This window comes from Aquarana catesbeiana, linkage group LG12 (assembly GCF_042186555.1).
Source record: "Aquarana catesbeiana isolate 2022-GZ linkage group LG12, ASM4218655v1, whole genome shotgun sequence".
Classification (NCBI taxonomy): Eukaryota; Metazoa; Chordata; class Amphibia; order Anura; family Ranidae; genus Aquarana; species Aquarana catesbeiana.
Genome location: NC_133335.1, coordinates 25,864,461 through 26,008,639, shown reverse-complemented (window position 1 = coordinate 26,008,639; position 144,179 = coordinate 25,864,461). Strand labels below are relative to the sequence as shown.

The 144,179-nt window shown below is 44.1% G+C and overlaps 2 protein-coding genes across 3 annotated transcripts in view; one reads left to right on the top strand and one right to left on the bottom strand.

Moving 5' to 3' along the window:
- The window catches only part of COL20A1 (collagen type XX alpha 1 chain), a 146,963-nt gene extending 105,644 nt beyond the window's left edge, over positions 1-41,319 (top strand). For both annotated transcript variants that reach the window (XM_073607447.1, XM_073607448.1), the window contains exons 26-39: positions 8,523-8,600; positions 9,529-9,615; positions 9,925-9,978; positions 13,392-13,487; positions 15,802-15,855; positions 16,607-16,660; positions 22,129-22,182; positions 32,142-32,213; positions 34,259-34,294; positions 34,576-34,642; positions 34,759-34,947; positions 36,479-36,556; positions 36,639-36,785; positions 40,481-41,319. In XM_073607447.1, the coding sequence (XP_073463548.1) occupies positions 8,523-8,600; positions 9,529-9,615; positions 9,925-9,978; positions 13,392-13,487; positions 15,802-15,855; positions 16,607-16,660; positions 22,129-22,182; positions 32,142-32,213; positions 34,259-34,294; positions 34,576-34,642; positions 34,759-34,947; positions 36,479-36,556; positions 36,639-36,785; positions 40,481-40,509 (1,095 nt within the window). In that variant the 3' untranslated portion in view covers positions 40,510-41,319. The remainder of the gene's footprint in view (positions 1-8,522; positions 8,601-9,528; positions 9,616-9,924; positions 9,979-13,391; positions 13,488-15,801; positions 15,856-16,606; positions 16,661-22,128; positions 22,183-32,141; positions 32,214-34,258; positions 34,295-34,575; positions 34,643-34,758; positions 34,948-36,478; positions 36,557-36,638; positions 36,786-40,480) is intronic.
- Positions 41,320-57,909: 16,590 nt separating this feature from the next.
- On the bottom strand, positions 57,910-108,078 carry CHRNA4 (cholinergic receptor nicotinic alpha 4 subunit). Its single transcript, XM_073607446.1, has 5 exons — positions 107,947-108,078; positions 94,238-94,282; positions 89,916-90,025; positions 61,805-63,185; positions 57,910-58,468 (listed from the first exon to the last, which is right to left on the bottom strand). Exons 2-5 carry the CDS (start codon positions 94,265-94,267, stop codon positions 58,343-58,345), a joined length of 1,647 nt encoding a protein of 548 aa, XP_073463547.1. The 5' UTR covers positions 94,268-94,282; positions 107,947-108,078; the 3' UTR covers positions 57,910-58,342.
- Positions 108,079-144,179: the final 36,101 nt, after the last annotated feature.

Here is a 144,179-nt window from a genome sequence, read left to right as displayed (position 1 = left end):
TCCCCCTTCCAGCTCAAATCCTCTCTCTCCCCAAATCCCCCCAGCACACCCCCCCCCAAAAAAATCACTCCTAGCACAGATCCTCTACTCCTCAAATCCCCAAACCCCCCTCTCAAGTACACCCCCCCCACTCCAAATCCCACCTCCCAGCACAAATCCCAACTCCTAGCACAAATCTACCCCCCCCCCATTTCCCCTTCTAGCACAAATCCCCCAAGAATCCCTACTGGCACAAATATCCCCCCCCCCCCCAAAAAAAAATGTCCTCTCCTAGCACAAATCCTCTTCCTCATCCCCTTCTAGACACAAATCCCCCCCAAATCACCTTGCCTACCAACCCCCCCTCCCTAAATGTCCCCTCCCAGAACAATTATTACCCCCAGCTGCCCCCCAAATTCCCCCACCGATCATAAATCCCTCCCCCTCAACTCCTTGTGGCACCCCCCACCTCACATGATACCACAGTGCCCAGGGCAGCTGCCCCCCCTGCCCACCCCTTGCCCCCGGCCGTGAATAATGCTCTTGTGCTAACAAGGAACATGCTGATAGGAGGAGAGAGCAGAGTGACAGAGGGGAGCTCATCTGTCTGCTGCTTCTTATTTCACGGTTTAGTCACAGGATGGGGGAGGGGCAAGACTTGTGAGACCAAACTGCAGCAGAGAAAATTATGCCTCCTCCCTTACCAGACATGGCTGGTCCTGATGGTCCTTTAAGATAATGACTTCTGACTCTGGCTGTTGGGACTGGAAATTTCAATGGCGCCTTTCCCTTGCCAACCTTCCCATCCAGGTCCGCCATGTTGCCGGGAACTTTCAAGCCATCATTCTAGGTGACGCCCAAAGTCCAAAGCTTCAGCCATTTTTATGGTGTCCATAAGTGGCGATTGTGACCCGTTTGTTTTCAGTGCAACGAAAAGGATCTCCCTGTCCTCCTATCATGTCACAAAGAAATGACCGCTTTCCCTTTTAATAAAAGACATTTGGATCATTTTCTTTTACAGTTAGGAAATAGGAATTAATAAAATTAGGATTTCTCTAAGTGAACGCATGCTGCGACGTGAAGATTCCAGATAGCGATCAGCACTTTATTAGACTTGGCACAGACTATTCATCAAGAAGTGGTATTTTTAGAGCCGAGAAGGGAGCCTGAAGCATGATACTGTGAAATGGAAAATAAGGTTATTAGTGACATTTTAGGAGGACGTTCTGCGCCATGTGATCCTGTGTGGGATCACTTTCCTGGGCTTTAACATTGGGAGGTAATACGATGGTGAAATACAGCACCGTGAGAAAGTTTTAGGCAGGTGTGAAGAAATGCTGTGAAGTAAGAATGCTTTTTTTTTTTAGAATATATATACAGTATTTTCATTGTTTATTTTTTCTTGTCAAATTTGTTTATTGAATTTTAACAACTAGTATACATAAGTACATATGGTGGCAGCAAAAGAAAAGATCACATATATGTAATGATATTGAGTTGTAGTTCCAACATAAACTAAAAGTAGTTTAACTAAAACAATTTTAATATGGATCGAACTACTCAAAAAATTGCGTCATACAGTGTATAAGAGAGGATAAAACCAACTTGTACCAGGTTAAAATAAAATGATGACCTCAGATAAAAAAAAAAATGTCTTAATTATTATCAAGAGTATAGTTTTTAAATAAAAAAAAAAAAGGAATAATTTATTATAGAATCTATAAATCTTATACTACATATTGGAACTATGTACAATTGGTATAATGATAACCAAGGAAATAAATGTTCTACTACCAGATCTATATAAAGAGTAAAGAGTAAATTGAAAGAGGAGAGAGAGAAAAAAGAAAAAGTAATTTTAGGCAGGAGTAAAAATAGATGGGGAAGAAAGAAATGAGAGGTTCATTGTTTATTTTTTTATCAATTTACAAAATGTGTGAACAGAAGAAAAATCTAAATCAAATCAATATTTGGTGTGACCATCCATTGGCTTCCACACTTGTACGAAGTCAGGGATTTTATAGGATTAGAGTCAGGTTAATTGGTTAATTAACCAATTATACCAAGTGAGTGCTAATAATTTAACACCATACTTAGGTTGAAACACAGTCATTAACTGAAACAGAAACAGCTGTGTAGGAGGCTTAAAACGGGGCGAGGAACAGCCCAACTCTGCTACTAAGCTGAGGTTGTAGAAGACCGTTTAATGTCACAGATCATACACCATGGCCATTGAGGAAAGGGAAAGATAGCGCTGGACCCCGTAGGTTTATTTTACTGGTATTGTTATCTTAAGGTATTAATGTTGGTGTAAATCTGCTTCCTGGACAGGTGGCTTCTTCACCCCAAAGTATCTCCACCAGGCCGGGACAAGGGGTGGGCAGAAGGGGTAGCTGCCCTAGGCGCAATGGTTTATTGCAGGGATGAGGGTGTTCTGACCCTAACCTAAAGGAAGGGGGGGCGCAGTTTGGCATCTTTGCTCTGGGCTCCAAATTACCTTGTCCCAGCACTGATCTCCGCAGTCTCCTTGGATTGTAATGTAAGAAGGGTTGAAATTTAAGTGCCACACCACTGCTAAGAGGTCCAAATACAACGTTATTCCATTAAAGGTCAGTGATACAATTCAAGAAATACCCAATGCGTTTCGGGGAATTTCGGGGTATTTATCAGGGCTTATATGATAACCAAGTGAACAAACCAGTAGTGAACTGGACCTATAATGTAATTTATTCCAGTGTGAGTTGAAAGCACAGGCCTAATCAGCAGCTGAAAAAAACAAGGATGCCCAACAGATGCTCAATAGGGTTTAGGTCTGGAGACATGCTTGGCCAGTCCATCACCCTCAGCTTCTTTCTCAAAGGCAGTGGTCGTCTTGGAGGTGTGTTTGGGGTCATTATGTTGGAATACTGCCCTGCGGCCCAGTCTCCGAATGGAGGGGATCTGCTTCAGTATGTCACAGTACATGTTGGCATTCATGGTTCCCTCAATGAACTGTAGCTCCTCAGTGCTGGTGTCCTGTCGAGAAATGTCCCCCATCGGATAGTGTCCGCCCTATACTGCGCATCGCTTGCGCAGTACGGAGGACAAAGGAGACGCCGAAAGCCTCCGAACATGAACAGCTGTTCATGAGCTCTACACAGCGCCTGCGCAATTAATAGTACATTCTGTCACATGCTCCCGATGCTCGTACAACTCTGCAAGGGGTGGTGTGCCTACAGAATGGGCAGAGCTGATTACACAACTGAAGGAGTTTTACAATGATGGCCAGAGCTGATAAGGGTGGGTAGTTCAATGTTACATACATAACACAAGCAATTTCAATACTTTACTGTTTTAAACCCACCCATCAACATTGCTAAACCCACCCTTCAGTTGTGTAAACACGCCCCACAAAGATCCGCCCATTTGAGAAATCCACCCCTACAAGCATCGGGAGCGTGTGACAAAATGTACTATTAATTGTGCCGTGTACAGCTGATGAACAGCTGTTCATGTTTGGAGACTTTCGGCGTCTCTTTTGTCCTCTGTACTGCGCAAGCGCTGCGCCTGTGCAGTACAGGGCGGACACTATCCGATGGGGGGACCTTTCTTGTCAGAACACCGGCAACACTCATGCAGCCCCAGACCATGACACTCCCACTACCATGCTTGACTGTAGGCAAGACACACTTGTCTTTGTACTTCTCACCTGGTTGTCACCACACACGCTTAACACCATCTGAACCAAATAAGTTTATCTTGGTCTCATCAGACCACAGGACATGGTTCCAGTAATCCATGTCCTTAGTCTGCTTGTCTTCAGCAAACTGTTTGCGGGCTTTCTTGTGCATCATCTTTAGAAGTGGCTTCCTTCTGGGACGACAGCCATGCAGACCAATTTGATGCAGTGTGTGGCGTATGGTCTGAGCACTGACAGGCTGACCCCCCACCCCTTCAACCTATGCAGCAATGCTGGCAGCACTCATTCGTCTATTTCCCAAAGACAACCTCTGGATATGACGCTGAGCACGTGCACTCAACTTCTTTGGTCGACCATGGCGAGGCCTGTTCTGAGTGGAACCTGTCCTGTTAAACCGCTGTATGGTCTTGGCCACCGTGCTGCAGCTCAGTTTCAGGGTCTTGGCAATCTTCTTATAGCCTAGGCCATCTTTATGTAGAGCAACCATTCTTTTTTTCAGATCCACAGAGAGTTCTTTGCCTTTGCTTACATAGGTTGGACTTGATGGACTTGTGTCTTTTTTCAACCTCACCTACTATGTAACTATGAGGTGCCATGTTGAACTTCCAGTGGCCAGTATGAGAGAGTGAGAGCGATAACACCACATTTACCACACCTGCTCCCCATTCACACCTGAGACCTTGTAACACTAACGAGTCACATGACACCGGGGAGGGAAAATGACTAATTGGGCCCAATTTGGACACTTTCACTTAGGGGTGTACTCGCTTTTGTCGCCAGCGGTTTAGACATTAATGGCTGTGTGTTGAGTTATTTTGAGGGGACAGCAATTTACGCTGTTATACAAGCTGTACACTCACTATTGTACATTGTAGCAAAGTGTAATTTCTTCAATGTTGTCACATGAAAAGATAGAATAAAATATTTACAAAAATGTGTGGGGTGTACTCACTTTTGCGAGATACTGTGTGTGTGTATATATTATGACAGTACGATTCCCTGCCCTAGTGGTTGTCGCCCAGGATTCTCAAATAGGCAGGTTGAGAGGCTCCAGAAGGATTATTTAATTTGGAGGAAACCGTTTTATCAGTTTCTTCTGTGGTTGGTAAAATCCAGTTGGGGACCTGGAGCCTGGAGATTTCATAGCGATCTGGGTGGGATGGAATCTCCAATCCTGGGACCGGGGTTTTGGGAACAGCCAGGAGTCTGGCTTGTTGATTGTGCAGGTGGGTCCTGGGCTTATAGCAGAGCTAGGACCAGGGTTCTGGGCTCCACCCTCCCGAAGAGTCCAGGCGTGCAAGGGAGAAGTGTGCCTGTTGGCAAAGGACGATCTGATAGAGCAGACGGAGGGCCCAAGTCGGTGGGCTGTAGCAGCCAGAAAGCTGTAAGAGAGGGAGAGAGTGTCACCAGAGGTACAGAGTGGGTCCAAACAGGGAAAAGAGGACCGAGGTCAACGCCTGACCAGTAGTGCTGACCAGAGAGCCAGGAGGCTCGGTATTTTCCATTTGTTATTTCGTTATTGCTTTAAAGTTTTGGATGGCCATGGGCCAAAAAGCCCTTATACTGCATATCTATCTGGCGTGGGCTCAGCTCACAGGTAAACTCTACACTAAGCTAAACAACAACATATATATATATATTTGTTTTTTTTTTTGTTTTTCCAATTTTTTTTTTTTTTATTCTTAGTTATTAAGCCCATTTTAGTAAAGCTGAAACTCCCAGCACAGCTATCAGCCCAATGTTACATACACGTACATGTACAGTGCTAAGTTGAATATCACTTGGTGACACAACAGGAAGCCAAAGGAAATTTTTTCCACAGTGAAGGAAATTCCCAGTTTCAGACGTTTGTCCTTATTCAAAGCACCTCTCGTGACAATCAAACAAACGTAGGATTTTCCCTTAATTTAGGTCTCTGGAACAACATCTTTTTTACTGACAAAACATGTAAAATTTTACTGATGGAGCACATTTTTTTTTACTGACAACCTGAAAAAATGACAGAACTCCTATTAAAGACGAACTGATATTTAGCCACTTACGGACCGCCCGCCGTCATTATTCGTCGGTACTTTGAAGAGGGATATCATTGTTATGGCAGCAGCTAGCTACCATAACCCCAGTATCCTCTTCTTCAGCAGGCAGTCTGCTTTCAGATAAAAGTGGTCTCTGCGGCGGATTCTCCGCGAGATCACTTTTATCAGAGGCGGGAGAGTAAGCGGTGCCCTCCGCCGCTTACCGGAGCAGTCGGCAGCGGCGGAGGCGATGGGGTCCTTTCTCCTGTTGGGTATGGAGACGAGTGAGGGGAAGATGGCCCCCACCCATCTCCATACCATTGCAGGGCAGAAGCGACGTCAATAATAATAGGAACCTTTTTGTTCGTTACGTTCCATTTGTTTAGATGCGGCATTTGTTATTTCGGATAATTCGTAACTTTGGACGTCCTCCGAGAATCTTGCTCCCGGAATAGGCACATCACGGATCACGGTAAATGGCCGCTGACAGTGGCCGTTTACCACGTGATCTCTCAGTCAAATAACGGAGCGATCACTTGTAAACAAACCGGCGTCATGTCCGGTTTCTCTCTCCTCCTCGTACAAATCAGTAAAAGGAGAGGGGAGAGATCAGGTGCAGCAGCGCTGTGGGCTGGATGTGTACTGCCCATAGCGCTGATCTGTGCCCATTCTAGCACTCATCCATCCATCCCAGCAATACTCATCTAGCCATCCCAGCACTACTCATCTAGCCATCCCAGCAATACTCATCCATCCCAGCAATACTCATCTAGCCATCCCAGCAATACTCATCCATCCCAGCAATACTCATCTAGCCATCCCAGCAATACTCATCCATCCATCCATACTCAACAATACTCATCCATCCATCCATCCTCACCAATACTCATCCACCCATCCATACTCAGCAATACTCATCCATCCATACTCAACAATACCTATCCATCCATCCATACTCAACAATACTCATTCATCCATCCATGCTCAGCCATCTATACTCATCCATGCTCAGCAATACTCATCCATTCATCCATGCTCAGCAATACTCATCCATCCATCCATACTCCGCAATACTCATCCATCCATCCATACTCAGCAATACTCATCCATCCATCCATACTCAGCCATACCCAGCCAACCTATCCACACTCAGCCATACCCAGCCTCAGCCATACCCGACCCAGCCATCCCATCCATAACCAGCAATACCCAGCCTTCCCATCCACACTCAGTCATTCCTGACCCAGCCATCCCATCCATATCCAGCCATACTCAGCCATACCTAGCCATCCTATCCATACTCACCCAGCCATACTCAGCCATACTCAGCCATCCCATCCATACTCAGCCATACCCAGCCACCCACATTCATGGCTCAACCATGCTTAGCCATCCCCATCCACGGCTCATCCATGTCACTACAGTGCCTCAAAGTGTAATAGGTAGTCAAATTAGATTTGAAATTTATGTCCCTAGAATGCCTGATGGTGCTCCCTGCATGTTGGGCCTCTGTTTGTGGCCAGGCTGTGTAAAAGTCTCACACATGTGGTATCGCCATACTCAGGAGGAGTAGTAATGTTACACAATGTTTTGGGGTGTAATTTTTGCCATGAATATGATATGTGTTAGAAATATTGTATAAACGGACAACTTTGTGTAAAAAAAAAAAAGTTTTCATTTTCTATCCACATTTTCCAAAAACTTGTAAAAAAAAATGACATGTTCAAAAGACTCGATATGCCTAATAGATTATACGTTGGGGTGTTTTCCTTCCATAATGGGGTCATTTTTTTGGGAGGTTTTTATTGTCCTGGTGCTCCAGGGCCTTCAAAAGTAAAAGAGGTAGTCAAGAAATTAGATGCGTAATTTATGCTCCTAGAAAGCCTGAAGGTGCTCCCTGCATGTTGGGCCTTTGTATGTGGCCATGCTGTGTAAAAGTCTCACACATGTGGTATCACCATTCTCAGGAGGAGTAGTAGAATGTATTTTGGGGTGTAATTTGTGGTATGCATATGCTGTGTGTGAGAAATAACCTGATAATATGACACTTTTGTGAAAAAGAAAAAAAAATCTAGATTTTGCAAAGAATTGTAGGAAAAAAATTACAACTTCAAAAAACTCATGCCTCTTTCTAAATACCTTTGAATGTCTACTTTCCAAAAAGGGGTCATTTGGGGGGTATTTGTACTGTCCTGACTTATAGGGTCTCAAGAAATGAGCTAGGCCGTCAGTACTTCAGGTGTGATCAATTTTCAATAACCAAATAATATACACTGATTTGGATTATTTTTACCAAAGATATGTAGCAGTATACATTTGGCCAAAATGTATTATGAAAAATTACTAATTTGCTAAATTTTATAACAGAAACAAAGAAAAATGTATTTTTTTACAGAATTTTTGGTCTTTTTTCATTTATAGCAAAAAAAAACAAAACAAAAAAAACAGCGGTGATTAAATACTACCAAAAGAAAGCCCTATTTGTGTGAAAAAAAGGACAAAAATGTCATATGGGTACAGTGTTGCATGACTAATTGTCATTCAAAGTGTGAGAGCACTGAAAGCTGAAAATTGGTCTGGTTAGGAAGGGGGGTTTAAGTGCCCAGTGGTCAAGTGGTTAAATACATAAGAAAGGATTCCCTGAGACCACACAGAAGGCGGGGCGCTTGCTTTTCAGCTCCCTATGCCTGATTGAAACCTCTTACTGAGTCATCTGATAAGGTAAAAAATGTTGTTTTAGTCCCAATCATAATAACGAAAGAAAACATAATAAAACCAATCTTCATTTCCTCCAAGGTCATCCTCACTTTACCAGGCTCCATTAACCCTTTTCTGTACATTCCTTCCAGTTGCAGCTCCAGTCATTCCTGATGGTCTGTGGTTCAGAGATTCCCATTGGAGATGGATGTTGTGATGTCCTGGCCAAGGTGAGGAGGGCTGACCCATGGTTGCTGAACATTACTTCTCTTATCTGTTGCTCTGTAGGGGTGCCAATAGAACTTCTGACTTGCGCAGGTTCAAATTAAGGTAGGGTGACTTAATTGTTGGAGTTTAGTACAGAGATTAGGTCAGTGTTAGGGTCAGGGTTTAGAGGGTTTGGTTAGGCATTGGGGGGATTAGGCATTGAAACAATAAAATGTTTCAATTTCGCCCCCGGAGAGGGGTATGTGATAGAGACTTCTGTGACTCCTTAGAGGAGCTTCAGGATTGCGAGTTGTTTTATCAGGGCCTGGAAGCCTAGAATTAGCGTGCCACAATCCCAGTACCAAAAACACCATGCAGGGCCATCTTTAATATGAATTGGACCCGTTTTCTTGGGCCCTCCCGACTTAGTTTATCAACTATTTGTGGGCGGTACAGGCTCAAGGGGCAGCTGCTTTGGGCCCCCGCAACAATGACTAGGCCCAGGGAAGCTGCCCCTTTTTGCCCTGTGCTAAAGACGGCCCTGCCACATGCCATACTGCCTTCCTCGCCATGCTGCACAGTGATCGTATTCCTCGTCTCAGGACAGCTGTCAAATTGCTCAGACTGATAGAGAGACAATGGTCCCTCTGTGTGGCCTGCCCTGTAATCTCAGCAGAGGTTCTGCTGAAAGAAACCCACTAAAGGGAAGATACTCAAGGAATTATTTAATAATGTAAAGGTTTCGTAAGGGACTTTGAGCACCAATGATGTGTACACACTGAAGAGGCAGTTGTGGTTTATATTTTTTAGAACTTTTTGTATTGGTTGAAAACAACCTGGAATTGGCTTAAATCATTAAATTATTTTTTTATTGTGTTGCTTTATAAGTGTGCTGCATTTATTCTCGTCAAGCCTCCAATGAAGCTCTTAAATCTCTTTTTGTCCTCTTAGAGGGATGAGACCACATGCCCTGCCCTCGCCTCTGCCTGTACCTGCACCTCCGATGTCCCTGGGCCTCCCGGCCCTCCCGGACTTCCGGTAAGTTTTGAGTTGTAATAATTCATTACCAGCTAGCTATGTTAAGAATGACCATCCCAATGTGTCATGGTTGTTTACATTAAGGGTCAGCTCTTCCTTATATCTAGATTTTTAGCCCCGTCTATCAGCAGCAGCCTCCCATTGGATGTTCTCTTTAATTGATTTCACAGTTGGAAGGTTGAGGTTCCTCCTGCTGCAGCGAGCGGTCTCTGAGAGATAGAGGAGCCCAGTTATTGCTTAAGCTTTGGATGGACCAACCCATGTTGAGTAGTTACTTTGTGTGATCAAAATGATTATTTCTACTTGCAGGGGCCTCCAGGTCCTCGAGGGTCCAAAGGAGAGCAGGGCGAGCCAGGACCAGTGGTATGTACTAACATTTTGTGCCGAGCATATGATATCGTTATGGAATGAGTCATTTTTGAAGAAAAGGTGGTCTTTGTCTAACACATGCGCTACCTCTGGGCTGTGAGACATTTTTGTTGTGTGACCCTCGGGTAGCTCAAGGGTACAAAACCCGCGATTGGGGCCCATGCCTGCAATGTAACCATGATATGTGGTGGTTGAGTCTCTCGGCTACACATTATAACATGGGTCCCAATTGGCTGGAGGACATGAGTGGAAGGGATGGTGGTGGAGTGGTAGATTCCATTTTCTGGAGCTCCGTTTATAAACATATTTGCACTCATAGGCAGCCAGTGTACCCATGAATGACTGTGACCGAGCTGTCATTGGACAGCTGAGAATGCAGGCGCAATGTACAGAGCCAATCACAGTGGGCTCTGTACCTTGTAATTGCTGTGAACCAATCACTGCCATCACAAGCGTAAACGCTGCCTGTGTTTACAAACTTTGATTCCATTCACTATGGAGGAAGGGAGTTGCAGATTGTTTGTAAACACTACAGGAATGAGGATAACAGCAGATCAATGGGGAAGGTGGTGGTGGGTAGTTTAAGGTGCCACTAACCATCAATTAATGTGGGGGTGGGCATTGACAAGTGCCATTGACTGTGGGGTTGTTTTTCGTTTAAAGGTGGTGGTGATGGGGAAGGGGTGGGAGGATTAAAGAAAGAGCCTCTCACTGTTAAATGATGAGGTTGCTTTTTCGGGGGGGTTAAAGTGCCACTGACCACCGGTATTTGTGAGATAGTTTTTTCGGTGGTGGGGGTTAAAGTGCTACTGACCACCAATAATTAATTGTGAGGTTTTTTTTTTGGGGGGGGGGTTATAAGTTGTGGTGTTGGGGGGGGGGGGGTAGCGTGCCTCTGACCACCAGTATTTGTTTATTGGGGAGTTTAAAGTGCTACCCACCACCAATAATTGTAAGATTTTTTTTTTGGTGGAGGTGGGGTGGGGGAGAGAGGATTAAAGATCTACTGGTAATCAATAATTGTGAGATTTTTTTTCAGAGGGGGGGGGGGGGGTGGGGTTTAAAGTGCCAATGACCACCAATTATTGTGATCTTTTTTGTGAAGTAGTGGTTGTTTTTGACCTTCAGTAACTGTAAGATTTGTTTTTTGGGTTGTGTAAAGTGCCAATGACCACTAATGATTATAGGATTTTTTTTAAAGGGGGAGGGGGAGTTTAAAGTGATTCTAACCACCAGCATTTGTGAGATTGTTTTTTTTTTTGGGGGGGGGGGGGGGGAGGGGATAAAGTGCCACTGATCACCAATGTTTGTGGTATTTTGTTTAACCGCTTCCGCACCGCCCCACGTACATTTAATACAGCAGGACGGCCCTTCAGCGCGAAATCACGTACCTGTGCATGATTTTGGTTTCCAGGTCTGGGGTGAGCGCTTGCGCAGCCGGCGACCCATTCCCGCTGTGATTGGACACAGCGGGAGCCAATCTGCGGGTTCCGGCCGACCCAATGTTCACCCGCACCGGCGATTGTTACCAAGAAAGGCAGAACGGCCAATGTAAACAAGTCAGATTGCCATTCTGTCAGAGGGGAAGATAGAGATCTATCTTGTGTTCCTGCTAAGCAGGAACACGGATCTCCGTCTTCCCCCAGGCAAAGCACCCCCCCCTCCTCCCCACAGTTAGCAAGCACTCCCAGGGAACACAGTTAACCCTTTGATCGCCCCTGATGTTAACCCCTTCCCTGCCAGTGTCATTAGTACGGTGACAGTGCATTTTTTTTTTTTTTAGCACTGATCACTGTATCAGTGTCACTGGTCCCCAAAAAGTGTCACTTAGTGTCGGATTTGTCCGCCGCAATGTCGCAGTCCCGCAGAAAATCGCTGATCGACGCCATTACTAGTAAAAAAAAAAAAAATCCATAAATATATCCCATGGTTTGCAGCCGCGATTACTTTTGCGCAAACCAATCAATATATGCTTATTGGTATTTTTTTTTTTTTTTATACCAAAAACATAGCAGATTACATATTGGCGTAAATTGATAAAGAAATTCTATTTTTTACTTTTTTTTTTAATTGAATTTATTTTTATCTATCTGTCTAAAAAAAATGATATAACATGAATTTGGGTACAGAGTTGCATGGCAAAGTAATTGTTAGTAGACATGTGTACTGCTGAAAAATTTGTTAGTTTTCGTTTCATTCATTTTTTTTTTTTTTTCGCATCTAAACAAATTGAACAGAACAAATTAATAATAATAAATAGTTTTTATTATTTTTATTTATTATTATTATTATTATTATTATTATTAGTGGAATTTCCTTTCATGTTAGTGAACATAACGAATACAAATTTATCCGTAGTTGCAAATTTTCCAAAATAACGAATGCCGTATCTAAACGAATGGAACGTAACTAATTTAATAATAAAAAGTTTTTATTTTTATTGTCATTTATTACTATTAATTTGTTACATTCCATTAGTTTAGATACGGCATTCGTTATTTTGGAAAATTCGTAACTTCGGATAAATTCGTATTCGTTATGTTCACTGACAGCCAAATTTTAAAGGAAATTCCAATACCTATAATTTAATAGTTAGTAATAGTTAAGTTATTATTAGTTAGTTATTATTTCAGATTTCCGGATTTTCGTTGTTATTTTCGTTCTTTTGAATTCTTGTTTATTTGCGAATTTCCTAATTTTCCAATTTTCATATTTTCGAAATTCTAATGTTTGAATTTTCCAATTATTCGAATTTCTGAATTTAAAATTTTCGAATTTCCAAAGGTCCGAATTTCCAAATTTTCGGATTGTCGGATTTCAAATTTACGAATATTCTGAAAAATTATTCGTATTCGAAAATATTAGTTAAAAAACTAATTCGGAACAAAACAAATTGCACATGTCTAATTGTTAGTCTCACAGCACAAAAAAATGGCCTGTTAATGAAGGGGGGTTGCAAGCTAGTAGTTAAGTGATTAATAGGTTGGACACAGCTGGTGACAAGTCACTCGGTAGAGTAGCTCGCTGTGGGCGGTAGTCCTGCCAATTGGCACTACAAACATGCACAGGAATAGGACTGCCACAGCTCGCAGACGCGGCTGCGTTCTCAGGTATATGTGGCGCACCGCGAGCTACAAGTCGGAGGTATTTTTATCTCTCTTATCATGCCTCTTGCTGCGCGGGAGTCTACGCTCCGGGACTTAACCGAGACCATCTCTTCATCTCCCACCTGCTGCAAATCAATGCTTGCCACTTTGGGGAGAGAACTGCGAATTGATGCAATCAGCGGGATTGCAGAGCTGCCATGGGCTGCTGATGAAATGGTAAATAGGAATATTGGTATATTTCAGGTTATTTCTGACTCTTGTCTGGTTACAGAGCCATCTAGGATTTGTGTTCTTTCTCAGGGAGACCAAGGCGTGTCTGGACAGGTGGGACCAGAAGGTGGCGGTGGACACATGGGCTCCCCTGGCATTCGTGGGATGACCGTTACCGGTCCGATGGTACAGTGACCTTTTTTTTTTTTTTCCAGGGTCCTTGTCGGCTAGCTTTGAATTTCTAAAGTGAGATGTTGGGAGGGGACAATGGGTTAGCTCAATCTACAAAACACCTCCTTCTATGTTAGGGGTGAAGAGGGGTAGAGAAGTCAAAATGCCCTTCCTGTCCTCGGTTGACAACGCTGTTACTCGGTGAGTACGGTGAGTAAGCGTTGTCACCCTAGGACAGGAAGTGCGTTGGGCTTCCATCACACTTGTTTCCTTGTAGGAACGCTTGCTTTCCCGCAACGCACAAGCATGCACTTCTCTTTTACAGATGTGTGGCGGTGCCATTAATTCTTAATCGCACCCCTACACATCTTGGTAACATATGCGCCAAAATGAATGGCACCACATTACCATGCGTTTTTGGTGCAGTTACATTTTTAAAATGATGCACCATTTTGTAATGAGTGGCTGTTACCACATACACTCTTGGAAATTTGTTTGTTCAGGAAAAAATTTCCAACCGGCTTACCCAGATTTTTTCATTGCTGCAGTTGAAAACAAATGTGCATTTAATCCCACTTGGAATGTCCATTTAATCCCACTTCGAATGTCCATTTAATCCCACTTGGAATGTCCATTTGATCCCACTTCGAATGTCCATTTGATCCCACTTCGAATGTCCATTTGATCCCACTTCGAATGTCCATTTGATCCCACTTCGAATGTCCATTTGATCCCTCTTCCAATGTCCATTTGATCCCACTTCGAATGTCCATTTGATCCCACTTCCAATGTCCATTTGATCCCACTTCGAATGTCCATTTGATCCCACTTCGAATGTCCATTTGATCCCACTTCGAATGTCCATTTGATCCCACTTCGAATGTCCATTTGATCCCACTTCGAATGTCCATTTGATCCCCCTCTTCCAATGTCCATTTGATCCCACTTCAAATGTCCATTTGATCCCACTTCCAATGTCCATTTGATCCCACTTCGAATGTCCATTTGATCCCACTTCCAATGTCCATTTGATCCCACTTCCAATGTCCATTTGATCCCACTTCCAATGTCCATTTGATCCCACTTCCAATGTCCATTTGATCCCACTTCCAATGTCCATTTGATCCCACTTCCAATGTCCATTTGATCCCACTTTGAATGTCCATTTGATCCCACTTTGAATGTCCATTTGATCCCTCTTCCAATGTCCATTTGATCCCTCTTCGAATGTTCACTTGATCTCACTTTGAATGTTACTTGATCCCACTTTGAATGTTCACTTGATCCCACTTTGAATGTTACTTGATCCCATTTTGAATGTTCACTTAATCCCACTTTGAATGTTCACTTGATCCCAATTCGAATGTCCATTTGTTCCAACTTTGAATGTCCATTTGATCCCACTTTGAATGTCCATTTGATCTTTGAATGTCCATTTGATCCCACTTTGAATGTCCATTTGATCCCACTTTGAAAGTCCATTTGATCCCACATCAATTGTCCATTTGATCCCAACTTAAGCTGGCCATACTATCAGCCAAACTCCTACCTTTTTTCACTGAGGCTCCACCATGCATCAGTGGACCTCCCCTTCTCTAAAAGGCACTCAAGGACCCTTGGAGATTTCAAAACTATCCATACCCCAGTAGAATTTTGTGTGAAAGTTTTCTTTTTAAGAACATTCGTTCAATTTTCTAATAATGGAGTCAAATCATTGTTCGTTTTCAACCATAAATATAAAAAAAATTCCAAGGAGAACGATTAATTTTTTTTTTATTGAACTAGCAAATTTCTAACAATGAAAGTCCATTTGTTTCAAACTTGAATGTTAAAAAGCTAAGTCGAATGACATTTATCAAACTGTCGAATGTACTGGGAATGTTTGCACAACTGTTTGTTTAAAAATCTACTAGTGTATAGCCATCTTTGTGATTAGAAAAATCCAACAAATGATCTTAAAATCAAAAACTTTGGACCACTAGTGTATGACCAGCTTAAGGACATCTAAGGACTCCTAATGAGTGGCAAGCTAATATATTACATTTACCTCTTTGGTTTTAGATATACTTTAATGAAAGCTTTGAATTTATTAATGAACAACTAATGAAATGACATTAATATGTTAAAGCTTCTATGAGATTTTGGATTTAAATGCTTTAATATATTCATCAAAAACTTCCTTTTATTAGCGTATTAGATGATGGAGGAGAACAGGATTCGAATAGAGGATTATGGGGGAGATATCCTTCAGATCTGGTCTCTTTGTCAGGAACTGCTGAGACATGCTATCTGGGTGACATTTAGAAACTATTGTCTTTTCATGTTGTAGGGACCTCCAGGGATGAAGGGTGAAAAGGGTGACATTGGAAGTCCAGGACTACAGGTAAACCAACAGAATGTCTCTATGGTGAACCAGGAGAACCATTACATGTTGTGGGGGAGCAGGTATTCAACTCACCTGGCCGGTTGCATACCTGCTATGGCTGGAGAATAGTGAATCCGTGGCATTTCATGGGCCCTCAGAAAGGTAGTTATGATGCCTCCTCTTTTACCAGCCCAGTCTTTTTAGGCTGCATTATGAAGTATTTTGCTTAACAGGAACCTGATAAGATGAAAATACGGAAGCTGCCTCTGTTGATTTGTCATTGCCATTTTTCAAGTGACTCTGTCGCTGTGTAAAAAAAATGCAGCTAAGCTGCACCTGCAGTAGAGGAGGGTATGTAATCTCCTGTCCCACTGCCAGCTGCATGGATATTCTTTACATTCAGGACTGCCTGTGTCCCCTGCTACGTGCAGTAGTTTATTCCGCAGACTTCTATGTCACTACTGTTGTAGGGGCCAGCTGGAAGAGCCACAGAATGCAGCGGGGGGAACAGGCATCACATTTTGCAAGAGAGAGAAGTTTGGAGGGACAGGTGAGTGTAGACCCTCTTCTATCGCAGATCCTGCTTAGCAGATGGATTAGGAATCTTGACTTCCCTGGCTGCCTGCTTGTTCCAGGTCAGTGACCTCCTATTAAATATAGTCAAGATGAAAAAGATTCCAGCATTTGAGAAAAATGTGATCTGCTTTGATTCTGATTGAGCTTATTTGATCTTGTTGCAGCCTTATAATCGTACTCTCTGTTTATTTAGGGTCTTCTGGGCCCCGAGGGGAAGGCAGGAAAGGATGGGACCATGGGACCCAAGGTAGGAGTGTTGAAGTCCATCAGTAGATCCTTCAGTTTTCTCCACATACATATATAGTGTATGTGTGAGCACAGCTATAGGTGTGATAGGATATAAATATGTATGTGTGGAATGAAGTTCACACCTTGTTCTATTTATAGCTACAAATGTTCTATTTAGGTGTCTCTACACATAGCTTTATTCATCTTTTTTTTTGTTTTGGTTAGAGTGGGATCGGTTAGAACCTACGTCTGCTTTTTTATTGCTGTCTGTGTCTCCATTTGGGGGATCATCCTTCACTTCACTTACTTCACTATGTAACCTTCTGTATTGAAGACAAAACAGCAGAAGGAAAAACCTTGGAGGAGAGTTGTCACTGGACACAGGTGTCCCCTTTGAAGGATTTCTCTACACCTCCTGTGCCAGAAACACCCAGTTGAACCTTGATGGGCAGGGTGTCATCATAACAAGAAATAAAAAATATCCTCTTGGTGACGATGCAAAGAACAATAAAACCTATCATCTCTATAGTGGTGGAAAATTTTTGTTTTTGTTTTGCAGTTTGCATCTTTGCTGGGGAAATTTCTCCTTCCTGTCCCAGTGATAGTCGGACAGAAAGTTAGAGTCAGGTGTATGTACACAATGTAGTTTAGGAGTAAGTGCAAGGGTCAGGAGTATGTAATGTACACGGTGCAAGGGGTCAGGACTCAGGAGTATGTAATATACACTGTGCAGGGGTCAGGAGTATGTAATGTACACGGTGCAGGGGTCAGGAGTATGTAATGTACACGGTGCAGAGGTCAGGAGTATGTAATGTACACGGTGCAGGGGTCAGGAGTATGTAATGTACACGGTGCAGGGGTCAGGAGTATGTAATGTACACAGTGCAAGGGTCAGGAGTATGTAATGTGCAGAGTGTAGAGGTCAGGTGTATGTATTGTACACACTTCAGGGAGTCAGGTGTGTGTGATGTACTGAGTACAGGGGCACACAATGTAAGGGTAAGGAGTATGTAATGCACACACTCCAAGGATCAGGAGCATGTAGTGTACACAGTTCAGGGGAAAGTGTATGTAATATACTAAGTACAGGGATCAGGTGTATACAATGCAGAGGTTAGGATTATTTAATGTGCACAGTGCAGGAGTCATGTAGGGGTCAGGCGTATGTAATGTGCACAGTGCAAGGGTCAGGAGCATGTAGTGTAAACAGTGTAGTGGTCAGGTGTATATATATGCTGAATACAGGGGTCAGGTGTATGTCATGTACCCAGTGTAAGGATCATGACTATGTAATGTATTGTAATGTTCACAGTGCAGGTGTATGTATTGTACACACTTCAGGGAGTCAGGTGTGTGTAATGTACTGAGTGCAGGGGTCAGGTGCATGTAGTGTACACAGTGCAGGAGTCAGATGTAGGTAATATGCTGAATACAGGTATATGTAATGAACCCAGTGTAAAGGTCAGGACTCTGTAATGTACACAGTTCAGGTGTCGGGTGTGTGTAATGTACTGAGTACAGGTGTCAGGTGTGTGTAATGTACACAGTGCAGGGGTCAGGAGCATGTAGTGTACACAGTACAGGGGTCAGGTGTATGTAATGTACACAGTGCAGGGGTCAGGAGCATGTAGTGTACACAGTACAGGGGTCAGGTGTAAGTAATGTACTTAGTACAGGGATCAGGAGTATATAATGTTCACAGTGCAGAGGTCAGTGTATGTACTGTACACACTTCAGGGGTCAGGAGCATGTAGTGTACACACTGCAAGGTTCAGGTGTCTGTAATGTACTGAGTACAGGGGTCAGGTGTACATAAAGTACCCAGCGCAGGGGTCAGGAGCATGTAGTGTATGCACTGCAAGGGTCAGGTGTCTGTAATGTACTGAGTACAGGGGTCAGGCGTATGTATTGTACACACTTCAGGGTTCAGGCGTATGTAAATTGTGGTAGTGCCAAGAACTTTATGGAAAAAGACACTCTGCCCACATCCCTAATTTAGGTACAAAATGGAGAATTTTTCCTCTATGGGACTTTATAAGGCAGAACAGTAGAATTGTATCAAAAATTATAAATTTATTAGAATAAGTTAAAACATGGTGAAATTGAATAAAAAATCGGATGCATATATACAAAATTTGGGTGATAGTAACAGAGAAAATTGCAACGATACAATAAACGGCACTAAACTCTGTCCTGATAATTAGACTAGGACAAAAATTCCCGGCGCGTTTCAAGGTTGGAAATGATGAAAGCTCTTCTTCAGGGGCTAGTGGTGAAATGAATTGTTATCTGAATTTTTTTTTTTGACAAAGAAGACAGCAGTAAACAGTCAAAATACATTGTACCGTGTTTTAACAAATTCTAATAAATTTTCAATTTTTGATACAATTCTACTGTTCTAAGACTCTCTGCCTTATAAAGTCCCATAGAGGAAAAATTCTCCAGGAGTATGTAATGTACACAGTGCAGAGGTCAAGTGTGTGCAATGTACAGAGAAGATATATCAGGGGTGGCTAATGCACAGAGTGCAGAGCTTAGGTGTACATAGTGCAGGGGTCAGAAGTAGCACCCTCTATTTTGTGATGAGCCATACCTTGCACTAAAAAATGTGAGCTAGCAGCAGGATCCGTAGATCAAGGAAGGGGAGATAATCCAGACATAGGGGCCCCTGGTGTCAGCTGGGAGCCCGGCTCTCTAGGAGGAGAAAAGAAGTGCCAGCAGTGATTGGACAGGATGAGTGACACACACAGACTTACACATGCGATTCCTCCCTGTGATTTGGAAAGGCAGCCCCCCCACCACAGTCCTCTCCTCTTCTCTTCTAGCTGGAGACTGGTGAGCAGAGCTCATTCTCCTCTAAAGTTTTTAGCTGGATCCCCAGGCCACCATGATAGGTCTGGGGCCCCTTATGAAGCTGCACTGAGGACACCCACAAGCAGCCCTAGGTCCCATCAGGTCAGCAGAGGGGTCTGGACCTGCTTCACGAGAGCTGGCCTGGTTCTACCCCTGTCCTGCCCCCCCCCACACATTTTTCATAGGGAAAGGTTTAGAGCTTCTGACCATGTTTGATTGCCGTCTCTGCCTTCAAGTCCCAGTGACCACCGCACCCCCCATTTCTTGTATGGGTGTCACAGGGACAGGAAGTGAGTGAAAATGTCCCAGTGGGGTCACAGACAGAACTAATCATTTTACAGAATGGATTGCTTTTAAAAAAATCTATTTTATAACAATTGATGATTTTTTTTACTTCTTTCATGTAGCAGAAGATGTAACAGTTTTGCGGCCAAACGTGCCCAGAACACAGATTCTTTCCCTGCTAAAATGTTCCCAGAATATATTTCGGCACTGTTACCAAGCAGCGACCTATAAATAGCTGCCACTTATCGAAGTGTTTCTCCGGCGGAAGAGATCAATAAGCAGACAGAGTGACAAAGGTGTCCGATGCGTATCTTCTCTTCTGGTGGACCCCATAGGGGGCACGTAGCTGAGTCCACAAGGACTGCAAATGTCCCCCCCCCCCCCCCCGGATTCCCGTTCCCACATTCTAGTAATGACACATTCACTGGGCTTTTTTTTTTTTTTTTTTTGAAGATTTCCCCCCGTCCTGCGCTTTTTCCAAATTGTCATCGCTCGCAGCCTGACTCTCTGACATCTCATTATACATCTCCCAGTTAGCAGACAAATGTGACCTTTTAATATTCACTTGTATTGGGCTTCCTGCTGAGAACAGAAGTCGGCTGCTCAATAAATCATTCTTAGCGACGAACTTGCTACGGATAAAAAGTCACCGGGTTTGGGGGCTTATGCAATAACTTGGGGACTCGTTTTTTTTTTAACACTGCCTGGAAATCGTCTGCATTCCTAAAACAAAAGTCAGAGAAGACGCAAAAGGCAAAGAGAGCGGTATAGTTCTCGCCCTTGTTAATTTGTGCGCTGGCTTCTGCCTGGTGGGACACTCCACGGTACAAAGGAAGTGCAGGAGAAAAAGTATTCTTCTTCTTACCCTTGTATGTTACTTTCTTACAAACTCACATAAAAATAGAAGAAAAGAAGCTAAGGGAAGAAGGGGGAGAAGGAGTTAAAAAAAAAAAAAAAGAATTTGCATTACCTAAGGGTTGTTAAACTTTTATTACATCGGGATAGGCGTGCTCTCTTCATGTTCTCTGAAGGACTGAGATGTCCATTTAATATCATGAGAGTGGATCTTCAGAAAACAAGCACCAAACCAAAAGTTGAAACTGTCCAAGAGGCCTTCATTATACATAAAAGCTGGGAATCGTCCACGAACAATCTTCTTTATTAGAAAATGCGGTAAAAATCCACAGTACTGATGCGTTTCAGCCAAGATTGGCCTTACTCATAGCAAGCTTACTATGAGTTATGGGGCATACACACGGTCAGACTTTTCGTCTACAAAAGTCCAACGGACGCCGACGGACTAAAGCTGGCTGGTAATCCGAACGTGTGTGGGCTTCCCCGGACTTTCAGCTGACTTTTTCAGCCTCAAATCCGACGGACTTTAGATTTGAAACATGCTTCAAATCTTTACGTCGTAACTACGACGGACCCCGAAATCCGCTCGTCTGTGTGCTAGTCCGACGGACAAAAACCCACGCTAGGGCAGCTATTGGCTACTGGCTATGAACTTCCTTATTTTAGTCTGGTGTACGTCATCACGTACGAATCCGTCGGACTTTTGTGTGGTCGTGTGTAGGCAAGTCCGTTCGTTAGAAAGTCCGCCGCAAGTCCGCCGCAAGTCCGCCGAAAGTCCGCCGGAAGTCTGTCGGACAGGCTGTCGGACTTTTGTAGACGAAAAGTCCGACCGTGTGTATGCCCCATAAGACCATTCTTGGCTGAAATGCGTCAGACCTGTTTTATTTGTGGACTTTACCCTGTTTTCTAATAAAGAAGATTGTTCAGCCCATGGATACATTTTGGATTTTATCTACTGTATACTTGCAGGGTATACAGGAGCCTTAGCCGCAGTGCCGCGCTTCTACACTGGATATTGGATCCATCTAGGTTGAGCATAGTGAATTTCGTTTAAAAGATGCCTTTATTATTTGTAAATCAATCACATAAAATCAGCCAACACCTTCAGGGGAAATTGCACCTCCCACCCTTCATCAGGGTTTAAAAAATGGAAAAGGACTTGAATGGACTCAAGGGAAATTTTAACGAAAATGAATCCGTGAGAAACTCATCTGTTTAACTGCAATTAAATGTCTTTTTAGTACGAAGCTTTTCTTACACTGTTTGTTATAGGTGCTCCACTTTATGTACATTGTGCTGTGTTGTGCAGCAATTCCTAGCAGCCAATCAAATGTTATCTGGCAACAAAGAGCCCATGGTAAGCTCGAAGCTGATAGCTGGGGGGGCGTTCCGGTGTACTGCTAAGTGAACCTATAGGTGTGTGTCAGATATACTGTACTCCCTGGCTCATATGTATACTTTATCAGTGTTTTTGTTTTTTTTTCTTTTTTCTAGGGCGTACGGGGATTGGAGGGGAATACAGGCCCTTCTGGCCCCCCGGGACCTCGGGTAAGAAAAGCAATGACAAAAATGTCTAAACTCCACTTGTAGACATGTTTGCCTAAAATTAGACTCTTTTATTTACTAGTAGAGTCAGAGGTGACTACTGATACCAACTATATATGAAAACAGCACCAGCACCTCCAGCAAAGCTCCCCTTACTGGTGTCTGGGGTGCTACTCTGCCTGGGCCCGAATACAGGAAGTGGGGTTTGTTGGCATGGATGTGGGATTGGTTTGCATGAATGTAGGGTTGTTTGGCATGGACATTGGGTTGTTTGGCATGGACATTGGGTTGGTTGGCATGGATTCAGGGTTGCTTGGCATGGACCTCTTTTGCTTCTAAAGTCCAATTCCAAGAGGGCTTCCTCAATGCCCCTTTTCCTGGACCTGGATTTACTAGTAGAGTCAGAGGTGACTAGTGCTACCAAATATATATGAAAACAGCATCTCCAGCAGAATTTCCCTTACTGGTGTCTGGGGTACTGCTCTGCCTGGCCCTGAATAAAGGAAGTGGGGTTGGTTGACATGGACATGGGATTGGTTTGCATGAATGTAGGGTTGTTTGACATGGACATGGGGTTGGTTGGTATGGACAAGGGGTTGATTGGCATGGGCGCAAGGTTGGTTGGCATGTACCGCTATTGCTTCCAAAGACCAGCCCCAAGAGGGCTTCCTTAATGCCCCTTTTCCTGGACCTGGATTTACTAGTAGAGTCAGAGGTGACTAGTGCTACCAACTATATATGAAAACAGCTCCAGCGTATCCAGCAGAGTTCCCCTTACTGGTGTCTGGAGTGCTGCTCTGCCTGGGCCTAAATAAAGGAAGTGGGATTAGTTCGCTTGGGTGTGGGATTGGTTGGCATAGACGTAGGCTTGTTTGGCATGGACATAGGGTTATTTGGCATAGACATGGGGTTGTTTGGCATGGACCTAGGGTTGTTAGGCATGGACATAGGGTTGATTGGCATGGACCTATATTGCTTCCAAAGGCCAACCCCAAGAGAATTTTCTCATTGCCCCTTTTCCTTTACTTGGACTTACTAGTAGAGGCAGAGGTGACTAGTGCTACCAATTATGGAGTCAACATGGAGGTTGGATTGATTGGCATGGACATGGAGTTGATTGGCATGGACGTAGGGTTGATTGGCATTGATGTGGGGTTGGTTGGCATTCACCTCTATTGCTTTCCGATGACCAACCCCAAGAGGGCTTCCTCAATGCCCCTTTTCCTGGATCTGTTTTTTTAAACCTTTACTCACAGTGATAACAATATCGACTTCAAGCTCATACTAACAAGGTCAATATAAAATACATCAAGATGATCTCTCGTACATTGAATTGACCCTATACCTCCCTTAGCATCCTGTATCTGTTCAGCTCTACCTTGCTGTTGTGTACTCATACACCTGAGCCCAGGCTGTCCGGATGATCACTATGTCTTTGCGTTCTGATGGACCACCCGTGCGGATCATCCTTTGGTCAGGATGCAATTTTCTAGTTGCTCTCTACTGTTCCCAAAGATGTAGCCAATATGGGCCAAACACATTTAAACTCTAAGTGAATAACATTTAGCTTGCTAATGCCCCGCGTTTTAAAAAAATGCAGTTTTTCAATGAAAATACTTTTTTCCCCCTTCGGCACATCTCAGTGCTGCTGATCTCCTGCGGCCTCTTTCTTGTCTTCATGGACTTCTGTGATGGCTGCATGGTATTTTATAGGATGGCTTTCCTGATGGTGCATTAAAATCGCCACTTGTAGTCTCTAGTGAGACATGGAGACAAAGCAGGAGCACACTTGGTATATAGATGGAGTGTGGTCACCCTATAACAGGAAGTGCCTAAACAAGGATATTCTAGGCAGGATCACCCACTATTATTTTAATGAGGGCTGCAGAAATAAAAAGATTGTAAATTACTTTTTAAATTGAATTTGTAGTTTACCGATTGGCATGACAATTTCGCATCTACAGATCCTACGCAGGCACGCATTCGATTTGTGCTGCTTTGTTAGAACCCCAGTGATCCACAACAAGTCCATTTATTAAACATATTCTTTATTTATTACGAAGATCCAACAGAAAATCACCCAGTGAGGAGAAATCACGAAGCCACCATGTCACGGATCATCAGCAAGCCTTCCATGAATAGTAGAGAACAGAAATGATAAAGAGACTAAACAAAACGTGAAACTAAGACAAAAAGACTAATGAGTGGAAAGTTCTGGATCATCAGTTCCAGACAGCGATTTAGTAAAAAAAAAAACAAATTTAATCAACATTACCGCAGAGCCATTCAAATCGCCATTATGCAAATCGGCGTAAACGACCCCGGTTCACTTTCGCTAGCGACAAAAAAATTAAAAGTTTGTAGCGTTAAATTTATCATGCAAATGAAAATATGTACATGAGCGGCGCTGCCACGGAGTCCCGTTTTTAAATTCTGACCGAAATAAAAAAGAAAGTTTGCAGCGCTAAATTTATCTTGCAAATTAAAATATGTATATGAGCCGCCCTGGCACAGAGTTCCATGTTTAAATTCATGACTGCATTATTTTGGGTATCATTTATTATGTATAAGTGCGTTCACTTATTTATGATGTTACATTATAATACAATACAATAATACTGCTTATCTATTAAGCTAAAAGGCTCCAGCTGGGATCCGAATGGAACCTGACTTCTTTCATTTGTTAACAATAAAACAGTGATTTGCCCATATGTACAGCCAATGAAATGGTAATGTTGTTTTAGGGTTGGGCTGATGATCTGCAATCTTTCTTTATATTTCAGCATATCTCTGGGCAAACTGCTAAATACATGGCTGAAATTCATATAGGTGAATTGTTTTACTTGCCAAAGGACTTTAATTCAGTTCAGCCAGTCTTGGGATTCATATATGTACTGCCAGACAGCATTGGTGGTAGGGTGACTTCATCTGTGGTATCCCAGTCTGGTGGCTTTCTGTATCACCTGTCTGCTCCTTGGGAGGTCCTTCTTATGGTGGTCTTCTCTTATAGGCTACCTAAATTCCTCTCCCTGCAGAAATACCATTGGCTTATCAGCACCGGGCAACACAATAAGGCCTGGTTGGCCTTCTGCTGAAATAAACAAAAAAGCACTGCAACCTCTGCTCCAATATTCAAGAGGTTCTTAAAACCTGGTGTTCTGGCTAACAGGTCTCTGGAAACCTCACACGAAACACAGCCGGTGCAATGGTAGACATCAACAAAACCATTATCCTTTATTAAGCATAGTAAGATATAGCCATATGCCAACGTGTTTCGTTCATCCAGACCTTAAGCCTAAAACGTATCAACTTCCCTTCCGAATGATGAAGGATCTGCAGCTGGGTCTGTCTGGAGGATGGGCTAGTTTTAAGGAAGTTGTGTTGGGAGCTGGGAGCACTGCACCCAAATGAGGAATCGCATTTGATCTCTGGTTCAATGGATACAGCTCTTTGTTATACAGAGGGGTATCCCTCAGGGTCCCTGCAATAGTCTCAACAAAGTGTAAAAACCTAAGAATGAAAGTCCAATATAAGCTTATTAATTTTGATAAAAAATCTGAAGACATCGCCAACACATTTCCAGACTCAAAACTCCCTTCATCAAGGTCAAGCTCCAAGACAATATAAAATAATGTAAATTTGGAAGACCAGAAAATTTGCAAGCAAACCAAAGTATGGTGCACTATCAAATAATATGTGTAACCTTCTAAAATCTGTCTACACCTATCATAAAAAGTCTGTATTATCGGGAAACTGTCTATACACATCATTAAAATGTGCATATAAATTAGGGCTGCGGAAATGAAAGATTAATTCCTTGATTAATCGTTAATTTTTTTGATCGATCAAAATTCTTTTGATCGGTACTCACCTCTCCGCCAGCTTCCGGGTCTTCAGGGAGTTCCGTCGGAGATCTGGTGACCTCACGAACATCGACGTCACTGGACTCCTCCCCCCTTCCCCAGGTGCCTCCGTCTGCTAACGAAGGGAAGGGGGGAGGAGTCCGGTGACATCGATAAGCCCCGCTCTCCTGTAATTTGCCCAGTAAAACTCCATGTCTCCCCTCCTCAGGGGAGGATTTGTAGTACACAGCCCCTTCACATGTATTGCCTTCTAGAGATATTGGGTGCTGTAGTTCCATAGATGTCTACTAGAGAGGCAGTGTCTAGTGCACTGTATGGATCTGTATGTGCATTCAAATTAATTGAAATTCATTGATTAATCGATTAAAAAAAAAAAACGATTAATCGAACATGAAAATTTTAATCAGTAACAGCCCTAATATAAATACATAACATTATTATCTATTCTGCTTTCCACTATAAAAATTCAGTGATAAATGTAAGTGGGTCTAGAAGTATCCTCTATACTATCCTAAATATAGAGGACCGTGAACAATCAAAAAGTGAAAATTATATATAAAACAATACAGATTTATTACAAAGAGTAAATAACATCATACAACATGAATAAAACTGAAAAACACGATATAAAGAAACAGTCCACAAATGGATAAATGGGAGAGGAACAAACCAACTGTCAGGGAGACAGATGAATTCCAACGTGTTTCAACAAGTGAGGTAGGGGTCTTCTTCAGGGAAAAGGAATGGGCTGAAGACTTCCAGGTGAATACAAACAATCTACAATATTAATATAGAGATAATTACACATAGAATTCAAAGTATCACTTATTTGGTAGACTAATCAACTTAATCATTGTCAGTAGACATAGAACAGAAAAACATGAATATTGGTATCAGTACTGACCTCATGTGTTACGTGTTTCAAACAATGGAGATCGTACACTCAACATAGAAGAGGAGAACAGAGACACCTAAGAGGGCGTCAAGCAAGCCAGAGCAGGGTGGAAATAGATCATGTCCAGATGGAGCCCTCCCGTATCTGAGAACTACCTCCCAAAAGGGGGGCCAGAGCACTCACAGATGACAGACCAGCACGGATCTGGGGTAGCTTTTGCCTCTTTGTAACATTAATGCTGGGATAACTTTCCTTGCATTATACAAATGAACATTGTATTTGATTTTTTGGTCCTAGGTTCGCTGCTGGTTATCTATCTAGCCAGCTCTTCCATATCGGGGGTAGTAACCTTGAAGTATGGGAGGTCTTTATGGTTCCATCTGCGGCAGAGCTTCATTTCAACACTAGTGGCAATTTTTAGGTGATGTGGGTCTGCATAAGAACTTTTGCTCTGCAAAATTCAATCTACAAACTCTAAAGCGATAGGTATGTGTATTTAGATATTTATGGTTGACTCTTATGAGTGTCCTTTTACTTTATGCATTAGTTTCTTTTGTGCATTAGTTTATAATATTACTCCCCTATTCTCATCCTTCTGTTTTACATCCAGATCTGTGCTGGTCTGTCATCTGTGAGTGCTCTGGCATTTATCCATTTGTGGACTGTTTCTGTATATCATGTGTTTCAGTTTTATTCATGTTGTATGATGTTATTTACTCTTTTTGTAATAAATTTGTATTGTTGCATGTATAATTTTCACTTTTTGAGTGTTCACGGTCCTCCAAAGTCCCATTCTTGAGTAATTTTGTTTTTACACATTGTAATGGAGATGTGGACCTGAACCTCTTTTTCTTCCAATTAGTTAAATACCTTTTTGTCAGTTCTAAATATAGAGAGCTATGGGGTGATCAAATATAATAGTACCATGTGATGTAAACTTTGTTTGTCATTTGACATCATATGTATCACTGATCAAGTACTATGAATACCAGAATGATGGACAAGCTCAGAACAATACCGATCCTGCGGTCTTCCGTCCTGCCAGTTCAAGTTGTGGTGTATGGTCCTGGTGATCGGTCTTGCTGACTTCCCTCTCGCAGATGTCATCACATATAATGCACGACCAGCACATCCCCATCCTGATGACAATGTGGACACTGGCCCTGCATTGAATGTGGTGAGGTGCTTGCCCACATTTCAACTCTGGAGAGAAAAAGGCCAGACCACTGCTTGTCGTGGGATGGCAGGTATAGGTAAGAAATCCTTTTTGCTAGCCCACCTCTTCAACAAACCATTCTCAACTAGGGTTCTGTGGAGCGCTAGGGCTCTTTCAGAGGTTGCTAAGGATTCATTGACCTGTGGCTGCTTAACCTTCCATCTAATAGTGCCCGGATAGTTCTGGATTCAGCACCACTTGGCAAAGCCAGTGGCATGAAACCTATGGGTTTTTTTTTTTTTGTTTTTTGTAAGGAGTGCATTCTTACAAATGTAAGGAGCATTTTCCCACTGGCCTCCAATGTAAAGAGAATTTCTCCCACTAACCTCCAATGTAAGTGACATTATTCCCACTGACCACCAATGTAAGGGGACATTCTTCCCACTAACCTCGAATGTAAGGGACATTCTTCCACTGACCACCAATGTAAGGGGACATTCTTCCCACTAACCTCGAATGTAAGGGGACATTTTTCCAAATAACCTCCAATGTAAGGGGACATTCTTCCCACTAACCTTGAATGTAAGGGACATTCTTCTTACTGAAATGGTATGTGATAGTGAAAAGCGCCCCCTATCACATACCACTTCAACACTAAAGTTAGCACATTGCACTTTAAGGGGAGCAGCTTTATTTAGATTTGCACTTTTTTTTGTAGCGCGAGGTTCCTACCATTCTCACATTCTTCTTACTGACCACCAATGTAAGGACCATTCTTCCCACTGATCACCAATGTAAGGAGCATTCTTCCCAGTGACCTCCAATGTAAATAACATTCTACTCACTGACCTTCAATGTAAGGGACATTCTTCTCACTGACCATCACAGTAAAGGACATTCTTCCCCTTTACCTCCAATGTAAGGGGCATTCTTCCCACTGACCACCAATGTAAGGAGCATTCTTCCCAGTGACCTCCAATGTAAATAACATTCTACTCACTGACCTTCAATGTAAGGGACATTCTTCTCACTGACTATCACAGTAAAGGACATTCTTCCCTTTTACCTCCAATGTAAGGGGCATTTTTCCCACTGACCACCAATGTAAGGGACATTCTTGCCACTGACCTCCACTGTAAAGGGCATTGTTCCCCCTGACCGCCAATGTAAGGGGCCTTCTTCCCACTGACCTCCAATGTAAATGCCATTCTACTCACTGACCTTCAATGTAAGGGACATTCTTCTCACTGACCTCTAATGTAAGGAACAATCTTCTCAATGACCTCAAATGTAAGGAACATTCTTCCCACTGACCTCCAATGTATGAGACATTCTTCCCACTGACCACCAATGTATGAGACATTCTTCCCACTGACCTTCAATGTAAGGAACATTCTTCCCAACGAGCTCCAGTGTAAGGGACATTCTTTCCACTGACCTCCAATGTATGTCAAATTCCTCCCACTGGCCCCAATGCAAGAGACATTCTTCCCACTGACCTTCAATTGCAGGGACATTCTTCCTAATGACAGCCAATAAATTAAATTAAACTGGGGTTTCCTTAATTATTTTTAAGGGTTCTGGGGTTAAAATGTTGCGAAAGGCTGACCTGGACAAAACCAACATTAGATCCTTCATCAGTTACCAGAGTACTAAGTGGTAGGACCAGCCTTTTCTGTTGTAAATGGAAAAAAATATAAGTGTTACTATGTTAATTTTTATCTAACTGCTAAGTTGTTGGGTCGGCCTTCAGTTTCGTCACCAGAACAATCTCAGCCATTGTAATAGGTAACTAATAAGATTTACTATGAACTTTCCCAAATTGACTGCTAAGAAGGAGGGTCTGCCTTCGTTATCATCATCTGGGCAATCTCATGTGCTGTAATTCGGAGAATCATTTACACATGTGTGTAGCATTCTTAGAAGGTATCTCTGCTAGTGAAACTTCTTTTGCGGGAGATGCTTCTAATGCAACTACCAGCTCTGTGCAGAACTTCTGGAGCAAAGCAGCCAGTGACTCAGTCACTCCAGCCAGAGCCTGTACAAGAGCGGCATACAGAACGATCCTGTCTGCCATATTATAGAGAAGCGTCAGTGATGAAAAATCACTGTGTCTGCAGATTGAAAGGGAAAGGTCATCCTTAATGGTGTTAAATTACAAAATGGCTGGTGTAGCAGTGATGTATGATTTACTGGATGATTATTATTATTTTTAGCAAAAGTAGACTTTCCATTTACTTCCTGCACTTATTATTCGGGGTGCTGTGAATTCTGGGAACTTGGACTAATTTGCTGTATTTGTCAAAGTTACAAACAGTAGTCCTATATAGGGCAGCTTTTATTTATAGCTTTCCTATAACATCAGAGTCCAGGATCCAAGAATCCGGCAATTGTGCTCATTATATCGAATATATTACAGACATTTAGTGCTGGAACAGCAGCAGCTCAGTACAAGTCAGAAGTCAGTACCTGTAATGTATGGAGGTGTGCCAGGAAGAGAATGAGGATGGATAGAACTTTGGTGGCTACTGGCCATATTTGGGCAATGATGTCACATTACATGGTGGATAACCGCCGGGGAGCTGTCATTCAGTTAGTGTTACCATCAGGATCGGTTGCCTGCATCTGCATGTCGAATTTTTTTTTTCTTTCTTTGGCGGGTGTCATTGACAATAGATTTACATGGGACATGTTTTTGGGATTTTTTGTTTGTGTCAAATGTTTGGATGTCTTTTTTTTTTTTTAGGTTACTGCATCTGCCAATCTGATAACCAAATCTGGTAAAGCACCCATGTTGATGAAGACAAAGGCCTCTTCCCCACAATCCTGGACCGGTGGTTGTGGGGGTCTGAGAGTGGGGGACCTATCGGAATGTGGAAGCCAGTAGAATAATACCAGGGTGTGGTATCTGTTGGACCCATTGTTATTATCATTAAAGGAGGCTTCCAGATTCCAATAAGCTCCCCACTCTCAGACCCCCACAACCACCGAGCCAGGGTTGCGGGGAAGAGGCCCTTATCTTCACCAAAATGGGGGCAAGGTGCTTTGCTAGATTTGGATGTCAGATTGACATATGTGTCTTCCTTTGATTTCATGGAATCCCTACTCAAATCAAACCCATGGAAGTTCAGCTCACCACTACTCAGGTGTTTACAGCAGGAGGGCCTAGGATTTTAAAGGTGGAAATGACTTTTTAGAGGGGGGGACCCAAAACTCTCTGTGGATTATTCATCACGAATTTGCCTCAATAAATCATTCACAGTTTTTTTTTGTTTTTTTTCTTATAAACTCATTTATTCCTTTTTTGAACTTGCCCATTACTTTAGAAACCATAGCTGTAGAGCCAAGGTCACTTGTTTTTTAATTTTTGCTTTTTCTGCCACTGGACAATTGTGTATATCTCTAACAGCATAACCCAGGTTGGGTTGAAGAGGGTGCTTAGAGGAGTCTCAAAACTGTCTGTGGATCGTTACTCTTATTACTTTTTTTGCATTGCCCACCACTGGACATTTGTGGGTATCTCCAGCAGCAGAAGCAAAGGTGGAAGGGGCTGCTTAGAGGAGTCATGAGACTCTTTGTGGTAGAAAGCAAACAAATTTCCACTTCAAATAACATTCTGTTTTTACCAAGACCCTGAATATTACTTGGGGGCCCTGCTCAGGCGACCATGATCTTATGAGGTGGAAGCTGCTGTGAGGGTGCAGGCTGGGAGTGGATCCGTCCTGACCTAAAACTTTTCTCGCTCCATCCAAGCCATCACCCAAACGCTTTTCACCCCAACTAAGAGGCTTAATCATGGAGGTCATTCTATTTTTACTGTTGGTCTCCATATGATGTGGTCAGTGAGGAGTGATGCCTGATCAGCTGCATAAAACTTTGAAGCCTCATGAACACTCATATTATGTTTACTACTAAATTATGGGGGTGCTTTTATAGACCACATTACATGGGCGACTCATCTTCTACATGGTGGTACTATTTCAGTGAATATTATAGGTGTCTAAATTCCATTTTTGATTTTTTTATTAATACTTTTTTTCTTTTTTAGGGGGTTCAAGGGGTCCAAGGATTAACTGGAAGCCCTGGTGAAAGAGGACCTGTTGGAGACGTTGGGCCCACAGTACGTACATGGGATCCTGACGTGTCTAGATGCTGGGCGGCCCATTTGCGGTCCGGGGCAGGTTCTATACATTTGGTGCCTTCACAAAACAGGGAATCATGGGAAATCATGTGAAATGGCTTGTGTAAGAATAGGGTGGAGGTTAGAGGGGGCAAGGGGCTGCCTGAACTACCCAATAGAGGAAACGTTTTTACATGGCCAGCACTAGCTTGATGTACCATTGATAGGATCTTGTGAATTATGGCAGATTAAAGATGTTTTACAGCTTCACTGTCGTAAGCTGCTATGTGCGAGATGACGCAAATGACACTTTGAAAAATATTTTCAAGGATCCTGGTGACTGTGTGTAATGTTCTTCTTTCCATTAATTGAATGTCATTAGTTCATGAAGCAGATCCAGAAATCCAGAATACTAACACTTAGCAAACAGTTATATGAGGTGTGGAATTGTGTTTCCATTTAAAGCAGCATGGCAGTAGCTATTTTAGGATTAGCTTAACTAAAGCGATATTGCTCAAGCACAGTGAACGGCTGTGTTGTCATTGATATAATTAGTTTCTAGTGAATGGAAGCGCTGCATTCTCACTAATGTCACCAGTCTCTAAAGAAATGATAGGTCAAATTCCCAGTGATGTCACCAGACTCTAATGAAAGTGTAGCTCCCGTAGGGGCTGATGTAGTTGAACAGGCTCTTTCCCGAATTGTGCAGAGGCAGCCAGGCACACAGCAATAGTCCATTCAGTCCGGCTCATTGAACAGGGGTTTGTCTTTTTCTCTATTTTATTGCTTGTAGGAACTGGGAAGGGGACGCGGGTGATGTGGGATGCTCCACAATGCTTGAGCACAATTTTACAGAGGACCACTCCCTCTCAACAGTAGTGACACTGTCTTTTCACTCATAGCTGGGATAGGTTATAGAACAGGTATAGCTAGACTTGAACAGTTTATAGGTTCACGGCTGGGGACCCTTGAAGCAGCTTGCAGAACAGGTATAGCTAGACTGGAACAGTTTATAGGTTCACGGCTGGGAACCATCAAGCAGCTTGCAGAATAGGTATGGCAAGACTGAAACAGTCTATAGGTTCACAGTTGGGGACCATCATGTAGCTTGCAGAACAGGTATAGCTAGACTGGTACAATCGATAGGTTCATGGCTGGGGGCCATGAAGCAGTTTGCAGAACAGGTATTGCAAGGCAGGAACAGTCTATAGGTTTACTGCTGGGGACCATGAAGCAGTTTGCAGAATAGGTATAGCTAGATTGAAACAGTCTATAGGTTCATGGCCAGGGACCATGAAGTAGCATGCAGAACCGTTATAGCTAGACTGAACAGTCTGTAGGTTCACGGCTGGGGACCATGAAGCAGCTTGCAGAACAGGTATAGCTAAACTATGGAACAGTCTGTAGGTTAAAGGCTGAGGACCATGAAGTAGCTTTAAGGTGTAGCACAGAAAGGAGGCTCTACACACAGAATCCTGGAATAGGATTAGTCCATAGCTGCAGCCTCTCGTAAAGTAATCCAGCATCCATTTCCAGGAGCACCATGGGCAAGCAGCCCCCTCCTCCTGTCAGCTCACTGATCCATTCTCTCAGGAGGGAGAAAGAGAATCTCTTCAGGGCCCCAGACTATTTAACAGCATCCCAACCACCAACTGCCGATCCGAACCCCCCCCCCCCCCCAGGGATTAGCTAGGCCCTGCTCTATATTCTGGCTAGTCATTTGAGTTCTCCCTCCCTAAACTCTAGAATCTTATTTTAGAGGCAGGGGGAAGCAATTAACGCCCAGCCTGTGAAGCCCTGAATAGACCAGACTAAACAATTACTGCTCCCCTTTATACAGCAGGAGCCAAAAATGTTACTTACCTATCAGCCTAATTAGGAGGGTGCTACAAAAATATAGGTTGCATTCTTAGTGATGTCATCAATATTTAGTAAATGGATAGGCTGCATTCTCCAAGGTGTCAGTGATTTCTATATTTATTTATAGGGTTGTATATTCTGTGGGTTCATCAATTGCTCATTATTACTTCTCTGGTTTTTCACAGGGTCTTCCTGGCACCCGAGGCGAGAAAGGCGAGAAGGTGAGTTTCAATGAACACAGCTCCATACAAAGACTAATAGCCTGTCTCTTGACCTCAGCCTCCTGTTCTGTGATAGAGCAAGACAGGAAATCATTCCACTCCTCATCAGTTCCTTTATTGTAGACATTTCCTCAACAGGACAACTGTTATTTTCAATTATGACTTTTGGTAAACAACACATACTAAATGTTTCCAGTTTGACTGAAGCTTAGTTTAGCCGCTTGTGTTTAAGAATTCTTTACAACAATATTCTACTTTAAGCTCACATCTCTTAAAAACAGGGGGAACCTCAATCTGCCGCCACCATTTACCATTTGGTTAATCAGGTGTGTGAGAGACTCATACAGGGTAAGTGCTTGTCAACTGGGTGTCCACTGTTGAGAATTTTTAGTGGTCGGTGGCTATTTCTTGATGTAGTTATATATGGAATTATATTCCCTCTTGTGCATATTATCATTTCTCAGCTCACATGGTAAAACTGGAAGCAGTGCTGCAGGAGAAAGATGTACAACCTGTCCCCCTTTGGGACTTGGAAATAAAACCAGGAGAACCTGGACCCCCAGGACCTCCGGGGCCACCAGGAGAACAAGGAGCACCTGGATTTAATGGTGCATTCGGACAGCCAGCCAGGAATGGATACCCAGGAGAACGAGGTATCACATTTCTTATTCTTAAGCATTTATAAATGGGTGTCTAGGGAAAGGAGGACCGTAGATGAATCATGGTTTCCTCTTCATTTTTTTTGTCCTACATATCCAAGGACAATCTTGGATTTTGTCTTGCTGGGCCTTGAAGTTTACCCAATAGGTATACTTGACTTGAACTGTGGAAATTTTATACAGATCTAATTGTTTCTGGATCCTATCTTGTCTTGGATGTCTGAATGAGTACAAGTGGCTGTATTAGAGCAGATTATTGTCCAAAACTAGACGGAAGATGCTGAATAGGTGAGGGCAGGATCTGGTTGGAAGTGCTTTTTTTAGAAGTTGGACTGTGAAACCTGATTTTTCCCTTGGTTTTGATTGCCATTTCAGTGGTTAGTCTACATCAGGGATCTCTAAACTTTCTAAGCAAAGGGCCAGATTACTGCCCTTTAGACTTTAACAATGCCCCATCATTGGTTTGAATGGAAGGAATAGTGCCCTATTGTTGGTATCAATGGGAAGAATAGTTCCCCATCAATGGTGTCAGTGGGAGGAATAGTGCCCCATCAATTGTGTCAGCTGGTGGAATAGTGCTCCAAGGGCCAGATAAAGGTATGCCAAGGGCCACAAATCCGCCGCCTGGGCCACAGTTTGAAGACCACTGGTCTACGTTGTTGAGCTTAGTTTAAGAATTCAGTCCAAAGGTGGACTGATACTGCTCAGTTGAAAAGTGGTCTAATGGCTTGAGTCAGTAATTAGCTTCTTATATGTCTGGTTTGCTTCGGCTACAAAATCCCCCACTTTAGTTTTAATTTTTTTCTGATTGATCATGAAGTCTAACTGTGCCTGATAAAATGGGTTTTCCCAGAATATCCGTTCCCTTCCACTTCCTTCATTACACTGTGAAAATTAAAAATCTTAGAGCTGATGGTACACTATATGGCCTAAAGTATGTGGAAACCCATCCATGGCAACTATATATTACTAGTGTCCAGCACGTTCATACAGGTCTAATGGTCAGGTGTCCACCAAATATTTGCACACCAAACAATTACATGGAACATGGGTAAGTTGTGGGTACTGTAGTGATAAAATGGGTGCTGTAGTGATAAGATGGGTGACACCATTAATAATGCAGAAATAATATATTTTTTTTTTACCACCATGCCTTTTTCTTGCAAGGAAATTTATATTAGATGACCAGAGTCACTAACCAGAACATTTTTGCGACAGTGCAGCTTTTAAACTACCCTGCGTTGCCCATAAATATTGGGATTTTTTAGTTGGTGACTATAGCCATCAAATAAACAGGTTCCCTTGCAAGAGCAAGATATTGAATATTGTGTTCTCTTTATGATGGTGATGGCAGGTGTGCTAACCATGGTGCTAAAGTGCCAAGAACTCATGGAGACCCCGAGAGAAATAAAAAAAACCTCTTAATTTATTTAATTCCCATGGCATCTACTAATTTATGAAATATCAGTTTCTAGTTTTGTATTCCTTTTTATATTTTCATGCATGGCCTCTGTTAATATTTTAGGATCCAAAGGACATCAAGGAGAGAAGGGAGCTCCAGGACAAAGTAAAGAAGGCCCAGCAGGACCTTCTGGAGCTATAGGTAACCACTTTTCTAGTACCCTAAAAACAACACCCTGACTTTTTGTTTTAGAGCACAAATATTTCTTTATTTTCCCCTCTAGGTCTTCCAGGAAAGGATGTCTTTGGAAATCCAGGGCCCATGGGCTTTCCTGGACAGCCCGGTCCCCCTGGAAATCCAGGAATCCCTGGACATTATGGGCCTCCGGGGGTATTAGGTGGCTGTGACTCTTCTTCGTGCTATGTATCAGGTAAGTGGAGACTCCTGGTGCCTTCTGCATTCACTACACTACACTCTGGATTTTTGTTGTTCTCATATGTCTATGTGTAATCTAGAATTCTAAGTTTCAGTGTAACTTTTTCTGGAGGGTTGTGCACTTTAGCTGTCTCTTTTTTTTCCCAGCACCCCAAGAGGAAATGTACCCTTGTTCTGAGATTTTGTGTTCCTGAGATGTCTACATATACTCTGGAATCCCAATTGTCAGTGTACTCCTCTTCTGGGGTTTTGTGTTCTTCAGGTGTCTCTTCATTCTAGAACCCCATATGTCAGTGTACCCTTGTTTTAGGGTTTTGCAGTCCTCCGTTATCTCTTCATATTAGATCCCCCGAGCGTCAGTATACCCTTGTTGTTGGCTTTTGTATTTCTCCTTATTCTATATATATTCATTCTGGAACAGTAAGTGTCAGCGTACCTGTGTTCTGGGGTTTCGCGTTCCTCAGCTATCTCTTCATTCTAGAACCCCAAGTGTCAGTGTACCTTATTCTTGGGTTTTGAATTCCTCGCTTGTATATTTTATATTAATTATGGGACCCCTGAGTATCAGTTTAACCTTGTATTTCTCAGTTGTCTATATATATTTTGTTCTGAAACCTTAGGTGTCAGGGTATCCTTGTTCTGGGGTTTTTTGTTCCTTGACTATCCTTTTATTCTAGAACCTCAAGTGTCAATTAACCTTGTTTTTTAGGCTATTGTATTCCTCAGTTATCCTTTCATTCTAGAACCCCAAGTGTCAGTATACATTTGTTCTTGGGTTTGCGTACCTTACTTAATCTTAATTTTAGACCCCGAAGTGTCTGCTTACCCCCGTTGTGGGGTTTTGTTTTTCACAGTTGTGTGTGTGTGTGTGTATATATATGTGTGTGTGTATATATATATATATATATATATATATATATATATACACAGTGCTGTGAGAAAGCATTACCCCCCTTCCTGATTTTTAATTTTTTTGCATATTTCTCACACTTCAATGATTCAGATCATCTAACTAATTTTAATATTACACAAAGATAACCCAAGTAAATCCATGATGCAGTTTTTAAATTATTAATTAATTAAGGGTAAAAAAAGCTGTTCAAATCTGCCTGGCCCTATGTGAAAAAGCAATTACCCCCTCCCATGCTGAATCATGAATGAACTGTGATTAACCACAATTTTTTGGAAAGCTGCGTTAAATTTCACTTGCCACACCTAGGCCTGATTACTGCCAGACCTGTTGAATTAAGAAATCAGATAAATAGAAGCTGTCTGACAAAGTGAAGCATGCTAACAGATCACAAAAAGCCACACATCATGCCACAATCTAAAAAAAAAATCAAGAACAGATTAGAAACAAAGTAATGTACATGTATCAGTCTATGAAGGGTTTCAAAGCCATTTCTAACGCTTTGGAACTCCAGTGAACTACGGGGAGAGCCATTATCCACAAATGGAGATAACTTGGAATAGTGTTGAACCTTCCCAGGAGTGGCCGGCCTACAAAAATTACTCATGACGATGACTCACCCAGGAGGTCATAAAAGAACCCAGAACAACATCTAAAGAACTGCAGGCCTCACTTGCCTCGGGTAAGATCAGTGTTCATGATTCAACACAGTGATCTTTGGGTTCTTCTTTACCTCTCTCACCAAGGCTCTTCTCCCCTGATAGCTCAGTTTGGCCGGACGGCCAACAATAAGAAAGAGACTGGGCAAAAATGGCTTCCATAGGAGAGTTCCAAGGCCAAAGCCACTGCTGACCAAAAAGAACACAAAGGCTCATCTCACATTTACCAAAAAACATCTTGATTATGCCCAAGACTTTTAGGCAAATATTCTGTGGACTGATGAGACAAAAATTTTACTTTTTGGAAGGTGTGTGTTCCCCGTTACATCTGGCATAAAACAAATACAGCATTTCATACCAAGAAAATCATACCAACAGTCAGACATGGTGGTGGTAATGTGATGGTCTGGGGCTGCTTTGCAGCTTCAGGACCTGGACGACTTACCATAATTGATGGAACCATGAATTCTGAGCTCTACCAGAAAATCCTAAAGGAGAATGTCCAGCCATCAGTTTGTGACCTCAAGCTAAAGTGCACTTGGGTTATGCAGTAGGACAATGATCCGAAACACACCAGCAAGTCCACCTCCAAATGGTTTAAACAAAGCAAAATTTAGGTTTTGGAGTGGCCTATTCAAAGCCTGAACTTAAATCCAATTGAGATGCTCTATCATGACCTTACACAGGCCGTTCATGCTGGAAAACCCTCCAATGTGGCTGAATTAAAACAATTCTGCAAAGAAGAGAGGGCCAAAATTGCTCCACAGCAATGTGAAAGACTCATTGCCAGTTATCGCAAACACTTGATTGCAGTTGTTGCGCCAAGGGTGGCACAACCAGTTATTAGGTTTAGGGGGTAATTACTTTTTTACATAAAGCCAGGCAGGTTTGGATAGATTTTTTGCCTTAATAAATGAAACCATCATTCAAAAACTGCATTTTGTATTTACTCAGGTTATCTTTGTGTAATAATAAAATTAGTTTGATGATCTAAATCATTTAAGTGTGACAAATATGCAAAAAAAATTGAAAATCAGAAAGGGGCAAATACTTTTTCACAGCATTGTATATATGTATGTATGCGTGTGTATATTTATATTTATATATATATATATATATATATATATATATATATATATATATTCTGGAACATTAAGTGTCGGTGTACCCATACTTTAGGGTTTTGTGTTCCTCAGCTATCTCTCCATTCTAGAATCTCATATGTCAGTGTACCCTTGTTTTAGGACTGTGCTCCTCAGTTATCTCTTCATTCTAGAACCCCAGGTGTCATTATACCCTTGTTGTGGGGTTTACATTCCTTCGTTGTCTACTGTATGTATCTCTATTTTAGATCCACAAGTGCCAGTATACCTTTTGTTGTGGGGTTTTGTTATTTTCGGTCGTCCATATCTGTATTCATTCTAGAACCTTATGTGTCAGTGTATCCATGCTTTAGAGTTTTGCATTCCCTCTACCCTTAGTTTAGGGTTTTGAATTCTTTGGTTATCTCCTCATTCTAGAATCCTAAGTGTCAGTGTACCCTTATTCTTGGGTTTTGCGTTCCTCAATTGTCTATGTATAGTAATTATAAAGGTCCAAGTATCAGTTTACCCATGTATTTCTCAGTTGTCTATGTATGTTTGTTCTGGAACCTTAAGTGTCAGTGTATCCTTGTTCTGGGGTTCTACATTCCTCAGCTATCTTTTCATTCTAGAACCTAAAGTGTCAATGTACCCTTGTTTTAGGGTTTTGTATTCCTCAGTTACCCCTTCATTCTAGAACCCCAAGTGTCAATGTGCACTCGTTGTGCGATTTTGTTTTTTTCAGTTGTCCATATACTGTATATTTATTTCAGAACCTTAAGTGTCAGTGTACCTTTGTTTTAGGGTTTTGTATTCCTCAGTTATGTCTTCATTCTAGAATCCCAAGTATCAATGTACCATTGTTCTGGGGTTTGCGCTCCTCAGATGTCAATGCCTTCCTTCCGGAACCTGATGTGCAATTATCTAATTGTTATTTGATTTTCTTATATATATGCTGTATAGTAGATGATGTACACCTCTGTTTTATAAGTCTGTTGTACACTGGGTAAACCTTGGCACCTCTGTTTCTCATTTCCAGGAGATGAAGAACTGAATGTTATCCCTTGAACGTTTTCTGCTAAAGCACACAATGTAGAGATCCGGTGGAGCATGGCTCTGGCAGTGTCACAAGCTGCTTTCACTAACATCACAGCTGGGTACATCAAAGACACGGTACAGGTTTAAAATGTCATCCTGCAGGTTTGAGCTCTTCTGCAGTTGGCACGCAGGTACCTGGCGCTCAGTACAGAGGGCAGTGAGAAGTCTGCCGTAGTCTATCCTACGGAGTGATGTTTAATATCTGTGGCGTGTTTCCACTATTAGTGTTTTTTCAACAGAACTTCACAGGTCCTGTGCTGACAAAAGAGGAAATTTAGAGAGAAACATCAAACCAAAATTTGTTTGAAATCTTCTTTGCTTGTTTTTTTAAATTTTTTTTTAAGAATCAGTTTGTTAAGCTTTTCCATGGAATTTCTCAAGCAGAGATTGGCTGTCCAAACTGTCCAAAAAGCTTTGACCCGGTCTTTGGATTTACGACTATAATCTTCTTTACAATGGAAGGCATGGAGCAGTACTGTGCAGGAACCCATAGCAGCCACCATTCACTTTTGAGCAGCTAGCATAATGAAGATAATTACTGAATGGTTGCGTGGTACACACTGCTCTTTTTATCGTAATGTTGTTTAGGACCCTCGTCTGAGCTGTATTTGGTCCATTTCTACTAACAAATGTTCATGAATTACTTTTTAAATGCTGTCTTAGTTCTTTGTGAATACACCTGCAATAAATAAGGACCCTTAGAGGGTCAAATGCCTAAGAAATTGTCTTCTGCTTCTGTTATGTTGCCTTACAGTACTAATAAAGAACTATTTTTTAACACTTTTTTTTTCAGCTTGTTGACCTCTTCTATTTCTGTGGAAAGAGTTAGACTTATGTGTAGCAGATATCATACCTAATTTTGGTTTATCTACTTTATAAGCATCTATAAATATTAATTTTGTAACTGTTCACCACATTGCCCTTAGTAGTAAGACTCTCATATTATGGACCAGCCTTTCTCAACCAGGGCTACATGGTACCCAAGGAGTTTTCCAGGGGTTGTTAGTGGTTCCTTGAGCTGTGGCTGACTGATTTTCTATCTGAGGGTGTCTGCATAATCTCAGGTCCAATGCTACTTGATAGACCTTTTTAATTGTCTGTAAGCATGGTATTCTGACCACCAGTGCAAGGGGTCCGTTCTTCTCTTCTGACCACCAAAGTAAGAGTTATTCTTTCCATTGACCCCCCAAAGAATTCAATTTTGCAGAGGTTCCCTGAGACCTGAAAATGATTTCAAAGGTTCCTATGAGATTGAAAGGTTGATAAAGGCTGTTGTAGACTGGACATGGAGAAATGTAGGCTACAACTGCATTCTATCTATCTATCTATCTATCTATCTATCTATCTATCTATCTATCTATCTATCTATCTATCTATCTATCTATCTATCTATCTATCTATCTATCTATCTATCTATCTCTCTATCTATCTCTCTATCTATCTCTCTATCTCTCTATCTCTCTATCTACTGATCCTAGCGGCTGCCATTTTTGCTTTGGTGGATTTAGTACATACACATTCTGGGGGTGATCAGATTGCCATCGAGTGATGTTGTATACTTAAGGAGGCAGGGGCTACCTTTAAGGCCTATATATATATATATATGCAACAAATCAATAATGCATCATATGTGAAAACCAAACAAAAAATTAAAAATAGTGCAGTCCATCCATAGAAATGTCCATAGAGAGAACACCATGAAATAGTGTGCGGATTTCTGAAATGTCCACCAAATCAAAACGTGCCAGTGATTCCTCTCCCTCTAGATTCAACACTCACCGGATGAATATGCCTCACACTCTCGTGTTTTGGCAAATAAGCATGGTAAACTGGACAATCAGGTTAAGGTGAAAAATCCAAGATCCATCCGTCCCAGTGTCATCTCATTCCATATGCAGATAAAGATACGCAAATAGTGTGATACCGTAAAACACAAAATTTATTGAACTGTGTAAACTTCAATCATTACACTCACATAACAAACTCTTTAAATCAAGCCAAACCAACACAGCAATCCGAGTTCTCAATCCTCCTATGTGAAAACGCCCAGCACCAATGTAAAAGATGGTCGCGGCGGACCCACTCGTTAAAGCTCGTCTGAATGAGCAAGGATCTTCCGCTGACACACGGAGATGGGATGCAGCGTCTCCTCCGTCACACTCTGTTACTGATGGATGCTGTACAGTCACGCCCTGACATGTTTCGTCATACCTGACTTATTGATGGGAAACATGTGGGCTCCATCACACATTTTCCATCGGATTTTCCGAAACACAAAGTTCGAGAGCAGGCTATAAAATTTTCCGACAACAAAATCCGGAAATTCCGATCGTGTGTACACAAATCCGACGCACAAGTGCCACGCTTGCTCAGAATAAATAAAGAGATGAAAGCTATTAGCTACTGCCCCATTTATAGTCCCGACGTACGTGTTTTAGGTCACCGCGTTCAGAATGATCGGATTTTCCTACAACTTTGTGTGACCGTGTGTATGCAAGACAAGTTTGAGCCAACATCCGTCGGAAAAAATCCATGGATTTTGTTTTCGGAATGTCCGACCGTGTGTACAGGGCATAAGACTGGGATTCCATTAAAGTTCATGTGCTTTTAAAGGCAGGCGTCCCAATACTTTTAGTAATATAGTGTCTATCAACTGATCTTAGCCGCTGCCAGTTTTGCTTTGATTCATTTAGTAACTACACATGCCATTGAGCAATGCTGGGGGTCAGGTGTGCTGCTGTATGCTAAAGGAGGAAGGGGATACGTTCAAGACCTACCTGCTCTCAGTTTGCTCATTGCTATGCACAGTATCTCACAAAAATGAGTACACCCCTCACATTTTTGTTCAGATTTGTGAGATACTGTATGTTGCAAGTTAGGAGCTCAGATAGTTTTGAGTTAGGAACTACACAATGCAGAAGGTGCCCCTTGACATGGCATTACAGATTATGTATTTGCAAATGTGTAGGCACACCCTAAGGCCACCATTATGGTAGTGCATAGTTGCCAACATTGAAAAAAAAATATGTGGGACACTTTTTTGGCTGTAGGCGGAGCCGATCAATAATTAGGAGGCGGGGCATTCGTTTGTAGGTGTGGTCTAGTAAAAAACAATAGTTGCGGCGCGCAAAGCGTGCCGCGGCGAAAAATGGGCGGGGCTTAAGCGGAAAGTGGGCGTGGCTTGCATGAAAAGTGGGTGTGGCTTGCATGAAAGTGGACGTGGCTTAAATTGGCGTGGCTCAAGAGGGTGTGGTTAGAGTCTGAGATGAATGAGGGATGGAGAGGGAGAGGGAAAGGGGGAGAGGGAGAGGGGGAGAGAGGAATGACGGGACAGCAGCCCCAGGTCCTACACAACAATAGAAATATGTGTATTCTAGAAAGTTTAACAATCAGCAGATAAAGATACTCCAAACACCTGGTGTTAACGCTTCAATCATCCCGGCACCATGGTTGTTATGGTGTCAGGATGATTGAAGTGCATTATTTCTATTATTACATTGTAATATAAAATTAAATCATTCAACTCACCATAATGCCGAATCAGTGGGATCCCTGAGCGTGTCACTAGCCACGTCGCCTGCCACCAGCAGAGTCTGTCCTTGCATCAGGTGCCCCCGCCAGAGTCTGTCCTTGCATCAGGTGCCCCCGCCAGAGTCTGTCCTTGCATCAGGTGCCCCCGCCAGAGTCTGTCCTTGCATCAGGTGCCCCCGCCAGAGTCTGTCCTTGCATCAGGTGCCCCCGCCAGTGCAGCCCCCCCCTCAGTTAGTGCAGCCTCCACCCCCTCAGTGCAGCCCCCCTCAGTTAGTGCAGCCCCCCCTCAGTGCAGCCCCCCCTCAGTTAGTGCAGCCCCCCCTCAGTGCAGCCCCCCTCAGTTAGCGCAGCCCCCCCCTCAGTGCAGCCCCCCTTCAGTTAGTGCAGCCCCCCTCAGTTAGTGCAGCCTCCCCCCCTCAGTGCAGCCCCCCCCAGTTAGTGCAGCCTCCCCCCCTCAGTGCAGCCCCCCCTCAGTTAGTGCAGCCCCCCTCAGTGCAGCCTCCCCCTCAGTGCAGCCCCCCTCAGTTATTGCAGCCCCCCTCAGTTATTGCAGCCCCCCCCCAGTGCAGCCCCCCCCTCAGTGCAGCCCCCCCCTCAGTTAGTGCAGCCTCCCCCCCTCAATGCAGCCCGGCCCCCGCTCAGTGGAGGAGCGGCCGGTGTTCTGCCGAGAAAGTTCCCCTCGGCAATGGCGGACCCCCTGTACTGCGCAGGCGCAGCGCTTGCGCAGTACGGGGCTGGGGAACTTTCAGGAAGACACGGCGCGGGCGCCGTGTCTTCTGCTCGCTTTAGTGGAGAGGGGAGGGGCCGTGCAGCCAAAGAAGCCGCTTCATTGGCTGCACGGATTGAGCCCCCTTCCCCTCAACACTAGAGGCAGATAGAGCGGCGGCGCCGGCCGCCATTTTGCTGGAGCCCGCTGCTCCAAAAAAAAAAAAAAAAAAAAACAACATTCCCGATTTTCCTTATGGAAAATCCCGATTCGGGACACTCTCCAATCGGGACGAGGGTCCCAAAATCGGGATTGTCCCGGGAAAATCGGGACTGTTGGCAACTATGGTAGTGTTGTTGGGAACAAGGTTCGTTGAACCAGACAGAGTTTTCCCAGTTCTCCACCCTTCCACCGTCTGTGTTTTTTTTTTTTTTTTTTCTGCTTTGCACATTCTAGTATTGGCTGTTTTTTTATGATAATTATTGTACTGCAGACTAGCGATAAGCTCCCCTGGCCCCAGTCTACATCACTAATGTTCATCAACCAAAGACCCCCTCCCAGGCAGTGAATATTTTCATGATGTGTTTTGGGCTCGGAGACATACTTCATACACTTGAGATTCTGGCCTTCAAAAAAACCCTGGAACACGGCTTTTAGCCTGGCACCAGTGATCATGCCTATCTTAGAGTCTCGTGGGTCATGCTGTAACTCCATTGTCGGTAATCTGTTCAAGTGCAGAAATGGAGTTGCTGTTGCATGTCCATGTTTTATTGAGCTCCGCGTTATGTAAGTATAAAATATTTGCCAGATTTTGCTGAAGGGAAAGGTTTGTTGATTTGCTTGCCTCATATATATACTTGAAGCAGAACTCCAAGCAAAAGCTAAAACTTAAATTCATATATGGAAGATGTTTAAGGTTTTGTAATTTTGTCCCACCACATTTGTTATATTCAACCCCCTCCCACCCCCACCCCCCGTTGGACCACATCATGGTTCAGCTTCCTAGCTCTCTGGGTTGCCTGTTTGCCTTTTAGATAGAAGTGATGATGCTGAATTGTTGTCTAGTGAGCAGGATGCAGGTGAATAAGAAAATAAGGAAGCTGCAAAACTTGGCCAGGACATGGTGCATACTTAGCTATGCAATGCGGCAGCGGAGTGTGTGAATTACCAGAATGGCTGTAGAGAAATACAAATCCCAAAGGCTGTGCAAGTCCTTTAGAAAGCCAAAAGATTGTCCGTGGCCAGCGTGCTGTAGAGAAGGACCATTTATTTTTCTTGTGGAAGCAGCAGGCCCTCTGCAGAGGACCAAAACACCCCCTACTGAGTCAGAGCTAGAGATCTCCAATCAGCAGGGAGCATGAGATTTGCTGAATAGAAAACTCTTTCTCTTAATCAGCAGGGAGCAGGTTGGACCTGCACACTTCGTTTAAAAAACCCATAGGTGTTCTAATCTTTCTAATGCATCCAAAACTGATGAAAACTTTGGCTTGACATACACTTTATTCATAAAAATTTTAAATACGTATTTTTTTTTTTTTTATAACCCTTCCCATTCTGTAGGAGTTGAAATCGTCTGAACATCTTTCATTGCTTATGCTGCAGATACCATATGCCACACGTAGTCACAAACAATCCCTTCTAATTCATACCCTATGCCACACATATACACTATATTGTTAAAAGTATTGGGACGCCTGCCTTTACATGCACATGAACTTTACTGCCATCCCAGTTTTAATCCGTAGGGTTCAATATTGAGTTGGCCCACCCTTTGCAACTATAACAGCTTCAACTCTTCTGGGAAGGCTGTCCACAAGGTTTAGGAGTGTGTCTATGGGAATGTTTGACCATTCTTCCAGAAGCCCATCTGTGAGGTCAGGCACTAATGTTGGACAAGAAGGCCTGGCTCGCAGTCTACACTCTAATTTCCCCCAAAGATGTTCTATCAGGTTTAGGTCAGGGCTATGTGCAGGCCAGGCAACTTCCTCCACCCCAAACTCGCTCATCCATGTCTTTATGGACCTTGCTTTGTGCTCTGGTGTGCAGTCATGTTGGAACAGGAAGGGGCCATCACCAAACTGTTCCCACAAAGTTGGGAGCATGAAATTGTCCAAAATATCTTGGTATGCTGACGCCTTAAGACAGTGGTTCTCAACTCCTGTCCTCAGGGCCCACTAACAGGCTAGATTTTGAGTATTACCTTGGGGGAGATGCAGAATAGAATACTGCAATCACTGAGCAGCAAATTATATCACCTGTGATGTATTTCAGTTATCTTGCAAACCTGGCCTGTTAGTGGGCCCTGAGGACAGGGTTGATGACCACTGCCTTAAGAGTTCTCTTCACTGGGACTAAGGGGCAAACCCCAACCCCTGAAAAACAACCCCACATCATAATCCCCCCTCCACCAAATGATTTGGACCAGTGCAGAAAGCAAGGTCCATAAAGACAGAGATGAGTGAGTTTGGGGTGAAAGAAATTGACTGGCCTGCACAGAGTCCTGATCTCAACCCGATAGAACACCTATGTGGATTTCAACGAATTTTAATATGTGGAATTTTTATATAGTATATTGTCTATAACAATAATTTTTATGCGACTATAATAAGGTTTGTATTTTTTACTAAATTGTAGATTTTGGAGCCACTAAAGCCCCATCCAATGGGGAAATCTTCTTGTTATATATGGATTCATAATTAAAAGCAACTTTTTTTCTTCCCACGAAAGTAAGGCTTGAGTTCCTTACTCTTTAAAAGAAGAAATTGAGTTGGAAGAGAAGCGGTTTAACCTTAAACTGCGAAGGGGGTTTTTAACTGTCAGGGCAATAGGGATGTGGAACTCTCTTCCGTAATTGGTGGTGGCTGCGGGGAGTATTGGTCGTTTTAAGAAACTCTTATGCCGCGTACACACGGTCGGAATTTCCGACTGAAAAAGTCAGATGGGAGCTTTTGGTTGGATAATCCGACCGTGTGTATGCCCCATCGGACTTTTTCTGTTGGCATTTCCGACGGACGTAGATAGGGAAAATGCTCTAAATTTTTCTGGCCGAAATGCTGATGGAGCTTGTCTCGTTGCCAAGTCCGACCGTGTGTACGCAGCATTAGATGTGCATCTTAACCACTTCAGCCCCGGAAGATTTGGCTGCTGAATGACCAGGCCATTTTTTGCGATTCGGCACTGCGTCGCTTTAACTGACAATTGCGCGGTCGTGCGACACTGCACCCAAACAAAAGTGATGACCTTTTTTTCCCCACAAATAGAGCTTTCTTTTGGTGGTATTTGATCATCTCTGCGTTTTTTTTTTTTTTTGCGCTATAAACAAAAAAAGAGCGACAATTTTGAAAAAAACACAATATTTTGTACTTTTTGCTATAATAAATATCCCCATTTTTAAAAAAAAGAAAGCAAATGTTTTCCTCAGTTTAGGCTGATACGTATTCTTCTACATATTTTTGGTAAAAAAAAATCGCAATAAGCGTATATTGATTGGTTTGCGTAAAAGTTATAGCGTCTACAAAATAGGGGATATATTTATAGCATTTTTATTATTATTTTTTTTTTTTACTAGTAATTTCGGCGATCTGCGATTTTTATCAGGACTGTGACATCATTATGGCGGACACATTGGACACTTTTGACACATTTTTGGGACCATTGGCATTTATACAGCGATCAGTGCTATAAAAATGCACTGATTACTGTAAAAATGTCACTGGCAGAGAAGGGGTTAACACTAGGGGGCGATCAAGGGGTTAACTGTGTTCCCTGCTACGTGTTTCTAACTGTAGGGGGAGGGGACTGACCTAGAGGAAATGACAGATCGTGGTTCCTAGCTATTAGGAACTCACGATCTGTCTCTCCTCATAGAACAGAACAGGGATTTGTGTGTTTACACACACACACATGTCCCTGTTCTGCCTCTCGTGCCCGCTATCGCTCGTGGCCGGCGGTCATCGCAACCGTCGTCCACGAGCATCGGCACCCCCCGCAGTGCAGCGTGCCCACCCGTGCCTGCTATCACGCTTAAAGGAGCTGACGTATAGCTACGATGGCTCGCGGGATGGTGCCAACCTGCCGTGGTATAATGACAGCGGCTGGTCGGCAAGCCGTTAAGGAACACGACATACAGGGATATGGGAAATATAGACACACGTGCGCCTACATAGGTTGAACTGGATGGACTATTGTCTTTATTCGACCTTACCTACTATGATACCATGATGCTATGACTATGAGTTGTGTGTATACTTATATTTACAGAATTGACAAAAGCGTGTTCAGAAGAATGAAGCAGCTGATGACCTCCTATACAGCAACATTTCGGTCTCAGAGGAAATAAAATGTGACTTTAATTTTGAATCTAAGAGTTCCCAACCTCTGTATATTCTCTTTGCGCTAGAATAATCTTGGGGCATAGAGGAAAGTGAAGAGTCCAAGGTCTAAAAATATTAACTCAAGAACCACAGCTGTAGGCTCATATTGTTGGCTTAATTCCTAGGCATAATTTGGAATTGTTTTTGCTTCTGCAAAAAAAAAAAAAAAAAAATCACACAGGAGACCTAAGTTTCTGCAGATCCTATTACCTTTGGCTTTTTTTTTATGATTTTGTAGAACTGTGATTGTATAGTTAGTATACACTTGTGGTTCATTAAAGAGATGGTTGCATGTGTGGTAGACTCTACTCTCTTCATTTACTTTCTTTCCACATGCATTTGTAAAACAGAACGTGACTTTGTCTGGCTAGCTCAGAAGTTGTGTGCTCTAGCTGGTATGAGATGCAAATTCAAATATTTGGTTAGCTTTTTTTTTTTTTTTTTTTCATCTGGCGCATTCCTTGTATTTCTGAAATAGAAGAACGAGAACATCAATGTTTGAGCCTAGGAAACTGAATCAACTAACTTTATGGTAATGCTAAGCTTAAAAGTATTGATTGTTTGATTTTTTTTTTATTGTGTAAATTCAGCCTTCTTCTGAAATAGAAGAACGAGCACATCAATACCTGTGCGTAGGCGATAGCTTGGAGGCTAAGAGTTCTGACTGGTCTGCTGGAGACTTGAGTTCAAATCCCTCTGAGGGAAAACCTGTGTGTCCCAGGTGCTGTGCAGTGTCTGAACCCCCTGATGGTTGGATGGGGTGGGAAATGTTTCTGACCCACTACCTTGTCCCTACAATCAAGAGGTTCATGTACTGTGCAGTACCTGGGGTGAGGCCAATAAAAACCTAAGTCCCTACTTTTGGAATGAGCTGCCCCAGTAAGACAGCCCATTGTAATTATATATGTTGCAGTGATGTCACAGACCGTGGACGAGGGGTGTCCACAACCTAATGTGATGCCCACACATGTTACAGGCCTGTGGGGGCCTGGGACTGGAGCAGACTGGTGGGTTGTCCATGGCCTCCAGACTTTCACTCAGGTCTACATCACTTCCATGTTTCCAACTCAGGGTCTATAGCGCTTATGGATTTGCACTTGGAGGTCTACTGCGCTTGCATGGATTTGAACTTGGGTCTACGGCGCTCTGGGTCAACACTCTCATCCACTGAGCTACTTGCCTCTGCTCAGGAGCTTATGTGTTTGTTCTACTACTTCAGGAGTATAAGATCGTCAAGCTTTCAAGAAGCTAAGCCAAGAGTCGAACCTGCAACTTAAAAGGCTTGGCTGGGCCATGGGCTGCCTGCTAAACCCCTGAGCCAGGGAACAGCTCTGGCAGAGAAGTTTAGCATCCAGCCCTTTGACCAAAGGGTGCTTTGACTGAAAAAAGGATGCAAAACATTGGATTAGCCAAAGGTCTGTTCAGTAAATAAAGACTTTGTGAATAAGACAATGCCTTATATGATCAACCATTATTTCACATAATTGGCAGACTCATGATGATTAGCATCAGGTTATCCAATATCCCTGCTGGAGCCTCTCCTGCCGACAATATTCCAGGGGTGTAAAAAGTAAGACTTATTTTTTCTTCTTCTTTACATTTTGTAAGAATATTTTTTTCTTTTTATTCATTATTAATTCCTCCTCTTGCTGTGTCTCATATCTTACAGAGCAGTAGCCTGAGATGTTGCCCTATCACAATGCCAACAACAGAGGGTTCAGAATCTGGGACACTGAGAGTTTAAGTGACTTGCCCAGACCTGCAAGGCTTTCCCTCATTAGGAATTGAACTTGGGTCACAAGTAAAACAATTAAAGCTCTTATTCTCTGAGCTACTGTTACTTCCTCCTGGTGAAGCTCAAACAGGTCTCCTCCTTCAGTTACTAAATTACACAGCAAGGAGCCCTTTTATATAGGTTGTGATTTTTTTTTTTTTCATATCTTTTGGTTTGAAGTCGGAGACACATTTCTTCCATTACATAAAGGACATTCCACTTTTATTTCTTCATGGAGGACCTTTTTCTTGACATGAAGCCATGAGCTTAAATTCCTGCAAGTTCCCTTTTAATTTGTGAATATTTTGTACTGCTGTATCAGAAAAGCCATACAAAGTACCTCTTGGATAAGACGAGAGCACTGGGCCATAGTGAAGTCCTCACTTCGAATCCTTGAAGTGTGTTCTGTCTGTAGACAAGTCAGATCATCACCTCCTCAAGGAAAAATTGTTCAGCCTACTTCTACTTATGAAAATGCTAGCTGCATGGCCATCTGGCTTACCAAATGGTGGTTGCAAAATTTTGTCTTTATTGACTGCAGGCTTGCTCCAAGTCTTTCGGTCCAAATATTAAAAGACAGACGGGCAACTTGCATTTTTACAAGGGGGTCCAATGAGATTTTCTTTAAATGTATTTTCCTTCTTAGTTTTGGATAGAGTAGGGAATGGATACGAGCAACCTTCAAGTTTCTTTTCTGTTTACTTTAATCTTTATTTACCTGAATTTTTTTTCATTGCAGAGGCGCACACAACAGAAACCAGGACAAATACGCTCTTGGTTGGCACCAGAATAGGTGTCCAAATTTGAAGATTTCTCCTCACCTCCCCACCACAGCACCATTTTGGTTTTCCCATTACTTCCCATGGTCACCAGGCCAAATAGGAGTGAGGGGGTAAAACCACATGGTTGAGCCTCATTTTACCACCCCTCAACAGCTCCCCCTTTAGCTGGAAATGCAGTAGCCAGGAAAGTACACATGCCACAGCAGGAATTATACCCCCTGTTCGGTTCAGCGGACTCTACCACTCACCAAACACAACCCATTCAAATGAATAGAGGCCTGCAATCGTGTGCAACTTGCACCGCTACTGCCCCCTAGTCTGGCATTTAGGGGGTTGAGAGTCTGAAAGCAAATCACTCTTCAGAGAGGACCATGAGTGTAAATTAGACCATTGAGAGGTTTTCTTTTAACTTTTGGATAGAGTAAGATACGGTTAAGCTTGTCAGTTGTTTTTCTGCCCATTGGGTAAAATTTTCTTTCACATTTTGTGACTGATGCACAGCAAAAAGTGAGAAGTGAGAATACTTCACCTAGTTGTCACCAGATCGGGTTTCCGTCCCCACTAGTAGAGTCTGTTCCTGTTCTGGTGACAACTTAAAAAAAATTGGCATTTCCCTCACTTTCTCTCCCAGTAACAGTAGGGACAATTTTCCTAGTGGGCATACAGATGGCAAACCCAACATGGGGCTCTGATCCATCCTTACTCCATTCAAAACAAAACGGGCTTTAAATATAAGTCACGTTAATCTTCTGAACACTAGACTAAAGAGGATCAGATCCAGCCACCATTGGCGAAGCACTAAACAAGCTCGGAAAAAACTTTCTTGAAGCCTTTAAAGCATATCTATAGCCAAAACTTTGTTTTTTCATCCTAGAATAAAAGTTTTGTCTTATGATACACTTTAAAACTTTGGGAAAAATTCTAACTACTCCCGCAGAGTTGGGGGGGGAAGGGTTTTATTTTTGTTTAGTGTACTTTTTAAATGCAGTTTCACTTTCTGCATGTTTCCTCCTCTCCATGTGACTGGTACCCCCTGAAGCTTCTTCTCTGTCACTCATCTGTTGGGCACACTCTAAAGTCGTCATGTATAATGTAGGACCAGCGGTCCTGCATGGTAAATGAGGAGCATCGAAGGGAAGAGGAGAGCACCAGCTGCTGAGGGAGTAAGAGAGAAGGTGACTTTTTAATGGTATTCTACACAAAAATGAAAATGTTATCTGTACAGTGTGGGGGGAGCCCCACTCCAAGGGTAGTTTTTAAATTTCGGTTTTAAAGGATAAGTGTACTTTCAGAGCATTTTTGCCTCTTTTTTGTCCCCCTTAAAACCTACAAGCTTGTTCACATCATGTCAGAACTGTACTTTTTGGCATATCGCCACACATGTATGGCGTGCACAGAAAACAGTTGTACATGGGTGGTTGTGTGCCAAAAAATGCAGCTCACGGACTTGGTGTGAACAAGCTCTAACAAACCCACCCTCCACAGCTCCCGGCAATTTTTCTTTCCAGCAAGCATCTTTCAGTGTTTTGCACATGCACAGTAGAAGCCTATAACCTTTTTATGGGGCTTTCTACTGTTGCTGGAGACAACAGGACCATACATGTCCACAAAGACCATAGATGTCTACAACCCATAGATGGCCTCCATGGCCTTTGGAGACAGCTATGGGCTTCTACTGCACATGCAGGGACCACACAGATTCCAGAACGTTGCATTGGCTATAGCCTCATAACTTCATATGGAGGTATTAAAGGAGCGTGGGTTAAGCGGACCTTCACCCATTAAACTAACATTTTCCTGGTATCTCCCCCTTTACAGAATTGGAAAGCGTTTTCTAATTTTTGTAAAGTTTTTATACCTTTTTTTTGTGCTGCACCTGTTTCCTTGCCTAGTCAACAAGTATGTATGGAACCCCTCTGCCTCCTGGGAGGTCCACGTCACACATCTCAGGAGGCAGTGTATTGCTGATGGGCCCCATGAGAATCTGTGCATGATGAAGCGCAAACTTGATGCCACTCTGTCAGGTATTTGGGACCTGGCAAAGACCTCGTAGAACAATGTAGGGTTCAGACATGATGGATAGAAGGGTTCAACAAGGTCCCAGATACCAGAAGCCAGCGGCATATCTGCATATGCATGGGTATCCTCTGGGCTGCTCAGACATGCCACAGTGTGGGACATCTGTGATATTTGAAGATGGCAGAGTGGCTGGTGAAGACTTTCCCCATGGTGACGTTCCTCTTTTATTTAGGACTTCAGGAGATAAGCAGACTTTGAAGGTATGCTTACCCTACACATCAGCTGTCAGTAGACAGATCACAGGTCTAACAATTGTTTACACTGAAAATCACGCGTGGTGTCCCCCCAGCTGTATGCGTTTCTGACACAACAGAGTGTTGCTAGGCCACGTGTTGTCTGGCTGTGAGATTATTCTAACGAGGAACTTGTCTGTATTGCTTAATATGCAGGGGGCGGCAGCGAGTGAGATAACAGAAATTATACAAGCCACCCTTACTCTGCCCTTCACACATTAAACGGTCCTGTTCCGCAATCCTGTTCTCTGGTTCCCCCTCCCCTCCTGCCTGTCCCAAAAGGTTTGGACCTGCTGATGGCGCTTTACAGTCGCGCACACACACGGCCAGGGAATTGGTGCAGGAGTGACGCCTAGCTTTGAACCTGTCCTTCAGTCAAAGTGAGCCGTTCTGACACCTCCTGTTAGATCTGCCGGAGTATCAGAGGCGACGCGGCAGACTGAAGCGATCACAGGCAGGCGTTTGCGCTGCTCGCTCGTTGATGGAATTTTAAAGTGGAGGAAATAAGAAGGCGGCCATCGCCGGCCTCTGGCTGAAAATATTACATGGATACCAAGTTAGTCTGGTTGAAAAAAAAGACACAATTCCATATAGTTCAACCAATAAAAGGGGAAAAATAAAAAATCCTACCATCTTATACATACAATCCTATAGCCACATTTGATCCAGAAGAAAAGGGAAAAAAAACCCAGCAAAGCAGGATTCAATTTGCTCCAGTGGGGAAAAAAATTCCTTCCTGTTCCACCAAGAGGCAAACGGATATTCCCTAGATAAACTTTACCTATAAATGTTAGTATCCAGTTATATTATGTACATTTAGGAGAGAATCCAGGCCTTTTTTTTAAAGCAAGCTGCTGAGCTAACCAGAAGCAGCTCTTTTTTCCTCTAGGACGTAAAAAGAGTGCCGCCTTGTCCTCTGTGAGGACCTTAAAGTGAATAACTAACTCAACAACAAGTTCACTATGTGGACCACTTATGCATTTGTACATGTTGATCATATCCCCCTTAATCTCCTCTTCTCAAGAGAAAATAAATTCAGTTCCTCTATCTAATCTATCCTCATAGCTGAGCTCCTCCATGCCTCTTATCAGTTTTTTTTGAGAACTGGTGCCCAAAAATGAACTGCATATTCTAGATGAGGTCTTACTAATGATTTGTACAGATGATATCTCTCTCTCTCTGGAGTCCATACCTCTCTTAATACAAGATAGGACTTTGCTCGCTTTGGAAACCGCAGCTTGGCATTGCATGTTATTATTGAGCTTATGATCTACCAAAACCACCAGATCCTTCACCATTGATTCCCCCCAGTTGTACTCCCCCTAGTATGTATGATGCATGCATATACTTAGTCCCCAAGTGCATAACTTTACATTCATCAACATTAAATCTCATTTGCCACATAATTGCCCAATTAAACAGTGCATTGAGGTCGGCTTGTAAGTTGGAGACATCCTGTAAGGACGTTATTCCACTGCATAGCTTGGTGTCATCTGAAAACACTGAAATGGTACTTTTTGGTCCCAGACCCTATATCAGTGATGGCGAACCTTGGCACCCCAGATGTTTTAGAACTACATTTCCCATGATGCTCAACTACACTGCAGAGTGCATGAGCATCATGGGAAATGTAGTTTCAAAACATCTGGGGTGCCAAGGTTCGCCATCATTACCGCAATCTGTTACCGTCCGGAAGCTGCAGGCAGATGTCGGGTGGTAGGTTCGGCATCACTGGGAGGCTGGGCGTTGATGCCAACAAGAGCATTTTGGCCACGCCCACTGTTTGCCACTGCACGCTGCATTACTACTTCCTTTGGGGCACCCAAAGGTGTCCCAGGTCTTTTATAATCCTATAGTGCATACGATGGAAAAAAAAAAAAATTTGCCCTGCTTGAAGAAAAGGTGGCAATCCTAGCACCAACCAAAACATTAGGCTACACAGTGAGATTTCTTTAATGTAATATTTTTTTTTAGGTGTATTTAAAGCCAATACCTTTGAAAAGAGCGTGAAAGAGTTAGAATTCCCAAACTATGAATTCCCAAACTATGTTTTTTTGCCATCTTTGTCATATGGGGAGATTTCCCTTGACATACTATCTGTGTCATATGGGAATATGTACCGGTCTGTGTCCTTATAGGGAGATTTCACTTGACTCCCTGTCTGTTATATAGGGAGGTTTAGCTTGACTTTTCATCTGTGTTGTATAGGGAGATTTCACTTGACTCTCTGTCTGTGTCATATGGGGAGATTTACCTTGACGTCCCGTCTGACACAGACAGAAAGTCAAGATAAATATCTCTATATGACATAGATGGAAAATCAAGATAAGTTTCCTTATATGACAGACAGGAAGATAAGTGAAATCTCCCTATGATGACACAGACAGGAAGTCGAAGTAAATCTTTCCATATGACACAGACAGGAAGTCTGTGTCATATCCCAATAGGACATAGATGGGAAATCAAGGTAAGTCTCCTTATATGACATAGACAGGAAGTCAAGTGAAATCTCCCTATGACAACACAGACAGGAAGTCAAAGTAAATCTCCCTATATGACATAGATAGGACATCAAGGTAAATCTCCCCATATATGGTCATATATACAGAGATTTACTTTGACTTCCAGTTTATGTCATATAAAGAGATTTACCTTGACTTTCTGTCTGTGTCATATGGGGAGATTTCCCTTGACGTCCTATCTATGTCATATAGGGAGATTTACTTTGACTTTCTGTTTATGTTATATAAGGAGATTTACCATGACGGCCCGTCGGTCATATAGAGAGATTTACCTTGACTTTCTGTCTGTGTCATATGGGGAGATTTGCCTTGACTTCCTGTCCTGTAAATACATCAGAAAGTAAAAAAGAAAACCTGTTCATAGTGAAGAGTATCTTTTCTTAGACAGATGTCACCAGAACATGTGTCCCCACTGGAATCAATACAAACCTGACAGGTGTTCTAACCTCTCACCACTCTATATCCAAAAATAAAACCTCAATAGGGTACGTTCACCTTTTCATTAGAAAAAAAAAAGGTGAACCAACTCCAAGGTTCCCCAGGCCACCTTTTGCATGGTCCTCTCAGGCCATCTTCTCCATGGTCCTCTCAGGCCACCTTCTCCATGGTCCTCTCAGGCCACCTTCTCCATGGCCCTCCTAGGCCACCTCTCTGGATCCTGCTGCACCTAGCGCCTGGGATGCCCCGTGCTGGTGGCATAGCAGAATGCTCACATTGGCAAGAGTTCATAGGTCAGTGTGACCCCATGATCACCATCTGGGAGACCTTACTGGAAGAAGAAGCCTCAGATGCGCTTCTCCTTGGTCAGCACGGTCACATGGCTGCGGTGACCAGTGAGCGCTTGCCATTGTGAGCATTATTATGGATACATATTCTGGGGCGGTGTATGGTAGCTGGACCAATACACCGGCAGCACGGGGCATCATGGCTACTATGTGCAGTGTGCTCTAGTGCGGTGGCCAGGATATCTGAAGTTAGTGATGCCACCACCCCACCTCTACACCTCGTCAAATTGTAGAATACCTTGTATTCATTAGGAAAAATGCAAAGCGCTCTGTGAATGGTGGCTGTGATGAGCAAAGGACCCCTGCATTCACTGTGCAGCAGGGCAGCCGCTCAGCACGGACCCTGAAAACAGTGGCAATCACTGGAGTAGGGGCGTCTACCACAGCGATCCCACAAGTGTGATATAAGCATACTTATATAAGTCCAAGCTGGACCTATGTAAAAAGACATTCATGAAAAAAAGCCATCAGTGTTCATGCCCATATTTCTATCTTGATGAGCGCCCATTAACTCTTCCACAACCAAGCAAATTTCACAGCAGAAAGATAAGTGGGGACAAAGAAGAAATAAAAAAACAACAAAGAAAGCGTTTAGGGCCTCAGATTTATTCACAGACCCGCCAGGAACCCCCAGATGTCAGGAGGAATGCTCTTAGGTCGCAGTCAGCTGTACATGACAAATATTTAAAGAATTCCTGGCTGGGGGAGGCCTAGAGCCGTCTCTGAAACGTCTCTTTGCCCCGTGGGCCATCCCCTGGAGCCCGCTGGGCTCTCTCATGCGTTTCTGATGCGAGCTTAAATATTTATATACTGCAGACGCACGTTCCGGAATGCCTGCTCATCCCTTCTGTTCTGTGGGATCCCTAAACTCGTTCTTGTGTTTTTTTTGTTTTTTTAATTAAAGTTCTCTCTGCATTCTCCATGCACTCATGCGCCCGACTTCCCATCCCGCTCGGCTGTTCCCCACCCAATGTCCTCCTGGTGTGTTGGAGACTGTCCAGTTTGGAGGCCCTGATGGTTAGATCATGCCGGCCAACCAGGGTGGGAGGAACAGTCCAACGGTTCCCAAGAGGCAGACTATGATGAACATCCAGAGGAAGATCCGATCGATGACCATGGCCACATACTTCCAGTCCTGTTTGACCTGTTGGGATTAAGGAGAGAGAAAGTGAATCTCATGATCTAACTGGATCAATGTAAGTCTGTCCATCCTCAATTTCAATTTAGACTCAAATGGACCTGGAACTGCATGGACTGTCCAGTACTGAGGTTGGAAAGGCCACACTGAGGTTTGATGATAGCACAGGGTCACCCAGCATCAGCGGGCTCCTACCTAGGAAATACTTCCGCCTCCTGAATGCCTGTTTTTGTTGAGGAATTGCAATTTTGCATGGAACTAATGCACCGCAATTATAAGCCAAGCATTTGGTTTGTGAATGACTTCAACGGGAGAGGTTCACAGGCAAGCCTTGTGGCCTAACTCAACAAGCCGAGTTAAATTTGCGGCAGAGTAATTAGGCCATGGCATGTGTATGATCCTCTCCAGCTGCCTTGTTAGGCCTTTTTTGCACAGATGGTTAAAACATGGCCAAACCAACTGATCACCAATCGAAAGTCCAACAAGGTAGCTGGAAGAGATCCTACATATGGCATGATTGTGGTGAATTGAAATCAGCTTCCTCAGTCATCCATTAAATCCAATGGGATCACACTGTAAGCACAAGCCATATGCTAGGCTCGCAGTTGCAGCAAATTAGTTCCATGCATGATCACTATTCAGAAAATAAAAAAAAAACAAGCATTCAGGATGTGTCAGTATTGCCTCCTGAATGCCTGGAAGGCACTGTTATACTACCTTCTGAAAAGCAATCCTCCAGGATCATGTTTTAGAGGGGCAGTGAAGACCAAGCCTAATGTTTTTAGGAGGTGGTAAAATGCCGTCAGACTGCCTTTTAATACCACCTGTGTAAATTTAGTCCTTATCAAGCAAAATAATCATTACACACTATTGGGAAAGTTTGTTATTTTGCTGTTCGGTCTTTCAAAAATTTCCAAAAATGTGGAGTTATGCTTTTACAGTGCGTGCAGCCTATTGCATTAGGGTTTGCACCCCCAAAGCTCAAACACACATATATATGTGTGTGTGTAGGTTATATATATATATATATATATATATATATATATATATATATATATATAAATAAAATGCACACACACTCACAAATAAATGTAAACAACCATTTTAAAATGTATTAAGACATGGACGGTGTAAGCAGAGCAGTGGATGGTGTTGGTAGAGCAGTGCATGGTGTCAACAGACCAGTGGATGATGTCAGCAGGGCAGAGTTTGGTGTCAGTAGGGACAGTGGATGGTGTCAGTAGGGGAAAGTTTGGTGTCAGTAGGGACAGTGGATGGTGTCAGTAGGGCAAAGTTTGGTGTCAGTAGGGACAGTGGACGGTGTCAGTAGGGACAGTGGACGGTGTCAGTAGGGACAGTGGACGGTGTCAGTAGGGACATTGGACGGTGTCAGTAGGGACATTGGATGGTGTCAGTAGGGACAGTGGACGGTGTCAGTAGGGACAGTGGACGGTGTCAGTAGAGCAGTGGATGGTGCCAGTAGAGCAGTGGATGGTGTTAGTAGAGCAGTGGTTGGTGTCAGTAGGGCACTGGATGGTGTCAGTAGGGCACTAGATGGTGTTAGAAGAGCAGTGATTGGTGTCAGTAGGGCAGTGGATGGTGCCAGTAGAGCAGTGGATGGTGCCAGTAGAGCAGTGGATGGTGCCAGTAGAGCAGTGGATGGTGCCAGTAGAGCAGTGGATGGTGTTAGTAGAGCAGTGGTTGGTGTCAGTAGGGCACTGGATGGTGTCAGTAGGGCACTGGATGGTGTTAGTAGAGCAGTGATTGGTGTCAGTAGGGCAGTGGATGGTGCCAGTAGAGCAGTGGATGGTGCCAGTAGAGCAGTGGATGGTGCCAGTAAGGCAGTGAATGGTGCCAGTAAGGCAGTGGATGGTGCCAGTAGAGCAGTGGATGGTGCCGGTAGGGCAGTGGATGGTGTTAGTAGAGCAGTGATTGGTGTCAGTAGGGCACTGGATGGTGTTAGTAGAGCAGTGATTGGTGTCAGTAGGGCACTGGATGGTGTTAGTAGAGCAGTGATTGGTGTCAGTAGGGCAGTGGATAGTGTCAGTAGCAGGGGGAATCTGCGCCGCAAGGGATGATTAGGGTGTGCTCAGTCACACCCTATACACATGCCTATGCGTTAAAGAGATTCTGTCTTTTTGCTCATTCAGGGCTCATTCAGTCTCTGGAATGCCCACCTTTACCATACTCCTCCCCCTCTCTGTTGTTCTGGGGTCAGAGCCCTCACAGAAGACTTTTGGTTTAGGGGGCCATGTGACCTCCGCCCAGGATGCAGTGCCAGGGTCTGAGAGGCCAATCTCCAGACCCAAACACTTTTCTGAGCCAAGGATGTCTAAAACCCTCTTGCTTACAACAGAGTAGCGAGGTAGCCTGATGAAGGTGAGTGTCAAGGGTCCTTTAAGAGACCTGGTTACTTTGCATTTACTTTGTGTGACAGGGTCTCTTTAAGGAAGAAAATCAGGGGGTGCCATTGAGCTGTTGCTCTTTGTTTGCCAGCTGCCTTATATCAGCGGTGCAGAATGGCAAACTGGAAAAAAAAAACAGCGGACAATCAAAGCAGTTTGGAAGCTACAGAAGAAGGCAGATAACGGCCACTTGAGATGGAAATAGACTAAATGATTGCAGGCTGGGCGCTCGCTCTCTCACGCTGTGAGCACTCCGCCGACAACGGACCTCCGTTTAAAGTTATCAGACAGCACAGCTTGCACCTGCCGCATAATTAACAGATGTGAATCGTCAGAGCCAGTGAGCAGAGGCAAGGTCAGGAGTTTCCAGCAAGGAGACACAATGAGGTCCTGTATACACCCTCACATTGAGTGCATGAAAAGGGTGCACGTGTACGAGCTATAATCTGAAATAATAAAAACCGAAACTTTAATCCAGCTATTAAGAAAACAAGGAAACAAGTTCATGTAATTCTTTGCATCCGCAGTAGTCACTGACAAGGCACTATGCTGGCATCTTAACGTGTTTCCAGCAGTGGGGACTGCTGGACAGGGATGGCCATTGAGTAGGAAGGAGAGCCTGATAGAACATCATCAAAGAATCATTTATTTTAATGATTCCATGTGACAACTGACTAAAAGGGAAATTTTGTCGTAATTCCTGTTGCATCTACAGGTCACAAGAAGTGAAATCTCCCCAACTGGACAAAGATGGCAAACAATAAACTGGGGTTTTAACACTCTACTACTCAATCCAAGGCTAACAAAAGAAGGTTTGGGCTATACATACACATACATTTCATCTAGTTGGGAGTTAAGATCTACTTGTAGGTTTCTGGACCTGGAAGTCTATAGGGGTCCCTTTGCCCATTAAAAAACTTGTATATTAGGTACTTACAGAGAAGTCAGCATCCTCTGCTCTCAGGTGGTCTGCGATATAATGGACTCCCTCAATGGCCAACTTCAGGGATGGAGACATCAGCAGCACATGCTGCTCTTTGGTACTGACTGTTTTGGTAACTTGACTGGTGCCACTTGGCTTCTCCTGGCTTTTGGGTTTGCATTTACACTGAGAATTTGGAGTCTGCTGTGCTTCTTGCACGTGGCAACTCTGAGATTGAGGAGAAGTGCTGGACTGACCATTGGTCTGGGAGGAATCTTCATGAAGGTAGCAATACTGTATGCTCCTGGAGCGGCAACGAATTGTAGCCTCATTGGTTTCCTTGGGCGTGTACATCTGTTGTACGCTTACAGAGCGAACCTTGGGCATCAGATTGGTCTGGGGCTCTCCCAGAAAATGAGTTTGGTTTGGAGGACGAGGGCAACTGCTCAGAGTCGATTCCTCGCAGAGTAGTGAATATTGCCCAGAGGGGGACTTACAGATCACTTGTTGAGAGTTGGCCGTTTGCTCCAGCTGATGGCAACAGGAAGATGAGGGAGATGCCCTCTGGCTGGTGGGGCTGGCTGAAGATGAACTTGGGCAGGCTGGCTCAATCTCTGTCTCAGACCAAAGTCTAGGTGGAGAACTAAGTGGTCCAGCATGCAAGGACTCAATCAGTTTCTTGCAGTTGTCCTTCGCAGGCCTCTTCATGAACAAAACCCTGGGCACCACATCCAAAAATATTCTGCGCACCCAAGCCGGCATGGTGTGTGTACGAGGGGAACGATGGTGAACATTCAATACAAATACCGTGATGATGATGGAGAGGGTGACAAAGATCATGGTGAAGAGCAGGTATTCCCCAATCAAAGGGATGACTAAAGATGTGGATGGAATGATCTCGGTAATGAGGAGGAGAAAGACAGTTAGAGAAAGCAGGACAGATATACATAGCGTGATCTTCTCTCCACATTCTGAGGGCAAGTAGAAGACCAACACGGTCAAGCAGGAGATAAGAAGGCAGGGAATGATAAGGTTAATGGTATAAAATAAAGGAAGTCTACGGATGATAAAGGAATATGTGATGTCCGAGTAGATTTCAGTGCAACACTCATATTTCTTGATGTTGTAATTGCCAACAGCGTTGACGATGACCCACTCGCCGCTCTCCCAGTAGTCAAGTTGGTCGACATGGTTGTGCATGCTGATCAGATCGATCTTGGCTCTGTCATAAGTCCACGAGCCAAATTTCATGGTGCAGTTCTGCTGGTCGAAGGGGAAAAAGGTGACGTCAATGCTGCAGGAGCTCTTGTAAATGGCTGGGGGTGTCCACTTTATCCGTCCATCATAGAAGAGGTGGGCTTTGGTCAAGTGGGTCACTGCAAAGTCCCCGTCAGCACTTTAAAAATACAAAAACAAAACAAAAAAATTAAGATTTGTCCTTGACTACATCTTATTGCATAGTCATGTTTCTCTGGCACACTGCAAAGTCTTTAATCAGAACACTTAAAATACATTTTGTATAATGACCTGGAATGGGCCTTGGCTCAAGCGGGCGGGTAATGGATTCTGTGACTCAGTTTAATTTCATTTCTTTTTTCTATATTTTGTCATTTTGGATTGCAGCTCAATAACAATTTATTTTCTTTGTTCAGGTTTCATCGGCTTTTCCCTCAAAATGTCACATCATACAATGAGGAGAAAAGATTTGCCAAGTTGCTCAAGGTATAATTTATTCCCGTCTTAAAGTTAAGTTTTGCTGAAAAATATTCCACAGTGGGAAGGAGTATTTTAGGTTGTCACAACCCTTTTTTTAAGTGCATTTTAAAAAGGGGTGTCACAGACCCAACCGGTACAGGGGCTTTTGGAGGGGACTGCAGGCTAGCCTCTTGCCTACGGACTATGGGCACTGGCGTTTGAAGGGGCTCTATTCTTTGGGAGTTGTGTGCCCGGGGGACCTTTGGAGTAGTTTTACTTCAGATTGAAATCCATGTCTCCCTGAAACACACAGACTCTGAGAACAGGGATACAGATTTGGGGCATCTGTGTTTTGTTGGGGTATAGAATCAACAGCCCAAACCAGCATTGACTACTTCAACCACCTTCTAGACACAGAGACTCAAAGCAGAAGATTATAATCAGCTCAAAATAACCTGATGCTACCGCCAGGGGCCTCCTGCTGTTATGTGTAATCTGTTTATTAAGATGTTATGTGTTTACTGTTATAATGTGTACCTGTGTTCGCCTATCCTGTCTTGGTGTAAAGTGTCTTTCTCCCATTGTGTAATTTGCCCATTGTGTGCCTCCTAGGTGTAAATTCCCTTTGTTAATTGAATCACCTATAGTTTCTGTCGGTTTGCTAATCCTGATGTGATTAGCTTGGTGTCAGCTTTACCTTGTTACCTAACCATTGTGGGATGTTTACCCCAATGTGTAATATTTGTTTTTATGTGGTGACTACTTCTATTTGTGAAGTGTATAAAAACCTGTATTTCTGTTCAATAAAAGGATTCCTTTGATTTTTAGCTCAACATCTTGTCTGTGTATGATGTTTGGGGTAAATGGTGGGTATTAGCCATCTCTCTGCTGAAATGGTGTGGAAGGCAGGAGGCACTGTTTGGTGGAGGCACCCAAGTGGGTATTAAGACCCACCGCTTTTACCATAAAGCCGTTTTCCTTTGCATGCGTAGATGTAGCACCCCGATGTTAGGCAGGGTTGCTAGTAAATTTGCCAAGTGATAGTTGCCTTGGCCAATTGATAGGAGGGCAATTGATCTGACCCCAATTCTGGAATTGCTGCACTTCTCTCTTTTGCCACTAGATGGCCGGGTATCTGGTGGCTTTAGATAAGACAAGGGCATTGTAAGGACAGATTAGGAATGAATGGGGTGTCTCAGCCAATGGGCAGGGATTTTCTTAGGTCCCTTGACCTGCTGGGAGAGCCTATTTATTTGGGCAAGGTCAGATGATCAGGGTTCTGTGCCACCTGAACGGCTGTCTGGGAGGACATGTGTGTTGCCCCCGGGCTTCTAGGCCAGAGCCTGAGGCCTATCCTGGGGACATCTGGCTGCTAGGCTGTCAAAGGGCCTATCCAGAAGCAAGAGAGCAGCGTAGAGTTGGGATTGCGGCTTGCAGTCCAACCAGAAGTGATGGTTCTGCCGGCCAAAGAACCTGTCATGGTTGGAGGTAGAGGGGAAGCTATCGCCACTAAGGGACCATCTACCTTACTACCAGGGACCACTGTGAGTAGCTCAAGCAAGTACCAGAACAGTATTCTCACCAACCGGGGACTGTGAAGAATTGGGAAACTTCAGCAGCCCTTCCTTTCTTAAAATAAAACATAAACAATACCGCGCTAACATAAAAGTGTACTACTAATGATTAGTAGATTAAAGAAAGCTGCAGTCCTAGAGTGAGGCGTGCACACAAACATATAAAGAAAAATCAAAAAAGGACTGCGCTAAAACGCATACTGAACACCATACATGATTATGTGAATATAAAAAACAACAATCGATCAAATATTCAAAGGTAAATGAAAACCATGCAGTAAGAATAAATGAAAAATAAGGTGAACCAAAATAAGACACAAATGGTAATAATGAAATAGCCAAAATTATATCCAAGGGAATAGTGAAAATGTTCAAAGAAATTGAGTCACTAAAGCCGAAGCTAACAGAGGGTGATCAAACGGTTAAAATCACTCAGCACCCAGTGAGAAATCCTCCACCTTGTAGGATGTGTGCTTACCAGAACCTATTGGTTCCCATGACGACGTCCAATAGGACGAAACGTACGTCGGAAGGTAGACGCGCTGACGTCATCGTTTCCATTCCATTGAACGGGTGTATGCTAGCCGGCCGGCTGTTTCTGTGATTTTAACCAAGTATCTATGTAAGTGCTTTTACCATATTTTTAATAAAATACCAAACGGATTTACACTATGGAGGAAATTCCTTTTATTTCTGGGTTCCTTTGATATGCCGTCTGAGGTCCGGTCCTAGAGAGTTCCTGCCTATCCCCTTCGTGTGAGGAGGTCCTTAGAGCTGTGTCCCCCGTGTGGATATTCCAAGATAAGCCATTATCCAGCTTACCTCTGGTAAGCACACATCCTACAAGGTGGAGGATTTCTCACTGGGTGCTGAGTGATTTTAACCGTTTGATCACCCTCTGTTAGCTTCGGCTTTAGTGACTCAATTTCTTTGAACATTTTCACTATTCCCTTGGATATAATTTTGGCTATTTCATTATTACCATTTGTGTCTTATTTTGGTTCACCTTATTTTTCATTTATTCTTACTGCATGGTTTTCATTTACCTTTGAATATTTGATCGATTGTTGTTTTTTATATTCACATAATCATGTATGGTGTTCAGTATGCGTTTTAGCGCAGTCCTTTTTTGATCTTCCTTTCTTAAAGTTGGCCGCTCAGCTGTTGGCTAATTGCCAGCTCCTTTCTCTCCACAGTGACTCACCTGTTGATGATATACTGCTCCTCAGTCCTGCCTACTTAAGCCGTCCAGCCCAGATGATCTCTGCCTTCACCTTGGTCACATCTCTAGAGATGCTCTCCTGTGTTCCTGTTAAATACTCACTTGGCTGACATTTCTTCTGGCTCCAGATCCTGCTTGCTGTTCTACTACGCTCATCTCTGGCTTCCTGACGTTTTGGCAGGTCTGACTGTCCGTTTCGGTTCCTGAACTCTGGCTATATTTTGACTATGTTTACTCCGTTTACCTTTTTATTAAACAAGTGTGATTTAACTGTACTTCTGTCTCAGGCAGATTCATGGTTTCTGACACAGTGGAGGTGATGCTTGCAGAACAGTATTGTGTGTCAAGCCAGGGATAGAGCAGGCCAGTGGGGTGACACTTGAGAAGTATCTGTGAGTGTCAAGGTAGGGACTCAGCAAGGAGGCAAGGGTGACACTTGAGGAAGATACTGAATGAGAAGATTGGAAGAGCTCAGGTGATCCAGTGGCAGTGGATCAGCAAGTCTAGCGAAAGACTAGGAGCTCGGTTGAGTGAAGATCTACAATAGGAGATTGTAGAAGAAGTGAGCATGTTCATTACAACCTTTGTTAGAAACTGTTTTGAGATTGTTGCCATAGGAGACAGCAGTCCTAACCTTGCAGATGTGGTGTCTTGATGGATGCCTTTCCCTGCATGGCTGTCTACCTATAGAAGTCTAGGAGTCTGCTAAATTAACACTGCAACTACTAAAAGGGTGTCCTGGCCCTAAACATCTCTCCCACAGTTCTGTTTAAGAGACAATAAATCTCTTTGCATTCAAGAAATGTATGGAGCCCATTAATCTACCTTGCATTGCACCCACCATGCCTCGTAACCCACTCTACAGAGAAGGGTGTCGGCTGTCCCTGACACTGGAGGTCACAATTAGGCCTGGAGAGGCCCGAGACTTGGATACATATGTTTCCATGGAAACTTTAGGCGTTTAGGTTTCAACTAGTTAGGTGGTACAACAGGGATGGACAACCAATTATGGAATTCCATAGCCAGTTGATCCTATCTGGGAGCCATCAGGATTTTTTTTTTTTTGGGAGCCAAGCACCTTTGACAACACCCAGAGAAGACCTCAGAAGTTAGGTATCAGCTGTAATTTTGAAGGAACATTGGCTACCTGGCTCTTGGGATTTGTCCAGCCCTGTCTTACTACTCTAAGATGCTGAAGAGTGTAAAGAACATACTTCAGAGGAAAACCTGGAAGAATTAGACCCAAATGTATTCCTCCAGCAGGACAATGATCCCAAATATACAACCAAAGTCATAGAGAATTATCATAAGAAGAACAAGACAGCATGAAAGAGATGGTATAGTCCCCACAGAACCCATCAACATCATTGAGTCATGAAGAGAGAGAAGCAACTGAGACAACCCTCTGCTTTATGCTGTCCATAGTCTCTCTAACAACCTCTTGTATCATGTCTGCAGTCTCTAACCATCTCTTGTATTATGCCTGCAGTCTCTCACCATCGCTTTTATCCTGTCCACAATCTCTAACCGCTCCATGTATTATACCTACAGTCTCTGACAATCTCCTGTATCCTTGTCCACAGTCTCTGACCATATTTTGTATTCTATCCCATATTCTTTGATAATATCCTGTTGTGTGTCTAATATGTGTGGCCCTTTAGTGATGTCGTTGGCTACACCTGAAGTCCCCCATATCAAGAAAGTTGGCCACCACTGAGTTATACAAATGTGACTGAACTTTATTGTAAATTCTAACCCAGTTCTGGTTGGTAGGTAGACCAATCCCATCCCTAAATCTTTGAAAACGAGCGCCAAGCTTGAGTTTCGGCTAACCATACATTTGGGTGATAAATATTACAACATAGGGTCCTTGGGCTTACCATTTCATATAGATAACTCACCAAAGATTTAACTCCCTAAGCACAGTAAACCTAAACACACTGCCAGGCATGTACCAGGCTGGCTGTAATTTGATCACCAGCTCTGTGCAGACCTTTGAGAAAGGCTCAGAGCAATAGAGGGATGCAAATTTTGCAAATGTCCAACAGAAGACTGGTGCTATGGGGTGGAGGGAAAAAAATAGAATTTTTAGCCATCATTATAAAAATAAAAACTGTCTGCAGACACAGAAAAGTCAATTTTAATAGCAGTAAATCGTGAGTGTATATTGTAGGTTATGCAACCTATGGCAAAAGTGGAGTTTTTTCCCCATGTTTATAATTACAGAAGAACCCTGCATGTATTGGGGGAAAGAGGAGGTGGAGGTGGCCAAGACGACCCAGCAACAAGATGCATCCTGGGAAATACGCATCAAGATCTCATTATAGCGGCTTCTAGACACCAAGCTTGTAATTTCCCAGCCCTTATCCTGAGCAGTGGCGGAGAATTTCAACACTTAGACGTTAAGCCTTGCAAATCCTCCAGTGTTGACTTATTAAATCCGTTTCTGTCTGGAAGGTTTAAAAGGCTCGCTAAGATGCTTACAACCGCCTCCCATTCAAAGGCAAGGAAGGCGCCATACAATGCCGGAATAGGAGGACTAGCTCTGAGCCCGTGCACCACAGTCTTGCTGTGTACCTTAAAGTGGAACTCTAGTATTGGACAGAGCATGGGAAGGGTTAGAACCTTGGTCAGGGGTAATTTCTTTTAATTTTCTGTCTGGCAAGAGGAATTTTCTGGTGAAATCCCTCACCAGAATACAGTGGCAAGAAAAAGCATGTGAACCCCTTGGGATTAACTGGCTTTCTGCAGTAATTTGCCATAAAATGTTATTCGATGCTCATCTGAGTCACAATAATAGACAAGCACAATGGGCTTAAGGTGATAATCCCAAATCCTAATTTCTCATGTCTTTATTGAACACTCCAATTAAACATTCACAATGCTGGAGGAAAAAGTAAGTGAACCCATAGACTAAATACCACAACAAAAGTTAACGGATGACAGATGTTTGCACACCTGGAGTCCAATTAATGACAAGAGTTTGGAGGTGTAGTTTAGCACTACTTTGATAAAAGACACTCAAATATTTTAAGAGTGCTGTTCATAAGAAGCATCAGCTGATGCAAACCATGCCTCGCAAAGAGGAGCTCTCTGAAGACATATGATCAAGAGTAGTTGATCTGCATAAAGCTGGAAAGGGATACAAATAAATATCAAGGTGTTTAGGCATCCATCAGTCAACAGTTAGACAAACTGACTATAAATGGAGAGACAGTTAAGTACTGTGGCTACTCTTGCTAGAAGTGGACGCCCAGTCAAGATGACTTCCAAGGAGCAAAACAGAATCCTCAATGAGGTAAACAATAACTTATGAGTAACAGCTAAAGACTCAGGCTGGGTTCACACTGATGCGGGTCACAGAGGACTGACGTGGACTGATGAAACAAAAGTTGAATTGTTTGGAAAAAATACTCGGCACTATGTATTCCACAAAAAGGGCACAACTTACCAACATCAAAACATCATCCCGACTCTCAAGTATGGTGGAGGAAACATTATGATTTGGGCATGCTTCACTGACTCAGGGCCTGGACCACTTGCCTTGCCATTATTGAGGGGAAGTTTACCAAAAAAAAATCAAGGTGGCTGTCTGCCAGCTGAAGCTTAGTGGAAGTTGGGTGGTGCAGCAGGACAATGACGCTAAGCATCAAAGTAAATCCACCACAGACTGGCTTCAGAAAAAAAAATTCACCTTTTGGAGTCCAGAACTTATCCACATAGAGATGCCGTAGAATGACCTCAAGAGAGTCGTTTACGCCAGACATCCTACAAAGGTCTCTGAGCTGAAGCAGTTTTGTAAAGAGGAATGGTCTAAAGTTCCTCCTGAACATTGTGCAGGTCTGATCCAGAGCTGATCTGATCCAAAAGCACTTGCTTGAAATCATTGCTGCCAAAGGAGGTTCAACCAGGAGGTAACTCTAAGGGTTCACTTACTTTTTCCTCTGTTGCTGTGAATGTTTAATGGGTGTGTTCAGTAAAGACAAGAGAAATTAGAATTGTTGTTATCAGCTAGAGCACATTGTGTGACTTAAGCCTGGTACACACTATCAGTTTTTTTTTTTTTTCAACCCAGTGAGCTGAATGAATAAAAAACAAAAAAACAAGGTGCTCGGGAGTAGCTGGCTGTACTAACGATGCAATTTTAGTACAGCTATTGTGTACTGACAGGGGAACTCCCCCCCCCGCCAGTACACACAGAGGACCACTCATAGCCATTGGCTGCCAATCGGCAGATGCTTTTCTGGCACACGTTAAACAGAAGCTGGACGTTTCTGTTGAAACAGCCGATACCACCTGATATTTGTGTGTACTCAGCTTTAAATGAGGATGAGATCACATTTTAAGGCAAATTCATGCAGAAAAACAGTTAATTTCAAGGGGTACACATCCTTTCTTTTTGCCACTGTCCACATTGGAAGACCCCCCACTCCACCTGCAATCAGTAATATTTTGGATTTCCCATCACTTTCTGTCCAGAGACAGTAATAATATCATGATGGGAAACATTATATCTAAAATAAAAAATGTTTCATCTGGAGCCATACTTTAACATTTTAGATTAAAATCATGGAAAACTACTTATTGTCTTGGTCAATTTGTAGAGAGAAGATTGCATGATGGAAACTTCTGATAATGGTCATTACTATCACATCAATTAGATGGACTACAAGTGATTGTATGGCCATTATGTGACATGTACAATTATAGAGCAATCATTAGGTATAAACCCAATTAATAAATAGAATCTTTAACTTGTTAACGTCCTTTCAAAGTCATTTTCCATGTTTTCTAATCTGCACCTTTCATCAAAAATAACCAAATCCATGGTGATCCTGCCATGAAGATCCATGTTCAGGAACTTCCTGTTATAGGGTGATGAGTCCGACATTCATTTGATGGGTTTTATCTACTTTAATGGATGGCCATCCCTAAAAAGAGCATTTGATACACACGGCAGGCAATTAGATACAGACAGCAGGCAATGAACTATATCGAACAAAGGGTTCTTATTTGAATTATTACTATTGAATCGTATGGTCACTATGGTCAGAACCATGTTGAATGATGATCTTTTGTACCCAGAGATCCTATTCTCCGATAAACCTTCCAAAATTGGCATCTTTTAACTGCCAGTTACTAGGCATTAATATCATTACAAGGAATTCCACATTATGTCAAACATCATAATATCTAGCCTCATTGAAGTAAGGCACATATGTTGTCCTTCACAAGAGACTGGATTACAGCTCAATTGTTAGGTTTACAGAAATAAAAGGATCTTTATTGATCCTGAATTCTCGGGAGAGATCGGAGATCACACACCGATAAATCCTTATAATCCACGTAAAGACAGGGAAAGAAGAAGGTTTGCCTTTTCTTTTAGAAGCAACCCCCGCCAGTGATAGAACAAGAGGAATTCCTAAAAAACTTTGCTTGTATCTAAAACGGTCAGCATCACTCAATTATTTTAGAAATGATTTGTCAAGTCTTCCTTCTTCTTTCTCCAAACACCTGGAAGGCTCCCAGGGGAAAGACGTTGTACACATCCAATATTACCTTTTATGTGTCAGTGGTGCTTTGGTAATGATGATGTTAAACCATCGACAATGGTCTCAACATTAGTAGGTCATCAGCAAAGATCACAGATAGGAAAGGTCCTGTTCGTGTAGGATGAGCTACCTGGACACCCAAAAGCAGAATGCACCCAAAGTCCTCATTTATGACTAGGGATGAGCAAAAAATTTAGATGTAATTTTGGCAAAATTGGTCATTAGGGGAAAATACATTGCATTAGAACAGGGTTCCTCAACCAGGGTTAAATGGAACTCCAGGGTTCCTCCAGAGATGGCTAGGGGTTGCTTGAGCAATTAGCAATTTCTGCTTCTCAGATAAGTTCCCACTAACACCACTGATCTTTTAGCTATCTGTAAGAGGGTAATTCTTCCCAATGACAACAAGTGTAAGGAGCATTCTTCCCACTGACCATTACACCAATGTATCATGTGTTGTAGGTATAGTAACTTTTAGCATGGCTTCCCTGAGCCTGGAAAGTTATTTCAAGGGTTCCTCTGTGTTGAAAAAAGTTGAGAAAGGCTGCATTAAAAAGGTGAACTTTTTTTGGTGGTTTATGAGGATGCCATGGACTTTATATGGGCACCTGAAAGTTATGGAACATAATCATGGCTGAACTCAGCGTGAGAAAATATGCTACCCAATGTATTATCATTTACCCCATTTCCTCTGAGTCCAGGTGGCCATAGACCTACCCAGAACTGGGAAAAGGGGTGACTGCCCTGAGTGCAATGGTTTACAGTAGAGGTGGGGGTGCCTTCCTTCTGTTACAAGGTTGACAGAAGTAGTGATAGTGCCCAGCGAGTGACCGCTGGGTGTAGGATCTCCTAAGCTTGCACATCATGAATGGGGTGGGGGGCACACTTTGGCATCTTTGGCCTGGGTGCTGGGTGACCTTGTCCCGGGACTGGACCTACCCCCTGGGGGGACCTCAATGTTCAGCTCAGAGTATTTCAGCACAGAACGGCCCTTGTATTTGTGCCATTCTGTGCTGCAGTAAGTGCAACCCACCAGCAGCTGAGTAGAGAAAGGACACCTGACGTTACTGGGCCAGCAAAAAGAATCTTGGAACAAGGAAAGAACCATCAATGTTTGGTTTGGATAGGAAGATGGTCTCCACCTTTGCACCATCTATCTCAGTAAACCAGCTGGTAAGACACAAAAATAATTATCCTGAGAGAATTACAATATACATACTGGGATCTGATTTTCCATCACCAACCTCCTAGCTAGGGAAACAGGAAAGTAAAAAATAAAAAAAAAAGTCAGAAAACTGGAATAAAATGCTTAAAGCTGAAAACCATCAAAAACAGATAAAATGATTAGTCCATTAAAAGATCAAATAATAAAACCAGCCTTTGTTGCAATATTCACCTGCAATCCAGAGACTTCCTGTGCTTTTTTTCTGCCACTAGATGTCCTTAGTCCAATGGGCAGTATTACTCAACTCACTTGGACCCGCCTCCAGCCTGTGATTGGAACGTGACAGAAGAGGCAGCACAGTGATGAGCTTCTCTCTCTGTCACTCTGCCCTCCCTTCCTATCAGCGTGCTTCTTTTCAGCACAACACATTAACCGATTGGCTCCTTGTGCTGCTTCTTCCTCTCACACTACAGCCATTGGACTGCAAGACGCTGATACCAGATCACATTCAGGTACTTTTGATGTATTAATGAATACAAAGCTGCAAGAGTTTGTGTCTTTAACCAGTTGCCTTCTGTAAAGTGCTGCCAATCTGTGCCCACCAATGTCTCCTTATCAATGTCACCTATACAGTAAGTGTCAGCCTATAGACATGTGCATGACAAAAAAATGTGTTTTGTTTCATTTTGATTGGTTAAATCTAGTTATTTTGTTTTGTTAAATTCGGTAGATCCGTTCAATTCATATTTGGGATTCGTATTTGGAATTCATTTTATCTTTTTTTAGAATTTTCTTCGAATTTACTGATTTCTTTCGATTCAAAACATTCGAATCCATTAAGTTTCAATCGGTCTAATCGAAAACTTTTTTTTTTTTTTTTTTATTCGAATGCGGCAAAGTGAACAAAACAAAAGAAGAATCGACATCAAATGATTGCAATGACTTTTTATATCATCTTTGGATTAACAAAAACAGCATTATCTCAAAATGGTACTCTAATAACACACACAGTCTTTGATTTCAGAAATATTTTTACAGTTAGAATTTGACTGGAGTTCGATGTAAAATTCAATTTGAATTTCAATTTGAAATTCGGACAAATTTTGTTATTTGGAGCATTCGGTGAACTTCGTTTATACCGTAGTTCGGGTATTTGAATATATCTGAATAACGGAAAATTTGTCCGAATATTTATTCGGAACGAAACGAACCGCACATGTCTAGCCGCCTACCAGTGCCCATCAGTCCAGCCTACCAGTGCCCATCAGTACCGCCTATCAGTGCCCATCAGTGCCACCTACCAGTGCCCATCAGTACCGCCTATCAGTGCCCATCAGTGCCACCTACCAGTGCCCATCAGTCCAGCCTACCAGTGCCCATCAGTACCGCCTATCAGTGCCCATCAGTGCCACCTACCAGTGCCCATCAGTACCGCCTATCAGTGCCCATCAGTGTCGCCTACCAGTGCCACCTACCAGTGCCGATCAGTACTGCCTATCAGTGCCGCCTACCAGTGCTGCCTACCAGTGCCCATCAGTACCGCCTATCAGTGCTCATCAGTACCACCTATCAGTGCCCATCAGTCCCACCTATCAGTCCAGCCTACCAGTGCTCATCAGTGCCGCCTACCAGTGCCTATTAGTACCACCTATCAGTGCCCAGTGTCACCTACCAGTGCCACCTACCATTGCCCATCAGTACTGCCTATCAGTGCTGCCTATCAGTGCCCATCAGTGTCACCTAGCAGTCCAGCCTACCAGTGCATATCAGTGCCCAGTGTCACCCACCAGTGCCACCTACCAATGCCCATCAGTACCGCCTATCAGTGCCCATCAGTGTCGCCTACCAGTGCCCAGTGTCACCCACCAGTGGCCATCAGTGCCACCTACCAATGCCCATCAGTACCGCCTATGAGTGCCCATCAGTGTCGCCTACCAGTGCCCATCAGTACCTCCTATCAGTGCCGCCTACCAGTGCCCATCAGTGAAGGAGAAAATTTACCTGTCTGCAAAATTTTATAACACATTATGAAAAAGCTTCTTTTTTTCAAAATTTTCTGTGTTTAATCGTTTATTTAGCAAAAAATTAAAACCCCAGTGGTGATTAAATACCACCAAAAGAAAGCTGTATTTGTGTGAAAAAAATGATAAAAATGTCATATGAGTACAGTGTAGCATGACCGCGCAATTGTCATTCAAAATGTGACGGCGCTGAAAGCTGCAAATTGGCCTGGGCAGGAAGGGGGTATAAGTGCCCGGTGGGCAAGTGGGTGGGTAATATCTGCCTGGTGTTCATCTTTAAATTATTCTTCGATGTTGGAAGGTTGGCAGAGATGGAAGGGTTGATTGTGGGAGGAGGTAGGTATGAGATCCCGATCGTCTTGATTGTCACCTGCTTCTACCGCACCGAATATATATACATTTGGTCTTTATAACCTCTCCTTCCCGCGTACCCTGCCAATTGATTGGCGCCCCATAAAATATTAATAATACGCTGCTATTTACGGCGCCGGGCTCCGGTTTGTTTTCACCCCCTCGGCTCCATACAAATATCCATCTCTCCGTTCTCTGTGTAAGACAGTTTGACATCCAACCCCCTCGACAGTGCCGGCACCCGGTGCTTTGAGCGAAATGAAAAAAAGTGACACACCGCTCAGCTCGGCGGCTGCTGTCACCGCCACCGTTACCTCCCCTCCTCCGCATTTCCAGGTAATGATAGCGCAATGTGACCCCCACGAGCGGCTGTGATAGTGCTGAGCCCACTCCGCTCAAAGAGCAACTGTCATTTTTATTTTAAATATGTCAGTTTTGTCTAAAGGAGGCTGTGATCTCCCACCCCTGTAGGGCGTAGTGCCTTTAATGGAAGGATAGGTGTCGCGGCCCTGCCTCCTGCTTGCTCCAGAAGCTACTAGTTAATATTACTACCCTGGTGATGTCCTTGAAGATAATGTAAGTGCTCCGTGTTACACGAGTACATAGGCATGCACACAGGACCGGTGCTACCACTAGGCAAACCAAAACCAGCGCCCATTGATGGGCGCTGGTAGGCTGCACTAATGGGGGCTGGTAGGCTGCATTTGATGGGCGCTGGTAGGCTGCATTTGATGGGCGCTTCATTTAAAAGGTGGGATGTACATGGGCAGGGCAAAGGGGTGGGGTCAGGGGTGGAGCCAAGGGTGGGCGGCAAAATGAGGTTTCACCTAGGGTGTCAAAAATCCTTGCACCAGCCCTGCATGCACAGGGGGGTGTGCTGGGTGTGCCTGGGCACACCCTAAACATCCTATGTGGTGCAGATTCCCCCTGCTGTCTGGGCCACTGTGTCATTTACTGGCCCCCTCATTTTCTGAATGAACACAGTGAGTGATCGGTACCAATCACTTGCTGTGTTCATACATAACTGAACCATAGTAAACTGTGTTATATGCATACCTCCCAACATGTTGAGATGGGAATGAGGGACACCTACTAGCAAATCTATGTAGGCATAGGACACACCCCTTGCCACACCCCCTTAAGGGGGTATTAACAAAAAAAAAGTTAGTTAAATCCACAAGTGCTTTTTTTTACCACTACTATTCCTTTATATTTGATTTTAAAATGTACAAATGCAGCAATTTAGAAATCGGATGAAAGGTTTAGCTCTGGGAAACACTTTTTGAAAGATAAAAAGTGCATTTTATATACAACTATATAGATCAGACCAAAATGAGGGCCAAATGAGAAAGACAGGGACAGAGGGACGTTGCTCCAAATCAGGAACAGTTGGGAGCTATGTATATACAGTGCCAGGACAAGAAAATCCAGTGCCCAGGGCAAAGATGTCAAATTGCCTCCCCCTTCCCTTCATTATGTGCAAGCTTATAAGGAGGAGGGAGAGAGCACAGCCTGCACCTCCTCCCAGCTCTCTCCCTTCCTCCTGGCCACTTCCAGCGCTGGGCTGACAGAAGTAGTGATGCCGCTGTCACTACTCCTGTCAGCCTTATAATAGAAGGAACTTGCGGTGCACCCGTCTCTACAATACACGCTGTGCCCAGGGCAGCCGTCCTTTCTGCCCACCCTTTGTCCCAGCCCTGGTTATATATACACACACACACACACATCGATGTGTGTTTGAGCTTTGGGGTGCACACCCTAATTCAATAGGCTCCGCACACCTATGCATGAGTAGCATCTTCTTTGTGTAGAGCAGGCTGCTAGATAAATTTGGTTTGGTTCCCCTCAAATCTCTGGCAACCACTTCAGCCCCGGAAGATTTGGCTGCTCAATGACCAGGCTATTTTCTGCGATTCGGCACTGCGTCGCTTTAACTGACAATTGCGCGGTCGTGCGACGTTGTACCCAAACAAAATTGACGTCCTTTTTTTCTCACAAATAGAGCTTTCTTTTGGTGGCATTTGATCACTTCTGCGGTTTTTATTTTTTGAGCTATAAACAAAAAAATAGCGACAATTTAGTAAAAAACACAATATTTTGTACTTTTTGCTATAATAAATATTCCCATTTTTTTTAACAAAAGCTAATTTTTTCCTCAGTTTAGGCCGATATGTTTTCTTCTACATATTTTTGGTAATAAAAATCACAATAAGCGTATATTGATTGGTTTGCGCAAAAGTTACAGCGTCTACAAAATAGGGGAAAGATTTATGGCATTTTTATTATTATTTTTTTTACTAGTAATGGCGGCGATCTGCGATTTTTATCGGGACTTTGACATTATGGCGGACACATCGGACACTTTTGACACATTTTTGGGACCATTGTCATTTTTACAGTGATAAAAATGCACAGATTACTGTGTAAATGTCACAGGCAAGCAAGGGATTACCACTAGTGGGCGCCCAAGGGGTTAACTGTGTTCCCTATGTGTATGTTCTAACTGTAGGGGGAGGGGACTGACTAGAGGAGATGACAGATCATTGTTCCTAGCTAGTAGGAACACACAATCTGTCTCTCCTCTCCTTGTAGAACAGGGTTTTGTGTGTTTACACACGTGTCCCTGTTCTGGCTCTCGTGCCTGCGATCGCGCGTGGCCGGCGGTCATCGCGACTGCCGGCCACGCGCATCGGCAACCCCTGCAGTGCAGCAGGCACACGCCTGCTATCCCCGCTTGAAGGGCCGACGTACAGCTACGACGGTTTGCAGGAACGTGCGGACCTGCTGCAGTATAATGACGGCGGCTGGCCAGCAGGCGTGTTATCAGTAGAGCAGGGATTGATTATCTTAGGCTGCTCAGTGTTTCACAGGCTGCTGTCTGTTACTTCCCCCCTGTATTATAGAGGGTTCTAGAAGACAGGGGGAAGTAGAACAGAACAGGCAGCCTGAATATTTATGGGACGCCAGTCAATCCCTGTGGAGATGTGCCCAGAAGGTGGTGAGAGAGCCCATAAATAGTCTGAACTGAGCAGCCTGTGCAGTGTTCCTGGGTCCAGTCCTGCTGGAGGAGACCCCTGTGAGGGGGCTCTGCCTTTCCTGATGCCTGGATCCTAAAGGAAGACTCGAGGAAGACACGAAGGCCCCAGCTAGGCTTAGCTGGGAAGCATATTTGCAGATCCATGCCTGGGATCACGTTGGGTCTGGAGAAGTGGTGGTGTGAGTCTACATCTCCCTCACTAGGAAGAGCCTGGTGGATATTGTCAGGAGACAACCGATGATCCTGTGGCTGGGTAAGTAGATGACCCCAGTGCTGAAAGAAAGTGACTGTATGTAGCTTTTAACTCTGGAAGGAGTAAAGGTCACCAACAGCCTAGAGATCCTGTGGGACATTCAGTGTGTGAAGTACAGCCAGAAATTCCTCAAATCCTCAAGTTACCCAGTTCCACGGTTTTCAGGGTATTCCAGGGTATTCCACGCTCTAGACATGTACACTGCCGAAAAATTAGTTTGTTTTCATTTTATTATGTTTTTTTTTTTTCGTTTTTCGGGTCATTCATTATGATCGCAATTCATAAATTCGAAAATTCGTAAATCCAAAAATTCGAATATAAGAAAAGAAAATCTGAAATTTCAAAAGAATAACTAACTAATAAATTATAGGTATTGGAATTTCCTTTCAAATCTGCCTGCTAGTGAACGTAACGAATACGAATTTATCTGAAATATTATTTATCTGTTACGTTCACTATCAGCCAAATTTGAAAGGAAATTCTAATGCTGACAAGGCGGCACCAATGAGGTGGCACTGACAATGGACACTGAAAGGCTGCACTGATGGATACTTATGGGTGGCACTTATAGGCGGCACTGATGGGCAAAGATACGTGGCACTGATAGATGGCATTGATAGGCATCACTGGCAGGCACTGGGGATGGGCACTGATTGGCAGCTGCCTGGGCACTGATTGGCATTTCCCTGGTGGTCTAGGGTGGCATACCTGGTGGCCCAGTGTGGTGGCAATCCCTGGTGGTCCTGGGTGGGCATCCGAGGGGGGGCTGCGCTGATAAACAATCAGCACAGACTCCCCCCCCCCCCGTTAGGAGGAGAGCAGCCAATCGGCTCTCCTCTACTCGCGTCTGTCAGACTGACACACCACACCATCGATCGCCAGGATGTGCGCCCTCACGGGCGCGCGAGAGCGTTCGTTCTGGAGGGCAATCATATGACGTCCACCCAGAACGAGAGCCGCGCCACCCAGCCTGACCCAACGCATTTTCATGCTACTTTGAAGAAGTAAGGTTAGGCATGCAAAATGATCACTGATATTGTGATTTTATATCTGTGCCTTATAGAGTGAAGGTGTATCTATAAAACTATGCACACTATAGAGCGCCATTCTCATTTTTCACCTTTTACCATTAAGGTTGCATTCACACCTGCAAAAATTAGCGTTTTGCTGCCCGTGATGGAAACACACTGCCATTGCGGGTCACACTTGCGATGCTATTAGAAATATAACCCGTTTTCCAAAATTATAATTTTCGAATAGAATAAATTTGAATAGAATAGAAAAGAATATAATATAATAGAAAAGAATAGAATAGAAAATAAAAGAATGGAATAGAAAAAAACAATAGAATATAATAGAAAGAATATAACCATCTACTGAAATTCAAATTTCAAATAGAATAAATTTGAATAGAATAGAATCGAAAAGGATAGAATAGGGGGAAAAAAAAGAATAGATTAGAATAAAATGGAAAGAATATAACCTTCTTCCGAAATTCAAATAGAATACATTCACATTTGAATAGAATTGAAAAGAATAGATTAGAAAAGAAAATAAAAGAATAGAATTGACATAACAATAGAAAAGAATAGAAAATAATAGGATAGAATAGACAATAGAGAAAAATATAATAGAATAGAAAGAATATAAACAATATAACAGTTTTCCAAAATTTTGAAATTTTGAATAGAATAAATTCAATTTGAATAGAATAGAAAAGAATGTGATATAATATAATAGAAAAGAATAGAATAGAAAATAAAAGAATGGAATAGAAAAAACAATAGAATAGAAATACAAATCTGGAATAGAAAGAATATAACCATGTATTGAAATTCAAATTTCAAATAGAATAAATTTCAATTGGAGTACAATAGAAAAGAATAGAATAGGAAAAAAAGAATAGAATATAATAAAATGGAAAGAATATAACCTTCTTTCTGAAATTCAAATAGAATACAATCGAATTTGAATAGAATAAAAAAAGAATACATTAGAATAGAATAGAAAATAAAAGACTGGAATTGACTGGAATAGAAAAGAATAGAAAAAATAGCAATAGAATAGAATAGAATAGACAATAGAAAAGAATATGATAGAATAGAAAGAACATAAACAATATAACCGTTTTCCAAAATTCTAATTTTTGAAAAGAATAGAATAGAAAAGGATAGAATAGGGTAAAAAAAAGGATAGAATAAAATGGAAAGAATATAACCTTCTTCCGAAAATTCAAATAGAATACATTCAAATTTGAATAGAATAGGAAAGAATATAATATAAATAGAAAAGAACAGAAAATAATAGAATAGAATAGAAAAAACAATAGAATAGAATGGAATTTGAATAGCATTTGAGTCAAAATTCAGTCAAGGAACTCTCATAAACAAAACTCATTTTGAAAACGAATTAAACGTATTAAACAAATTTAACTAAAAAAATTTATGTAAACAACAAATCGAAACTAAAACTAAATTTTTTCGTTCTGCACATGTCTACAAGCATTTCCCCAGCCTCCTTTCTCCCAGCGATCACTCAGACTGCGCATTGTAACTTTGTATCAAGGTGAGAGGCTGCAGCAGCAGGGGGCTGATCTGTGTCAGGCATTTGTGAACACAGCCAGGAACAGCACAGGCACCAGGATTTACAAGATTGTGAAACTCTGACGCTCTTAAGTCTCATTTATAACAAAGACTCTAATTAAAGAAAAAAAAAAAAAAAGGAGTCTACGTGAAGGGAAAGCCTTTACAGCATTCTTTCTGATGACCAGTGACAGGTGCCCTTTATAGATGGGCACCCCAGGGACGGAATCGGAGGAGTATTCTGGAATACATGTAGTTGCTCTTTTCCAGGTCCCCCCTCCGGTTAGGTGACATGGTAAAAGCATTATGCCCACTTAGCGGAGAGCGTCCCGGGCTCCTGGCGGCTGCAGCTAAACATGCATTATGAGTCACTTCGGCATTCCGGGAAGAACTGGGTCATTCCGAGTGTCGTTCTCCGTACTCCTTTCTACTTAATGTAACGTTTTCCTCGTCCTGCTCTTTAAATTAACAACAGCTTGGTGCTGCTGGGGACGGTGATGCGTGACCTGTTTCGATTCACTAGACTTCAAAACGACTCCAAAAAAAAAAAAAAACGAGGGAGGGGCTGTGCGGAGCGTGCGCAGCACTCCGGAGAACAGACACTTTCATCATGGACCCCTCACACCTCGCTCTTTTTTTTTTAAATCTTTTTTGGCATAGAGTTTGCAGTTTTTTTTTTTTTTTTTTGCAGCTGGTCTTATACCACCAGAATTCCAAAAATATTCATTTCCATTCAATTATCTAAGAGGTAAACGGGACGATTCAACAAATCAATTTTCAAACAGTGCCAGCAAAAAAAATATAAAAAAAAAAATCAAAGGACAAGGATGGAAAATGTTTGTTTTGCAGACATCCTGCAGGAGATGGTCAGAGACTGTGCACAGAATACAAGAGGTGGAGAAATATCCAGGATTGGGGGTCATGTGACCTCCTCCCAGAATGCAGTGCTTGGGCTTGGAGAAGCAGGAAGTCACCAGCCCTGTGTAAGCTCTGACACCGTCCAATGAGGAGCTCACACAGGGAGGAACGAGGAACTGACCCACCTAGGAGTTCTGAATGGACAAAGTGTCATTGTTCATGCCAACAAATGTTCCCTCTTAAAAGGCGTAACAAAGTTACCAGCCTGCAATCCCCTCCCCCCATACCTGCATCACAAATTGAGCGCAAACTGCGTCCATAACTGCGTCTCAAATTGGGCTCCACTGCGCCAATACCCTTACCATGAACTGATCTCTCACTGTGCCAATAACCGTATCCTCAACTGATCTCCCACTGTGCCAATAACCGTATCATGAACTGATCTCCCACTGTGCCAATAACCGTATCATGAACTGATCTCCCACTGTGCCAATAACCGTATCATGAACTGATCTCCCACTGTGCCAATAACCGTATCATGAACTGATCTCCCACTGTGCCAATAACCGTATCATGAACTGATCTCCCACTGTGCCAATAACCGTATCCTCAACTGATCTCCCACTGTGCCAATAACCGTATCATGAACTGATCTCCCACTGTGCCAATAACCGTATCATGAACTGATCTCCCACTGTGCCAATAACCGTATCATGAACTGATCTCCCACTGTGCCAATAACTGTATCATCAACTGATCTCCCACTGTGCCAATAACCGTATCATGAACTGATCTCCCACTGTGCCAATAACCGTATCCTCAACTGATCTCTCACTGTGCCAATAACCGTATCATGAACTGATCTCCCACTGTGCCAATAACCGTATCATGAACTGATCTCCCACTGTGCCAATAACCGTATCATGAACTGATCTCCCACTGTGCCAATAACCGTATCATGAACTGATCTCCCACTGTGCCAATAACCGTATCCTCAACTGATCTCCCACTGTGCCAATAACCGTATCATGAACTGATCTCCCACTGGGCCAATAACCGTATCATGAACTGATCTCCCACTGTGCCAATAACCGTATCCTCAACTGATCTCTCACTGTGCCAATAACCGTATCATGAACTGATCTCCCACTGTGCCAATAACCGTATCATGAATTGATCACTCAATGTGCCAATAACCGTATAATGAACTGAGATTCCACTGTGCCAATAACCGTATCATCAACTGAGATCCCACTGTAGAGAAACTGGTCCCTCCACGTAGTCACTGAATGCCCACTTCTCTTCCTCTTCAGACAGGGAAATGAAGGGCATCGGCTCCCTCACGTTCCCTGTCCTTCCCTGGCCCCCACTTGACCCCCCCCCCCAGCAACGCTGCCAGGTTTCCCCCTCCCACTGGCTGCTGCGGAGGATCTGTCAGGATGGAGAGTGGGAAAGGAGCCAGTAAATGTGTAATTTACCAGCCCCTTCCTTGTCTTAATAATCAGTGATCAGTACCATTTGTTTTTTTTTATTCATTCATAGCTGGGGCATACTTAACTGTGTTTACTATGCCTCTGTTTATGAATGAACAGGAAGCCTCTGTACAGAGCTATTCCTGTTCATTCATTATGCGCAGCTGAGGCTCCAGAGAAAGGGACTGATGAGTCTGTCCTCAGTCCCTTTCTCCGTTTCAAAAGTAAGACATCAGGGGTCTGTTTAGACCCCTGATATTTCACCAACCCCCCCCCCCCCCAATATGGGTCCCAATAAATATCCAAAAAATTAAATTGTGAAAAATAAAATAAAACAACAATAAAAACAAACTACCAGTGGTGAAGCTACCAGGTTCTCAAAGGTCCCCCGTTTGACTGGGCTCTGGCATTCCGCCACCATGGGGAGACTCCAAGACGGCGGGAAGGTGACCGTAATAAAGAGGCGCCGATGGGAGTAAAGGGCCCTGGGATCAGTGGGAAGAGCCCCGATCGGGGTCCCTTCATGGTTTCTTGCACCGGGGCCCTGAACTTCCTTGTTATGCCTCTGCCTCCTGTGCTCGAGATCCCTCCCCTGTCAAAATTTTTCTCTTGTTATCAGGAAAACTTGTCAGAAGTGACTCGTGCTGATAGCGGAGGAAGGAAGCAGCAGACAGAAATGACACTTAGTGGTCTGGATTAAGACAAGTACACACTATAGAGGGATATGCTTTGTTCATATTTCATGTCTGAGCTTTACAACCTCTTTAACTGCATCACGAATCGAACTCCCGCTGCATCTTTAACTGCGTCACAAATCGAGCTTCCACTGCGCCAATAATGGCGGCACCAATCAAGCTCCCTCCGCATCCAGAACTGCGTCCATAACCGAGCTCCCAATCCGCCAAAAACTGCGTCACAAATCAAAATGAGAGAGCAATTAGAGATTCTTGATCACACATCTGGAAAAAAAAAAAAAAAAAAGAGACTTTGGTTGCACACAGAGCTCGCCGTTTTATCCACCTCTTGAAAGGTCTCTTTTGATAATCACAAGCAGTCTTTCATGATAAGTGTGAATTCCCCCGCCGACACTTATCGCAACAGCCGCTCGTTCTGGCGTTCCCCAAGCGTTCTTGGAAAATCGAAGCCTGCGTAATATTTGCTGCCGAAGCAAAAAAAAATTCTCCACCTCGTCAGCCCTCCGCCGCCTTAATTACAGAGGAATTTAAATGACTCCAGCAAAAAAAAAACAAAAAACTGCGCGATCCCAGCTCCTCCAGCACCTGCGAGCAAGGCCAGTTTATTCATTCAGGGGAAGAAATATTCGGAGCGTAACCTTCTGCAAAGGCAAAATCGCCTCGCAGGTTCAGCGGAGGTAATGGCGAGCGAGACTGTATTTGTCTTTTGTCTGGAACGTGTTCAGATTCCACACTACAACGCGCGAAAATACGCCGAATACGTCACACCTAAAAGGATGGGGATGGTATGCCAAATGTGGAGGCATAATCGGTCAAACACGAACATGTCGCATTTAAAAAAGCGAAGGGTAGAGAAGTTCTATAGACTGATGTGCTTATTACATAGGCAGGCTCCGTTTCCTACTCCCAGTTCATTTAAAGCCGATCTGTGCTACAGCGCAACTGACCTCATTGGTTTAAATTCCCAGAATTTTAGAGAATTAAAGATCAGCAAGTAATAGCAGCTGAGCTCACCATTTGCTCCAAATATTAGGTACCATTCACCCCAAATATTAGGTACCAGGTAACAATCTGTACACATGACCACTAAGCGTGAAACATGGCCCCTCTATAGGTCAAACCTGTGCTCAGAGACAGCTTCATACCCTCCCAAATAAGCATCCTGCATTTAAAGGGAACCTGTCAAGAGATGAAGGCTGCCATTGGCCAATGCCAATTGTCTGGACGTCATGTAGATGCTTCTGCTTTACCACTTTCTGAGCCACAGACCTGGAATAAGTAAAGCATCCTGGAAATCCAAGTTCTCTCTTCCTTCCTTCACTTTGCAGCATGCTTGTTTTGAGTCTTAGACCCAGAAGTACTGAAACTGGACATCAAGGTAACTGCGGAAGAAGCTCAATAATGACGGTCACCAAGTATGATGGCAGACTCCAAAACCACCCTCCCATAGAACCACAGTGGGGTTTCCATGCCCAGTAGCACTTCCTAGTGACGTGGGGGCTCAGGGCTTGGCTGACCTGCTAAGCCTACCCAGCCTCCTCAATGTAGGCTCTCTCTATCGGGGCAACCTGGAATGGGTTTGCCCAGAGGGATTGGCCAAAGCCTTGGAAAGAGGAAAGCTTGCCGGAGGGATGGCTTTCAATAGATTGCAGCAACGTAACTGCTCTGCTACACAAAAAAGCCTGACATAGAATCAGGTCGCCTACAAATGATTTAGCACTACTAAAGTACGATGCACTCTGGGAGAGAGGTGGTCTGCTTCCATCCACGCGGCGAGTAGCTGCCCCTGCGAAGTGGTGGGGGGGCTGGCTATCTCCGGCCAACCAGGGTTCCGCTGCACTGTGGTATCCTCACCTTTAGGGTCGTTTTTTTTTAACCTTCGATGTCGGCTCTCCCCATCAGGTGCGACCTGGAATGGGTTCACCTAAGGGAGCGGCCCAAGCCTTGGAAAGACGAAAGCTTGGCCACGGAATGTCTTTCAAAAGATTGCAACGAGGTAGCTGCTCTGCCATGCAAAAAAGCCTGACCCAGAATCAGGTCGCCTATGAATGATTTAGCACCGAGTTCCAAACGAACACAGGATGCGCTCTGGGAGAGAGGCGGCTCGCTTCCGTGCTCTGGTCACAAGGCGAATGGCTGCTCCTGGGAAGGGGTGGGGGCAGCTATCTCAGGCCAACAAGAGTTCAGCAGCACTGCGGTATCATCACCTTAAGGGGTAATTCTGACAATGCCAGTTATTCTTTACCAAAGCATGGATTAAGTATGCCCCCCCGGCATTAGTACCCTATAGGGAAGTAAAAGCCTTCCTTATGCACTATCCTGCCTTGGACCAGTTCATGGAACAAATTGGCCCACTTATGTCCCGGGAACATCAGCCCCACTTGCCCCGGGTAGCTCTACGGTGCAACCACCGACTTCAAGAACACACCCTTTTCTAACCTTCCCATTGGATGGTTATTCACCCATCACTCCAATGGATGAACAGCATGGCGTGGAGAGGTGGGAGGGGCCAGACTCAAGAGTGATCTCAGAGTAGTCAGAATTCAATAACCCTCATGGATGCCTCATATGCTTCTAACTATAGGCAGAAATACTTTTTTTTTCATTAACATTTGCAGATAAGATCATTTACATAACCTAATCAAATTTAGAGGAAAAAAAAAAAAAAAAAAATGATAAGCCGCCATGAGGCGGCGTACTGTATCAAGCTCCATCGTTGGATCAGATATCACAGCGGTTCCCCGTCAAGGTCTATTTTTTATCTTTTATTGTTGCTAAATTTGCCAGATTTGTCAAGCAGTAAATGACATTCAGATAACGTGTTTCCTAAATGAAATGTCACGGAGATGAAATAAACGGCGTTAAATGTCTTTAAAGGACGAGCGACGGCGGCATAAAAGATACACGTCGAGTGAATCAGCCTCGACATCCTCTAAATGGCAGTAACGGGAACACTGACATTTAATAAGATTAAAACAACTTTCTTTGCAGCCCCGATGTTCAATCTGTCTAGCCGCAAAAAAAACCCCAAAAAATACATAATTGTGATTGGCCAGCTGTGCCGTTCATATCGCCATTTGTCTTCTGCCAAGCTTTGTCCCCACAGCCGTGGCTGAAGGAGGAGTCCTACAAAGAGGACAGTGTTGGAAGAAGCTGTTAATCTGGGCCAAGTCTCCTGTTCCAGCACTCCCCTTTCACTAAAGCTTCGTACACACGATCAGATTTTCTGACGGGAAATGTTTGATGTCAGGCTGTTGGCGGAAAATCTGACCGTTATTGCGCTCCATCGGACAATTGTTGTCGGATTTTCCGAGCGTGTACACACAAGTCCGTCGGACAAAAGTCCAAAGTACAAACCAGGGGCGGACTGACCATTTGAGGACTCGGGCACTGCCCGAGGGCCCATTGACACTAAGGGGCCCCATCAGGGTTGCCAGCCTCAATAAAACCAGGGACAGTATGTAAAAATCTGTGTTTTTAAAAAAAATCCCAAGATTATAGCTGCCCCGCCTCTCCAGTACTTTATCAGTGTGTGTATGTGTATTCTGTGTGTGTATACTGTGTGTGTATATTGTGTGTGTATATTGTGTGTGTATATTGTGTGTCTGTGTGTGTATACTGTGTATACTGTGTGGCCCCATAATCTATTGCCTGGGGGCCCCATAATTTCCTATTGCCTGGGGGCCCCATAATCTCCTATTGCCCGGAGGCCCCATAATCTTCTCCTATTGCCCGGGGGCCCCATGAGTTGTCAGTCTGCCCCTGGTACAAACACGCATGCCCAGAAGCAAGGACAAGCCAGAAACGGTCAGTCTTGCAAACTAGCGTTCGTAATGGAGAATTAACATTCGTGACATGGTAAATTATGAAATCTGGATATGCAGCGCACAATTCTCTTCTTCTTTAATGGGATAATAATGAAGCTGCTTTGCTGGTGATACTGATGGAGTTCTTGCAAACAAATTTTCAAAGGCTTTTTTTTCTAGTGATATCAAGAATAATATTATTTTGTTTTTTGGGCAAGTTACCACAACACCATTATCCTGTAGTTTTTAAGATCAAAGATACAACGATGTTGGTGTCCCTTGTCAATTTTACATTGTATTTTTTTAAATGTAACTGCCGACTCCCAAACTGTCATTTGAAGGAAAACACATAGCCAAGTATTATTCTACACTATTTTTTTTTCTGCCAATAGAACTTAACCAAAAAGTGCATTCTATGCATCCAAAAATATAGAAAATATACCAAATCAAATCATTATTCAACCAAAAAAATAATGTCAAAGCAATAACTACAAGGCCAATAATAAATAACACGTTATCTTCTCCGATTCCACAACATGTCTGGTTGATGAACGGCCGTTCAGAAACGAACTGAAAAGTACGAAATGAAAAACGCAAAATGAAAAGCGCGAATCAACACTCACCAAACTTCTACTAACACGAAAGTAGCAGAAGGAGCCCAAAGGGTGGCACTAAATAGCTGAAAAACCATGTAGTACGTCACTACGTTCGTAATTGTTGGCCGACAATTGTATGACCGTGTGTATGCAAGACAAGTTTGGCCCAACGCCCTTCGGACAAAAGTCCATGGTTTTGTTGGCCAACGATCCGATCGTGTGTACAAGGCTTTAGACTCCTCTGTCAGCCCCACCTGTGCACAGTAGAACAAGAGCACTGAGAAAAGCCTGCTGAATTTTCCTGCATTTTTGCATGGCATAATCAAACAAGGTATAGTGAGGTGGTTTAAAAGGAACCCAAAAGCCCATCATTTAACCATTACAAAGCACAGCAAAGTCTTCGATTAGAGGAGCTATTCACATGTCTCACACAACTGCTCCAGGCTTGTTGGCCACCATCAGTACAGTGCATGGAAACCATAGAGTAGCACTTGAAGACGTTGCCCCAGCCAAAATGAGGAAAGATCTTCCCAATAGGAGGAAAGAGAACAATTGAGGCCGAGTCTCTGCCCCTTTCTTATGCCCATCCAAACCTGGATAATTAAAAGGTTTGGATGGAGATATGCTTTAAATCGTTCGTACCGGGATGAGGTTGTCCGGTGCCCAGGGCGAGGGTGTGGACCTGCACCCCCTTCCCTGCTGTTAATACATAGAATGGGCATACCACCCTGCACCTGTTATCTACCCAGGGCCAGCACAAGGGGTGGGCAGAAGGGAAGGCTGCCCTGGGCCCAATGGTTTATTGCAGGGATGGGGGCTCCCTGACCCAAACCCTAAGGGAAGGAGGGCTTAGACTGACATCTTCGCCCTGGGTGCTGGATGACCTGGTCCTGGCACTGTCTCTACCCCCCTGTGTTTTGGCTGCCCATGGATTGTGCACTGCGCATGTGCAGCCCATCACTTGCTTTCCAACAGCTGGAAGGTGGTTGCCCATGCGCAGTGTCGGTTGGGTGGCTGGGGCATGGTGGGACAGCACTAGTGATCAAATCAGACATGAAGCCATAGTCTTCAGCACCCTCTTCCCTCTCACATGGGGAGCTGCACCCGGGACGGCTGTCCCTCTAGCCCCTCCTTGTCCCAGCCCTCTTTAGTATGACAATGTGCACCAATATTCAGACACACAATAGGGTTTGGTGTACCCTTATCATAGTAAGTGACCCCCTTAGGCATCATCAATGTGTTCTCACTTGTTGTAAAGGACAATGTCCGGCCTCCAGATCAGCTCCGATGGGATCCGTATTGAGGTCACGTTCTCGTATTCCAGAGGGTCCCAGCGCAGCTTGTAATCGTGCCATTCCTACAAGACAGGAGAGGGACAGAAGATCAGATGACAAGATATGGTCAAGACCTCCAGCTATCGACATTCTACAACATGTCTTCATATCTACAGCACCATGCTACAGAGAATGGAAGGACCGGGCACCATAGGAACGTCGTGATAGGGCCCGGTTCCAAGTCCCAGATTTCATTCAAATAGTCCCTGGTGATCCTGCCATGAAGGTGCTTGTCCAGATATTTCTATTATAGGGTGACAACACTCTCTCAATTGTGCTCCTGTGTTGTCACCAGGTCATATGAAATTCCAGTGGAGACTACAAGTGTCTACTTCAAAACACATCAAACAATCAATATCCACTGTAGTCACCATCAGAAAACCTGTCCTGGGATATACTATGCAGCCATTGGAGTGCATGCAGACAGGAAGTAGCTGCAAAGAGGCCGCTCTGAGGTATCACAAATGATTAAAAAAAAAAAAAGAAAAACGGCAATTTAATTAAAAAAAAACAAAACACAATGGTTTATGATATACAGCTCCTTCTGAGTTTATTCTGACTGCCCTTAAAGTGTTTCTAAACCCACAACAGTAAAATCAGTGTGTATATGCAGTAAAGCATGCTTGTTATACTCAATGTGGAATCTAAGGGGTTAATCTTCTGCATTGTGTAAAAAGGCTTTTTGATTCTGTCTCCTCTGATCTTCCCCTTCTTTTACTGTCCCCAATCCACCTCCTGATAGAACAGAGCCTTTGGGGCAATGTGCACATGCTCAGTTTGGTGTGTATTGCTTTCCTTGGGAGGGTGCATGTGATCAGCACAGGGCCAATCAGCACTGTCCAGACAGAGGGTCAAGGGTCCTGCAGCATCATAGGACAGTCAGAGAAGAATTAAAACTCCTCCTACAAGCTGTGACCAGTGCTCAGCCGCACACTGATAGAAGCCACAAGACTGCTATATACTGCTGATGAGAAAAGGATTTAGTAGTTTATATTTAGTAAAATAATTGAATTTCCATGCTCTGTGTACTGTGGGAGACCAGATATAGTGAATGCAGAGTCATGGGGAGACCAGATATAGTGAATGCAGGTTCCTGGGGAGACCAGATATAGTGAATGCAGGGTCCTGGGGGGACCAGATATAGTGAATGCAGAGTCATGGGGAGACCAGATATAGTGAATGCAGGTTCCTGGGGAGACCAGATATAGTGAATGCAGGGTCCTGGGGGGGACCAGATATAGTGAATGCAGGGTCCTGAGGAGACCAGATATAGTGAATGCAGGTTCCTGGGGAGACCAGATATAGTGAATGCAGGGTCCTGGGGGGGACCAGATATAGTGAATGCAGGGTCCTGGGGAGACCAGATATAGTGAATGCAGGGTCCTGGGGGGGACCAGATATAGTGAATGCAGGGTCCTGGGGGGGACCAGATATAGTGAATGCAGGTTCCTGGGGAGACCAGATATAGTGAATGCAGGGTCCTGGGGGGGACCAGATATAGTGAATGCAGGGTCCTGGGGAGACCAGATATAGTGAATGCAGGGTCCTGGGGGGACCAGATATAGTGAATGCAGGGTCCTGGGGAGACCAGATATAGTGAATGCAGGGTCCTGGGGAGACCAGATATAGTGAATGCAGGGTCCTGGGGAGACCAGATATAGTGAATGCAGGGTCCTGGGGAGACCAGATATAGTGAATGCAGGGTCCTGGGGGGACCAGATATAGTGAATGCAGGGTCCTGGGGAGACCAGATATAGTGAATGCAGGGTCCTGGGGAGACCAGATATAGTGAATGCAGGGTCCTGGGGAGACCAGATATAGTGAATGCAGGGTCCTGGGGAGACCAGATATAGTGAATGCAGGGTCCTGGGGAGACCAGATATAGTGAATGCAGGCTCCTGGGTTTAGTTACACTAAAGCTGCTTTGAGTTGCTCCAGCGTTTCTGTTGACTTATATTTGGAGAACAGCAGTTCTGATGCAAACAAGTATCCAAATGCACAAGCCATATGAGCCATGTCACTTTTCGGTTAGGCTCAGTTTACACTTGCAGTTGGGGGGGTGCAGAAAAAAAGAAAAAGCCAGTATATGGTTGGCCCACCCTTTGCAGCTATAACAGGTTCAACTCTTCTGGGAAGGCCGTCCACAAGGTTTAGGAGTGTGTCTATGGGTATGTTTAATCATTCTTCCAGAAGCACATTTGAGAGGTCAGGCACTGATGTTGGACGAGAAGGCCTGGCTTGCAGTCTCCGCTCTAATTCCTTCCAAAAGTGTTCTATTGGGTTGAGGGGTCAGGACTGGTCCAAATCATTTGGTGGAGGGTGGATTATGGTGTTGGGTTGTTTTTCAGGGGTTGGGGTTGGGCTTGGCCTCTTAAGGCGTCAGCACACCAGGACACTTTGGACAATTTCATGCCCCCAACTTTGTGGGAACAGTTTGGGGATGGCCCCTTTTCCTGTTCCAACATGACTGCACACCAGTGCACAAAGCAAGGTTCATAAAAACATGGATGAGTGAGTTTGGGGTGGAGGAACTTGACTGGCCTTAACCCAATAGAACACCTTTGGGATGAATTAGAGCGGAGACTGTGAACCAGGCCTTCTCGTCCACATCAGTGCCTGACCTCACAAATGCGCTTCTGGAGGAATGGTCAAACATTCCCATAGACACACTCCTAAACCTTGTGGACAGCCTTCCCAGAAGAGTTAAAGCTGTTATAGCTGCAAAGGGTGGGCCAACTTAATATACTGTGGCCTAATGCCCCGTACACACGGTCGGATTTTCCTATGGAAAATGTTCGATGGGAGCTTGTTGTCGGAAATTCTGACCGTGTGTAGGCTCCATCGGACATTTTCTGTTGGAATTTCCGTCACACAAAATTTGAGATCTGGATCTCAAATTTTCCGACAACAAAATTTGTTGTTGTAAATTCCGATCGTGTGTACACAATTCCGACGCACAAAATTCAATGAATGCTCGGAATCAAGCAGAAGAGCCGCACTGGCTATTGAACTTCATTTTTCTCGGCTCGTTGTACGTGTTGTACGTCACCGCGTTCTTGATGTTTGGAATTTCTGACAAGATTTGTGTGATCGTGTGTATGCAAGACAAATTTAAGCCAACATCCGTTGGAAAAAATCCATGGATTTTGTTGTCGGAATGTCCGATCGTGTGTATGGGGCATAAGACTGGGATGCCATTAAAGTTAATGTGCGTGTAAAGGCCGGTGTCTTGCCGAGAAAGTTCCCCCGGCGGATAAGGATTCCCCCCCCGTACTGCGCAGGCGCAGCGCTTGCGCAGTACGAACTACTAGGAGCCGCCGAAGATAGCCGAAGCTGAAAATCTTCAATCAGCTGTACACGGCGCTTGCGCCCTAGGTCCAGGTTCAAGCCCCACCATCTAAGTGGACCTAGAGGGAGAATAAAAAAGTGCCATGCCCGAAGCGTGGCGAGCGGCCCTCTTACAGGCGCCGTGTACAGCTGATTTCCAACTATTCGGCTTCGGCTATTTCCGCTGGCTCCTACTGCGCAGGCGCAGCGCCTGCGCAGTAGAGGGGGGTCCTTATCCGCCGAGAGGAATTTTCTCGGCAGAACACCGGCGTCCCAATACTTTTGGTAATATAACGTATATATCTAAGATTTTACACTGATGTTTTATACTTGTTTGTTTTTACTATTAATATACAATCTTTGTTTGACAAGTAAACATCTAATACAGGGTTTGTCCGTGACCCATGAACCCCAGAACACTGTATGTGTATCTAAAGGGAAAGCAAAGAAGAAGAAGCTGTTTGACTTCAGACTGTCTCTCTCTGAACAACATTTTTAGCTGATAAAAATGTTTCTGACGCGGTCGTATGTGTGAAAGGGCATTTAGGGCTTGTGAAAATGGGCAAATATAAAACGCTTTCAGCTTTTACTGTATATGGAGTTCCTTCTGTGTGCTTCTGACTTCCCTCAAGCTGCTTTGAGTTGCTTCAGCATTCCTATGGACTTGTATTTAGAGAACAGCAGTTCAGATTCAAACTAATACCTCAATTCCTACAAGCCAGGTCACTAGTGAACCGGAGATGACTAACCTGATCCTATGGAACCGCTCCCTCACTGGGTAATCTCTCCCTCCAGTAACATTAGTGATGGATCAACACCTGGTTGGTTTTAACTCCATGGGAGCAGATGAGTGTTCTCCTAGTAATTCTCTGCAGTTACAACTCATTTCAAGTGACCACGTGACTCACCTGTTTCACCCAGACGTTCGTGGTCATCATCTGATTTTTCTCATCCTATAACAAGAGAAGGAAAAAGGTCAAAAAAAGGAATCAATTAGGATATTTTTGTTATTGTTTTGTATTATATCTGTTAGGACTTGTTCAACAGGGAGCTTGGTTCAAGTTTTTGACTCTTAGCAAGTACCCCTGAACCGCGGGGTTATAAAGTGTGTACTAAAGCAAACTGATTGGCTGACAGGTCTGCATTCTTAAGGCATAGATTGGTGTTGTTGCAACCAAATGCAGAATGGAAAACTCAGTCCATGCCTACCACTGATCTAAAGTGCTGCCCCTGGCAGGTCCTTCCTCCAGTATATACAGTTGTGCTCATAAGTTTACATACCCTGGCAGAATTTATGCTTTTCTTGGCCATTTTTCAGAGATAATGAATAACACAAAAACTTTTCTTTCACTCATGGTTAGTGTTTGTCTGAAGCCATTTATTATCAATCAACTGTGTTTACTCTTTTTAATGACAACAGAAACTACCCAAATGACCCTGATCAAAAGTTTACATACCCTGGTGATTTTGGCCTGATAACATGCACACAAGTTGACACAAAGGGGTTTGAATGGCTATTAAAGGTAATCATCCTCACCTGTGATCTGCTTGCTTGTAGTTAGTGTGTGTATAAAAGGTCAATGAGTTTCTGGACTCCTGACAGACCCTTGCATCTTTCATCCAGTGCTGCACTGATGTTTCTGGATTCTGAGTCGTAGGGAAAGCAAAAGAATTGGTCAAAGGATCTGCGGGAAAAGGTAGTTGAACTGTATAAAACAGGAAAGGGATATAAAAAGATATCCAAGGAATTGAGAATGCCAATCAGCAGTGTTCAAAATCTAATCAAGAATTGGAAAATGAGGGGTTCTGTTGAAACCAAACCACGGTCAGGTAGACCAACTAAAATTTCAGCCACAACTGCCAGGAAAATTGTTTGGAATGCAAAGAAAAACCCACAAATAACTTCAGGTGAAATACAGGACTCTCTGAAAACATGTGGTGTGGCTGTTTCAAGATGAACAATAAGGAGGCACTTGAAGAAAGATGGGCAGCATGGTCGAGTCGCCAGAAGAAAGCCATTACTACGCAAATGCCACAAAGTATCCCACTTATAATACACCAAACAGCATAGAGACGAGCCTCAAACCTTCTGGCACAAAGTCATTTGGAGTGATGAGACCAAAATTTAGCTTTTTGGCCACAACCATAAACACTACATTTGGAGAGGAGTCAACAAGGCCTATGATGAAAGGTACATAATTCCTACTGTGAAACACGGAGGTGGATCACTGATGTTTTGGGGATTTGTGAGCTACAAAGGCACAGGAGGAAATTTGGTCAAAATTGATGGCAAGATGAATGCAGTATGTTATCAAAAAATACTGCAGGAACATTTGCATTCATCAGCCAGGAAGCTGCTCATGGGACGTACTTGGACATTCCAACATGACAATGATCCAAAACACAAGGCCAAGTCGAGCTGTCATTGGCTACAGCAGAATAAAGTGAAGGTTCTGGAGTGGTCATCTCCGTCTCCTGACCTCAATATCATTGAGCCACTCTGGGGAGATCTCAAACGTGCAGTTCATGCAAGACAGCCCAAGAATTTACAGAAACTGGAGGCTTTTTGCCAAGAGGAATGGGCAGCTTTACCATCTGAGAAGATAAAGAGCCTCATCCACAAATACCACAAAAGACTTCAAGCTGTCATTGATGTTAAAGGGGGCAATACACGGTATTAAGAACTGGGGTATGTAAACTTTTGATCAGGGTCATTTGGGTAGTTTCTGTTGTCATTACGATTTAAAAAGAGTAAACACAGTTGATTGATAATAAATGGCTTCAGTCAAACACTAACCATGAGTGAAAGAACAGTTTTTGTGTTATCATTCATATTCTCTGAAAAATGGCCAAGAAATCAAATTCTGCCAGGGTATGTAAACTTATGAGCACAACTGTATTCGGCATCAGCCACCTGTGTGTACAGAGCATTGAAAACTAACTGCAATATATTTTATGCCAAAATGTCTCAGTTTAATGTTTTGAGTTGTATTTCTGCATATCCTGATGGAAGGAGATTCAGATGCTTATGCTTAATTTCACATTTATAAACTTTATTGTTCATTGAATGTACTTTCTATGACATTGTCTTGTTACGTGAATAATAAAAAAAATACTGAAAGTGGAAAACTAACTGAATCCTGGAATTTGTGCCCAAAAAAGGCAGACGACAAAGGACTACTCATCAGTATTGGTGTGGAGGCGGCCATCTTGGTAGAGGCAGGGTTTTGCTTCCTCATGTCAGAGCCTCCAGCAAGGAAAACAGCGAGCAGCACAGTAGTGACATAGACCAGATCTCCTCGGTCAGAGACAGCAGTGCCTTCGATCTCACACTGTGTATACAGTATATACTCACCGGCCACTTTAATAGGTACACCTTGCTAGTACTGGGTTTGAACCCCCTTTTTGCTTCTTCTTCCTGGCATAGATTCAACAAGGTGTTGTAAACATTCCTCCGAGATTTTGGTTCATAGTGATATGATAGCACCACGCAGTTGCTGCAGATTTGTCGGCTGCACATTCATGATGCGAATCTCCCATTCCACCACGTCCCAAAGGTGCTCTATTGGATGAGATCTGGTGACTGTGGAGACCATTGGAGTACAGGGACCTCATTGTCCATTGGTGAGATGATTGGAGCTTTTGTGACATGGTGCATTATCCTGCTGGAAGGAGCCATCAGAAGATGGGGACACTGTAGTCATAAAGGGATGGACATGGTCAGCAACATTACTCAGGTAGGCCGTGGAGTTTAAATGATGCTCAATTGGTACTAAGGGGTCCAAAGTGTGCCAAGAAAATATCCCCCCCACCATTACACCACCAGCCTGAACTATTGATACAAGGCAGGATGGATCCATGCTTTCATGTTTACACCAAATTCTGACCCGACCATCTGAATGTCACAGCTGAAATCGAGATTCATCAGACCAGGCAACGTTTTTCCAATCTTTTGTTGTCCAATTTTGGCGATCCTGTGCAAATTGTAGCCTCAGATTCCTGTTCTTAGCTGACAGGAGTGGCACCCGGTGTGGTCTTCTGCTGCTGTAGCCCATTTGCTTCAAGTTTCAACATGTTGTACCTTGAGATGGTATTCTGCATACCTTGGTTGTAACGAGTTGTTATTTGAGTTACTGTTGCCTTTTTATCATCTGGAACCAGTCTACCCATTCTCCCTTGACATCACCAAGGCTTTTTCCTCCACACAACTACGGCTCACTGGATATTTTCTCTTTTTCGTATCATTCACTGTAAAGCCTAGATATGGTTGTGCGTAAAATTCCCAGTAGATCAGCATTTTTTTTAAATGCTTACACCAACAACCATGCCACGTTCAAAGTTACTTAAATCCCCTTTCTTCCTCATTCTGATGCTCAGTTTGAACTTCGTCAAGTCGTCTTCACAACGTCTAGATACCTAAATGCATTGAGTTGCTGCCATGTGATTGGCTGATTAGCAATTTGTGTTACTAAGCAATTGAACAGGTGTAACTTATAAAGTGGCCGGTGAATGTACATGCACATACCCTGCTATTTTTCAGGAGGAATGCAAGACAAAAAGATCGATTTTTTTTTTTAGGCGACAGCGTCAGCACAATTGTCATTTGTGGATACTCCCCAAAGCACAGAAAATCTTCACTCTGAGTTCAGTTTCAATTCAAGATGTCTGCAGCAACTGCTCATTCTGTACCCATTGGGTGACAACAACGCATGTGAAACTTTGTCACCTGAGATTAGCACCTATTTTTCCGTCTGTTCTGACTTCACTTTCCTCTGCTACCCCTAAGTAATAAAGCCTGGTCCAAGATCTGCCCCAGCCTGTGATTGGACAGTGAAGGGACTGCAGAGTACTGATGAGGTCATCCCTCTGCTCTCTCCTCATGTATGCATGCTCAGACAGTGCTGTGCAAAACAGGGGTTGTAGTATTAGTAGTATTTATTTAATCCGGCCTGGGTTTCAGCCCTAAACAAAATGACAAGTGCACTTAAATCCAACCAAGCTGGGGCATGTGGTCCTTGCTGGTCAGCCGCAGGCAGCTCAGAGCAAATAGAAACATTTTTTTGAAGACTGCGGAGATTCTGAACTGTCATCAGCGAGATTCATTGAGCGAGGACCCCCTCCTCCACCCCCCCCCCGACTCATCTCTGCCAGAAAGTCTCCCTATACATCTTCTGCCCACCCCGGCCTGGTGCCATCCTCCCCTCCCTGCCAAGGCACCACCTGCTACATAAAAACACTTGGAGAACACAACAGCTGCCGTGCCAGGATAACGCACAGCATACAATAATGCTGAGCCCATTCTCCGTATGCCAAGGCCGCCCAAAAAGAATTGATTATCCGGAAGAGCCGTATAATGGAGAGAGAGAGCAAAAGCGACGGCGAGAACGCCATTAGCAACTCATCTCCAGTGCTGTAAATAATTGAGATGATTTGCCACCACTAAACACCACTATTATGGTTTACACACAAAAAAGGGGGAGGGGCACGCAATTCTGGTTGCTATGACAGTGCGGTGTAAAAGGTGCAGTTACTGTATTCTTGTGCCCATATACAGCAGATAGAATGTGCTCAGATCTCCCCAACTACCTCTCTCCATCTATAGATCTCCATCATTATCTCTTCACCCCTCTCTCCATCTATAGATCTCCATCACTCTCTCCATCTATATATCTTCATCACTCTCTCCATCTATATATCTCCATCATTATCTCTTCATCCCTCTCTCCATCTATATATCTCCATCACTCTCTCCATCTATATATCTTCATCACTCTCTCCATCTATATATCTCCATCATTATCTCTTCATCCCTCTCTCCATCTATATATCTCCATCATTATCTCTTCACCCCTCTCTCCATCTATATATCTCCATCACTCTCTCCATCTATATATCTTCATCACTCTCTCCATCTATATATCTCCATCATTATCTCTTCATCCCTCTCTCCATCTATATATCTCCATCATTATCTCTTCACCCCTCTCTCCATCTATATATCTCCATCACTCTCTCCATCTATATATCTTCATCACTCTCTCCATCTATATATCTCCATCATTATCTCTTCACCCCTCTCTCCATCTATATATCTTCATCATTATCTCTTCAGCCCTCTCTCCATCTATATATCTCCATCATTATCTCTTCATCCCTCTCTCCATCTATATATCTTCATCACTCTCTCCATCTATATATCTCCATCATTATCTCTTCACCCCTCTCTCCATCTATATATCTTCATCATTATCTCTTCAGCCCTCTCTCCATCTATATATCTCCATCATTATCTCTTCATCCCTCTCTCCATCTATATATCTTCATCACTCTCTCCATCTATATATCTCCATCATTATCTCTTCACCCCTCTCTCCATCTATATATCTTCATCATTATCTCTTCAGCCCTCTCTCCATCTATATATCTCCATCATTATCTCTTCATCCCTCTCTCCATCTATATATCTTCATCCCTCTCTCCATCTATATATCTTCATCACTCTCTCCATCTATATATCTTCATCACTCTCTCCATCTATATATCTCCATCATTATCTCTTCATCCCTCTCTCCATCTATATATCTCCATCACTCTCTCCATCTATATATCTTCATCACTCTCTCCATCTATATATCTCCATCATTATCTCTTCATCCCTCTCTCCATCTATATATCTCCATCATTATCTCTTCACCCCTCTCTCCATCTATATATCTCCATCACTCTCTCCATCTATATATCTTCATCACTCTCTCCATCTATATATCTCCATCATTATCTCTTCACCCCTCTCTCCATCTATATATCTTCATCATTATCTCTTCATCCCTCTCTCCATCTATATATCTCCATCCCTCTCTCCATCTATAGATCTCCATCACTCTCTCCATCTATATATCTCCATCCCTCTCTCCATCTATAGATCTCCATCACTCTCTCCATCTATATATCTCCATCACTCTCTCCATCTATATATCTTCATGCCTCTCTCCATCTATATATCTCCATCATTATCTCTTCATCCCTCTCTCCATCTATATATCTTCATCCCTCTCTCCATCTATATATCTTCATCCCTCTCTCCATCTATATATCTCCATCATTATCTCTTCACCCCTCTCTCCATCTATATATCTTCATCACTCTCTCCATCTATATATCTTCATCACTCTCTCCATCTATATATCTTCATCACTCTCTCCATCTATATATCTCCATCATTATCTCTTCACCCCTCTCTCCATCTATATATCTTCATCACTCTCTCCATCTATATATCTCCATCATTCTCCATCTATATATCTCCATCATTATCTCTTCATCCCTCTCTCCATCTATACATCTTCATCCCTCTCTCCATCTATATATCTTCATCACTCTCTCCATCTATATATCTCCATCATTATCTCTTCATCCCTCTCTCCATCTATATATCTTCATCCCTCTCTCCATCTATATATCTTCATCCCTCTCTCCATCTATATATCTCCATCATTCTCCATCTATATATCTCCATCATTATCTCTTCATCCCTCTCTCCATCTATACATCTTCATCCCTCTCTCCATCTATATATCTTCATCACTCTCTCCATCTATATATCTCCATCATTATCTCTTCACCCCTCTCTCCATCTATATATCTTCATCACTCTCTCCATCTATATATCTCCATCATTCTCCATCTATATATCTCCATCATTATCTCTTCATCCCTCTCTCCATCTATATATCTTCAGCCCTCTCTCCATCTATATATCTCCATCATTATCTCTTCATCCCTCTCTCCATCTATATATCTCCATCACTCTCTCTGTCTATATCTCGCCATTGCTCTCTCCATCTGTATCTCTCCATTTACAGTATCTCTCATCATCCCTTTCTCCATCTATATCTCTATATATGGTGAAGGATGGAGAGATATAGAGAGGGATGGAGAGAAAGATGGGGAGATATAGACCATCACTCCACCCATATCTCTCCATCTATATCTCTATCTATATGACGCCATTCCTCTTTCCAAGTTTATATCCCTCCATCCTTCCCTCTGGCTACATCTTTCCATTCTTCTCCATCTACACTTCTCCGTTCCACCTCAGTCTTTATCTCCCCATCCCTCATTATAGGTCTTCATCTCCATCTCTCCATCCCTCCCTCAGTTTCTATCTCTCCATCCCATCTCAGTCTATATCCCTCCATCCCTCTCTAAAGCTCTCCATGTATATCTCCCTAGCCCTCTTTCCAGCTACATCTCTCCATCCCTCTTCTCCAACCTATCTCTAAATCCTTCTCTATATCTCTCAGTCTATATCTCTCAGTCTATATCTCTCCAACCCTCTCCGTATCTCTCCATCCCACCTAGGTCTAGATCTCCCCATCCCTCACTTCATCTACATGTATATCTCTACATTCCTCTCTATAGGTCTTTGTCTCTATCTCCCCATCCCTCTCTAGACAATATCTCTCCATCTATATCTCCCCATCTCTCTCTCCAACCTATCTCTCCATATCTCTGTCTATATCTCTCCATCCCATCTCTATATCTCTCTCTATACTGTATATCTCTCCATCTATATCTCCCCAACCTATCTCTCCATCCCTCTCTATATCTCTCAGTCTATATCTCTCCATCCCATCTCTGTCTATGTCTCTCCAACCTTCTTCATCTATTTCTCTCCATTCCACCTTGGTCTGTTTCACCTCATTCTTCACTTCCTCTATATCTCTTCATCCCTCTCTATAGGTCTTTAACTCTTCATCCCTCTCTATATATCTCAGTCTATATCTCCCCATCCCTCTCTATATCTGCCCATCTATATATCTTGTTTTGTATCTCCCCATCCCTCATTCTCTCTATAGCTCTCCATCCATCTCTATGGGTCTTCGTCTTTATCGCTCTATCCCTCCTTATATCTCTCAGTCTATATCTTTCCATCCCATCTCTGTCTATATCTCTCCATCCCTCTCTATATCTCTCCATCCCATCTCTGGCTATATCTCTCCATCCCTCTTTATAGCTCTCCATCCGTTTTCATCTACACTTCTCCGTTCCACCTCAGTCTATATCTCCCCATCCCTCACTCCATCTATATCTCTCCATCCCTCTCTAGAACTCTCTGTCTTTATCTCTCCATTCCTCTGCTGCTTGGTAATTTGTGTTCTCTGTTCCACGCCTCCACTCCAAGAACACCCTCAGCCTCTCTGGCACACCTGGTTGAGTGAAAGTTACTGCATGCACTTGTAGATACACAAATGTGGATATCTTTAACTCAACAGCTTGAGGCGATTGTGGCCGCAAGTGCACTTGCAACTAATGGCGGTCCGTCTGCAAGAGGCACAGGGGCACCGCTCCCCCATCCATGCGTCCGGCCCCCCAATCTACATGCAGGGCACCAGATGCATGGATTACAATTGGGTTTTTTTTTTGAAGCACGTGATTAGAGCCAGAGGCTCTAATAGGTTTCAAAAAAAGGGTGTCACTTGTGTGACAATAGCGAATTAATATTCTCCTCCCTCCCAACCAAAAAGGAAGCCCCTATTGCCCAGGGAGTCTTAGGACTTGCCGCTGTCCATCTCCCATGGGGGGGGGGGGGGGGGGTGTTAGTTTGTGCCGACCCCCCCAAAAAATATTGAGCACCAGCTTGCTTGCAAAAGAAACAATTGATTACTGTCTGTGATACTTTTTTATTTGCACTAACATACACTTTTTTCAAGACAAGTTTTTCAGAGTATGTCCCCTTCTTCAAGGTCCCAGCAGTACTAATTCACAAAAGTACAAACTACTTTCATGAATTAGTACTGCTGGGACTTTGAAGAAGGGGACATACCCTAAAAAAACTTGTCCTGAAAAATTGTATGTTAGTGCATATAAAAAAAGTATCACGGACAGTACTCAATTGTTTCTTTACCGCAACTGTAAATTAGTATCAGGAAATAGACACAAGACTGTTTAGTGGTAAATGTATTGGTACTGGTTAGAATAAATGGTGGTTTGAGCATAAATAAACACACACAAATTAGGTTCAGACACAGTCTGCTATACAGTATAATCACTACGCTAAAGTAGCTTAGAATAGATTTTTTACCACTAGACTGGGATTAACACATGAATCAGCGAAGTCAACAATAAACAGTGCATATAAGCATTAACTACAATGTGAATAATAATACTATAACTAGTCTAGAGTACACTCTAGAAGAAAGTATAGGATTTGGTGCAATATCCCCTGAAAGCTACCTCTTAGCATAGGCAATTGGTAAAGGTCTTAGTGTAGCAGCTGTAAAGAGACAGTCTTTAGTTCAAACTCTACAGCCAGCTAGCGTTGGGGCCCAGTTGTACCATTGGTACACATGAGAATAGTCCCAGTCAAGTCTGTAGGCAGTAATAAGGCTACTAGATGGCTGCATGGACAGTTCCTAAAGGGCTCAGTCTCTTTCTTTATCAGCAGATAGTAAATCCCCACAGCAGCAGCTCACCAGTCCCAGCGATATTGCAGCTCACCACCCGGTCACACACAGAGATTAGTCCACACTCTGCTCTGCACCCAGGTGACTCTGGCTGTCAGCATACCTGGATTCAGCATTCTGGAAGCTGCAAAGGCAACCAATATGCAGCAGTGACGGTCCACACTAGAGAGTGATGTGCACTCTCTGGTCTCCCTCGTGACAAGAGGAAGCTGTGACCTGTACAGCCTGAGAAAAATCAGCTATTTCCCCTCCTCCTGGGAATCTCCCTCTGAGAAATGCAGCTCAAAAGTTCTTGATTGCTGTAAAGTTGGTCTCCTCTGGACTACAGTTCCCACAGTGCATTGCTGCCTGACTCAGTCTGTTGAACTCTTCCTGCTCAGCAGCTCCCTCCTCTGGCTGATATATCTGCTATCCTGTTCAGCACCACAGGACTGCAGCTGCAGCCAGTGTCTCTCTCTCAATCTCCATTCTTTGCCAAGCACCTGGCTACACATCTATTCAATAATTTAAAAAAAACAAAAACTTGTTGATCCTGCCGGAAATCTTGTCAACTTCTTGTTCTCTCCTGCGCAACACTCTAATTGGTTACATTGTTCTCAGTTATATCTGAGGACTTAAGAACCCCCCCCCCCCCAATGTTATAATGAGGAACACATGCGTCCAATGTATACAGTTAGCATCAGCCAGCCAAACTTCACTTGGTGATCTCATTTCCCAGAAAGCTCCTTGGATTGTAGAAATTCTGGGTAAGCTTCTAATTAGGGAAAACAAGCACTTTAATTATTCTAAATACTTTCTAATTGTAGCCCAAGGGAGAGTAAAAAATCACATAGGAGCCCTAACATGTATTTATGCATCAAGCAGAGGCCGAGGAATCTCTAGTGAGACTAGAATTATCACAGGCGATCATCGTAATTATCAACATTGATGGAGTCAGCAAAAAAAATGAAAGGAGGCCAGCAAGCCCCATTTGATAGTCTATTACACCGATTGTAAACCCAAGGACAAAAAATTTATACGATATAGCTTACCAGTCCATAGATGTGCTGGCTGCATTTGTTTTCTTTTTTTTTAATGTTTTTCCTTTAATTTTTCCCTGGTGATCCTACTGGTAAGACACCTCCTGTCCTATGGAGAAATGCTCACTCACAATACTGTATGTATTGAGGCGTAGTGCTGTCACCTTAGGCTGCTCTCTTAATTTGGATTACGAATGCCTCAGGAATAGACATGTGCAATGCGTTTTGGTCCCAACATAAAGACAAATTTTTGGTTATTCGGAGATTTGGATGTATCCGAATCTCCGAATGAAATAGTACATTTCGTTAAAACTCATTTAATTTCCTTTCGTATATGGGTTTCCTAACCCATTCCAAATTTTTGGAGGGATTCGAATTTGGATCGGTTGAAAAACAAATCGACCAATTTTAATTCTGTGTGAAGAATAGCTGCTTGTTAAGGAACGGGCCACGAAGCTGGCTGCTGCGTCCTTAACAACCTATCAGCTGGTCCCCCCCAAAATCTATACCAGATACTTATCCGATCATGCAGCCTGGCAGGTCAGGAAAGGGAGGGGACTAGAGAGTCCCCCCCCCTCCTGAACCATAGCAGGCCACATGCCATCAACATGGGGGGTGCTTTAGGGCAGGGGGGCTCCCCTAGGCTTAAAATGCATACCAGAACCTAAGGGCCTGGTATGGATTGGAGGCCCCCCACTTTTTTTTCCCCAGAATTTTTCATTGCCAGCATTCTTTATTTACATTTCAGCTGTCGGTGGAAGCCTGCTGACAGCTGAGGAGTCATCAGTTGTTCAGGACGTGGCGGCTGGCTTTCCGGCCCACTCCTTAACAACCAGCTATTCTTCACACAGAATTTGAGTCGGCCGATCATTTTTTGACCAATCCGAATTTGACTCTTTATAGAAATAGGGAATTCTTTAGAAAAATAATAAACTAAATTAAACTAAATGAATTCCAAAACGAATCAACGAAACAAAATTAGTAACATAATAAATCTATCTAAAACACATATTTCCGTTCTGCACGTCTACTCAGAAAGTGCCAAGTGGATTTCTGGCAAGATTAACATGTATTTTTTAGTACTTGCAGACAATGCAAAAAAAAAGAAAACAAAAGCAGCCATCAACTTAACTGGTAAGCTGCATTTGAATACTGAAATAAATTATGTTCTTGTTCAAGGGACTAGGCATACCCCCCAACCTTCACGGATTCCACGGGACTGTCTCAGGATCTTAGCACAATCCTGGCATCCCGTGGATCTGGGCCGCATCCTGTAATTGGGCACTAGACCACGTGTTCCAGCACCCAACTTCAACCCTTTACAGAAATCATCCTGCCAAGTGGTCTGCTCCCCAACAGTAGGTGCGCAGTCCATGCAGCAGTAGGAGGCAGGACGCTCTCTACAGTGCAAGGTAAGTGCTTTACCGCCTATGTCTTTCCTTCTCCAACCACACCGACTACCAATCTCCCCCAAAGACTGTTTTTGTTCCTCCACTGATCCCCAAGCCTTGGTAGCAGGGCCAAGTGGCACGGACAAGCTGAAAACGTCTTCAGTGCTACAGAACAAGTCCAGTTGAATGTAACCAACTAGACCAGCCTATCACAACCTTTTCCATACAGAGGAACCCTTGAAATAACCTTCCGCTCTCAGGGAACCCCTGCTAAAATTTCCTATATCTACAACTCATGATATATTAGTGTGATGGTCGGTGGAAAGAATGCTCCTTACACTTGTGGTTTTTGGGAAGAATTACCCCCTTACAGATAGTTAAAAAGATCAATGGTGTCAGTGGGAACTTATCTGAGAGGCAGAAATTGCTCAAGGAACCCCTAGTAACCTCTGGAGGAACCCTTGAATTTCATGGAGCCCTGGTTGAGAAACCTTGAATTAGTGCGATGATCAGTGAGAAGAACATTCCTTACACTAAGGGCTAGTTTACACTTGCTTCAAAACATGGCTTTGGACACGCTTTGTTAAAGCTCTCTGAATGTCAGTCAAAGCCCCTGTCACTAAATAAAATGGTTAGCTTACAGTCCTGTTTACACCTCGCTTTTGCTTGGTGCTTTGATGAGGCTTCGGTGGAGTTTTGATGAGCCTTTGGTGGGGCTTCAAGTAAGCTTTGCCATAGACTTCTATGGAGGCTTTGAGGACACTTTGAAGCACGACTAAAGCTACATAGGGTATAATTTTTGAAGGGAAGCCGAAGCAAAGCAAAGCAAAAGCAAGGTGTAAACAGGACTGTAAGCTAACCATTTTATTTAGTGACAGGGGCTTTGATTGGTGTTCAGAGAGCTTAACGAAGTGTGTCCAAAGCCTTGTTTTGAAGCAAGTGTAAACTAGCCGCTAATGTGTCTTGAAGCCGAAGAAAGTGTAAATGAGCCCCAATTATACCCCATTTAGCTTTAGTGGTGCTTCAAAGCATCTTCAAAGCCTCCATAGAATTCTATGGCAAAGCTCACTTGAAGCCCCACTGAAGCCTCATCGAAGCCCCACCAAAGGCTCATCGGAGCCCCATTGAAGCACCAAGCAAAAGCAAGGTGTAAACAGGACTGTAAGCTAACCATTTTATTTAGTGACAGGGGCTTCGACTGGTGTTCAGAGAGCTTGAACGAAGCCCGTCCAATGCCATGTTTTGAAGTAAGTGTAAACTAGCCCTTATAGTCATTGTGAAAAATGACCCCCTTACAGATAGCTAAAAAGATCAATGGTGTCAGTGGGAACTTATCTGAGAGGCAGAAAATGCCCATTGATAAAGCAACCTCTGGAGGAACCCTGGTTGAGAAACCCTGAGCTAGACTTTAAATGACTCTCCTCAAGGGAGAATATATCCAGTTAAGTACATTCCATCATTCCTCACAGCTGAGCTACTCCATGTTTCAAATTGATGTGTTGTCCCATTTTATGAATCATTTATTTAAGTAATGAACAAAACATAGAACCAGTTTCAGTCCACTCTGTACATTTCTATTAACTTATTGTACCATTGTAGACCTTCTCTGCTTTGTTGGTGGGACTTTGAGAAGCATTAAATGCTAATTAAGTTGGTAAAGTATTACCCTTGTCAGGCTTTCACTGCTCTGTTTTAGGTCACCTTGCTGAGGAATATTATATAGATTGGGTGGGCTACTTACCACATCGATGAGCTGGGCTATAGACAGGCCAAAGCGCACTAGAACGGCATCGGAGATGTTGGCCACAGGACGGGACCACTTGTTGTACCCAAGAAAAAGCTTCTTCAGCAGTCGCTCCTCAGCGTGGGCCCGCGTCTCAATGTGACAGGAGACTGGAAGAAAAAGATAACGGTGGGTGAATTTCAGAATTTCACTAAATGTCAGGTATCTGCAGCAAGGAGACCAGACATGTAGCTAAACATAGAAACTGTGAGCAAACAAAAAGTATATGCTTTTTTTTAATCACTACTATTTCTTTATATTGGCTGTTAAAATGTACAAATGCAGCAATTTAGAAATTGGATGAAAGGTTTTGCACTGGGAAACACTTTTTGAAAGATAAAAAGCATATAGATCAGACCAAAATGAGGGACAAATGAGGAGGAAAGAGGGATAGAGGCTCCAAATCAGGGACAGTCCCTTGAAATCAGGCACAGTTGGGAGCTATGACTATATACAAGGTCCTGACAAGGGTACAGGGAATGCAGGTACAAGGTAGCGGAGGACAAACTAGGTACTAAGCAGGGAGCCGAAGCAAGGCAGAGGAGGACAACAAGGGGTGAACAGAATAGTGACGGGCCGGGGAAAGGGAGGAGGAGCCTTAAATAGCCACCTAATGGCTGGACCCAGGTGTGGCTGATTATTACAGCCTGCTGGCTCTTGGGAGACACCCGCTGGTGGACACTGGAGCTGCAGCAAACAGCCCAGAGCAGCACAGTGCCACCAGCAGGTGAACTCGAACACTAAAGCATCTTCAGTTATAATATTCCTAAAGCTGGACTCCAGGAAAGCAGCTGAATACACATGTGAACTGTTATCAGGATTTTGTAATTCTGTCCAGCCAATTGTATGATTCATAGCTCAAACAGCAGTCAGGAAGGTGGCACAACTTTGTTATAGGGATATGGTTACCTCCCTGCCCACAGCCTGCTGATTGGACAACAAAATAATAGAAACATTCGGATAAGTCATCGACTCTACTCACTCTGCTCTCGCCTTCTGTCCACATAATTCCTGACAGCAGAGCCCGATTGGCCTCTAGTGTTGGTCCTCCCTCTCCCAGTCAGAGCGATGCTGTAAAGGGTGATCTCCCCAGCCTGTGACTGGACAGAAGCAGCACAGCGATGAGCTCATTTCTCTGTCACTCTGCTTCATCCCCCCATCAGCCTGCTCATGCCAGAACATGAACTGATTTGCTTCTAGTGCTTGTTCTCCTTCCACCCCTCTAAGCCCTGCTGTACATAGACTGCATAAGACTGCAAGAGGCTGATCTCAAGTCAGAGATGCATACCTACACTGCTTGCATTTAAAAAAAAAACAAAAAAAAAACACATTTAATAATGCAATACATGTAGCTCTACCTCCACAAGGGCTGCTGGTAGCATTGGGTGTTCTGTTCTTGCCTCAACCCCACTAAAGGCCTCAGCCCACTCACACTCCAGGTTATACTCACACAAATAGCAACTCACAAGCCGAGGGGTCAAGCCTTTAAATTAGACATGAAACAGGTTAGCAGGGCAAATGTGTATACTATCGCATAGCAAGGAAAACTCAGAAAAAGGAAAAAAAAAAAAAAGAAATATAACAAAGTCGCTTAACAGTGATGTGATGTATCCAATTGAAGCCAAACTGCCAACAATAGACATACAGACAGAGAATGTCAAACTGTCACTGTGTCAGCATAAACAATAGCCTTCCCACCAAATAGTGTGACAATCAGCAGCCTTGTGTGGGTACTACCAATATTATGGCTATGCTGGCGGTGCACACTGGTGGCGGTAAAGCTAGGGCACCAATGAACTTTGAATATTTGAGGGTAACTAAATAAGTGAATAAGAATATAGAGGGAAAAAGAACCAGTTCACAATTCTTCAAAGCCATTCTTTTGCAAGCCGACGTTGGGGCCCTTGGGTGACATTGGTGCACTCAAAGGTGTTTGTCAGAACCTAAAGTAGTTGTAAAGACTGAAGGTTTTTTTTTTCCTAATGCATACTATAGTATTCCCCTTCATTCAATGGCATATTGCAAATAGTTGCTTTTTCTATGCTTTCATCTGCATTTTTTAATTGGTGACAGGGTCTCTATAAAAGGTTTCTTTCACACTACTACAGTTTATGGTGATGGAAGGCAGTGGTTAGCCAACTGGTTTCCATTCTAGTTGACGGGGCCATGGCAGCACAGTACTCCATTTTCTAGAAACCAAAAAGAGAGAAAATGGGTGGTCCAGGGTGGCCTTCCGGTATGGATATAACTAACAAGATACATAAAAATATAAAATTCCTTAAATTTTATTGTACAAAAAACTTTTTTTTTGTACAATAAAATTATTGGAATTTTAGATTTTGGCGTATCTTGTTCGTTATATCCATACCGGAAAGGCCACCCTGGACCACCCATTTTCTCTCTTTTTGGTTTCTATTCACTGTGTTTGGGTTGGTGATCTCCTGGTATAAATACCTTCATTACTCTGATTGTAGGTTTCTTAGTAAATTCTTTTTTACTCTCCATTTTCTCCTATGGCTTTTCTTGGTGGACCCCCATCACCACTTCTTCAGGAAGAGTAGTCTAACCAGTACTTTGCCATGGAGGTTCCAGTGCAGTGTAAACAAAGCCTTAATTGCTGTGAACGGCTGCCTACTCTGTGAATTGACGTAGCAGGCTCTTGTGAGAAGGAGGTGTGAGCTCTGGAGACGTTTTTATTCCAACAACTGCGAAACTGTTTAACACTTTATTGTGAAAATAAATTAGAATATATTTTCACAATTCAGAATTAGAATGTGAAGCTGCAATTTCCACTGGAGACTGAGCGTGTAACGCGAACAAACAAAACAAAGACATTTCCATGGTCACAGTCAACCCAGGACAACACATGGATAAGAAATCCCTTCCACTGAAATCCTGGTCTTTATGCAAAAGCTGGTAGGTTGAGGCAAGCCAAGGTTTCACATTTTTACCCTGGTGTTCTAATGAATTAAAATGTGCTAACATGTTGTTCCTTATTATATCTGACTGGATCTTCACCCTCTCTCTTTCTGGTCTAAATAAAGAATGTATAAAAAAATATATATATGCTGCAAGTGGCAGCACAGTGAATGTCACCTATGGCAGTGTATCCCATCCTTATTCCTCCAATACCCCCAAGAGGCCATGTTTTGGGAATTTCCTTTAGATAAAATAGCTGTCATAAATACCAAGCCATGGACATTGAGCTAAACATGGAGACCACCTGACATGTTTCTTTGTTTTGCAAGTAGACTTCAGTATTATGTTTTCCAGGCCAATGGCTCCCAATGTCAGTCCTCAAGTACCTCCAAAAGGCCATGTTTTGGGAATTTCCTTTAGATTAAGTAGCTGTTATACATACCAAGCCATGGACATTGATCCAAAACATGTAGACCTAACATATTTATTTGTTTTGCAGGTAAATTTCAGTCCTACATTTTCCTAGGCCAATGGCTCCCAACCTCAATCTTCAAGTACCCCCAAGAAGCCATGGTTTTGGGAATTTTCCTTAGATAAAATAGCCATCATAAATACCAAGCCATGGCCATTGACCTAAACATGGAGACTAAACATATTTCTTAATTCTGCAAGTACATTTCAGCCTTACATTCCCATAGATGAGTGATTCCCATGCTCAGTCCTCAAGTATAACCAACAGGTCAAGTTTTCTGGAGTTCCTTCACCTTGCACAAGTGCTTTAGATCAATGCTTCAGTTTCTTTATTTTGAAAGTAGATTTCAGTCTTTTTTTCCCCAAACTAATGTCTCCCAACCTCAGTCTTCAAGTACCTCAAGATGCCATGTTTTGGGAATTTTCCTTAGATAAAATAGCCATCAAATATACAGAGCCATTGGACATGGACTTAAACATGGAGAGCTAACAAGTTTTTTTGCTTTGCAAGTAGATTTCGACCTTGCGTTTTCCAACCCTTAAGTACCTCCAATAGGCCATGTTTTGGGAATTTCTTTTAGATAAAATAGCTGTCATACATACCAAGCCAAGGACATTGACCCAAACATGGAGACCCAACACGTTCCTTAACTCTGCAAGTACATTTCAGCCTTACATTCCCATAGATTAGTGATTCCCAAACATCGTGTTTGTGCTGACCTTATGTCCCGACCTCATCCCAATAGAACACCGTTGGGATGAATTAGAGCGGAGACTACGAGCCAGGCCTTCTCGTCCACATCAGTGCCTGACCTCACAAATGCGCTTCTGGAAGAATGTTCAAACATTCCCATAGACACACTCCTAGACCTTGTGGACAGCCTTCCCAGAAGAGTTGAAGCTGTTATAGCTGCAAAGGGTGGGCCAACTCAATATTGAACCCTACGGATTAAAACTGGGATGCCATTAAAGTTCATGTGCGTGTAAAGGCAGGCGTCACAATACTTTGAGTAATATAGTGTATGTGCAATGGACAATCGCAGGAATAAATGGCTACTGAATTTCTGCTTCCGTGGTCACCTGACCATTACAGCCTGTTAATTGACCAAAGGAGAAGGAGCACTGATGAGGTCACCCCTGTGCCCTCCGCTCCTCTAAACAGTGCCGAAATAAAACATGATGGAATGGCAGCACTGTGCACAGCAAAGGAACTCGACTGGCTGACAATACTAAATAATATTTGAATCAAATTATAAGCTTGGATAGCGATACATCCAGAAATAGAAATCACAGACTGTCTACAGACAGAATAATATTAATATTTACTGCTTAGCTGACCGCTCTGCTCAGCGTTATATTAGGCTTCTAGAGTGCCTCCAAAATTCAGAAAGTGCAGTACACCAGCAAACTGCTGAGTTTTTGCTTCCAGCAGCAAACAGCCGGCCCAAAAGTGTAGACATACTGTATGCCGCTCAAACTGACCCGGTGCTTCAAATACGGTATGAATTTAACTGCGTATGACCTCAGCCAGCGCTGCTCCGGCCACACCCACTGACACGTTTCACCCCACCCACTGGGCTTGCTCACAGAGGTCAAACCCCTGTGGGTGGAACGAAATGCATTAGTGGGTGTGGCCGGAGCAGCACCGGCTGAGGCCATACACGGTTACATTCATATTTGAAGCAACGGGTTGGTTTGAGCTGCGTCACATCTTGCATAGGTCTACACTCCAGTGTTTTTCAGGTGACGTCACTTGGTTAAAATAAAGATAAATAACCTTGTGTTAAAGCTTTGTGAATTGGGACTGTTATCTATAACTAACATTAGTTAAATGCTACTTTTGATCTTTTTAATTCTCTGTGGGTGTTGTTTTTCATTAGCACTATATTGGAAGGCCTAAGTTGAACCCGTGTGTCATATTTGATGTATTATTATTATATCGGCATAATCAGGCTACTACTATACTCCCATGACCTACACACTGGCCCTCCTTCTCCATCAGAGTGCTGGGGTGGTGGGAATCTAATATAAAGACAAATGGCTGGTACATATGCTATCACAATTTATTAAATTTTAATTAGGGGTATAAATAGTCAAAACTTTTTATTTAGTTTTTAATAGCATAGGGAAAGTAACTTTTTGTGGTCTCTGTTGTACTGGGGAGACTTCCCTTTGCTTTCAGTTGTGGGGACACAACAGGTTTTGAGAAGATATTTCTGTGAGAAACCATGAAATCAGACCGAGACAGAAGTACAGTTAAATCACACTTGTTTAATAATAAAAGTAAATAGAACAAACGTAGTCACAACATAGCCAGAGTTCAGGAACCGGAGTGGATAGTCAGACAAGCCAAACGTCAGGGAGCCGGAGATGAGCGTATTAAAACAGCAAGCAGGATCTGGAGCCAAAAAGTGATGTCAGCCAAGCAAGTCTTTTAACAGGAATGCAGGAGAGCGTCTCTGTGATGTTGACCAAGACGAAGGCAGAGATCCTCTGGGCTGGACGGCTTAAGTAGGCAGGACTGACGAGCAGGATAACATCAACAGCTGAGTAACTGTGGAGAGATAGGAGCTGACAATTGGCCGACAGCTGAGCTGCCAGCTCAGAGAAGGAAGGGCTGAGCCCAGCCCTGACAATTTCCCCAAAGTCAGGTGAATACCCATTTTTGACTATTGCCACCACAAAAAATGGAGAGGGTGAATCTCCCCAACTGGGATACAGATGGTAATAAAAACTTGACCAAATTATACCCCACCAGTGGCGGCCCGTCCATATAGAGCACAGGGGCACTGCCCCCCTAATCTACATGCAGGGCACTGGACACATGGATTCCAATTAGGGTTTTTTTTTTCACATGATTAGAGCTGGAGGCTCCAATTGGCTTCAAAAAAGGGCGGGCTCGGGGTGCAGAGCACTGCGCCCTGAGCCGACCCAGTTTTGTGACAATAGCGAATGAATATTATAATGCTATTGAAACACTGATTCTCCTCCCAGGCCAAACAGGAAGCAGATCCTGAGACCCGATTGGCCGAGAGGAGATGTGATCCTATTGGCCACTGAGGAGGAGCAGGAGACACAGAGAAGCCGTGACGCCGAGGAGGAGATGCAGGGTGAAACCGCTGCCCGCCACCCGGAGGAAGTGTGCTGCCCGTGACCTAGATGTGGTAAGTGCGGGCCTGGTGACTGACCGACCGAACCAGGGTGGTTGGTCTGACCGGGGGGGGGGGGGGTTTGCAGCTGATCCGGTCCAGGGTTGGAGGTGGATTGTTTGTGTCCCCCCCCAAAGATATAGCACCAGCCGCCACTGTACACAACGTTGTCCAAAACTAAAAAGACAAAGAACGTTTTGACTGTACATACATTTTAACCGCTTGCCTACTGCCCCACGCAGATATACTGCTGCAAGGCGGCGCCCTCTACGCTGGATCACATATCTGGTATGTGACCAGAGCTTCCGGGGAGGGGGCGCGCAAGATACGTTTTATAGCAGAAAGTTTTTTTTTTTTTTTTAAATCGTTGGTCTTTTTTTGTTTATAGTGCAAAAAATCAAAAAACTGCAGAGAAGAAGATCAAATACCACCCAAAAGAAAGCTCTATTTGTGTGAACAAAATGATATAAATTTAATTTGGGCCGCCCATGGCATATACACTATATTGTCAAAAGTATTGGTACACCTGCCTTTACACGCACATAAACTTTAAAGTAGCTGTAAAGCCTAAAAAAAAACCCAAAAAAAACCCTGCAAGATAAAGGCATAATGAGCTAGTATGTATAGCATACTAGCTCATTATGAATTACTTACCCGAGATCGAAGCTACCGCAGCGGTCCTCGTTCATCGCTCCGGCGGCCAACATCGCTCCCGGAGTTACTTCCGGGTATCGCGGGCTTCGGTGCTGTGATTGTCCGGAGCCGCGATGACGTCACTCCTGCGCATGCACGTGGGAGCCGCCGGTAACGGCACACTCACTGAAGCAACCGCACGTACGTGCCATTGCTTCAGTGCGCATGTGCCGATGACGTCGGCACATGCAAATACAGGGGATATCGCCTAAACCGTGCATATCTAGGAGATATCCAGTGTAGCTACAGGTAAGCCTTATTATAGGCTTACCTGTAGCAAAAAGTGGTTGTAAAGGGTTTACAACCACTTTAATGGCATCCCAGTCTTCCTCCGTAGGGTTCAATATGGGTTGGCCCACCCTTTGCAGCTATAACAGCTGCAACTCTTCTGGGAAGGCTGTCCACAAGGTATAGGAGTGTGTCGTCTATGGGAATGTTTGACCGTTCTTCCAGACGCGCATTTGTGAGGTCAGGCACGGATGTTGGCTCGGAGTCTACGCTCCAATTCATCCCAAAGATGTTCTATTGGGTTGAGGTCAGGTCTCTGTGCAGGCCAGTCAAGTTCCTTTTGGAAGACATTTTGGACAATTTCATGCTCCCAACTTTGTGGGAACAGTTTGGGGATGGCCGCTTCCTGTTCCAACATGACTGCGCACCAGTGCACAAAGCAAGGTCCATGGATGAGTGAGTTTGGGGTGGAGGAACTTGACTGGCCTGCACAGAGTCCTGAGCTCAACCCGATAGAGCACCTTTGGGATGAATTAGAGCAGAGACTGCCAGCCAGGCCTTTTCGTCCAACATCAGCGCCTGACCTCACAAATGTGCTTCTGGAATGCACATCTGCCTGCATTGTATAGAGAAGCACATTGAGCCAGCGTTGACATCACTGAGACTAAAATAAGTTAAGGACTGAAAACAGAAAGGTTCTATTTAAAAAATGTTATTAGCATGTTGATCAGGGTGGAAAGGAGGCAAAATATAATCATATTAAACATCAGCCTAAACGCGGGGTTCCACCCATTTTTTCGTTTATTAAAAGTCAGCAGCTACAAAAAGTGTAGCTGCTGACTTTTAATAAAACAGATACTTACCTGTCCCACGGTCCAGCGATGCGGCCGCCTGAGGCCCCGCTCCTCTCCCCCCTCCTCTTCGCGGCGCCATCATAGCAACTGTGGGCACCCGGCCGTGACAGCTTACGGCTTCACTGCCGGGCACACACTGTGCTCTGCTATTGGCCAGGCAATGTTCTGGGACCTGTGACGTGTCCCAGAAGATCGATGGCAGGGAAGGCGATTCGCTTAGGCGGCTGAGAAGAGGAAGAAGGAAATGGGACAGGAAGTCCCACTAAAAAGTAGGTACCCCCCCCCCCCCCCCCAAAAAAAAATGTGGCATGTAAGGGGGCGAGGAGTGCTTAAAAGCAGAAGCTCCACTTTTGGGTGGAACTCCGCTTTAAGTATAGAAGCACTTTTATTCTGGCGTGAAATGAAAGGGAAGAATCACGCCCAAGCTTCGTAAAATCGCTCTTTAACTAAACAAAGTATTAGAGGTCACCTATGAAATTCGGCGGAGGGTACACAGTGACTATGCATTTTGTTTGCTTATCGTAATGAGCCTTCGTTAATCCTTTTGACATTGTTCGGCATTAGAAGATGTAACGGATCTGCGAGAGGTGGTGTGCGTTCAGGCGGAGGGGCAGAGCCGATGGCAGGTGGAAGTGGGTCAGACGTCTCCGGGGACGGGCATACATAAATCATGACCGCTTTTTTTTTTATCTTGGAAAAACATACAAGAGAAACAGAGCAGGTGACATTGGTTGGTGAACTGTGCCACGTCCTGAGAGTCACAGAGCATCAATAAAACATTGCCACTCCCGGTGACACCAAACCTCCATATAATAGGACAACCCTCAGCACCCAATATTCAGTCTCCCACCGATGAGGCACCAACCTATACCAAAGGCAAGGTCATTTTTATTGACGACGATCAAGAGAATTCCATCCAGGAAAGAGTCAGCCAAGAGAATTTTCTGTCTGGAAAGGAGTAGCAAAGTGAGTTGGTTATAATAGAATTTACATTAGGAGGCTAAGAAAGGATCCCTACCATGGCCTTTGGCACTCTAGAATACCAAGTTGTCATAGAGCAGTGGTCTCCAAACTGCGGCACAGGGACCAGATTTGGTCCTTTGCTTGCTTTTATCCGGCCCTTGGGGCACTATTTCATCCACTGATACTAACAATGGGGCATAATTCTCCCCCACTGACACCAATTAAGGGGGCACATTTCCTGCCATGACACCAACGATGGGGCAACATTCCTCCAACTGACACCAACAATATGGCACAATTCCACCCACCGACACCAATAATAGGGCACAATTCCTCCCACTGACACCAACAATATGGCACAATTCCTCCCACTGACACCAACAATATGGTAAAATTCCTTCCACCACCACCAACAATATGGCACGATTCCTCCCACTGACACCAACAATATGGCACAATTCCTCCCACAGCCACCAACAATATGGCACAATTCCTCCCACCGACACCAACAATATGGCACAATTCCTTCCACCGACACCAACAATATGGCACAATTCCTCCCACTGACACCAACAATATGGCACAATTCCTCCCACTGACACCAACAATATGGTAAAATTCCTTCCACCACCACCAACAATATGGCACAATTCCTCCCACAGCCACCAACAATATGGCACAATTCCTCCCACCGACACCAACAATATGGCACGATTCCTCCCACTGACACCAACAATATGGCACAATTTCTCCTAATGACACAAACAATGGGGCCCAATGACATCAATGATGGGGCACAATTCCTCTCAATGACATCAACGTTGGGGCGCAATTACCCTAACTGAAACAAACAATGGGGCATTATTTTTTCCCACTGACGCCGGGACCTTTTCTACTCCCACTGGCCACAATCCGGCCCTCCTAAAGTCCCATGGACTGTAAACTGGCCCTTTGTTTAGAAAGTTCGGAGACCCCTGTCATAGAGCATAGACTGTTGGTATAATCCTGGTGGGGTGGGGATAGGAAGGGCTTCCTACTTGACAGGTTTCCCCCCAGAAAATATCAAAGTGATGGTTTTTGATAAGAATACATTAAAATCATTGTTGTAGTGGCACCCACGTAGGAGCCGCTGGATAGGATAGATCCTCTGTTCTTTGTCCCAAACCTCTCAAGAGCCTCAGCCCCTCTAATACACCAGGCTGAGCGTACAAACATACAATATCACAGGAAATCACTGAAGGTAATACTTTGTACCCAATAAAAGAGCTATATCTAAGAAAACAGGCACTAAACCAGGTAGTAAAGCAGGGGTGCCCAACCTTTTGAGGAGTGAGGGCCACTTTAGCGACTTGATAACCGGTTGCGGGCCACAATGAGCGGAGCGCACAGATGACAGGTCTGTGTCCACTCAGCTTATGCAGAGCAGACACGGACACAGCCCGCTCTACTCTATGGGCCCTCCGATTCGATCCGCCCAGACAGAAGGAGATGGATCCTCTTCTGTTTTTTTTAAGTGGATCGGATTGGAGATAGGCGGGTGTAAATGGACATAAGTCAGTTTACATCTGCCGCTCTATAGAGGTGAAAAGAGGGTCCGATTGGGTCCACCTAAAAAACAGACAGGCGGACCCGATCGGACCGATCATGTGAAAGGGGCTTAAGACTGCTTTCACACTGATGCACTGCGGTTTACTTACACCGTCCTCAACTGACCTCAATCTTCACTTCTTCCTCAGGATTCCTGCAGGTATCGCTGGCTGCTGCTGTCCGCCAGGCAGGTATGGCTGGTGGCTTCTGCTGGCTGGTACCGCTGGTGGGTACCACTGGCTGGTACACGACCCACCATCCCGAGCATAAGTATGAACAATGGAGCCGGCGGTAGAGGAAGCATGTGGCTGCAGTAGAGAGCAGAGCTGATGCTTCCTGTATCGCTCCTGTCACAGGTGGAGTACATTTGGCATTACTCCTCCTGTGACAGGATCCAACGCTATACAGGAAGCATCGGCTCTGCTTGCTCTAGTGCCGGCTCCGTTCTTCACACTGATGCTTAGGGATGGCGGGTCAGGAACCCTCATTCTGGGCTTGCCAACCCGACACCCCAGAGCAGGAAATAGCGGGCCACATCAGAGGGCGATGTGGCCCGCGGGCCAGCGGTTAGGCACCCCTGTAGAAAAGGCAAACTTAATATATTATCACCCAATAGGGTTGGTAAATAGGCAAGCATAAAATGGATCAACGATGGTAATAACACAATTTAACATACAAAGTGATTAACAGTAGGGAGTAGGCATAAGATGACATTTGGTGTCCAGATAATCAAAAACAGTAGCAAGGCCACCTCAAGTGCAGCAGTAAGAAGAAATAAAGTTTAATCTACCAAGTGCTGAAACTATTCTGCCAGTGTGCAATTATGGCTGCGCTGCTAGTCCTAGACCAACTGGGTATACTCTGTCCAAATGAAAAGAAGGATGGTAGCAGAGGGGGCAACTAAGGGGACTTTTTAAATAATTATTATGGGAGAGGCAGTCCTTTGAGATGTTCTTCTGCCGGCTATCGTTTGGTCCCTTGAAGAGCATCTTTGCACTTAAGGACAGTCCCAGTTAATCTGCATGCAGTGTAGGTACAGTACAGGCCGGGGCGTTGCTAGGTCTGCAAAAGATCTGGGGCTAGAGCCCTTAGCAGCGGTCACCAACCGGGGTGGGGGGGTGGGGTCACACCGGTTGGCTGGTGTTGGAGCTTCAATCATCATGGCACCATGGTTGATATGGTGTCAGGGTGATTGCAGCGCATTGTTTCTATTGTTACATTTTAATATATAATGAAGTGGTTCAACTCACCATAATGCAGAATCAGTGGGAACCCTGGGCATGTCACTTGTCACAACTCCTGCCACCAGATGCAGCGTGTCACTTGCCACCGTTGCCTGTCACCAAATGCAGCTTGTTACATGCCACCGTCGCCTGTCACCAGATGCAGCTTGATACTTGCCACAGTCACCTGCCACAAGATGTGGATTGTCAGTTGCCACCTGATGTGGATTGTCACTTGCCACGTCACCTGCCACCATTTGCTGATTGTCACCTGCCACCTGATGTGGATTGTCACTTGCCACGTCGCCTGGCACCAGATGTGGATTGTCACTTGCCAACTGATGTGGATTGTCACTTGCCATGCCAACCAGTGCCACCAAATGTGCATTGTTGCTGCATTGGTGGCAGGTTGGCAGCACTGGTCCATTCAGTGAGGGCAGGAGAGCGGTGATGCGGGGCGAGCAGTGAGAGATGATGTCATCTCTGCTCATCCGCCCGCTCTCTTCTCTCCTCTCTGCAATCGCTGCTGGGTCATGGTCCGCTGGTGTGCAGGGATCTTCTCTCCCTGGGAGAAACAGAATCGGTAGGCTGGGATGCAGAGAGCCGAGTTTTTCACCCTGAGAAGCGAAGCAGCAGCAGATCACATGGCCATACTTCTCGGCGGCCAGGACACGCCCCCTGCTTCTCTCCTCTCATCCGGCTCTCTCATGCAGCCCGCCTGCCGCAGCCATGGCCCACTGGTTACGTAGGGACCCTGCGGAAAGAGACTCGGGGCTATGGGCCCCAGATTGGGGGCTATAGCACCAATAGCCACCCCCTAACGACGCCACTGAGTATAGGTATGGTATAGTCTTGGCACAGGTGCAAGGTGGATGTTCAAATACTGTAAAGATTCTGTATAATGCGGTATAGTGTTAGTATAGGTGCAGTCTGGGTTTGGAAGTGCGGTATTGAGTGCAGTATGAGTGCGATATGGATTGGGTACACTTGGCGTCCTCTCCAGCTGCATGAACAAACCACTCATTCACATGACCAGAAATCTTGTGTAAATGAGCCCCTAGGGCTTGGTCACATGTGAGGTTGGGGAGTGGTAAATCCCCATGGTTGAGCCGCACTTTTACACCCCCACAACCGCTGACCCCATTAGCTGCAGAAGCAACATCTGGGGGTGTACACAGGAATTATACCCCTGTGGAACGCAACTCATGCACGTGAATGGTGTTGATCTACAAGCGCTCCTCAACTGCGTTCATTGCATGTGGTTGCTGCATGCTAATGTAAAGTTGAAGAGGCTAAAGCAGGTGGTAGGAAAGTGATACAACGTCTCCTTACTGCCCGCCATATGCTCTCTGAGCATTGATCTCTGAGCACAGATTCTTCAACCCTTTACGCTGCAGCCTCAGCTGCACGGGATAGTGAATGCACAGGAATAACTCTGTACAGAGGCTTCCTGTTCATTCAGAAGCTGAAGCATAGTAAACAGAGTTTTCATAGAAGCCATTCCCCTCTCTTACAGCACAGCCCCCCATTCTCCTCTCTCTTACAGCACAGCCCCCCATTCCCCCCTCTCTTACAGCACAGCCCCCCATTCCCCCCCTCTTACAGCACAGCCCCCCATTCCCCTCTCTCTTACAGCACAGCCCCCCATTCCCCCCCTCTCTTACAGAACAGCCCCCCATTCCCCCCTCTCTTACAGCACAGCCCCCCATTCCCCCCTCTCTTACAGCACAGCCCCCCATTCCCCTCTCTCTTACAGCACAGCCCCCCATTCTCCTCTCTCTTACAGCACAGCCCCCCATTCCCCCCTCTCTTACAGCACAGCCCCCCATTCCCCCCCTCTTACAGCACAGCCCCCCATTCCCCTCTCTCTTACAGCACAGCCCCCCATTCCCCCCCTCTCTTACAGCACAGCCCCCATTCCCCTCTCTCTTATAGCACAGCCCCCATTCCCCCCTCTCTTACAGCACAGCCCCCATTCCCCTCTCTCTTATAGCACAGCCCCCATTCCCCCCCCTCTTACAGCACAGCCCTCCATTCCCCTCTCTCTTACAGCACAGCCCCCCATTCCCCTCTCTCTTACAGCACAGCCCCCCATTCCCCTCTCTCTTACAGCACAGACCCCCATTCCCCTCTCTATTACATCACAGCTCCTATTCCCCTCTCTCTTACAGCACAGCCCCCCATTCCCCTCTCTCTTACAGCACAGCCCCCCATTCCCCTCTCTCTTACAGCACAGCCCCCCATTCCCCTCTCTCTCACAGCACAGACCCCCATTGCCCTCTCTCTCACAGCACAGACCCCCATCCCCCTCTCTCTCACAGCACAGACCCCCATTCCCCCCCTCTCTTACAGCACAGCCCCCCATTCCCCTCTCACAGCACAGACCCCCATTCCCCTCTCTTACAGCACAGACCCCCCATTCCCCTCTCTCTTACAGCACAACCCCCCTTTCCCCTCTACCTTACAGCAGAGCCCCCCAATTCTCCTCAAGCCTATAACAGAGCCCCCCATTCCCCTCTCTTACAGCCCCCTCCCCCCAATTCCTCTCTTCCCTCTGTACAGAATTTCATGTCTACAGACTTTGGCTTTGAAATTAAGCCATGGTGTGGAGGCTTAACACCTATATATGTGAGTACAAAATGCTTTCTTCACACCAAATTATCCTCTGCTCATGCTGGTGGAAGCTCTAGATTTTTTTAAAGGGGAATGTAGAGGGATGATATTATATAAAATAACAATTTTCTCTGAGTTGAAGGGAAAGTACGTCATATAATGTGTATTATTATTATTATATAAATGGCTTGGATAAACCCGAACTCCCCAGAAACAAATAATTCCTTTATTGGAGATATATCTATCCAGCAATATAAATGCACTGTATATCCACAACAATGTATCATTACTTACATTGTATATCATTGATTACATTGTGTATTATTACTTACATTGTGTGTTATTGATTACATTGTTGTTGATTACTTTGTATATCATTTCTTGCAAATATTGTTGATTACATTATATGCCATTTATTTACCTTGTGTATCATTACTTACATTGTATCATTGATTACATTGTGTATCATTATGCTGTGCACCATTGATTACTGTGGATATCATTGATTACATTCCGTATCATTGCATTGTATATCATTGATTACATTGTGTATTGTTACATTGTACACTCACCGGCCACTTTATTAGGTACACCTGTTCAGTTCCTTGGTAACACAAAATTGCTAATCAGCCAATCATATGTCAGCAATTCATTGCATTTAGGCATCTAGATGTGGTGAAGAGGATTTTCTGAAGTTCAAAGTGAGCCTCAGAATGAGGAAGAAAGGGGATTTAGGTGACCTTGAACGTGGCATGGTTGTTGGACGGGCTGGTCTGAGTATTTCAAAAACTGCTGATCTACTGGGATTTTCACACACAACCATCTCTCGGGTTTACAGAGAATGGTCCGAGAAAGAGAAAATATCCAGTGAGCGGCAGTTGTGTGGAGGAAAATGCCTTGTTGATGTCAGAGGTCAGAGGAGAATGGGCAGACTGGTTGGAGATGATAGAAATTCAACAGTAACTCAAATAACCACTCGTTACAACCAAGGTATGCAGAATACTATCTCTGAACGTACAACACATCGAACCTTGAGGCAGATGGGCTACAGCAGCGGAAGACCACACCTGGGTGCCACTCCTGTCAGCTAAGAACAGGATACTGAGGCTACAATTTGCACAGATCACCAAAATTGGACAATAGAAGAGTGAAAAATGTTGCCTGGTCTGAGCCTGGATTTCAGCTGCGACATTCAGATGGTGGGGTCAGAATTTGGTGTAAACAACATGAAAACATGGATCCATCCTGCCTTGTATCACCAGTTCAGGCTGATGGTGGTGGCATAATATGGTGGGGGGGATATTTTCTTGGCACACTTTTGGCCCCTTAGTACCAATTGAGCATAATTTAAAGCCACTACCTGAGTATTGTTGGTGACCATGTCCATCCCTTTATGACTACAGTGTACACATCTTCTGATGGCTCCTTCCAGCAGGATAATGCACCATGTCACAAAGCTCCAATCATCTCACCACTGGACAATGAGGTCCCTGTACTCCAATGTCCTCCACACTCACCACATCTCATCCAATAGAGCACCAATAGAGCACCTTTGGGATGTGGTGGAATGGGAGATTTGCATCATGGATGTGCAGCTGACAAATCTGCAGCAACTGTGTGATGTTATCATGTCTCTATGGACCAAAATCTCTGAGGAATGTTTCCAACGCCTTGTTGAATCTATACCACCAAGAATGAAGGCAGGTCTAAACTTGAATAGGCTTCTCTATGCACGTTTGTCACCGGAAAAGAAGCTCCTGCTCCATATATATATATACACACACACACATATTATATATATATATATATTTATATTCATTCATTCTCTCTCTCTATATCTATATATATATATACACACACACACACACAGTGCCATGAAAAAGTATTCACACCCCTTGACATTTTCCAAATTTTGTCATGTTACAACCAAAAACGTAATTGTATTTTATTGGGATTGTATGTGATAGACCAACACAAAGTGGCACATAATTGTGAAGTGGAAGGAAAATGATAATAGGATTTTTTAAAACAGCTTACCTGTAAAATCCTTTTCTTTCGAAGGACATCACGGGACACAGAGCCACAGTAATTACTGATGGGTTATATAGGTATCACTGGTGATTGGACACTGGCACACCCTATCAGGAAGTTCAACCCCCTATATAATCCCTCCCCCTTGCAGGGATACCTCAGTTTTGTAGCCAAGCAATATAGTGTATTAGAAGAGGGGTGGGACCTCTGTGTCCCGTGATGTCCTTCGAAAGAAAAGGATTTTACAGGTAAGCTGTTTTAAAAAATCCTATTTTCTTTCTCGAACATCACGGGACACAGAGCCACAGTAATTACTGATGGGATGTCCCAGAGCAATGCTACCTGAGGGGGGGGGAACCACGACCAAGTAGGGTGCAATCAGACCTGAGGACCTTGTACCGCTGCCTGCAGCACACTACGCCCAAAGGCGATATCCTCATGCCTTCTCACATCCACCTGATAGAATCTGGTGAATGTATGAACTGAAGACCAGGTTGCGGCCTTGCAGATTTGAGCCATAGAGGCCCGGTGATGCACTGCCCAAGAAGCACCAATAGCCCTTGTGGAATGTGCCCTGATCTGAAACGGAGGAATCTTCTGTTTCAAACCGTAAGCTTGAATGATCAACTGTCGAATCCATTTAGAAATGGTAGCTTTTGACGCTGCCTGTCCTCTATTGGGACCCTCTGGCAGCACAAACAAAACATCCGTCTTGCGGATCTGAGTAGTTGCCCCTAGATAGGCCTTAACTGCTCTTACTACATCCAACGAATGTAGAGATCTCTCTTCCGGAGAACAGGGATCTGGAAAAAAGGAAGGTAGAACAATGTCTTGGTTTAAATGAAAATCAGAAACCACCTTCGGTAAAAAACTAGGATGAGGGCGTAGTACCACTCTATCCTTGTGTATAATCAAATAAGGCTCCTTACAGGAAAGAGCTGCTAATTCTGATACTCTTCTAGCAGAAGAGATGGCCACCAGAAAAATTAATTTCCTTGTCAACAAGACCAAAGGAATCTGACTTATTGGTTCAAAAGGCCGTTTCTGTAACACAGCCAGGACCAAATTCAAGTCCCAGGGCTTTAGGGGCGCTTTAACCGGAGGATTAAGACGCATCACCCCCTGCATAAAGTTTCGGACCAAAGAATGCGAAGCAAGTGGCCGCTGAAATAATACTGATAAAGCAGAGACCTGGCCCTTGATGGTACTCAAGGCCAGCTTCATCTCTAATCCCATCTGTAGAAAATCAAGGATTCTACCTATGACATATTTCCTGGGATGCCAACCTCTGGATTCACACCAGGTTATATAAGCTTTCCAGACTCTATGATAAATCATCCTGGAAGCTGGCTTCCTTGCATTAATCAAGGTAGATATGACAGGACCTGAGAGCCCACGACTCTTCAGAACGTGGGTCTCAATAGCCAAACCGTCAAATTTATCGTTTGTAAGGCAGGATGGAACACTGGACCTTGAGATAACAGGTCTGGGCGTTCCGGTAGTGTCCACGGGGAACCTACCGTCATCCTTACTATTTCTGCATACCAAGTCCTTCTGGGCCAAGCGGGGGCCACCAGAAGTACCGACTTCCTTTCCTGCCTGATCCTGCGAAGGAGTCGTGGTAGTAGCAGAATAGGCGGGAATGCGTAAATCAGTGAGAACCGATGCCACGGAATCACCAACGCATCCGTCCCGCATGCAAGAGGATCTTTTGTCCTTGCCACAAATCTGTCTATCTTTTTGTTGAATCGGGATGCAAAGAGATCTACATCTGGAACCCCCCATCTTTGGCATATGGCCCAAAAGACGTCGGGATGCAGAGACCATTCCCCTGGAAGTAACTGCTGGCGACTTAGATAGTCCGCCTGCCAATTCTCTATTCCCGGGATGAAAACTGCCGATATGCATGGCACATGCATCTCTGCCCAGACTAAGATCTGGTTCACCTCTTTTTGAGCAGCTTGGCTCCGGGTGCCTCCCTGATGATTGACATAAGCCACTGCTGTGGCATTGTCGGACTGGATCCTGACCGGACAACCCTGTAGCCTGATAGTCCAGGCTTTTAGAGCTAGATGTATCGCCCGGATCTCCAGAATGTTGATGGGTAAGGTCCTCTCTGTCTTGGACCATACCCCTTGGACCGCAGCCTGTTCCAGAACTGCTCCCCAACCTGACAGATTGGCATCTGTTGTTGCCACCGTCCAGGTAACCGGTAGAAAGGATTTCCCCTTCTGCAGGTTTTCGGGTATGAGCCACCAATTGAGGCTCTGACGCACCGCATGCGACAGATGCATCGGAAAGTCTAATGCCTGAACCTTCTTGTTCCAGGTCGACAGAATACTGTGTTGCAGCATTCTTGAGTGAAACTGAGCATAGGGAACTGCTTCGAATGAAGACACCATCTTCCCTAGTAGCCTCATACAAAGGCGGACTGAGGGACCCTTCTTGGTCCTTACTGTCAGAATCAGCTCTCTCAAAGCAGTGATCTTTGCCTGGGTAGAAATATTTTCTCCTGGCTTGTATGTATAATCAGACCTAAATATTCCAGTCTTCTTACTGGTTTTAGGAAAGACTTTTCTAAGTTGAGGATCCAACCCAGGTGTTCTAGATACCTGACCGTGGTCCTCAAGTTTCCATTCAAAGAGGCTACCGACCGGTCTATCAAGAGCAGGTCGTCTAGGTATGCTATGACAGCTATACCCTGAGCCCTTAATCTGGCCAGAGGAGGAGCCAAGATCTTTGTGAACACTCGAGGTGCAGTGGCTATCCCAAAGGGCAGAGCCATAAACTGGAAATGGCGCCCTCCTACCTCGAAGCGCAGAAACTTCTGATGAGCAGGAAAAATGGGCACATGCAGATATGCATCTCTGATGTCTATTGATGCCAGAAATTCTCCTCCCTGCAGGGTGGGAACTACTGTTCGAATTGATTCCATGCGGAAGGATTGAATCCTTAGGAATCGGTTCAGATCCCTTAAGTCCAAAATGGGCCTGACATCCCCATTTGGCTTTTGGACCGTAAAAAGGTTGGAATAGAAGCCCAATCCTTGGTCCTTTGCGGGAACTATCATAATGACCTCCTGCGACAAAAGTCGCTCTAACGCTAGAAGGAGCGACTGCTTCTTCTCTGGGTCTCTGGGAACATTTGATCTGAGGAACTGAGGAGAAGGGAATTCCTGAAACTCCAGCTTGTACCCTAAGGTTACCGTGGAGACTACCCATCTGTCCTGGAAGTCCTCCTGCCAGAGCTCTGAGAATTGTCGCAGTCTTCCCCCCACTCGAGTGAGCGGGGGCGCCCCCTCATGCAGAGGTCTTAGTGTTTTGCCTAGTAGGCTTCTTTCCCCAGGACTTCTTTTGTCCCTGGGGTTGACTCTTGTCTCTGGACCCCGATGGAGGCGGCCGTCGAGACTGCCTGGAGGCTGAAGCCCCCGGCGCTGGGGAAAGAGTCCGTTTGAAAGAGGGACGCTTACTCTTCTTCTTGACAGGTAAGAGAGTGCTTTTCCCACAAGAGATTCTCTTGATATAGTTATCCAAGTCCTCTCCAAACAACCTTGCACCACGAAATGGAAACCCAGCCAGTAGCTTCTTACATGGTGCTTCGGCTGACCAATTTTTCAACCATAGGATTCTACGTATATGCACCAACCCCAGTGAAAGACGGGAGGTTTGCACGATAGAATCTCTAATGGCGTCAACCACAAAGCATAAGGCCGCTGGAAGGTTAGCAAACCCCTGGGCCTGCTGTTCAGGTAATACTTTGATGACCTGCTTAACATGGTCTCTTAAGTATTGACAGACTCCAATCGCTGCTATTGCAGGTTGGGCCACTGATCCTGCTAAGGAGAAAACATCCTTCAATAGGGATTCCATCCTTTTATCTACAGGATCCCTGAGCATCTGAGCATTGTCTACAGGACAAGTCAGGCTATTATTTATTGAGGAAATGGCGGCATCAATAGCCGGAATTCCCCACATTTTAATAAACTTTTCTTCCATCGGATAAAGTGTTGAAAACTTTCTCGGCGGAAAAAAACGTTTGTCTGGGTGATCCCACTCAGAATAAATAAGCTTTTCAAGTAAAGTATGAACAGGAAAAGCATGTGCTGCTTGGAAAGGTTTCAGTGACCCCAAAGCAGAAGAAGATTCTTTAGCAGTTTCAGGTATGGGCAACTTAAATGTGGAGCGGACCAATCCAGTGAGGATCTGCACTAAGACTTTCTCCTCTTGGGAAGTCGCAGAGGGTCCCTCTCCACCTGAATCCTCCGAAGAGGAATCATCCATCCCATCCCGATCCTCTGAAAGGGATTCATCTCCTTTATCCCAGAGCTCCTCTGTCTGAGGGTCTTGGGGAACAGAGGAAAGCCTAGTGCGTTTTCTTCCACTGAGTGAAGACGTAATCACGGCCATTAATCTTTCCTCTAGACCATTAATGGTTGAGGAAAAAACCTCTTGTGTAATATATACAGGGGCTGAAGTGCCAGAAGCAGGTGTAGCCCCTGACCCCGATGGCTCTCCCTGGCTAGCCGTCCCTGGCCCATCTTTAGGGGGGAAGGATGCTGCCGACAGGGGGCCCTCAGAACCTGAACGAGATCCCCTAGTGTCTCTGGTTCCTGGGGTGCTTGAACCTCTTCTACCCATAGTGCAAAGCAACAAGGTGTGAGGTATACAAATGAACACTGTCCGCTGAGCGATGTAGTCTGGCTAAAAGCCTTGCTACCCAATGCTCAGTCTGGTGTTACTTCAGTAAATGCTGCCTAGGAGAATGCCTGTGTCCCACCTTACATGCGACCGTCAGCTCTGTGTCTCTCAGAAGGCTGAGTGCACCTGTACAGAGTGCCTTTAATAGCCTGCAGCTGGCCTGAGTGGGAGTCTAAACACTCTGTGCTGACATCCCGCCCCCTCCTCTACCGCCCCCCCCCCCCTCGAGTTTTGAAAAAAACGAGCGCTTCCCGCACTGCCAACTCTCCTGTCATGCTCTGGAGAAAAGGCTGGGGATGGGGGGGGGGGGAAGGAGGGAGACTGGTAACAAGATTTGCCTGAACGGCTATCTTCAGAGATGGTGGCCATTAGGCCACAGAGCCCGGGTGGTATAACCACTTTCTAGACCCCTGTGGCCCCTCTCTAGCCTGGGGGGGAACATTCAAACATGAGAAATCCCCCCATCCACCTTACCTGCTTGCAGCCTGCTTGATACGCTGGGACATACACAGCGATTACAACACCTGAGACAGACATTCAGCATGTGTAGGTTTGTGCTCTTGGCAGCCCCCGGTGGTCACAATAGGCATAGCATGCATTTACCTTAAAGGAGAAAAGCCACTAGAACTCAAAAATTCTGTGGAATCTCCTCTTACCTTATCCAGCCGCAGGGTGCTGTTTACACAGACCCAATCTTCACCTCTCATGGTGGGCTCCGTTTGAAAAAACCGTCAGAGACTGGGGCCCCCATCAGTAGGGGGATCCAACAGTTCTGGGACCGTAAAGCACCTCGCCAGAAATTAGGAAGTTTAAAGCCATTTTCTGATCTGCGGGGTCCAGCTCTCTAAAAAGAGAAGCATTACGGGTAAAACCTCGTTTCTTCGGACACGAGGCCCGGGTACCATTCAATTCGGCTATGAAAAGACACTTTGAATGGATCCGGTTCGCCTGGCTTGCCCCAGTATAGGATCTTAGGATATTCCCTTTGGAGCTCAGCACAGGACATCTTTACACGTCCATCACCTAAGACACTGGCGTAAAAACTGAGGTATCCCTGCAAGGGGGAGGGATTATATAGGGGGTTGAACTTCCTGATAGGGTGTGCCAGTGTCCAATCACCAGTGATACCTATATAACCCATCAGTAATTACTGTGGCTCTGTGTCCCGTGATGTTCGAGAAAGAAAAATGGTTTTCTACATTTTTTACAAATAAATATGTGAAAAGTGTGGTGTACATTTGTATTCAGCCCCCTTTACTCCGATACCCCCTAACTAAGATCTAGTGAAACCAATTGCCTTCAGAAGTCACCCAATTAGTAACTAGAGTACAGTTGTGTGTAATTTAATCTCCGTATAAATACAGCTGTTCTGTGACGCCCTCAGAGGTTAGTTAGAGAGCTTTAGTGAACAAACAGCCTCATGAAGGCCGAGGAACATACCAGACAGGTCAGGGATAAAGTTGTGGAGAAGTTTAAAGCAGGGTTAGGTTGTAAAAAAAAATATCCCAAGCTTTGAACATCTCACGGAGCTCTGTTCAATCCATCATCCGAAAATGGAAAGAGTATGGCACAAATGCAAACCTACCAAGACATGGCCGTCCACCTAAACTGACAGGCCGGGCAAGGAGAACATTAATTAGAGAAGCAGCCAAGAGGTCCATGGTAACTCTGGAGGAGCTGCAGAGATCCACAGCTCAGGTGGGAGAATCTGTCCACAGGACAACTATTAGTCGTGTTCTCCACAAATCTGACCTTTATGGAAGAGTGGCAAGAAGAAAGACATTGTTGAAAGAAATCCATAAGAAGTCCAGTTTGCTTTTTGTGAGAAGCCATGTGGGGGACACAGCAAACATGTGGAAGAAGGTGCTCTGGTCAGATGAGACCAAAACTTTTTGGCCTAAAAGCAAACCGCTATGTTTGGCAGAAAACTAACACTGCACATCACCCCGAACACACTATCCCCACCGTGAAACATGGTGGTGGCAGCATTATGTTGTGGGGATGCTTTTCTTCAGCAGGGACAGGGAAGCTGGTCAGAGTTGATGGACAGATGAATGGAGCCAAATCAAGGGTGGACTGACCATTCGGGCACTGCCTGAGGGCCCCATGCCACTAAGGGGCCCCATCAGGGTTGCCAGCCTCAATAAAACCAGGGACAGTATGTAAAAATCTGTGTTTTTTAAAAAATCCCAAGATTATAGCTGCCCCACCTCTCCAGTACCTTTTCAGTGTGCGTGTGTGTTTGTATGTGTATTCTGTGTGTGTATACTGTGTGTGTATATTGTGTATCTGTGTGTGTATACTGTATGTGTGTGTATACTGTATGGCCCCATAATCTATTGCCTGAGGGCCCCATAATCTCCCATTGCCCGGGGGCCCCATGAGTTGTCAGTCCGCCCCTGAGCCAAATACAGGGTAATCTTACAAGAAAACCTGTTAGAGTCTGGAAAAGACTTGAGACTGGGGCGAAGGTTCACCTTCCAGCAGGACAACGACCCTAAACATACAGCCAGAGCTACAATGGAATGGTTTAGATCCAGGGCTTTTTTTCTCAAACAATAGGTGCTGGAACTCACCACGACCCCCCAAAACTCCTCCACCCACACACATCCTCCAAATCACATCAAATAGTGGGTGTGGTCAGTCAAATTTCACGAACAGTAGGAGAGTCTTAAAGGGGCATTAAATACCAGGATTGCATTACATACAGAGTGCATCAGGGGGGTTAGACACAGATTGCAGAGCTGTCGCTTGTAAACACAGAAACTGGATTTCTGTGTTTACACGTGATTGTGGTGAGCAGGCCCCCCAACCATCCCCCCCCACCAAGGGTCTGAGCCAGAGGTTCCACCAAGTTCCCCCTGAAAAAAGCCCTGTTTAGATCAAAGCATATTCATGTGTTAGAATGGCCCAGTCAAAATCCAGAGCTCAATCCAATTGAGAATCTGTCACAAGACTTGAAAATTGCTGTTCACAGACACTCTCCACATCCAATCTGACAGAACTTGAGATATTTTGTAAAGAAGAATGGGCAAAAATGTCCCTCTCTAGATGTGCAAAGCTGGTAGAGACATCCCCAAAAATACTTGCAGCTGTAATTGCAGTGAAAGGCGGTTCTACAAAGTATTGACTCCGGGGGGCGCCATACAAATACACCCCACACTTTTCACATATTTATTTGTAAAAAAAAATTGAAAACCATTTATCATTTTCCTTCCACTTCACAATTATGTGCCACTTTGTGTTCGTCTATCACATAAAATCCCAATAAAATACATTTACGTTTTTGGTTGTAACATGACAAAATGTGGAAAATTTCAAGGGGTGTGAATACTTTTTCAAAGGCACTGCTGCAACTCTGACGGCAATCCCGGATGGCGAGATGTGTCATCACATGACGTTCTGGACTTGGAGTGGAGATATCTGAATGACGGGTGCAGCTGCAGGCATCATTCAGATATCTTTTTTGTCTGCAGGTGATTCCCTGCAAAGTAAAAGTCATCATAGTGGCTGTTTAGCCACTTGATTTCTTTTACAGGCGGCAGGAGGGGACATCTCACCCCCCCCCCCCCCCCCCTCCTGCCGCCCTCCGGTGTTTCTCCCGGCTCGTCCAATCAATTGGCAAGCCAGAGAATGAATCGGCCAGTGGCAGAAGTTTACCATAGAGTTGGACATGGACCAGATGGTCCCCATCCATCTCTATGACCCTCGGAGGCCGGAAGTCATGGCGTCACTTCAGGCACCATCAGATGTAAACACTGCTTTCTTTGCTGGGAAGCTGAGATAATTTTTTTTTTTCCCCAGCATAAAAAAGGAGAGATGTGGGGACCCCAGATCTTTCCATAAAGAGGACCTGTCATGTCCTATTCCTATTACAAGAGATGTTAAAGTGGTTGCAAACCCTTTACAACCACTTTAACCTACAGGTAAGCCTAGATTATCACGGTCTAGGACATATTTGCAAATCGCCGTAGGGTGATTTCTACTACGCATGCGCCGGAGTTAGAAAGGGGCACACTGTGCCGTTTCTAGCTCAGGTCATGCCATTAAAGGCAGCGCATGCGCGGGAGTGACATCACGCGCCGTCATGCAACTCCGGCCAGTCGCAGATCCGGAGTTCTCGGCCCCAGAAGGAAGAGGGGTGAAGAATGGAAGCTCGCTACTAGTGAGGAAGACGGGGACATCGCGGGCTTCTCCTGCAGGTAAGTGTCACATAATGGGCTACTATGCAATACATAGTAGCCCATTATGCTTTACCTTTGCAGGGAAACAAAGAGGACGTAACACCCATCAGGGTTTACTTCCTCTTTACCATTCCTTGTAATAGAAGTGATTAAAAAAAAAAATTAAAGGGAAAGTGTAAAAATTTAAAAAATTCAAAGAAAACAATTAAAAAAAAATAATTTTTTTTTTAAAGCGCCTCTGTCCCCTCGTGCTTGCACACAGAAGCAAACACATCCGTAAGTCGCGCCTGCATATGTAAACGACGTTCAAACCACACATGTGAGGTATCGCCGCGAACTTTAGAGAGAGAGAGAGAGAGAGAGAGCAATAAGTCTAGTTACCTTCTCTGTAATGCTAAACTGGTAACCTGTAAACATTTTTTAAACTGTAGCCTATGGAGATTTTTAAGTACCGATGTCTGGCACCATACCACGAGTGTGCGCAATTTTAAAAGCGTGATATGTTCGGTATCTATTTACTCGGCGTAACATCCTCTTTCACATTATACAAAAAAATTGGGCTAACTTTATTGATTATTTATTTATTTTTTAGTTCCTGAAAGTGTTTTTTTTCCCCCCCAAAAAAAAATCACGTTTGAAAAATCGCTGCGCAAATACTGTGTGACAAATTGCAATGACCGCCATTTTATTCCCTGGAGCAGTGATGACAAACCTTGACACCCCACATGTTTTGGAACTACATTTCCCATGATGCTCATTCACTCTGCAGTGTAGTTGACCATCATAGTTCCAAAACATCTGGGGGTGACAAGTTTTGCCATCAGTGCCCTAGGGGCTCTGCTAAAAAAAAAAAAAATATATATATATATATATATATATATATATATACATATACACACACACACACACACACACACACACACACACACACAGATATATATATATATATATATATATATATATATATATATAATATTTTTATTATTATGATACAGGTTTTATGGAGCGCCAACAGTTTACACAGCGCTTTACAATTAAAAGGGGGAACAGCACAACTTACAATACAGTTCAATACAGAAGGAATAGGAGGACCATACCATGCTCATTGAGCTTACAATCTATAATGTTTGGAGTCATTTTCTAGCAAAAAAAAATGATGATTTTTACATGTAGGAGAGGAATGCCAGAATTGGCCCGGTAAGGAAGCGGTTAAATGAAGTTGTCCTCTAATATGTTAAATAGAAAAAATAAGTAAAAGAAAAAGTGCGTTAAGACAGCTGTTGGAAGCGTTTGTGATAAGCGAGCAATAATGACGCACCGTGGCCCCCTCTTCCTGTCTCCAGGCAGCGCAATCCCACCTTCATCTTATAGAATTAATAAAAGTAATGTTTGTATTGACATAAATAATGCAGTCTCCCCGGGGATCCTTCATGCAGCTTACATGTACTCCTCATACAAATCAAACAATGCCGACAATTCTGCCAAGGACGCGCGGCGGAGAGCCAGAGAGGGAAATGCAAGGGACGCAGAAAAAAAAAGCGGGTCGCGGTTATTAATGTCCTTGTATGTACGCGCTGACCCTAATGATTGCCTGCTGTACCGCCAGCAGAAACATGAGATGTGGGCCAGCTACTGTGCGACGACTGAAAAACCTGGCAGGTAGGACAGATACTCGATACGGAGTGACAGTTCAGATACGGCGTCATGAATACATGCTAGGCAACAGTCCTGTGACCAAGGAGAACGTGCTGCTGATCGGACAAACTAGAGCAAGTCACCAAGTTGGAAAGGTCAGGAAAGTCAAAACCTAAAGATTTAGGTAAGAGTGGAGACAAATTCCAGTGTCTGTCAATTGTAATCACCTCCTGTGTCCTGGATGGGGAGATTTCTCATTATTACCAGTACAGGAAGTCAGGCTAAATCTCCCCGATGGGGATAAAAGCGGCAAATAAAACCCAACAGGGGCCCTATCCCTTTCCTATTGTATATAACACAAAAACAAAAGTGTTAGGTGGATTTGGGCTTACAGTGCCTTGCAAAAGTATTCACCCCTTTGGATTGTTACCTATTTTGTTACATTAAAGCATTTAGTTAAATTTTTTTTTATCTGAATTATATGTGATCAGAACACAATAGTCTAAGTTGGTGAAGTAAAATTAGAAAAATATATACATAAAACTATTTTTCAGAAACAAAAAACTGATAATTGGCACGTGCGTATGTATTCACCCCCTTTGTTATGAAGCACATAACAAGCTCTGGTGCAACCAATTACCTTCAGAAGTCACATAATTAGTGAAATGATGTCCACCTGTGTGCAATCTAAGTGTCACATGATCTGTCATTACATATACACACCTTTTTGAAAGGCCCCAGAGGCTGCAACACCTAAGCAAGAGGCACCACTTACCAAACACTGCCATGAAGACCAAGGAACTTTCCAAACAAGTAAGGGACAATGTTGTTGAGAAGTACAAGTCAGGGTTGGGTTATAAAAAAAAATCTCCAAATCTTTGATGATCCCTAGGAGCACCATCAAATCTATCATAACCAAATGGAAAGAACATGGCACAACAGCAAACCTGCCAAGAGACGGCCGCACACCAAAACTCACGGACCGAGCAAGGAGGGCATTAATCAGAGAGGCAGCACAGAGACCTAAGGTAACCCTGGAGGAGCTGCAGAGTTCCACAGCAGAGACTGGAGTATCTGTACATAGGACCACAATAAGCCGTAGAGTTGGGCTTTATGGCGGAGTGGCCAGAAGAAAGCCATTACTTTCAGCAAAAAACAAAATGGCACATTTTAAGTTTGCGAAAAGGCATGTGGGAGACTCCCAAAATGTATGGAGGAAGGTGCTCTGGTCTGATGAGACAAAAATGTAACCTTTTGGCCATCAAAGAGAACGCTATGTCTGGCGCAAACCCAACACATCACCCAAAGAACACCATCCCCACTGTGAAACATGGTGGTGGCAGCATTATGCTGTGGGGATGTTTTTCAGCAGTCGGGACTGGGAAACTGGTCAGAGTTGAGAGAAAGATGGATGGTGCTAAATACAGGGATATTCTTCAGCAAAACCTGTACCACTCTGTGTGTGATTTGAGGCTAGGATGGAGGTTCACCTTCCAGCAGGACAATGACCCCAAACACACAGCTAAAGCAACACTTGAGTGGTTTAAGGGGAAACATGTAAATGTGTTGGAATGGCCTAGTCAAAGCCCAGACCTCAATCCAATAGACAATCTGTGGTCAGACTTAAAGATTGCTGTTCACAAGCACAAACCATCCAACTTGAAGGAGCTGGAGCAGTTTTGCAAGGAGAAATGGGCAAAAATCCCAGTGGTAAGATGTGGCAAGCTCATAGAGACTTATCCAAAGCGACTTGGAGCTGTGATAGTCGCAAAAGGTGGCTCTACAAAGTATTGACTTTAGGGGGGTGAATATTTATGCACATTGACTTTTTCTGTTATTTTGTCCTATTTGTTGTTTGCTTCACAAAAAAAAAAAAAATCTTTAAAGTTGTGGGCATGTTCTGTAAATTAAAAGATGCAAATCCTCAAACAATCCATGTTAATTCCAAGTTGTGAGGCAACAAAACACAAAAAATGCCAAGGGGGGTGAATACTTTTGCAAGGCACTGTAGCTCATAGAATGCTTGCAGGCGGGTTTGCTGCCTCCTGTCAGATGACTCCCTGCTGTCAAAGCATATGGGTGTGGCTGCAGCTAGAACCAGAGCATCGGAGAAGACAGTACAGTCAGCCCTCCTGTACTGGGCCCGGGCACCATCAGTTCAAAAGGGGGGCCCAGAAACCTGCTGAGTAGGAGGTCCGGCTGTACTGTCTTCCAGAGATGGGCTCAGGCGTTTTACGGGATCCTAGTCCCAACCCACCTGCCCGATCCCGCCAGGAAGCCGACACTGCACACCGCTAATTACAGACAGTGAGACATTTCCTGGTCTATGCAGCTGTGGACCGGGAAATGTCTCACTGCCTGTAAATACTAGCGGTGTGCAGTTTTGGCTTGGGAGAAATCGTGTACCATCAGTGACGTCAGTTGAAGGAATAGTGCCCCATCATTAGTGTTAGTTGGAGGAATAGTGCCCTATTGTTGGTGTCAGTGGGAGGAATAGTGCCCCATCTTTAGTGTCAGTTGGAGGAATAGTGCCCCAGTGTTGGTGTCAGTTGGAGGAATAGTGCCCCATCATTGGTATCAGTGGGAGGAAAAGTGCCCCATCATTGGTATCAGTGGGAGGAATAGTGCTCCATTATTGGTGTCAGTGGGCGGAAGGCTGCCCATGACTGGTATCAGTGGGAGGAACAGTGCTCCTTTGTTGGTGTCAGTGGCAAGAATTATGCTCTCGTTGTTGGTGCCAGTAGGAGGAATTAGCGGTGTGCAGTGTCGGCTTCCTGGCGGGATCGGGCAAGTGGGTTGGGACTAGGATCCCGTAAAACGCCTGAGCCCATCTCTGGAAGACAGTACAGCCGGACCTCCTACTCAGCAGGTTTCTGGGCCCCCCCTTTTGAACTGATGGTACCCGGGCTCCTATAGGGCCCCTCGAGCCGCAGTTTGGAGACCACTGCTCTAGAATGTCCAGGCAAGCTGGCTGTGGACTTGTAGTTCTGCAGACCCTGGGAGGTCATAGCCTGCTCTTTGTGGGCATAGCAGAAGGCATACTATTTTATTTTATTGCTAGAACATCTGACTTTCAAAGGTAGAAGAATTTGGATGAGGACTCGGCGATGTGGTCCTATGCCAGGCGGTGACAGAGATGTGTGTGGGGTGATCAGAGGGTGGCCAGGAATGTGAGCAGGTGTTGGAATATTACAAAAGCAGCGGGTGAGGAATCCGAACGAAGAGCAGAAAATTCAAAAAGCAATTTGGAAAGTGAACTGTGGAAATGTGGCAGAGTGAAAACTCTCAGTGTATGACGGCTCATCAGAACCTTTCCATATCCAGAGTCTCAGTCTGCCAAGTTTATGAACATGGCTCAAAGCCCCCGGCTAGAGATGTCCTCCACCTAGGACTGGTATATCAAAACCGGAATGTCACCTACGGCTAGCCAATGTGTGCCTATATGGGCAGATTTTCAACAGAGAAAAATTGTTTTTTAACCAACCTCAATCACCCTACAAAGGAGTCTTTGACGGTTTTCAATGCACATGGACATGTCATTAGATAATGGGTGGCTTGGATGGGCAGTAAGGCTGCATTCACCCCTGGAAAGAGCAATTTTCAGGGGTTTTTGAGCAATTTTTTGTGAGCTTATTCAAGATTCAGAAATTTTTGTTTTAGCCCATGGAAAGCACTAGGTGGAGGAGATCAAGTCTTGCAGGCACACAATGCCTAAAATGCGCCTAGAAATATGCTCGAAAAGTGCTTGAGTTGAAAATTTTCAGGTATCCCTCTTGAGGTCTATGGGGTCAAAATACCCAAATCTGCCTCAAGAGTAGCTCATGTATCTTTTGAAGCTTCGGGCGTTGAGCTACAGGCATCTGAATGCTCATATATGAACTGGGAACCGAAGCCAAAAATAAGGTGCCGCTCCAGGCTCCGTGCCAGAGTGCTGCAGGGGGAGGGAAGTCTGGAAGCTCGTCTTGGTTCAATGTGTAAAAACACAGGAAGATAAAGATCTCAAATACCGCACATCCAGGAAAGCCCAACAGGGTCTATAGTAAAAGCAGCCTCAGGCCAAGCTCTGTTCAGAAGCTGACGCATTTCACCCTGCCCACAGGCTTAGTCATGGAAGTCCATGACTCAGCCCCATGGGCGGGGTGAAAGGTGTCGGGGAGTGTGGTGTTGATGGAGCTTGGCCTGAACTGCTTTTACTATAGACCCCAATTGGGCTTTGCTTGATGCGCAGCATTTGGGATGTTTTTCTTCCTTCAAGTTTACTCATAAGTGAGCTGTCATCATTGAAATCCATGGGATTTTGGATGTTGAGCTTTTTGGAGCTTCAAAATTCAAGCTACAAAATGCTCAGCTATGAATGGAGCCTTAGAGCTCGTTCACAGTAATGGCTGGGGGGGGTAATAACTCTTAGATTGAGTTGTGGTTTTTACCACCAATTACTCCCCCTTTACTGGCAAAGGCAGCGGCCAGGGGTGCACACATGCTGTGGTCACTATGCTTTGTTTTGCCACAGGAATCACACCACCCTGTGGCTTTCGGCAGGCACTACCGCCCAACGATCATGATCCATTTAAGTGAAAGGGGCCACTCTGTACCTGCCCTGCAACCAAGTGCAATGCACCAGTGTGGGGGCCAAGGGGTAAAAGTAGGCAGTGAGGAGGCGCTCTTCATCGCTCTTCAGAGAGCACTGCAAGTGTGAACAAACCCTTAGTCTTATGAGGTCTGGGGTGGCAGCATATCACTGTTTGTGATTGGCTACTCCACTCTCTACAACCTCAATGCCCTATATTCAGGTCTAATCAAAATCTCAAACTCTCTTTTTATAGTCCATCTATTAAGATTTGTGGCTGTTTTTTGCTTGGAAATGCTTTACAACTCCCTTTCTCCTTTGTAAAAATGCTGTTTGTAGCCCTCACACTTTAGTGTCCTGTACTGGCAGAGCTGAGTAACGGCCACACCTCTCCCAAGAGAATTCTCACACGGAGTTGTAGAGCAGAGGAGGAGAGGGGGGCGTGTCAGACTGGCTGATATAAGAGAACTATTGGGTTGCACAGTCATGTTTAGTCACTGGACACAACCGCAAAAACAGGAAATTGGAGGATAGACTATGAAAGTGGTAATACGATGTTTATCTTTTTCTCTGCCTACAGAACTTTAATGGTGATTGGCCATTTGCTCACAGTCTTGCACAGGATTATTTTATAGATATGCAAGTTGAATGCTGTGGCTATGCAGAGAGAGGGGGAATTCTGCAAGCACCAGCTGTTCCATGGGAAACACCATCGATTGTTGCTCTGAGCAGACTCAGGTAGGAGGAAAACAGGGAAAGCCTGCAGATATAAAAGCATTCTACAACCTCACCATGAATGGCTAGACAAGATGAATCTCTTAGGCCTGAAGGCACTTCCATGGAAACAGGTGTAACAGCACTACCACCTTCTCAGTTTATAGCTCCAGGCCCGGTGCTCAGATTACAGGGCTTCCGATGCCTCTACAAGACACAATCCACTGGAGAAAAAAAGTCAGCACCCGGATTAGGTAGGTCAACAAAATGCGGTCTTCCTTTTGAACACAGCTATAAAACATCCAATGTGTTTCGGCCCTAATCATGGCTTAATCAAGCCATGATTACGGCCTAATGGACAAAATGCTTGGCTGTAAAACACCCAACGTGTTTCAGACTTAATCATGGCTTAACCAAGCCATGATTAGGGCCTAATGGATGAAACATGTTGGCTGTAAAACATCCAACGTGTTTCAGCCTTAATTGTGGCTTAATCAAGCCATGATTAAGGCCTAACGGCCAAAATGCTGCATGTAAAGGATTTAATAAAGGAAGACAGCATTTTGTTGACCCACCGGGTTGACGACTTTTTCTCCAATGGATTGTGAAGGCATGTCCAAGTTGGCTTTATTAAGACAATTTTTCGAAAAAAAACTAGACAAAGATGCCTCTAATTAAACGAAAATCCCAAAGATGCTCAATAATGACCAACGGCACTGGGAGATACCAGTCAAATAATTCTCTAGACTCATGGAAAGCCATTTTCTGAAGACAAACCTTTTTGAAAAACAAGGGACCACCCCAAAAACTGAAAACATCACTGTTAATCCATCACTCATTGGCACCAAATGTGTTACAATATGACTGTGCAATCTTTGTGTAACCAACCTAAAATTTACCAAAAAAAAATGTAATAGGAGGACTCTGGGACAAGGTCATCTAGAGCCCAGGCAGATATGCCAAACTACTTCCCCTCCACCAAGATGCATGAACAATATGTGTCAGCAAAAATCCCCCAAGTGCTTTAAAACTGAGCACTAAACTGCATGCTTACCCCTAAACAAATAATCCTACCTGCCAATACAAATCTTTGCCCCCCCCCTCCAAAAAAAAAAAAAAAACATCCCTCATAGCACATGTTGTCTACCAATAAAATCACATCCTCTCCCCCCACTCTAAAGCCTCATACACACGATCGGATTTTCCGCAGACAAAACCTCAGACTTTTGTCCGAAGGCTTGTGCCTGGATTTTGCTTGTATATAAAACGGCAAGGAATTGTCGGCCAACAAACACAAACGTAGTGACGTACTACGTGGTTTTTCAGTTCTGTAGCGCCACCCTTTGGGCTCCTTCTGCTAACTTGGTGTTAGTAGAAGTTTGGGGAGCGTTGATTCGCGTTTTTCAGTTTGCGCTTTTCATTTTGTGCTTTTCAGTTCGTTTCTGAACGGCTGTTTGTCAAACAGCCATGTTGCAGAATAGGAGGAGATAACGTGTTATTTATTATTGGCCCTGAAGTTATCGCTTTAACCCAAGTCCAGAAACAGGAGGATTTCTTGGATCAAAAATTGGTTACTTTATTATTCGTGACCAATTATGTCATATGCCTTTGCTGCGGGAGCTCCAGGAGAATAATCCAGATGATTTTTGGAATTATCTCCGGATGACAGACCCCTGCTTTCACCAACTCTTGGCATTGCTGACCCCCTATATTAAGAAGCAGGACACAGGCATGAGGCTTTTATTACATTTTTTGGTTGAATAATGATGATCTGGTATATTTTCTATATTTGTGGATGCACAGAATGCACTTTTTGGTTAAGTTCTATTGGCAGATAGCATGTATAATTTTATTTGTTTTTCTTTTTTTAATGCACAATAAAAAAAATGTGTAGAATAATACTTGGCTATGTGTTTTACTTCAAATGACAGTTTGGGAGTAGGCAGTTACATTTAAAAAAATAAAAAATAAAATTAACAAAGGACACCAACATAGTTGTATCTTTGATCGTAAAAACTACGGGATAAAAAAAAGCATAATATCATTCTTGATATCACTAGAAAAAAAAAGCCTTTGAAAATGTGTTTGCAATAACTCCACCAGCAAAGCAGCTTCATTATTATCCCATTAAAGAAGAAGAGAATTGTGCGCTGCATTTCGAGATTTCATAATTTGCCATGTCACGAATGTTAACTCTCCATTACGAACGCTAGTTTACAAGACTGACCGCCTCTGGCTCGTCCTCGCTTCCGAGCATGAGTGTTTGTACTTGGGACTTTTGTCCGACGGACTTGTGTACACACGCTCGGAAAATCCCACAACCGACATTTGTCCATGGAAAATTTAAAACCTGCCATCCAACATTTGTCCGCGGAAAATCTGACAATTGTCCGATGGAGCATTCGCACGATCGGATTTTCCACCAACAGCCTGTCATCACACAATTCCCGTCGGAAAATCTGATTGTGTGTATGAGGCTTAAGTCCCCTTCTACCAGCACAAATCCCCCCCCCAAAAAAAATTCCCCTCCTAGCACAAATAACCCCCCCCCCCCAATCATTCCTATTAGCACAAATCCCCCCCCCCAAAAAAAATGTCCCCTGCTAGTACAAATCCATCCCCTTTCTACCATATCCTCTCTTACACAAAATGCCCAAATCCCCCCTGCTAGAACAAATCCCCCTAAATCACCACACCTAGCACCCCCCCCGAAATTTCCACTTCAGTACAATTCTTAACCCCTGTCACCCCCCCCCCCAAACTCACTCTTCCAACACAAATCCCCCTCCCCCCAATCTCCTCACGGCACCCTCCTACCTCATAAGATACCACAGTGCCCAGGGCAGCCAGCCAGCGGCGGCCGGTCCATAGGCTTCTTATTGACATGCGGGCCGCCGGACGTATGGATTCTAATGTTTTTTTTTTATATAAATAAAAGCACATGATTAGAGCCAGAGGCTCTAATTGGCTTCAAAAAAGGGTGGGCTCTGGGCGCAGGGCACTGCGCCCCAAGCCCACCCAGTTGTGTGACAATATTGAATTGAAATTCGCTATCGTCTTCCTCATTCTTCTCCTGGCCAATCCCGGCTCAGGAAGCAGGTCCCGAGACCAGACTCGCCCAGAGGAGAAGCGATCCTATTGGCCGCCGGGGAGGAGGAGGGAGAAGACGTAGAGGAAGCCGCGCCACTGTGAAGCCTAGAAAGGAGGAGACCGAGGGTGAAGCTGCCACCCGGAGGAAGCCCGCAACCTAGATGGGGTAAGTGCTGGGAATGATCGTCCGATCGGCTGGGGCAGGTAGGTGGTGGTGGATGGATTGCCCCACCTAAAAAAAAAAATACCACCAGCCGCCACTGCTGCCAGCCCTCTGGCCCACCCCTTGTCCCTGCCCTGGAAGGACTTGCCTAATCCATCCAATCAATTTGTATCCAGCCAGGCAGGGCCTTGCACTACATAGATCTAAAGAAAATTGTACAGATTGTGAGCTTCACAAGCATTCCGGTATCAGATCTTCACTGTTGATGAAAAATTGACCGTGGATTGTCTGTTATTAAAGCAATCAGCTGAACCTCTACTATTAATATCTATGTGGATTGTAGATAAGCCTGCAGAGTTGCGATAGGCAGCAAAGGGTTAACGATATCTGCTGGTAATGTCGTTGACCCC

Coding starts and splice junctions, on each gene's coding strand:
- CHRNA4 (XM_073607446.1), bottom strand. CDS start 94,267: ATGATGACCACGAACGTCTGGGTGAAACAG. Junction 63,186..89,915: donor GACATTGTCCTTTACAACAA/GTGAGAACACAT, acceptor GTATTTTTAAAG/TGCTGACGGGGACTTTGCAG. Junction 58,469..61,804: donor CAGAGGATGCTGACTTCTCT/GTAAGTACCTAA, acceptor TAATCCCAACAG/GTCAAACAGGACTGGAAGTA.